We start from the raw sequence: 144,179 nt of genomic DNA on the forward strand, positions 1-144,179 counted from the left end.
CTAAAGTGCTCTGAATTCTTCCTTTACAGCTGTAGCCCCAGGGTGAATTCAAGCCACAAGTGCAAATGATTATTTTTTTTTTGCAACCTCAAATTGAGTTAAGGTCAGAGCTGCAAAGGAAGCATTGGGAGTTCACCAAGAGTGCACATCCCAATTCTATCTTTGAAAACTGCAGGTTCAATGTAGACTCACCTGACATTGTATGACATCAGGTGACTGACAGGTGGGCAGCCACACTCACCTGTCAAGGTGACCCATAGAGAAAGGTGCCATTCTGGATCTGTCCTGCCAGCTGGATCCCATTCCCTTCTTCTGTAATTAAAGCGACTGGCATAATCTGTAGGCGAAGATCTCGTAGAAGATCTCCTACAAATGAATTAATTGAACCTGAAAACATGTATGTTACGAGTTTGGCCCTGGCTCAAAATATGCACTGCTTTTGTGAGGATGATTCTATAAGAGCTAGAAGCACCAAACTGATAAATCTGAGATTTCAGAGATTTGGACAGGATAGGAATGAAATGTAATTAAAAATAATAATAAACAGTCCTTTCCTTAACGGAGTCTTATTCCTTTAACTTAGGTTGTGGTGGTTATTTGTACACAGACAGTGGTGTGATCACTTCACCCAACTATCCGCAAACCTATCCTCCTAACCTTAATTGTTCTTGGCATGTTATGGTTACTGTTGGCTTCATCATTGGCATCCATTCTGAGGAGCTCTTCCAGGTGATAAATGAAGATGCTGCCTGCAGTCATGGAGATTATGTTGAGGTGAGGACAAGAAGAAAGCAATATTGAAATAGCTCAGCCAGTTACTCTTTTGTTTCTGAGCATCAGTTTGTAGTGTTGTGGTTCTATCCAATAAAGTCATCCCGTTCCCCACATGAACCCCTCCAATCTGTTCCAGGTTTTCCTCAACCCCAGAACAGATTAGGGGACACATAGAAAAGGAGGAAGAGGAAACTCTGTTACACAGGCAGAAGTTCATGTGCTAAAGGGATGCTAAAGGGAAGTAACCAGCTTGCTTACTTCTTACTGACTCCTTGTTAGCCCTGAGTTCCCATCATAAAACAGTAGCATTTCCCTTTTTCATTTTATGGGTTGAGACACAAAACCTATAGTGGGTTTATTGACTTTCTGACATGTTAAAAGGCCTTAGGCCTGAAGCAGCTGAGTTAAAATCCCAATTCTTCCCTGGATTAATTGAGTAGCCTTTGGCACATAACTGTGTATCTATCCATTTCAATTCCACATCTTTAAAATGGGAAGTAATAGCTTGTTCTCATAGATCTGTCGTGAAAACAAAATAAATCATCTTGCACATTTAATGTTTGTTTTTTTAGCTTAGGAATGGACCAGATCTTTCTGCCCCACCGTTAGGACCTAGCAGCAGGAATGGACGCTTTTGTGGTAGCAATTCCCTTTCTACAATGTACACCACAGACAACCAGCTATTTGTCCACTTCCTTTCTGATAGCAGTAATGGAGGGCAAGGTTTCAAACTGAAGTATGAGGCAAAGGGTCTTGGTGAGTATTGGCACTAAATACAAACAGGGGCTACCGAAACATTCATGATACTCTAAATCAGTGGTTCTCAAATGATGTTGGGATCCATGATTGACAGGAACAGGAACTTCTTTGGAGGTCTTTAAGCAGAGGCTTGACAACCATATGTCAGGAGTGCTCTGATGGTGTTTCCTGCTTGGCAGGGGGTTGGACTCGATGGCCCTTGTGGTCTCTTCCAACTCTATGATTCTATGATTCTATGATTCTATGGTTAAGAAGTGCCCAACTGGCTCAGACCATACCTCCATCTGGACCACTATCCTTCTTACCATAATGACCAACCAGATGCCTCAGGGAAGCCTACAAGCAAGGCAGGAATCCAATGGCTCTCTGGTAGTCTGTGACATAGTGCCTCCAAACTTGGAGAGCCCATTTAGCCATCACGGTTAATAGCTGTTGGTATACTCCAAAAATTCAGCATGGCTTCAGTGCTGGAGTCCTTGCTTGAGTGGAGGAGCACCAACTTGGTCAAAATACATCCCTGGACCTCATTTGCACATTACCTTTTCTGATACTCCTGGTTGAAGGACCACTCTGGCATATTTCTCAGTTGGTGTTTTACGAATGCCTGTAGGGAAACGGCTACAAAGTCTCTATGGCATAAAGCATATGAGGAGAAACTTGCCTCCTTTACATATTACCCAGTTTAAGGGGCATCATGGGCTGACTGGAAAGCAGGGCCATGCCACTGGTCTTGCCCCTAAGCATTGGGCATGTCACTGGCCCCACCCTCTAGACATCAGTGTGTTAGTGTAGATATCTGCAGGGAGGAAGCTAGGCATGAACATCTGCATGGATTTGAACTTCCACACAGCTGAGACTCCCAACCATGCAGGTGTCACAACTGCATAGAAACCTATGCACAAGCAGCTGCTCTCCGGCAGGTCTTCCTCTCTGCATATATCATTGCCGATGCATGTGCATCCAGGGGACAGGGACAGTGGAATGGCCCCATGCCGTGATCTTTGCATGAAGTCCCCTCCATGAGGATAACTCATGAAGAGAGCATCTGTGTGTTAATTTTGAAAGGAAGGGCAGAACTGGTAAAACCAAAGCTACAAACGATTCCATGTCAGAACTTCCACAAGCACATAGAAAAACAACAACAGAAGAAAGTATTGTGTATTGTCCTATGATACCAAAAAATTAAGGTGGGTCTCATAGATGATCCATTTTAGTGTGTTTATAATAGAGCACATTATTATACACATTCCTTATAGTATTCAACCAGCTCCTCCTCATCTTCTGTTTTCAGCTTGTGGAGGGAACTTCTATATCAGCCAGTCCAACCCCTTGGGATTTGTCTCTTCACCTGGCTATCCTGGCAATTACCCACCACATGCCGATTGTTTGTGGACAATCATTGCTCCCTATGGGGCTGCAGTGGAGCTGCAGTTTGAAGATCACTTTGATATCCAGTCTTCACCCAAGTAGGAGCACCTTGTTGTGTTAGCTTTCTTTAAATTTTCTGAAGCTATCATGGAGGGTTTGGGGTTAATGTAATGGGGTTCTTGATTTTATTTCTCTTCTAAATCTAAAGACAGGAGTGACAGGCATGGTGGGGTGGTGTAGCAGAGCTCTCCTGGCACCAATGCTGCTGCCACTTATTGGGATGGTGCAGGGACAGGGCAGGACAGTGGGGGGGGGCTGTGCAGGTGCACCAGTGGATCCATTCCAGCACCTCTACTGGGGCACCACTTCCCACCTGTGCACCATCCCAGTAAGCTATGGAAGCACTGATCTCAGGACATTGGCTCTATGGCACCACAGTGGCTGCTGTTGTCTAGCAGATGTATGGTTAAAACAAAATTAAAAAATTCCTTCCAGTAGCACCTTAAAGACCAACTAAGTTAGTTCTTGGTATGAGCTTTCGTGTGCATGCACACTTCTTCAGATACCAAGTATCTGAAGTGTGCATGCACACTTCTTCAGATACCAAGTATCTTTCATGCATGCACACGAAAGCTCATACCAAGAACTAACTTAGTTGGTCTTTAAGGTGCTACTGGAAGGAATTTTTTTATTTTGTTTTGACTATGGCAGACCAACACGGCTACCTATCTGTAACTAGATGTATGGTTGTAACATAATCAGTCTTGTACTTATGCTATAGTAAAGCAAAGTGGTACCGCTGGCTTGGGGGGGGGGGCTTTTTGCAGCTGCAGGCTGACAGGGACCCTCCTCCAGAACATTCAGTCTGTTTCTCTGCTTGTCAAATGTCTCCCCATTAAAAATGATGGGATATTTCAGTGATCCATGATGGGGAAGAGCTCTCATCCCAATCAACATGTTCTTTCTCAAAATTGAACCATAGCTATTGGAGAAGGGAGGAGCCTGGGTGAGCTGGGTGAGGCCATAGGGTCACTGGGCGGAGCCAGGATGTCTGACAGCCAAGGTGGGATCTCCTGAAACCTGCTAGAAAGGAGGAAAGACATGTAGGAAGGTAATTAGCAACCTAAGGAAGGAGCAAGTGCTAGCTTTGCTTTAGCTGAGCATTATGTTCTTCTTTAAGGGCTATATCAGAGCTTGAGAGCATGTGACGCTCCAGATATTTTGGAGCTGCAGCTCCCATCATCCTGGACCATTGGCCATACTGGCTGGGACAGATAGGAGATGGGAGTCCAGCAACAGGTTCTCTACCACTAACCACCACTAATTCATTGCATCAGTGGAAGTCTTACATTTCCCTACAGTCACTTCATGCACTGAGTTCTTCCTTTCTTCCTTTCTCCATCTGCTGATACTCAGGGACAATTATATGCCCTAAAAGCATTTCCACTGAATTTATATGAGAAAAAAATTATCCTTATGATATGGTTGATTTCATAGCCATATGTGTCTGAAGATAGTCCCAATTACTCTTCCTACAGTGATTTTTAATTAAAAGACTTCAAAAATGCTTGATTGAGCTAATTGCATTCATAATTGGCACTTAATGAATCAGAACTAAGCATTCTAAATTCAATTTTTTAACACAGTCCTCAAAAGCCATTTTTGATCATGCTTCAGACAGGAGGATAAAGTACTGCAGAGCAAACTCTCCATAATGCTGTGACCTATTTAGATATTTCTTGCTCTATAATTGATTTATATCTCAGGTGACCCTAGGTATTATTGATTGTTAGGGTGTCTGTCTCTGTTTTTCCTGCCCTGCTCAGAATTGAGCTACCATGTCATTCACTAAAGGATGTTAGTTCCATGTTTCAGATACTTCCTGAAATGTTGCAAAGCAATTTTCACCTGTTTAAATGTATCTGTTGCCTTCTCTCAGCTGCACATTAAGTTACCTTGAATTGCGAGATGGTGCCGACGCCAATTCACCAGTAATTGCCAAGCTTTGTGGGAATTCTTTACCAGGCATTCAAAGGTCATCCGGTTCTACCTTATATATGAGATTTCGTTCAGACAGTATAGACCCACACACTGGATTCAATGTCAAGTATTCAAGAGGTAAAATGAAAAAATAATAATACCCAGCATTTTTACTGATCCAAAATCCTTAAATGAAAAACTGGAATGCATATGACCATTTCAGTGATCAGACTCTTTCTTTGCAGCTGTTTGTGGTGGAACACTGATGGGACAAAACGGAGTCATTGAAAGTGTCGGATTCCCTGATCTCCACTATCCAGACAATTTGCTATGTGAATGGTTTCTCCGTGGACCTGTGGGTCATTTTCTCACCATTCGCTTTGAAGCACTAGATATCCAGAACTCATCTGAGTGTGGATATGACTACCTGGAAATTCGAGAACAGTATGCGTCAGGTCTGTAAAACCATGTCGTTAGTCTTTCTTCCTTGCATGTGCGGGGAACTAACAGTCTGATATGATTTTCTGCTGAAGTTATTACAATTCTGAGTAGGGCATGGCTGTCCTTGTGAGCAGGCAACTGGGGCAGAACTTTGGAATCCTCTCTGTGCTGTCCCTCGCCCCACCTCAACCCAGAAACCATCAGTCACTACTAAGGCTGATCAAATCTGTCAGTTTCAGTGTTTCTAAATTTCTGGCTTTTTCAGTCTTATGTTTGGTCCTCTATATTTTCACATCAGTTGCTTGTTTGCTTGAAAAGTCCTAATATGAAATGGCATTAGTAGTAGTAGTAGTAATAGTACAGTGGTACCTCTGGTTACGTACTTAATTCGTTCCGGAGGTCTGTTCTTAACCTGAAACTGTTCTTAAACTGAAGCACCACTTTAGCTATTGGGGCCTCCTGCTGCCGCTGCGCCGCCGGAGCACGATTTCTGTTCTCATCCTGAAGCAAAGTTCTTAACCCGAGGTACTATTTCTGGGTTAGCGGAGTCGCTAACCTGAAGCGTATGTAACCTGAAGCGTATGTAAACCGAGGTACCACTGTACTGAAGATCTCAGGGTGGTTCACAGCATAAAAACAGAAACGAAAAACACAAAATACACAATAAACCAAAAACAAACCAATAACCCCCTGCCTCCCACAAACACATATAAAATGACATAAAATGTTAAACAGCCAAAGGCCTGGTTGAAGTTGAGCATTTTCATGTGGCGCCTAAATGAAGATGCCAGGCAAGCCTCCCTGGGGAGAGCATTTCACAAATGGGGAGCCACTGCAGAGGCTAAAGGTAAAGGGACCCCTGACCATTAGGTCCAGTCGCAGACGACTCTGGGGTTGCGGCGCTCATCTTGCTTTACTGGCCGAGGGAGCTGACGTACAGCTTCTGGGTCATATGGCCAGCATGACTAAGCCGCTTCTGGCGAACCAGAGCAGCACACGGAAACGCCGTTTACCTTCCCGACGGAGTGGTACCTATTTATCTACTTGCACTTTTTGGGGTGCTTTTGAACTGTTAGGTTGGCAGGAGCAGGGACCGAGCAACGGGAGCTCACCCCATTGCGGGGATTCGAACCGCCGACATTCTGATCGGCAAGCCCTAGGCTCTGTGGTTTAACCCACAGCACCACCTGCGTCCCACACTGCAGAGGCTAGAGTGGAGGAATGTTAGAGGCCTCTGGACCTCTTGTGGAAGGAGGCACATGAAGATGGGTCTCAGATGATGTGGTGAAGGAAAGCATTTTAGTGCAAATTTCTCCTAATGGGCATATTTTAGTATGCAGTTTTGCCTAATATACACAAAATACAAGCAGAATGCAAGTAAATATAAATAAATACAGTGACTGGAACACAGGAAGCAGTCTTACATTGAGTCAGACCACTGGTCTATCCAGCTCTGTACAGTCTACACTGACTGACAGTGTTTCTCCAACACTTCAGGCAGGTGTCTCTCCCAGCCATGCCTGGAAATGCCAGCGATCAAACCTGAGACTCTCAGATCAGATGCCCACCCTCTTTATTAACTTCTCTTTCTCTTTCTCCCTTCCTCTCTCTAATTACCTAGGGGATTTATTAGGTAAATACTGTGGTGCTAGTATACCCAGTGCATTGGACACCTCTAGCAACTTGGCTTACATCAAGTTTGCCTCTGATGGATCCATCAATGCTCCAGGCTTCAGACTACATTTTTCTGCTAGTGTTGAAGGTGAGCTGCAAAAACAGTGTGGTTTCCATTTCATATGTTGCCTTTTGACTATTGCTTATTGCATGCCATTGGGTTTGTCTTCTTCTAGTCCAGCTGCTATTGGCAGACCTTTTTTCAAGTTGAAGATACAGTGTAAGATATTCTGATTTTAGTTTCTGCCTTAATTATGAATCAAGACGAAATATGGTAAACAAGGCAACCATTGCAGACACCTGAGTGTTTCCTTTTGTTTGACCTTTCCTCGGAATCACTATACATTTTATTTTGCTCTCCTAGAAAAGATCAGTTCAGACTGCCTATTATTTGTGTCGTTCCAGAGTGTGGAGGTGATCTCCGTGGCACTGTTGGGACATTTACATCCCCCAACTATCCAAATTCTGCCCTGCACAAATTAAAATGCGAATGGAGAATCATGGTGCCATTGGGACGCCGGGTCACCCTTACCATTCATGACATGACTTTTGGACTCTACCAGAACTGTAGCTCGAATTATGTGGCTGTAAGTGTGGGGGAAAGGGTTATTTGTACTACTGTGAAATATGGAAACGGCATAGCAAAGTTAAATTGACTACAAAAACAGGACAATGGAAATTAAAACACACCTAGCTTTTTAGGAATGACTAGTGGTGGTTGGTTCTCATTGGGACTGATAGGGCAGAGGGCAGGAAGATCAACATTAGGTGGCGCTAGAGCCAATGACAGGCAAAGGCAACTGTTTTTGTTCCCATCTTCCTCCTCCCTGCTGAGTTCTGTAAAGCACAGCACAGAGACTAAGGAGGGGGAAGCTAGCTGGCAGTGCTGTCCCCTGATTGGCTGTAAGTAGGAAAGCAGGAAGGTGGGGGCTGACTGAGGACAGGCTGAGGTTGGTGTGGCAATGCCCCCTTTATCCAAATAGACCAACTTCCAGTTCAAATAATACAGATGCATTTAAAATACAGGGAAGTTGGGCTTACCAAACCTAATCCACTCCCTGATATCCCTAATACCTCCACAGCAGGAATTCCTTGCTTTGCAACAGGTTGCTATGATTAGTGTTGCTATGACTAGCATGCTTGCCTGCCCACTGGTGCAGTGTCGAAGTCCCACATCATACAAAGGTTTGGGCACAAGGAAGGCAGCTAGGCAGGCTGCAGCAGCAGAAGAAGAGGTGGAATATCTGGTCCTGAGTGCAACCTCCTCCTCCCTGCGATGTCTTGACTGAAATAATTTGGCAATCTTGACTGAAGAGCTTGGAAAGGGACTCTGTGGTAATGCACATGTCTTGTATATACAAAGTCCCCAGTTCAGACCTGAGCATCTCCAGGTGGACCTGGGAAAGACCCCTGTCTTCTAAAAGCCTCTGCCACTCCTTGTCAAGACAATACTGAGCCAGATGGACCAATAGGCTGGCTTGGTGTAAGGCAGCTTCTGACCCCGCCCCCCTTCACGTTTCAAAGCACATTTGTTCAAGAATTTCAATCAGGATTTGAGGCATGTTGATGGTCATACTACACTTAGAAGAAAGCCTTTTCTAAAGGTATGCTTGTTAATGTTATTCTCTATTTGGCAAGTAGGTTCACAATGGCTTTGGTGAAAACGCACCTCGACTCTCCACGCTGTGCGGTTTGGTGGCTCCAGGGACTCAGGTGAAATCCTCTGGAAACAAGATAACCGTCGTCATGGTCAAAAGTCACGATGGTTTTGAGGCAAGCTTCAGAATTACATATGCTTCTGATGAAGAAGCAGGTAATAGAACATTTTTTTGGGGGGGGGTGTTTTGTATTTGCAACTTAACACTGACAAAAAGAATTAGTAATATAAAGTCTGTTTAGCAGCTTTCTTATAACATGGTATTTCTCTTGAAACTGACTTATATGAAGTTACAGTATTACAGTTCTCTGCTTGCATCTTTAACATGCAAGTAAGAGAACTGGAGGTGAGAAGTAAAGGAAAGATTCTGTCTAATTTTTGACCTGCCCAATGAGTTGTCTAATCAGGGCCTGCCCTATTGTTAGAAAAAGTGAAGTGGCTGCCTTGGGTCCCTAAATTTGAAATGTCATGAAAAGGTGGCAAATTCTAGTTACAGTATTTAACTTATTATTATTACAATTTTATTCTCAAGGACGTGTACTCATGGGATTTTCTGCCTCAGATACTGAAATAACACAACCAGCCTTGGATATTATGTACTTTGCTGTGAAGATTCATTTGCTTTTCAGCCTCAAGCAGTGAAATGTCTTGGACCAGCCCTATCACTAATACTGTGGTAGCCAACGCAACATCTGCGACATGTTGCCAGACTACAATTCCCATCCGTGTTGACCTCTGACCTTATAGGTTGGTGCTGATGGGGGTTGGATCCAGCAACGTCAGAAGGGCACCACATTGGCTACCTGTGGTGGCCAAGCCACTACTTCTGTGACATAGACTTTAACCTGACGGCTTCAACAGCAAGCTGTTTTGCCTCTGCTTCATTTATCCAGTCTTTAAAGGGCAGAGTAGGGCAAAATAATGTCAGAACTTGCCATGCCTCTCTGGTATGTTTGGGCAGTAAAGATCAACTCTTCAGGGCATATTAGAAGAAGAGATTTTACCGTGTTATTTTTTTTCCAAATGTGTTGCCTGCTTTGAGAGTTATGGAATAATAGCAGTACCAAGAATATCAGCCTGGTAATCAGTGGTAGACTAGTACCAATATCAACAGTGGAATGTGGAAGATTATCTTCAGCCAGTCATTGTCTCTCCACTTTACTCATCTCATACGATTGTTGTGAGAAAAAGTTGGGAAGGAAAGAACCATGTACACCACCTTGACCTCCTTGGAAGAAAGGTGGGGTGTGAATGTAATAAATAGGTAAGTAATGAAATGTTGCCTTACTGTTCCAAATGGTGTTGTTTTTTTCCAGTGTGCGGCAGCCATCTGCTCAGTTCAGGTGGTGGGAATCTCACTTCTCCTGGTTATGATGGCACCAGCAATTATGCAAACAACCTGAACTGTGAGTGGGTCATCCAAAATCCGCAGCCATCCATCACAACTCTTTATCTTCTGTTTGGAGATTTCCACTTGGAGCAGCACATCAATTGCCAGAACGACTACTTAGAAATCCGGAGAGGTAAGTTACAGCTGCCTGTAACCAGTAAATAAACAAGAAAGCAATTCTAGTGGGGAGCAGGTGTCAGTTGGCATTTCTTAGTGCAGAAAGTATTGGTCTGATATGTAGAGATCTTTCCTATTCTAATTAATTCAAGAGGGTTCTGAAAGCTCCTGAAAGCTTCTCTGTGTGAAAGAAACAAGCAGAAGGTTCATGATGTTTGTGTTATACCTTCAGAGAAGCTGAGCACAGCTGGCTTAAACTGGTTTTCTTACCTCTTCTGTCAAGGTCATGCTGACTGTAAAAGTAGGGTCAGAAGGAGCCTGGGTTTCACTTTCTGTTTCCATCTCTCTTCCTTCTGGTGTGGCGTTCTGTACATAGTATGCCTAGTATTAAGGTTTAGACTTACTATAAGTTGTTGTAAGTTTAAGTCAAGTTTGCTGCAACTGGATTTCTTATGGACAGTGCCAATCCTGAGTATATTGGATTTGTGACCATTATGCTCATTTGTCTTCAGTAGCAGTAAAACTCTGCTGGTCTATTTTTTGGGAATCCTGCAATGTGCTTAAGTTGTTACTCTGCTAACTATACATTGAAATCTACTCTGGATCAATATTGAGTAGAATTTCATGACGGGCAGCAGGAGAATAGTTGTGGTGAATGAACAGTCCGAAGTTCTACTGGGCTCCTGTTAGCAGGGTGAAAGGTGACTGTGGTGGGATTTTGAGTGTTCCCTGTTCCCCTAGCCAGAGGGGACCAAATGGTGCAGTTGTGCATACACTTTTAAACTGTGATTAAACCATGGTTGTCAATTAATAATAGGGACATGGGTTCAAGAAGCCAAGGTACTGCAACAACTTTGTGTCTTTGCTTGTTTTGAAGGGAGTCAGGTTTAGCTGGTTTTAGATATTTCATAGCACCATGTTTCTATTTAGGGGATTCTGATGGAGAGCTCTTATACCGACTATGTGGCCACAGCCCACCTCAGCATCCACTGCTATTAGCAGCTCCTCAGACCTGGATACAATTTTTGAGCAATGATCAAAATACAGACAAGGGATTCTTCATCTACTATGGATCTCTGGGTAAGTTTCATGTTACTTTTACTGTGTATGGTGATTCTAACAAGTTGTACTGCAGGTGCAAAGCAAACACCTGTTTTCTATTAATAAACCATGACGTGAACCCAATAGTCTTGCTTAACCATGGTTTGTTTGGACATCCCATCCCAAATGTTTGTCGCTGTACAAATGCACAAGGTATGAGCAGCTGGAAAACAAATCAAGGTTTAGGGGAAAGGCACATACCATGTTTGCTCATCTGTGAAATGGCTTGTGGCTTGTTAAAAGATATGGTTAAAACAAACAATGGCTTCTTGTTATATGTGAATGCAAACAATGCAGGTGAAGTGTGTTCCCCCCACCCAATGAAACCACCTAGGAACTGGCATGTCTGCATTTTCTATGAGCCAATGAACAGAGCTTCTTCAAATATCTCAAATTTTATTTCAGCCTGTGGTGGTGTGATGGAAGGTGAAAGTGGAATTATCTCAAGCCCTAACTACCCGGCACCTTACAATAGTTCTAGCCATTGCTCCTGGCTCTTGGTAGCACCAGAGGGACATACCATCAATGTGAGTAATGCTTTTCTCATCAGCTTATAATAAAATAAATGGATGCATTTTTTATCCATAAGAACAAGGTGACTTTTACATGAAGTACTCTAATTGAGAGTATGGGTGTCATCATGCCTCAGACCACCCACTTGACTCCCTCCAAGACCCTCTGACCTTTCTAATATTTGTTGTATATTTTTTAAATGAACTGTTGTTCGTTTTTTGCAATGTTTGTGTGCTTTTTTTGTCTGTTTTATTTGTTTGAGGGGAGTGTAGGTGTTTTACCTGTTTTTTGGGGGGAGGGGCAGTGCTGAGCATCACCAAATGGGTACATTTTGGTGTGCACAACAATGTGTTTCCAGATGTGTTCACCAAAATCCTGGGTTCCCCTACACTAAGCTGCATTCATCTCACCAGCAAATACCTGCAGCTCAGTAAATTTCTATATTTCTTTTCGTTTGCCTGGGATTAGGAAAACAGGAGGCTGTTAAACACCTTGGAAGCTACAATAAAAGGTTGGTGGGTTGTGTTTGGCTTGGTTCTATTTAGCACTTCCTCCTAAATAAAAAAGAAAGTAAGACAAGTAAGTGAACTGAGCACATTATGATGTCTGTTATGCTGGAGTAAAAATGAGGACAAATAGATTATTTTATCATATTAAGCTATTTGTATTAGAGCTTTTAGCAGACTGAGATAGCTCTGTTTCTGATGCATTTTTGCAAATACTATTCTATGTTCACGGTCATCTCTTATTGCTCTCCCACAGCTTACTTTTGTGGACTTTGAAATTGAAAATCACAGGACCTGTAGATGGGACTCGGTCACCATTCTGAATGGTGGATCTCCGAGTTCTCCGGTCATTGGACGATACTGTGGAACTTCATCACCAGGCACCATTCAGTCAGGCTCCAATCAGTTATTAATAAACTTCAATTCCGACCACTCAGTGCAGGGAGATGGTTTCTATGCAACATGGACTACAGACTCTTTAGGTAAGCAGGAAACCATTATAAATTCCTTCCTTCTAATGCATAGCATTGACTGTTGTGAAGTAGGACTCCCCACCCCCCTCCATCTCTGGATATGGCAGTGGACAGGGAGATGTCTCCATTGCTGGAATGAAGACCAATTTTAATGAAGTTTGATAGAGATAAAATGCATGTATACCATGCAAAAAATAGCTCCATCTTCCACCTGATTGTCTTAGGGCCCATTTGCATGATCTGCATCAGTGTGGTAAATGCTCCTTAAGCTATTGTTGAGATCTTGGCACAGAGACAGGGAGAGCTGAGTGAAAGCAATTGATACATGCAAACTCTTTGTGAATTGCCTGTTAGTAGACCGCTGCACACAGTCAAGAAAGATACAGTGGTACCTCGGGTTACATACACTTCAGGTTACAGACTCCACTAACCCAGAAATAGTACCTCGGGTTAAGAACTTTGCTTCTGGATGAGAACAGAAATTGTGCTCCGGCGGCACAGCAGCAGCAGGAGGCCCCATTAGCTAAAGTGGTGCTTCAGGTTAAGAACAGTTTCAGGTTAAGAACGGACCTCCGGAACGAATTAAGTACTTAACCCGAGGTACCACTGTACTCTGATATAGGGACTTATTAATAATACACTTTTCAGAGTGCGCTACATAAGTCATACATGACTGCTTTTGGTTACAAATGGTTGGGAAAGTAGAGAGCTGCCTTGGGCCATTGGTTCATCTAGTTTTGTAGTCTGCATTAAATGGCAACAGCTCTCTGTGGTTTCAGAAAGCTCCACCTGAAGATGCCAGGGATTGATGCTCAGACGTACTGTATGAAAAGCATGCGCTCTGCCACTGAGTGATGCTCCTATCTCCAACAGTCAGCAGAAGAATCCACTGCCATCTGACCATGAATCCATACCTTTTCACCAGGAAAAGATTGTGCAATGTGATCTTCCATCCAGATGCATGCATGCATTTTTGACTCATTCTATAACCCTCTGTCATTTTTTGCAGGATGTGGGGGCATCCTTCATTCTGAAAATGGCACCATCCATTCTCCCCACTGGCCCCAGGACTTTCCAAGTAACATTAGGTGCTCGTGGACAATAATTACCCATGAAAGCAAACATTTGGAGATAACCTTCAGTGAGAATTTCCAGATTCCAGATAGCTACGGGCAATGTCAAAGCAGTTATGTGAAGGTAAGTAAATATGCTTTGTCAATATTATGGACTATGGTAAGTTTAAGTATAGTTCACTAGCCAAGCAGTTTTAGGCTGGTGAAGCAGGCCTAAGGATTGAGCTGCAGGTAAGTAGAGGTACTGACTCTGTAAAGCATCCCACTTCCATGCTGAGGAGGCTTCTGTGGTGAATTTTCCTGTCTGCCCACAGATGTCCCACTCCAGAGGTGGACAGGTAGGTCCACAACATCCAGTGGCCCCTTGGCAGCCCTCCCAGGGTGCTTAGAATTGGTCCCTAAGCAAGGGTCTTTTTGGAAAACAAGGCCAAGTTGTTCGCATTTTATACGAAAAATAATGACAGAAAAACACCCCAATCTGTGCCTGCTTTTACATAAATTGATATGCACTCTGTATCAGAAAACCTGTTTCTTTAATGTTGCTTTCATCAAATACCTGAAAATGTTCAGGAATAACAAAAGAATAATGTATACTTCCTTGGCTGTTAAAGATCTGCTTCACTGGAAGACACTTGAAGAGAAGGGGATGTTTGGCATTCCTTAGAGCCTAATAGTTTTCTGAAGAATTTGGCAGATGTTGTGTGTTGTTGTTCCCAGACTGTGCAAAAGCACACAACTCCCACTTGTTCATAAAGGGCAGGCATAATTTATCATTGTGTAGGAAGACTTGAGCGGCTGGGTTACTGCTCAAAGAGGGCCAAGATGGCATATATTTGTAGAAGCAATGGGAATACACCTTGACCAATTTAGAGTTCACGTTTCAGCCTACTGAATGGGATAGAGTTTGAAAATGTTAACTGAAATATGCTTTTGTGCACAAGAGATTCTTGGTGGGGGGAGCAGAAATCAGAAAGGATTTGCCCACTGTGGCTTTGGGCGAAGCATTCAATGTGCCATGAAAGAAAGCGATTTGATGCCTTTCCTTTTGAAAATAGAAGCTGTTGCAAACACACAAGAGCTGTACTAGGCCTTTGGGAACATGAGTCCAGGTTCTCCAGGTGTCTTCACCAGCAACACCTGTGTATTAATAACCATGCTCAGCATAGTTTGAACTTGTTGACCTTAATGGATTTTAATGTTTTCTCCCAGAATGAAAAGCTCACCGAAGCAGGGTTAGATTGAAGAATGAATTAATGCTAAGCACACTGTTAATTCCATCTCACCTCCCTGGTCTACATTTGAGGCTGCATTTGAACATTGATAGGTGATCTCAGGTGTTTCTTCCTCAGTTATGCACAGTACATATAAATTACTGTATTTTTCTTTCCTAAAATATATTAGCAGCCTGAAACTGACACTAGCAGGTAAAGTAAGGAAATACTGTACCAGCAAGTACACTGAGCTTTGAGACTTAACACTGCCATTATAGAGCTAAAGCGACAGGTGCCATCTGTAAGATTTCCTCCTAATTGTTTCCCCACCACCACCATTCACATTTTGAAACCTGGTGGTACAATCAGGGTTTGTGTCTTGTGACAACTGAGAATGGGTGTTTTTATTATATGAGTCTGTATGAGTCTAACATCCTACTGTTTTGCTGGCCTGTATGGTAAAACCTGGCATGCTCTGATCCATGGGGTCACAAAGAATCGGACACAACTAAACGACTAAACAACAACAACAACAACAACAACAACAATGGTAAAACCAGGATTGCCATAAACTGTTTGGAGCTGGTGTAAAATGAAAATCCGCACAAGGCCTTATTTAGATGTTCAAAAAAGAGTAACCCTTTCCCCCAGGTGTTGAGAGGACGTGATAATGAACAGGAAGATGCAGTATTAGCTGTTGGGTGTGGAAATTCAGCTCCCGGACCTATTGTTGCACCAGGAAATGTGATGACAGTAGTGTTTCAGTCACAGGACATCCCAGGACGTGGCTTTTCTGCATCTTTTATAAGCAGTAAGTAAATCAATCAATATCAATCAACCTCTTTATTATGGTCAATGGTCAGTATTAGAAAAAAGAAACTTCGTAAAATATATGAAATAAATCCAAGCAAAACAAAATAGAGAGCCATAGCAATAAAATTACTAATAACTGTATTGTACTATAAAATGCCAGGCACAGAATAGAAAGCAAAATTACAAATATGCTAAAATAAGTCCTTGGAGAGTTTTATATTCAGCAGCACAATATTTAGCCTTCCTGGAAGAGGTAGATGCATTCTGGTCTTAAAGAAGTAAAATGCGGTAAATAATTCTGAATCCGAGGATTGCTGTGATGATCTGCATCTGAAGATCATCTATATTGGAGGTGTAGCTTAGGTGCTTGTATACCTGGATTGGAAACTGATTAGGATGTAGGCCTCTATATTGTTGGCACTGTTTCTTGGGAGGTTAATTGAAACTGTGTCAGTACAGTGGCATCACAAATGCAGAGGATAGGAATACTGTGAAGGACCTCCCTTTCTCCACAGAAGCTCCATTTATGGCAGTGTACTGTACTGGGATACTAACCAAATCTGATAGGCTTGATACACTGATGCAAACTGATGGCACAATGGACCCATATCCCAGGGTATGCGTGGGGTGGAGATATAAGTTCAGTTGTAGCTACGCCACATCACATTGCAAGTGAAGGCTCACAAGAGTAACTCCTCTTTTATAGAAAATATTATTTACACACAGACAACTAAATGTCTCAAGGAGAACAGTTCCAGTTTTGCACACTTTCTCATTTTCTGGTTGTCTATATGCAGGAATTATCTTATTTTGCTGTAGAGGAATATACAGACACATGAGACCCCACCTGAGGTTTGAAGTGGGAACTAGGATCTTAGATGTATTGGAATGAGAAACATGACACAAATGCCTTGGTTCTATTTTTTAAAAAATACTAGCAATAACCGTTAATTGCTTGTAAATCAACTTAAGCATTCATTTGGATGGGTAGAGGATAAACAATAAAACTATACTGACATATTTTAATTTTTTGTTTGACTTTAATACCTTTCCAGAGCATGCACTGAGACACTTTATAGGCTGCAAAAAAGTGGAAAGTATTTTACATGTCCTTACCATTCTGTCCTTATACCCAGAAATCACATGGAGATCATTGATTTTGAACTTTTTCAATGGCAGCAGACTATGTTTCTTTGTTTACATGCAGGGTGTGGAGCGAACTTCACTGCACCATCAGGTCGAATAGCCTCTCCTAATTTTCCCCATCAATATGACAACAACATGAATTGCAATTATATCATAGATGTGGAACCACAGTCCATTGTCATCCTACGTTTCCATACGTTTGGTTTGCAATGTAAGTGACAGAAATGTTAATCCTTTCACCTCGGTATTTACCAAATTGTGAAAACGTTCCCTCTGGAAGAATGAATGTGTCTAAAGGCATATTCTGAGCAGGTATCAGCTCCTGGAAATCTTGGGCACTTGCTGCAGTGCTTTCCCAGCAGCACAGCACAGCACAGCACAGCTCATTGGCCCAGATGTCTGTCCTTGGCCCTCGCATTGAGAAGGCACATCTGGAGTTGCCACACTGATGTATCAGATTTCCCTACTCACATATACCTTGTTTAAGGCAGTGTGGAAATTGAAAACTGGGGTGCAATTCTAGATGAAGAGGATTTCAGAAGCATCCATAAAGTAAGAAAAAATTCAGCAGCAAGTAGTTACTTCCGTAAAGCATTACAGGAACAGTAAAGGAGTCACTTAGAAGATTAGTGTTCCTATTTATCTTTTATGAGGCCTCCAAGACCAGCTGTCTCTAAACAAACGGTTTCATTCGTTATCTGTGTTTGCAAGGATGTATTATAGCTCAAAAGTGTTCTCGGCTCACTCTAACCAGAAGGATACAGAACACACTGTATCACAAATATTTAGTTGAAATCGAGCACACAAGGAGTGGGAGATGATTCCTAAGAGATGATTCACTCATCTTGGCATGTGCTTGTATTTTGGAAATCAGAAACAACTGCACCATTGTGCCGGCTTGTGCCATTCCAGATTATTACTTTTTGGCTAGCTTCTTGTTTACTACAAAACAAGAAACAAAACTGCAGTCCTGCAGCAGGCAAGAATGTCACCTATCAGTTATAGCATGATCCACTTTAGGGTTTCTTCATATATAAACAATAACCTGTAACCAAGCAGTTAGAAAAAGAGATCAGTTTTGAGAGAAAGAAAATTTGAAATATATATGGGACACTCTCTCTCTCTCTCTCTCTCTCTATATATATATATATATATATAATTCTCCTCTGACACTGTGTTTGATTTTCTCTTCCTTAAATTAAATGAAGGAGAAGATCTACCTGTCTTTGCCTCTGACCCCATTCACTTTTTCCTCTGCCTCCACCCACCATTGGCAGGTGCCCCCCTGAAGATTTCCCATTAGGCTGAAAAAGTTTCCCGCTCCTGCTCCACAAGTAGTGTCCCAGTTTGGTTTCTATGATGGGGTAAATTGGCTTTAAAAAGTACTTAAAGGATGGGTAAACAGTTCCACAAAATATTGATGATGAACCGTTCTAAATTTTTATGCCGTGCAGCTCATAATGCCTTAGGAGATTGTGCTTATGATGGAGTGAAGGTCTTCAGAGGGGACAGAGCTGGACCTAACCCCGAAGAAACGTTTTGCGGCAATGAAATCCCTCATCCTATCAGCATCGTTGGATCCACACTGTTGAATTTCTACACAGATTCTCATATTGTTGGCATCGGATTTCTGGCCACTTATGCTGCAATTCGTGAGTAGCCACACATTGTTAGTGGGAACAACATGTGTTTCCATGCATCAGGCAACGAAATGATGCCCTGGAAGAAGACCTAACTATCCCTTGACTTTCTGGGTTCCTCCAAATTTGTAAAAACAAACAAGACACCAACCAATGAAAAACCTCACCCATTTTCAGAACCACTGCTTAGAGAACAATTTGATCTAGGGACCAAGGGGTAATCTATGTCAGTGTTTCCCAACCTTGGGCCTCCAGCTGTTTTTGAACTACAATTCCCATCATCCCTGACCACTGGTCTTGCTAGCTAGGGATGATGGGAGTTGTAGGCCAAAAACATCTGGAGGCCCAAGGTTGGGAAACACTGATCTATGTAACCCGTATGGGCATCTGTAGTCTAAGGATAAAAGGTAAAGGTACCCCTGCCCGTACGGGCCAGTCTTGACAGACTCTAGGGTTGTGCGCCCATCTCACTTAAGAGGCCAGGGGCCAGCGCTGTCCAGAGACACTTTCCGGGTCACAAGGCCAGCGTGACAAAGCTGCATCTGGCGAGCCAGCGCAGCACACGGAAACGCCGTTTACCTTCCCGCCAGTAAGCGGTCCCTATTTATCTACTTGCACCCGGGGGTGCTTTCGAACTGCTAGGTTGGCAGGCGCTAGGACCGAACAACGGGAGCGCACCCCGCCGCGGGGATTCGAACCGCCGACCTTTCGATCGGCAAGCCCTAGGCACTGAGGCTTTTACCCACAGTGCCACCCGCATCCCCAAGTCTAAGGATGCTATCCAACTAATGCATCCCATCAGACTGTGCAAGAATATGCACTTGCCCAATAAAACTTCTCCCTTTTCCTCCTCGTGTGAATGCCCTGTGGTCTTCCCACAAATCTGCTCCATAAGGCTAGGGTAACCCCTGGAACAGATTTAGGGGACACTCGAGAGAAGAGAGGGAGAAGTTCCATTGCTCAAACAGAAATCCTTGCACTGATGCAGCCCATTAATTGGATATCACCCTATGAACGCTTGTTGCGAAGCATCCCCTTCTGTGATCACAGTGGCTTAGCTACAGGTAAGTAAGCTTAGGATTTGATCCTTAGTTTCAGAGTTAACTGTGACATATAACACACACAAAGCACTCCTCCTGTTTTCAGAAATAATTGTCATAAAACGCTCAGGATTAGCCCAATGCCAAATAAACAGTTCAAGGCCGTCTCTTTTCATTGTGTATATCTCACTGGCAATGAAGCAAAATGACCCTGAATGCAATGCCGGGTTTTTACATTTGCATGATTCAAGGTTCAGTGCCAGAATGGGATTCTAGCAAGCAGTTTGCAAAACAATTTCTCCTCTGCTTTTCCTTTGCCACCGAAATGGTGGAATCCGGAATGGAGAAATCCATGTGCACACATTCAGCATAAATCTGTAGTCATTTTTTTAGTGAGTTCTTGTAATTTTTTATCATCATCATCATATTTCCAGGGAATACATTTTTTTAGTAAATTTTATGCATCCTATAAAGCATTGTTCTTGTTTGCTCTTTTTAAAAACTTCCTGTACATTAATCTCATTTGGGTCTCATAAAGAAGCTCCTAAGAACACATTAGTTCTATTACATATGAATTTACTTTGCAAAGATCACATAGTGCAATATCCTCAAAGACAAACTATCCAGTGCCCATGGGATTGAGCTATTGGAAGTGTCTAGTCCAGTATAAAATGTTCTAGGCAGGGAAGAAACTAAACCCTCTTCCTTTGGATGTGAGAGTGGCTTCTGAGTCAAAGAAAATAGCTAGGCCCCAGCTACCTCACAGACCTTGACAATGGAAAAAAAAAATAAGACTTAATCAAACGTTGGGCTGATAACAAGTATGTGAACCTCATTTTTTTGTACCAGGTAGTATGTTCCCTCCTTGCCATAGCCTTGAGAAATAGCTATTTGCCTCAAAGCATGAAATCAAGTATCATTGTTTGAAATGAGTCATCCTGAGAGTTATTGGCCAGACGGAATACCATTGAAGATGACAATGTTAATTTACTTGTGAAAGAGGCCTTCATAACTCACTCAAGTTGGCTGCTGCCACCTGACCTTTGACTCCTGACATTTGTGAAGTATGACTAGTAGCTTTTTATTGGCTTTTTGGCCCATGCAAAACACATTCTAGCCATGAACATTCTGTTTCCTTCTAGCTTCATCCTTCACAAAAGACAAAAGGGGGAAGAAGAGAGAAGCTTTTCTCTTCTTGCGTACCATAAGCACTGCTTTTTTAAAACCTCTTGTGCTTTTGTCTCTTATTTGTCAACAGTCCAAAGGGCAGCGCTCGATAGACGCCACCCTACCGTAGCTGAAAATGAGGAATGGGAGCCTAGGCATTCATTGCCTGTTAAAGAATTTGCTTTGCAATGCTAGTGGTTGCTGTGATGACTAGTCCTTTAGAAGCTTGGACAGCAGTGGGCTTGGGCGATTTGTCAAGAGGGAGCCCAGAGTGGTTGACTGCCAAATGGAAGACTATAAAACAGAGCACAATGGTGGTCACAGATGGTTTTGCAGAGAGCTGTGAACCAGAGGACAAAGACTGAGCCATCTCTCAGACTCCCAATGGCATCCATTATGGAGAATAAAAATAAGAATGTACTGTGGCTTCTGCCGCTGCAAATTCTTCAGTAGATCTTAAAGCGGGCATTAACTTTCAACCTGAGGGAGCCATGCAGCAGTTACAAAGCCACTCAATCACACTCCACCTCCAAAAAGTTGGGATCTCCTACTGAATCCAACTGAAGGATTTAATGCATTTCAAAGCTTTTCCTATGCACCAGTGAAGTAATCAGGGACACAGGAAACAACCATCACTGTGGCTCAAATACCGTATTTTTTGCTCTATAAGACTCACTTTTTCCCTCCTAAAAAGTAAGGGGAAATGTGTGTGTGTCTTATGGAGTGAATGCAGGCTGCGCAGCTATCCCAGAAGTCAGAACAGCAAGAGGGATTGCTGCTTTCGCTGCGCAGCGATCCCTCTTGTTGTTCTGGCTTCTGAGATTCAGAATATTTTTTTTCTTGTTTTCCTCCTCCAAAAACTAGGTGCGTCTTATGGTCTGGTGCGTCTTATAGAGCGAAAAATACGGTAATTAAAGAAACCAATGGTCTCCTCATATATGAGCCTCTGTGGTCATCAGGAGAGGGCCTCTTTTGAACTGGGGCAGCTGCTCTGTGGAACTCTGTCTCAGGAGATCCAGTGAAAGCATTTTGCCACCTACCCTATGGCATTGTTTTTTGGGTAGGCCTTCAACCTCCAGGCTAAGTGCTCACTTTCTGCTGGTTCTTTTCTTTTTAAAAATGTAACTTTTATGAATTGTTGTGTTTTATCTGCATCTTCTGTTGTACTTACCATTTTACTTTACTTTACTTTACTTTACCCATACTAGTATTTGTTGTATTAAATGGAGTACGCTGGTTTTTAACCATATAACAAATTATATATATACAGAGGCAAGACGAATGCCTCGCAAGACGGAAAACTCGCTAGACGAAAGAGTTTTCTGTTTTGGAGGTGCTTCGCAAAACGAATTTCCTATGGGCTTGCTTCGCAAGACAAAAATGTCTTGCGAGTTCCTGCGGGGTTTCCCCCCCCCTTTTTTCTAAGCCGCTAAGCCGCTTATCCGCTAAGCTGATAAACCGCTAAAAGCCGCTAAAAGCCGCTAAACCGCTAATAGCGCTAATCCGCTAAGCCGTCAATGGGCTTGCTTCACAAGACGAAAAACCGCTAGACGAAGAGACTCGCGGAACGGATTCTTTTCGTCTTGCGAGGCACCACTGTACTAGAATGTATACCTCCATGTTGCCCTCCAGATATTGTTGGACTCCAACTCTGAAGGAGAAAATGAAAGGGATATTTGACCAGGTATCAACAAAATAGACCAGCGCTTACTGCATTTTAGTGAAACCCTAGACCCAAAGTGTGTATGGCAAAGAGGTTCTTCGGCAGTAATGATAATCTTTTGCCTTTCACTGCAGCTTGTGGCGGCGTATTCAACAGCTCTCGAGGTACAGTCAGGAGCCCTACCCATTCATTTACTGAGTACCATCACAACATGAACTGTTCATACTACATCACTGTCAGAAGCAACAAGATAGTGGCACTCAAGTATGTAAGCCAAGAGCAGTTTTCAGTTTATGATGAAAAAATCATGGTTTCTAGGTTTGGTTTGGTTTGGGTTGGGTTGGGTTGGTTTTAAACTGCTATAGTGACAGCAAGCATGGGAATTGTTAGTGCCATAGTACCTAGGACTGTGCACACGATATATCTTTAAAGCATATTCAAAGTACATTCTTTCCCTCAAAGAATTCTGGGCACTGTAGTTCACCTCTCACAGAACAACCCTTAACAAGCTACAGTTCCCAGAAGTATTTGAGGAGAGAAATGTGCTTTAAAAGTATGAAGCCAATCCCATGGAAGTTTACTTTCAAAATAGCCTAGCTGCACCCAGTGTGATTTGTTTCCAAGTATATGTAGGACCGCAATTTTATGCAACTTTATTTGTAAGTCAGTGCCGTTGAGTTCAGTGGGACTTATTTCTGAATAACCTTACATTGGATTGTGATTGTAGTTCTACCGTTAAGTGCTTTTTCTTCAGTCCAGAACCTTTCCCATAAAAAAACAACACCCAAGAAAAGTCAGAATGCCACAGTGTTTGAATAGACCAGGGTAGACAACATGGTACTCTTCAGGTGCTGTGGACAAGAATGGATAAGAAATTTATTTTGGTTTGCATTTTAATGTGCGTCCACCTAATTTGCACATCCCAGACCAATATGCAAACCAAAACTCAGTGAACCTTCGAAATTTGCACTTCCCCGAATTTCTGCGATGCACAGCACCAACCCAAAAGTGTGTGCAAAAATTGAATATTAGCGAAAAGTGCACAATCTTTGTATATAAGTGAAAGGAACATGCAAAAATACAGTACTGTAGGGAACATGGCTTGAAGAAAATGCATATTTTAGGTCCAAATGTATTTAATAGGATAAATATACAGGAAAACACGTACATTCTTTTTCTGTGTCTGTGTATTATGTAGACTGAATTTAAGATTGAAAAAATGAGGAACCGAGAGAAACCCAGTTTGACAGATTCTGCCATAATTCATTCCAGCAAAGTGGAATGCTCTTCCTATTGAAATCAGATAGGCACTTAGGATCCGATATTTAGTCACCCTCTGGAAACATTTTTGTTTCACCAAATGTTTTTGAAGAGTAGATATATTTCAGTGTTCTTCATTTGTTCTGTGTTTTATGATACTTTAATCATATTTTTCTTGCATGCTGCCATGATTGTTTTTAATGAGCTGAGAGTGTATAAATTTCTGTAAAGAAATAAAATACTAGTCCATTGACTACGCTGGTTGGGGCTGATGATGTTGGCCACACCAATGGAGACTGATATCTGTTGCCACTATTCTTTATCGCCAAATGCATTTTAAGAAAACAGGACTGAAACAATCCCACTTATTAGTAAAAATGCCCTTGACAGGTTCAACAGCTTCCACCTTGAAGCATCCTCATCTTGCCACAAGGATTCTGTTACTGTGTATGATGGCCTGAACATAGATGCTCCGCTCCTGGGCACGTTCTGCGGCGTGGCCTTCCCACCTTCTATCAAGAGCTCCGCAAACAACTTGCTCCTGCTGTTCAGGACTGATTCCTCTGGAACAGCCAATGGATGGAGAGCATCATTCAGAGAGACACTAGGTAAAAGGGAATTCTCCAGCACCTTCAATGCAAGCCAGCTGCTATGAAATAGCATGAGTTATATATAGGAAATATTTGCTAGGTTTTCTTTTCTTTAGTTGCTTCATTTGTGCAAACCTAGACTGGCATATCCGTGAATGCTTTAGCCCCTTAATAGACCTGAAGTACCCTTTTTTATACTCATAGTGAGGGTAAAGTATAAAGGTTTAATATTATTTAGTCATTCTGCCCAGCCTTACCTTCATGTGCAGCAGAATGAGGTGGTAGGATCCTGAGCTCGCAGGGCGAACTGTCCCATACTGGGGGCAGGGGAGCACCAGATGATTGTTTATGAATGTTTTCCTATGGGGGTAGATCACACACACACACACACACACACACACGAGGGGCTTGGGCCAGAACATTTCTCCTTAATGTGCAGGTTTCTCAACCTTGCAGGGAAGCCTTTTGTTGCATGGAGAAGCACTCAGAGGTGGTATCCCCGACAGGAGTGGTCAAGCCCACCTGAGAACTCAGCACGTGTCCACCTCATTTCAAGCTTCAGGCTATAAAAACGTTATAATTGGTTATTCCTAATGTTAATTAAGGGACATGGGTGGCGCTGTGGGTTAAACCACAGAGCCTAGGACTTGCCGATCAGAAGGTCGGCAGTTCGAATCCCCGCAACAGGGTGAGCTCCCGTTGCTCGGTCCCTGCTCCTGCCAACCTAGCAGTTTGAAACCACGTCAAAGTGCAAGTAGATAAATAGGTACCACTCCAGCGGGAAGGTAAATGGCATTTCCGTGTGCTGCTCTGGTTCGCCATGACTTGGAAGCTGTACGCCGGCTCCCTTGGCCAATAAAGCGAGATGAGTGCCACAACCCCAGAGTCGGCCACGACTGGACCTAATGGTCAGGGGTCCCTTTACCTTTAATGTTAATTATACAGACTTTAATTCAGCCTTCCTATGACAGTTGAATAGATCAGTGATAGACTGAAAATAGCTACCTACCTGTTCTTCTTTTGGTAATTCATTGGGGTTTTGCAGGGTGGGGTGGGTGGGTGGATGCCAGCAACTTTTTGTCACTTTGTCATAAAGCATTTGTGACATAGCAGAAATATCCTTAACACTCAGCCATTGTGCACATGCGCACACCACAGCTGGCAGCTGTTTTTCATTTGATACCATCTAAAACAGCGGTTCTCAACCTGTGGGTCCCCAGGTGTTGTTGGACTACAACTCCCATCATCCCTGACCACTGGTCATGCTGGTTAGGAATGATGGGAGTTATAGTCCAACAACATCTGGGGACCCACAGGTTAAGAAACACTGATCTAAAAGGAATATAGCGATAAGGAGTATATCTGGAGTGCTACCTTCTCTATATTACAAGGTCATTGTGAAATTAAAGTGCTGCTTCCTCATGGAGGAAGGTTGGATTCTGGATTCTCTCCCTCCCTCAAAGGTAGGTTCAAGAACTCTGCTTAAATCTAGATCAGGCTTCACCAACCTGGTGCCCTCCAGATGCATCAGACTACAATGCCCATCAGCTCCAACCAGCAGAACTGCATTGACTGTGGCTGATGGGTGTGGCAGTCCTGAACATCAGCAGGGCACTTTGGTGATGAAGGCAGATCTAAATCAAGTAAAGCCAGAAAGCTCATGGAAAATTAATCTTGTGAAAGGAGCTCCATGTCATCTGCCAGAACAGAAAGGCCAAGAGGTGTTGTATTAGTGCAGCATCCAGAGTGCAAATGTGAAACACAATTCTTCATTAATGTTTAGCAAGTGTACACCACCCTGGCTGTGTTAGTGAAGTGAGACTGGCTAATGTGATTACTGTGTTCTGCTTAATGTTGTGGGTAGCCTTAATTAAATCTTGGAAGGAGGTGAACACAAATGGTAAACTCATTTGGAGCAATCTAAACATTCCTGATTTCCTTCCTTCAAAATCCTGCCCCTTTTCATCAATGGTTACTTACGATTTTTGCACAAATGTCATCCAAAATAAGGTTATCTCTACTTCATCTTTTCTGGATTATTATTATTATTATTGATGAGCATTTTGTTGACATTAAAAGAAGCTATATGAATTAATTAGAAAAAATTGAGAAGAAACACCATCATGAAATTTAATCAAAACAAATTCTTTTTATTAGGGATACTGCATCAGTAGGGTCTCATCAATACTGTCATTTAATGTGGATGGTAAGCTTCTGTACCTCCATTTATTATCCATTGTCCATATGAATTCTCCTCCAGATCACTGCACTCCCATACTTTCCCCTCCTTCAATCCAGATTTTCTCTTACCAGGCATACACTGAGAAAGAGAAGGTCTGGGAAAATCCAAACCAAAGAAGGGGAAAATGTAAGAAGGCAGTGGCTTGGTGTCAGGCTCCTGGGACTTGGCTTCCTCCCCCCCTTTGGCCGTAGATAAGCAGGACAAAGCAAAAGGAGTCCCTTACCAAAGAGTCTTTAATGATCACAGCAAAAGAACAAAACATCCATTTTGGGGAGGAAAGTGTCCCAGTGAAGGATTCCACCCACTTCCCCACATGTCACTTCCATCTTGCAACCTGATCTTGCAACCACCTTGTGTTTTGTGTTGCCACCTTTTCTGCTCTACGTGACCTTGGACAGATAGGCTGAATACTTTCCAGCAAGAGAGAGTCTGTTAGCCCTCTCTCTTCCTGTTCTTCTTCACTTTGCTGTTCACCCCCCCCCCCCAGTTCTTCCCAACTTTTGTCTTCAAAACTATGTCCCTCTGCAAACCACTGTTCCAAATCTATACTGCTCCACTGCTCCTCGACAGTTTCAGGATCCTGGTCAGGAGCAGGGGGAGGCTTCCACCATTCGTCCTCAGAGCTGTACTCCTCAGCCTGGTCTCTGACACTTGGAAGGGAACATTGAGAAGCAGTAGTAACCAGCACTGCACAGGATGAAAACTTCCTGCTTATTCATAGTAAGCAGGGAGATTTAATCCTGTCTGGTGTTGCTTCAGGGAGTCGGAAGAGGGAGAAATTGAGCACACCCACCCACCCCTACCTTCTCCTTTGAAGGCCCAGTAGTCCTTTCTTTTAGTCACCCCTTCCCTCCCTACCTTATGCCCCACCCTCTGACAGGCCAGAATTGCTCTGGGCTGCCCAGCCAATGCCCAGATCCCTCTCAATTTGGCTTGGGAATCAGCCTAAACAAGTATACATAGCCCAAGTATACAGGCTGAAGTTCACTAGTTGGTTGGAGGTCTCAGTTAATTGGGCTACCCAGGATTCAGATTTGTCTGATTTCTCTACCTCTGATTTTTTTTTTTAGTTTGGATGTTTTTCATTCTGGGTTTTGTTGTGTTATCCTGGCACCTTTTTAGTTTTGCGGTGATGAGGGGCAAAGAGAATGTACGGTAACAAAGCATGAGATATTGAGAAGTGATATTCTGCATATGGTTCGACATGTTGGCTTAGCTCCGTACCAGAGATCTGTTTATAATTAAGTGCAAGTATTTACAGTTATCTCCAGCGGAGCTGAATGGATTGAATATCATTCATGCTTTGAATGGAGAAAAAACCTCTGCCTTAGATGTGACTCTCTCATATTTCATCCCTTCATGATTGCTGGTGCCATTCCAAGCGATGTTGTGTCTGTAATTCTATCAATTTCGTTGCTGCTGCTGCTGCTTCTTTTGCAATTACCTTATTTGAGCCAGAAATATTGTTGCACTAATACTGCTGTCACAGCATATAAGCACTACATTTAAGCCAAAATCACACTGCTCAATATTTGGCTTCAAACCTCCTTCCATCAGTTCAAGCCAAGTCAGCAGTGAGAGATTGTCACAAGAAAGGCACATTTCTTGCAATGGGTTACATTAGCAGAAACATTATGTGCAAAAGACATAAGGTAATATTGTTGGTCCAGTTTGCACGGATTGGGGCTCAGAAGGAGCTCTACGCACTCTTTCAATTATTCCATTTTATAAAATTTCAAAATCCACAGTAAGGCCTTTATCTGAATCAACCAAAGTGTGGGTGGGGGGCGCTTGTTGGTCCTCCAGGTGTGTGTAATGAAAAAGCATCTGGGAGCAGGGGCGTTTAGGGATGTAATATAATTTTGTCCACTCCACATTTTTAAGCAAACCCAAGTGAATTTGCAACGCCGCCATAGTCCTCCAAGTTTTGTGATACTATTCTCAAATTTAAAAAGTACCAAAATGCATTTTAGATTGAAATGCACACATTGATCTCAAATATGCATTTAAATGTTTGTTTTGTGATACAATACATATTTAAATACAGATTCTGATATGGAATAATTAAATGCAAATTTTCACAGTTTTTTTTTTTTTTTAAGTTTCAAATTAAAGCAGAAATGGGGCTTGAACCCATGGCACTGAGATCAAGTCTCATGCTCTATTGACTGAGCAATTAGGTGTTTGCATGCAAATGTAAGTGCTTCTTTTTTTTAAACATCCCAAAGACTTTAATAGAATCTAGGAATATTAGTCCTTGTGGGCTGAAGACAAAGACACAGCTCCACCTACTGTTTTTTTTAAAAAATACAACCTTTGACATGATAAGATGTATGTTGCTTTTACTTACATTTTATTTATTCTTTTATCATCGACGGGCAATCACTGAACCCTTGGGTTTGTGCACTTTATTTCTCAAGGCAACTACTTCTTGTTGTACTCCCGCAGCCTTCCTTTAGCACCCCGTCTGATAGACTCCCTTCTCGACTCCCTTAAATCTGCCACTAGGAGTTTTTGCCTGGTCTGCACCCTTTCCTTACCAACTCCTGCTATTTCTGTCCCTTGCCCTCTGGGGCAAAGCTCCCCACTTCACACTGGTCCCCCTTTTGTCCCTCTTTCTTCCACCCTCCCTTTGTCTTTTTGTAAACCGCTATGAGGTTTTGTTACAAGCAAGTGGCATATAAATGTAAAATAAATATATCCGTCCAATCTCCTGCTTTCCTTCTCTCTCCTCTACTTTTCTGGCTCCCCTCTAGCCAAAGCTATTGCTTCTCTCTGCTTTCTCTCTCTCTCGGTTTGGGACTGTCCTGGAAAGTGCAGCCAGCTGTGCTCTTTCTTTATGCAGCTGGGACATTCTTTGCCTCTTATCAAATAATCAGTCCTGTTGGTAGCATTGGAGCCACCTCCTGACATATCCACCCCCACTTTCACACATTACATTGAATATAATGTGGGAAGAGTTTAAAGGAAATTTTGCTTCAATCTTCTCGCATTCAGTGAATAGTATGAATAGTTTGTGTATGGAGTCTGGAAGCAATGGCAGCGTGTGAGATTCTGCTGTCCACATATTGAACACATTGTGTGAAAAGGGCTTAGTTTAACAAAACAAAAACAAAAAAAGCTGTGCAAAGCATTAAAATGATGCAATTCAGCTCCCAAAAGCCCATGGTTGACAGTAAGCATGAAGACAGGAATAGGGAGAAATATCCAGAAACCAGAAGAAATTAGGAAGTGTTTCCAGAGATATTTTAAAAAGCTTTATACCCAAGGGCCACAAGAGGAGAAGGAGATAGACCAATTTTTGGAAACAAATGGACTACCAAAACTTGCTCAGGAAAAGAGAACAATCCTGAATCACAAAATAACACAACAAGAAATAGAGAATGCCATTCAGAATATGCAAATAGGCAAATCTCCAGGTCCGGATGGGCTTACCTCCAAGTATTATAAGACGTTGAAAGACTATTTGATACAACCACTAATGGAGGTATGCAACCAGATTTTGGAGGGGAAGAAGGCACCGGAATCGTGGAAAGAAGCTTTCATCACATTGATCCCTAAAGTGGAAACTGAAAAGACTCAACTAAAGAACTACCGTCCCATCTCACTCCTAAATGTGGATTACAAAATCTTTGCAGACATTTTGGCGAGTAGACTTAAAAATGTATTAAATGAAGTAATTCATAAGGACCAGGCAGGCTTTCTTCCAGGAAGACATTTGTCTGACAACACTAGGAATATTATTGACATTCTGGAACTTTTGCAAACCAACATTAATACAAAATCAGTGTTAATCTTTGTTGACGTGGAGAAAGCCTTTGACAATATTTCTTGGAGATTTATGAAGAAAAATTTGGAAGGGATGGGAGTGGGACGGGGGTTTGAAAATTGAATAGAAGCAATTTATTCAGAGCAGAAAGCAAAGTTAATTGTAAACAATGTGGTGACAGAAGAATTTAAAATTGAAAAAGGAACACGACAAGGGTGCCCCCTATCCCCTCTGCTATTTATTTCAGTTCTGGAGGTGCTTTTGAACATGATTAGGGAAGACCGGTTGGTACAAGGAATACAGGTCGGAGCGAAACAATTCAAACTGAAAGCTTTCGCAGATGACTTGGTTTTAACATTACAGGAGCCAGAATCTAGTACGAAGAGAGTGTTAGAGTTAATTCATGAATTTGGTCGGGTAGCAGGGTTCAAACTGAACAAGCAAAAAACTAAGGTTTTGGAGAAAAACTTGACATCTTTGGAAATAGATGAGTTCCAGAAAGAGACAGAATTAAATGTTGTCAAAAAAGTAAAATACCTAGGCGTAAACCTGTCTGCCAAAAATCTGAATTTGTTTAAAGATAATTATGGAAAATGTTGGTCAGAAATTAAGAAAGATTTAGAGATCTGGTCAAGATTGAAACTTTCCTTGATGGGCCGAATTGCAGCTATAAAAATGAATGTATTGCCGAAGATGTTATTTTTGTTTCAGACCCTACAGATCATAGACAGAGTGGAGTGTTTTGGGAAGTGGCAGAAAGATATTTCTAGGTTTGTCTGGCAGGGCAAAAAGCCCCGAATAAAATTTAAAATACTAACGGATGCCAAAGAGAGAGGGGGATTTGCCCTGCCAGATTTAAGGTTATATTACGAAGCTGCGGCTTTCTGCTGGATGAAAGAGTGGTTATTACTTGAGAACACTGATGTCTTGGATTTGGAAGGGTATGACAATGCTTTTGGGTGGCATGCATATTTGTGGTACGACAAGGTAAAGGTTCATAAAATGTTCAAAAACCATATTGTCAGAAAAGCCATATTCGCGGTCTGGACAAAATATAAAGATTTATTAGAGAGTAAAACCCCGAGGTGGTTATCACCAGTGGAGGCCAAGGCTAGAAAAAGACTCAATATGGAGGTCGGATGGCCAAAATATTGGGAAATGATAGAAAAAATAGGAGACAACTGGAGACTGCAGAGCTTTGAAAAATTAAAGAATAGGGTGCAAGATTGGTTTCATTATGCCCAAATTCAAGAAGTCTTTAAGTCTGACAAAAAAACAGGATTCCAGGTGGAAAAATCGAAACTAGAGACAGAACTGTTAGAACCTAAGACTAAGGTACTTTCGAGAATGTATAACTTGCTGCTTAAATGGAACACTCAGGATGAGATAGTCAAATCAGCCATGATAAAATGGGCTCAGGATATTGGGTACAACATTATGTTTGAAGACTGGGAAAGGTTATGGACCACTGGAATGAGATTCACGGCATGCAATGCCTTGAAAGAGAATATTATGAAAATGATATGTAGGTGGTACATGACCCCAGTCAAGCTAGCAAAAATTTACCATCGATCTGATAATAAATGTTGGAAATGTAAGGAGGCTGAGGGGACATTCTTTCACCTTTGGTGGACGTGTCCAAGAGTGAAGGCCTTCTGGGAAATGATTTACAATGAGTTAAAAAAGGTGTTTAGGTACACCTTTCCCAAGAAACCAGAGGCCTTCCTCCTGGGCATAGTGGACCAAAGGGTGTTAAAGAAGGACAGAATACTTTTTATGTATGCAACTACAGCAGCAAGAATACTTATTGCAAAAGGTTGGAAGACACAAGACCTTCCCACGCTGGAAGAGTGGCAGACGCAGTTGATGGACTATATGGAATTGGCAGAAATGACTGGCAGGATTCGAGATTTGGGAGAAGAGACAACGGAAGAAGACTGGAAAAAATTTAAGGATTATTTACAAAAACATTATAAGTTGTATGAATGTTAAGAATCTGCATGATTTGGAAATTTTTGCTCCTGCAACTAGATTGGGAAAATAGAAAATTAAGTTATAAGTAAGAAAAAGGTGAAATTTAAAGTTATTTTATGTATTATTCTAAGGCATAAATATTTGAAAAAAGGTACTTTAAATCTAGAAGTAAAATATTTTGAAAGATACAAATAAGACACGAAATAAGGTAATAATTTGCTGACATGTTTATTGCAAAGAACGCAGGGTGAGGGAGATGTGGGGAAGTCCAGTTAACAATGTAAAAATGCATTTTGAAAGTTGGATCGCTTTTTCTTTCTCTTTTTTCTTTTTTCTGTAAATTGAAAATGTAATAAAAATTTTAATAAAAAAAAATGAAGACAGGAATAGGAAAAGTACAGATCAAAAAATACATAACATCCTTTAAATTACTGCCATGAAACATGCAGATGACAGATCTCTCTTTTTAACAGGCCCTCAGCAAGGCTGCGGTGGTTACCTGACAAATTCAAGTGACAGCTTTGGCTCGCCAGACTCCGACATGGATGGCAAATATGACAAAGATCTTGAATGTGTGTGGGTTATAGCTGCCCCCATAAACAAGCTGATCAATCTCACCTTTAACACTTTTCAACTGGAAGCAGAATCGTCTGTTCAAAACTGCCGCTATGACTATGTCCAAGTAAGATCAGTGTGTGCTAATCAAGAAATGCAAGGCACTCTTTTTGCTGTGTTTCAACCATAGGCTACAAAATAACTTTTGTTCCCTTATTTCTTTTCATTCAAAGTCTACCTTACAGCAAGGGTAAAGGAAATATAATAAATAGTTTTATATGACTCTAAACAGACATGTCCCGAAGGTTTGCAAAGAAAAAGAAAAGCAAAGGTTAATTCAAGTTCACTAAGATAGTGAACATGTAACTAAATGTTTAGTTGAAAATGACTTCCTTCTTTACATGAAATCAAAATGAGATATTGATTCCATTTGGACTTGCATATCTTGGTTTCTTAAGATATGAGTCTCGTTCTGCTCCATTTCTCCTCCCATCTTGGCATGCTATGATTGAAGGCTTCCTGGGCTACATAACCATAATTTCCCATTATGTCCAAACTGTGCAAGAATGGTTACAAGGAATAGCCTCCTAAACAAACACAAAACTCTGGGCTCCAATCCAGCTTTGTGCCAAACATTATATCCATGGTTTCCTGCCTTGGCTGTAACAGGAAACTATGGTTAGTTAACTGAATGATTATTCAATTGCAGTGCACCAAAAAGAGAAGAGGGAAGGGGTACTGCAAGGACAGAGCATCTGGATAAAAGGTTATACCTTAACCTGACCATTACCATATTTTTCGCTCTATAGGACGCACCGGACCACAAGACGCACCTAGTTTTTAGAGGGGGAAATCAAGAAAAAAAATATTATTTCCCCCCCCCCCAGCCCCAAAGAGCAGCGGACAGGCTGGAGAGGCTGCACGCAGCTATGGCAATTCCCCCACCTCCCGCAAAAGCCCACAGGAGCCGTGCACCCTGGCCGCGTCAGTCCCTTCTCCCTTCTGGGGAAAAGCCCGCAAGAGCCGCGCAAAGCTTGTGTGTGGCTCTTGGGGGCTTTTCCTGCCTGCCTCCCCCCTGCATTCGCTCCATAGGACACACAGACTTTCCCCCTTAGTTTTTAAGAGGGAAAAAGTGCATCCTATGGAGCGAAAAATATGGTATTTTGATTTGAATTAATAACAACAACAACAATTCATAGAACCCTAGAATTCTGGTCTAGTTCAACACCCTGTGATGCAGGAATATGCAGCTGCCCTATAGGTAGATCGAACCTGTGACCTTTGTGTTATCAGCACCGCACTCTAACCAGCTGAGCTATCAGTTGTAGTATTTCTTGCATTTGTAAGGCACCCTATGAGACATCAGTCACCAAACTGAACACTTGAACTCCTTCCACCAATCATTCCCATAGCTTTTAACTGTTCAGCTCACACACATATCATGCTATAGAGAAGTTATGTTTCTGTTTTGCCTTTTAGCTGTTCGATGGTAGTAATGAAAATGCTACAGTTGTTGGCAAGTTTTGTGGCTCCAGAGTTCCAGCTCCTTTTCTTTCTACTGACAACTTCTTGACCATTAAGTTTGTCACTGGCATGTATGTAGAAAGAGCAGGTTTCAATGTTACCTACACTACTGTGGACAGTGAGTATAATTTTAGGAAATTAGGAAACCAATTATAAAGAGAATCCAGCTTCCTGGAGAAGATAAGACTTGATGGAAGAGATGGTGACTGAAATGTATCTGTCTGGGTGGAGAGGATTTGGGGAGATCAGAGGGGTTAGAAGGTGGGGCAGAGGTTAGGACTGTTAGACCACTGATTTAGAAAACACGAACTTGCACATTGCTTCAAGTATTTTAAAGAGAAAAGCAACTCCAATGTCATAGAAATATAATATTTTAAAACCCATCATGATATAATTGATCTATTTTGAATCTGCACATTTTGTCTCTTGGCATTGAGCATTTGTACCTCAATGTCTTGTTGCTTTCAAATAAATATCTCTTTAGGTCAACAGCTTATGATTCTGAGTTGAAGTACACAAAAAGATCTTTGCTGGATCAGTGCAATGCCCCATCTAGTCCAGCATCCTTGTTCTGTGTTTATTCATTTAACTAAATTCATATGCCATTTTATTGCAAAATAAACCCCTGAAGCAGTTCCCACAGGGGCCAGCCAGATTCCTATTGGAAACTTGCAAGCAGGACTGGAGCGCAACACCACCCTCTCCTTGTGAGAATTGAAGCTACTGGTATTCAGAGGCATCCTGCCTCGGATGCTGGAAGTTATACATAATCACCATCCCTAGTAGCTACTGATAGCCTTGTTCCTCCATGAAAGAGTGCTTATAAACCAGCAAGCTTGTCTAATCTGTGTTGCTGTTGTTTTTAACAGGACTGTGCGGAGGTGTGTTTAATGCAACTTCAACCAGCCAAATAGCGACATCGCCCTACTTTCCAGAAGCATATCCTCCCTTTACGTACTGCAGATGGGTTATTGATGCTCCTCCTGAGCAACATGTGAAAATAGTGGTGCAAGAATTCCACCTCCAGTCCAACCAGGACTGCTCTCAGAATTATCTAGAGTTCCAAGACTCACCACTGGTAAGTCAGCCAGGCCTGCTGCTAGGATCCTTGTGTGCTAAGGGTGAAGGTGGGGATCCCCAGTCTGGGTGTCAAAGGTCCATGAGATTTCCCTGCTTTCAATTCCCCTTGCCCAAATCTACATTGTCTGATACTAAATGCCAAACAAGACCCAATGCTAATTGCATGAATGGAGCTTATGTGCATATATATATATATATATATAAAAGGATAAAATCCAGTTGGAAAACCAAGGGATCTATGAAATACCCTGCAAAGTCTGCCCAGCCACGTACATTGGACAAACAAACAGACGAATAAATGCACGTATCGCAGAACACAAGAATGCCGTCAAAAAAGAAGAAAAAACTTCCTCTCTTTTCCAACACATGAAAGAAACAGGACACGAAATTAATTTTGCAGATTCCAAATTGCTCTTTAACACGGAACATCACCACAAGAGAATAATCATGGAAGCCATCGAGATAGAGAAACACCCTCACAACATGAACAAGCGTGACGACACATCCCGCTTGCCAGACATCTGGAAATTAGCCCTCCCCACAAAAACTGACACCAGATCCAGAGGCACACAGAACGCCAACACCAATCAACCACACCAGACCCAAACCCAGACCCTCTCCACAGATGAATTATAGACACCATCCAGTAGCCAATCCATGGTGGCACCTCCGGATGCTGCACCCCCCTGCAATCCCTACACAGATCTGGCTGACACAAGCCACAAAACCACAGCTCGCCCCTATACACGAAGCCAAGCCAGAGCACAACTAAGTACAGTACAGCCATCTTCTCATGAAAACTCTTCACAAAGTTCAAGAGGTCAAGACACAAAGACTTTAGCAACTAATCCACACCTAATGACCCACCTAAGTGGTACTCAGGATATCACTCAAGAAATCACTCAAGATATCTCTCAAGTAATTAAGGAACAAAAGAAGAAAAGGCACACTAGCCTGGGAACTTCCTCTCTGCCCAGAACATTGGAGGCTATACACCACACCCCCTCTACAGTATTTATAGGAACTCAAACACTGAGATCCTGCTCTGTTCCAGTAACAAGAAGCCGAAAGCACCAGCCTGAAGATGACGAGTGAGACCTCGTCGAAACGTCGCCTAGACACCCCAACTTTTACACGGGAAGACACCCGAGGACACCAAAACCTGCATTCCTGTACCCGTGAAAATCTACGAAAGCAAATATATATATATATATATATATATATATATATATATATATATATATATGCTATGTTAATAGTAACCCTGGTACCACCTCAGAAATCGGGTCGGGGGGGGGGGACTTTTAGCTTTCTTTCCTTGCCTTCATGCCTTCATTGAAATGCAAGTAGTAGCTTTGGAAAGTTGATGTTGTTAGGACCATGGCAGGGACATAAAACATGAAGTGCTCTCTCCCTAACATCCACTGCCCTTAAGCAGCTATCACAGCTACTATCTGCATAACAAAACAAAAAACAAAAACTTATGGATGTGAATTGCATTCATGCAATTAATGCCATTGAAGTCTGAAGGTTGAGAGATTGAAATCCTGGTGTCAGGCATTCACCCCAGGTAAGACTGTTTTTTGAAAGGGTAAAGGAAATGTAAGCTTTATTATTCATGACAAACAAAGCCATTCCAAGTATAGGTTTTACATGCAGCCAATATGAAGCCAATAAGTCAGCACTAGCACATTCTAACTCATTCCAATACAGGCTGAACCTGGAGAAGCAGCAGTAAGTAAGGAAAGCCTGAAAGGAAGCAGTTGCTTTACCAATGAGTAGTTACTAAGAGTAGTTACTAAGAGCCAGAATTAAGATTGCTAGAAGAAATATCAACAACCTCAGATATGCAGATGACACAACTTTGATGGCAGAAAGTGAGGAGGAATTAAAGAACCTCTTAATGAGGGTGAAAGAGGAGAGCACAAAATATGGTCTGAAGCTCAACATAAAAAACAAACTAAGATCATGGCCACTGGTCCCATCACCTCCTGGCAAATAGAAGGGGAAGAAATGGAGGCAGAGAGAGATTTTACTTTCTTGGGCTCCATGATCACTGCAGATGGCGACAACAGTCACAAAATTAAAAGACACCTGCTTCTTGGGAGAAAAGCGATGACAAACCTAGACAGCATCTTAAAAAGCAGAGATATCACCTAGCCGACAAAGGTCCATATAGTTAAAGCTATGGTTTTCCCAGTAGTGATGTACGGAAGTGAGAGCTGGACCATAAAGAAGGCTGATCGCAGAAGAATTGATGCTTTTGAATTATGGTGCTGGAGGAGACTCTTGAGAGTCCCATGGTCTGCAAGAAGATCAAACCTCTCCATTCTTAAGGAAATCAGCCCTGAGTGCTCACTGGAAGGACAGATTGTGAAACTGAGGCTCCAATACTTTGGCCACCTCATGAGAAGAGAAGACTCCTTGGAAAAGACCCTGATGTTGGGAAAGATTGAGGGCACAAGGAGAAGGGGATGACAGAGGACAAGATGGTTGGACAGTGTTCTCGAAGCTACCAGCATGAGTTTGACCTAACTGCAGGAGGCAGTGGAAGACAGGAGTGCCTGGCGTGCTCTGGTCCATGGGATCACGAAGAGTCAGACATAACTAAACGACTAAACAACAAAGATACTAAGAGAGAAGGAATCAATGAGGAGGGTTGGGTTGCCTTTAACGCCAATAATGTCACAAGCACTGGCAACCAGATGCCTGTGTTCACATGGTACTATATCTTGCAATAGCTGTGCAAAACGGCACAAGCCACAATATGTCACAATCTGTTAGGAAAGTCTCCTTCATTTCCATATGCTCTTTTTTTCCTTGCCCCCCCCCCAAGCTTTGACTTCTTGCTTATTACATTTCAGGGCAATCCAGAACATGCTGATCATGTCCACCGATTCTGTGGCTCTGAAAATCTTGCGATTCCTGTGTTTTATTCTTATGGGCAGACTGCTGTTGTAATTTTCAGATCAGAAGCCTATGTGGTTAATAATGGACTTAGCTTCTCTTACCTGACTTCAGGTAAAGCTTTCACCCTGCTTTTTATAGGCACCAAAAATTATTAGCATGGGGAGTGAAAATCTAAAGGTGTGAAGATATTGTAAAATGTAGAAACGATATATATTTATATTTATATATTTGTCTCCTGCTAGGCTGCAACAGAGAATACAACCAATCATTTGGCTATCTGAAAAGCCCGGGCTGGCCTGATCCTTACCCTCACAACTTGGATTGTACTATTATTCTGCGATCCCCACTAAATCACACCATCTCTCTCTTTTTCAATTCCTTTAACCTACAACACAATGGATGCCATGATTTCTTAGAGGTATGACAGTTACCTGCTTCACATGTTCTGCTTCATGGGGCCCCTTTCCTTAAACCAGGAACCAGATCCAGATTACTACCTATGTCCGCAATTTCCTTCTCAAGTAGCAGCTAGTCTAATCCTAGGCTAGACAATAGACCAGGATGGATCACATGGCACCTCCTAACTCCTGTAAAAACTTCCAAGAGGACTCTGCTACTATATTCCATGTGACAAGTCTGCCTCTGTTGCCATGTCCTGGGTCTGACTCAGATACCATGCTGATCATGAGGTCAGCTTTGTGACAAAGCACTTGTAGGAATCACCCTTTTCTTAAAAAAAGGAAAATATTGAAGATACCTGCTAGTGTCATGACAGAGACTGTTTCCATCAAGTTACCTGTATCTGTTGCAAAGATTTTAGTTATTCATCACTGATAACATTTCATTAACAATGGCTTTGTATATTCTTCTAAAGGTCAGAAATGGTAGTGATGCAAACTCTCCACTGCTTCACAAGTACTGTGGAAACACCCTACCCAATCCTGTATTTGCCAAAAATCATGCTGTGTATCTCCGTTTCAAAAGTGACATCCTAGCTTCCAGTGAAGGTTATGAAATCACTTGGACTTCATCACCAACTGGTAGTAGCAATGGTTTTCATTCTATATTTGTTTGTTTGTTTCCACTTATAACCTGCTATTTGGACTTTCAAGGCTCTCAGGGTATCTTACAAATTATTTTTTAAAACGTTAAGACTTAATTTAAACTACATTGAAGAGATTATAATGACGCCCACTGAGTAGACTATTAAACATGGATTTCCAGTCATCTAGAACTGTATCAGATTCACCTTCCAAATAAATATGTGCTGAAATACGAAACCTTTGACCATTCCTGAATGGAAGGACTGGATTGGTTTAGGAGCCTTTGCTGCAGAAAGAGTTTCAAGGAAAGGGAACCATTCACTCTTCCTTATCATCATCATCATCATCATCATCATCATCAAACCTTTTATTGGCATCACATACAAACATCGAAAACAAATCAATACAGAATTACCACTTCCCCAGTGGCACAAAACATTTGCTAAAAGAAAGGAAGCAGAGCAGTCTATCGTCACATCTCTAGGTCTCCAGGGAGATCAGATGTCTGCAATGTATTTTGACAACAAAAAACCAAATAGAGATATTTAGCCACTAACTTGGTGAGCTCCTGAACACTTCCCAGTAATAGAAAATGTATGACCTCCAACTCTGGTTTCCATTTGGGGATACAGAGGTGATCTAGAAATTGCTGGCGGAGATCAGCATATAGTTTGCAATTATCCTTTCCCCCACAGATCCAACTTGTATCAGTGAGCAATCTCGGAATAAGGCCTCTTCTGTTGATGTATGGAAGGGATGGGGAAAGTTTGGTCTTCAAGGTGTTGGCATACAACTCCCACCAACCCTGACTATTGGCCATTCTGGCTGGGACTGATGGGAGTTGGAGTCCAGCAACACCTGGAGAACTGCAGGTGTTCCCCATCCCTGCCATACATCAGCAGGAGAGGTCTCATCCAATCGTGGCTACACTCCTCGCTGGGATCCAGTTCTCCTTCCTCGGTGTCCTGCCAGTTGAAGGTTTAAAACCATCACTTTGAATTGTGTTTGCAAACAAATTTAGAGCAAGATCAGCTATTTTAACAATCCCATTATATGCTCCTTTCAGCCAACTCCTGAGATTAAATATTGATAACACTTTGAACTAGTTGAAATTGCCAGATCACCTTCAAAGGTGAATCACTGTACAGTGTAGTAGTGATGATAATTTATTATTTATACCCCACCCATCTGGCTGGGTTTCCCCAGCCACTCTGGGCAGCTTCCAACAGGATATTAAAAACACAGTAAAAGATCAAATATTAAAAACTTCCCTAAACAGGACTGCCTTAGATGTCTTCTAAAAGTCAGATAGTTTATTTCTTTGACATCTGGTGGGAGGGTTTTCCACAGGGTGGGTGCCACTACCAAGAAGGCCCTCTGCCTGTTTCCCTGTAACTGCACTTCTAGCAGTGAGGGAACCACCAGAAGGCCCTCGGCGCTGGACCGCAGTGTCCAGGCAGAACGATGGGAATGGAGACACTCCCTCAGGTATACTGGGCTGAAGCCATTTAGGGCTTTAAAGGTCAGCACCAACACTTTGAATTGTGCCCCAAAATGTACTGGGAGCCAATGTAGGTCTTTCAGGACCGGAGTTATGTGGTCTTGGTGGCCACTTGCAGTCACCAGTCTAGCTGCCGCATTCTGGATTACAACAACCCAATCTGGATGTTCCATACATTACAATGTTCAGGTGAGCCTCCTTCTCCAAAAGGTTTGTAACTGGCCAACAAGCCTAAGCTGGTAAAACGTGTTCCTGGCCATGGCTGCTGCCTGGGAATTCACAAGCAATGACAAGACATACTGTAACCTAAAAATTGGTATGTTGTGTTATGTTTTGTTTTGCAATTGTATTCCTACAAATCCAGGCCAGTTGGGATTTAAGAAAAAAAAACAACCCACATGCAATCTTCCTCATCCAGTTTAAGCCCAATGAAGTTAGTTTAAAAATGTGACATAACCATTGATACTTCCAGTTACAGATAGGTAGCCGTGTTGGTCTGCCATGGTCAAAACAAAATAAAAAAATTCCTTCCAGTAGCACCTTAAAGACCAACTGAGTTAGTTCTAGGTATGAGCTTTCGTGTGCATGCACACTTCTTCTGAAGAAGTGTGCATGCACACGAAAGCTCATACCTAGAACTAACTCAGTTGGTCTTTAAGGTGCTACTGGAAGGAATTTTTTTATTTTGTTTTGACCATTGATACTTCCTCCCTTATGTCTATTGCTGAGAACGTTGTTGAGAATGCACAGTACAACAAATTATTTAGCACTAACTTTCTGTTTGTAGGATGTGGTGGTACTTTATATGGTGAGACTGGTTCATTTGCCAGCCCTGGGTATCCAGCTTCTTATCAGAATCAGACAGACTGCGAGTGGACAATTAAAGCCCCCCAAGGAAGGGCTGTTACCGTCCATTTTGCTTTCATCAGCATTGATGATCCTGGTGACTGTAGCAGCAACTATCTGAAACTTTATAATGGACCGGACAGTAGCCATGCATCTATGGGACCATATTGTGGAATGGTATGTTTTAATTTTGTACTATGTGACGTTTGCCAGTGTGGGCTCCAGCTCTGTTGTGGGTTGTGTAACATACATGGTCATTCCAACAGAGAGACTGTAGTGACATCTAGTGGAGTTTGTGCTAAAGTGTTCCTTTTATTTTAGTTTCTTCCTCTGAGCGTTTCCAAAATGAGATCTAATATCTCGGTTCACAAACTCTCACCCCTTCCATGTTGTAATGCAGAGAAAGCAGTGCTGGATGAAATTATGAGATTCCTCACCTGAAGGCAGCTCAGTTATACACAGCCTTGTGAAAACTAAATTGGACTATACCACACTCTGTGTTGGGTTGCCTTTGAAGACAATTCAGTCATATTGCAGTTGGTACAAAACACAGCTGTTGTGGGGAATCCATCTTGTCACTTTTACATGAACCCCTCTGGCTGTCAATTTGTTGCTAGGAAAAATTCAGAGTGTTTATTCAGTTTATTGAAAATTATAACCTTTAAAAGCCCTACATGGCTTGGGACCTGAGTACTAGGAAGGGTTGGCTGCTGGCATGCAAGCCTGGCTGACGTTTAAGATCTTCATCCACAGGCTGCTCAGAATACCCTGCCACCACCAGAAGCAATGGAAATGCACCCTGCTCTGTCTGTTCACACGATACCTTTAAATCATATTTAAAGTGTGTGCACGCGCGCACACACATACAATCTTGGGAACTGTAGTTTCTCCCTCATAGAACTACACTTCCCAGCACTCTAAACAAGCTACAGTTCTCAGGATTCTTGGGTGGTGAAAATGTGCTTTAAAGGTACGGGTGTGTACACAGTCCCTGTAAGCAATGCTTGACACAACCTAAGATACGTTTTGTCAAACATCCACACCTCATCCTGCTTCATTAGTTGTTTTGTGATGCTTTTCCAATGCTGTCACACTGTTGCCATCTGGGTCCAGGGCACTCTTGCATTATAGTGCAACGAAAGCAAGACAAAAAAACTAAATTAGAACATTTGCGGTATAAAAAGGTGCAGGGATGTTTCAGCAGGAAGTCTAGGGATCTGCATTGATTGGAAAGTAAGCAGAATATCTACCCCAAAACTTTTGCAGCTGCAAGCAATATGGAAAGCAGCATCATGTATAATTGCCCCAATATCATCACAAATTCACAATAAAAAGGATGTCTGGAGGGGCCCTTAAACCAGGGTCGCTTCCAGACAACTTGTTTGTTGAACATTCATCCTGATCTGTTTCCACGAAGTTTGTGAGGCGGTTAGACAATGTCAGCTATTTATTCATTCTGATTTGTTTGGGGGAAGTTATATTATGTTCCATAAAGCAATTGTTATCCCACACTTCCAAGCACGTTTCCTCATCACTTTCCTTATTGCAAGAAGTCTACTTTAGCAGGGGAGGAATTCCAAATAAACTTTTAATTGCACAATCTGAATTTGCTGGTATGTGATTTAATCCTCTGTCAAAATAAAGACAGCCCGGAACCATCCTGTGTAGCATTCTTATAGGAATGTGCTTTCTGTGAAAAGGTTCTGTAATCAGTATTATTATTATTATTATTATTATTATTATTATTCCCCTTTTCTTTTCAGGACACCAACATTGCTCCATTTACGGCTGCATCACATGAAGTGTTTATAAAATTCCATTCAGAGTATGTAACTCTACCGTCAGGATTTAGGCTAACTTGGAGCAGCTGAAATAATGCTTCTGTGGAAAAAATACAATTATTCAACACTTCTCTGTATTGAAGAGACTTCAAAGAATATAATTGTCTCCATAAATACAATAAAATTATTTTGGTCAATGCAGTTGTTATGTATTTTTAAAATTCAAATGATTTTGAGCTCTTTGTGATTGCTTGTAAGAATACAGTGGTACCTCTAGTTACAAACTTAATTTGTTCCGGAGGTCCGTTCTCAACCTGAAACTGTTCTTAACTAGAGGCGTGCTTTCACTAATGGGGCCTCTTGCTGCCGCTGCACTGCCAGCACACGATTTCCATTCTCATCCTGGGGCAAAGTTCTAAACTCGAGGTAACTCTTCCAGGTTAGTGGAGTTTGTAACCTGAAGCATTTGTAACCTGAGGTGTTTGTAACTCGTGGTACCACTGTACCTGTTTGCTATTGGGTACAAAACACTGGAAATGACACCAAATGAGAGCTGAGTGCCCCTAAGCAAACTATTCTCCAAAATCACTCTTCTATATAGACAATGGTAAGACTGGAGCATTGCAAAAATAACTCTTGAACTATTGGTTGAGCGGGAGACATCAACTAGCATTCCTGCCGGATACAGAAAATCATGCTCAATTCTAAGATACGTGAATTTGTCTAAAATTCGTATCACTCATTTGGGACATTTGCACACTTTCCAAAATAAGAATGGTTGATTATATTTATAACCACAGTATTTCAGATCAAATACAATTATTATTAATAATAATAATTGTGCAGCCACCTTGGGTCCCTAAATATTGCTGGTCTACAGGCTCCATCACCCCACAACCAGCTTAGCTGATGTCCAACAACAGTGAGGAACCCAAGGTTGAAGAAGGCTGAAGTAGGTGACTTTCAAGGTCCCTTGCAACACTAGGATTGTATGACTCTAAAAAGGCAGCAGCACAACATTAAAAGCCTCTTCTCTCTTTAAATGATGGTAGCTTCTGTGCTGTGTTACTCTCTTCTGATTTTATTGATACTGGGGTTTTAGTATGTCAGTTATTTAACTTCATTGGCTAGGACCCAAGACATTACTTTAGGTGCATCTGAACATGTACTGTAGGATTTGTTTTAACCCCCCCCCCCCCATTTTGAACAGCAAAGTCCCATGTGTATCAAATTTTAAAAGCTCTGAAATGTTTCCCCATTTTAAAAAGTGGTTTCCCATGTTGAGGAAAACAAGCAAAAGCTCCTTCGGCACATGGAAACAAGTTGCACTTACACTCATTGGAACCTGGCCAAAGCCTGTAAATGGCCTTGAGTGGGTTGTAACAGAAAGGCAATTAATACATTTAATAACTAGATAAATTGAGTGGAAGTGGTGCGCATACCTCTCAAATGTGGTTTTTGACCCTAGGCAGTAAAGCTTGCTGAGTAAAGTCATTTGTGGGGGTGGGGATGAGCTGCCCATTCCAAAATCCAAGGGGCATTTTGTGCTATTTCCAGCCTGACAGATATGCTATGCAAAGCCAAGCAAGAGGGCCCTGCAATGAGATCTTAAAACAAACTCTCATTGGGATACATGTGTTGGGATTGGGTATCAGTAGCCTCCTTTCCTAGTGATGTATGGAAGTGAGAGCTGGACCATAAAGAAGACTGATCGCTGAAGAATTGATGCTTTTGAATTATGGTGCTGGAGGAGACTCTTGAGAGTCCCATGGACTGCAAGAAGATCAAACCTATCCATTCTTAAGGAAATCAGCCCTGAGGGCTCACTGGAAGGACAAATCGTGAAGCTGAGGCTCCAATACTTTGGCCACCTCATGAGAAGAGAAGACTCCCTGGAAAAGACACTGATGTTGGGAAAGATGGAGGGCACAAGGAGAAGGGGACGACAGAGGACGAGATGGTTGGATAGTGTCCTCAAAGCTACAAACATGAGTCTGACCAAACTGCGGGAGGCAGTGGAAGACAGGAGTGCCTGGCGTGCTCTGGTCCATGGGGTCACGAAGTCGGACACGACTAAACGACTAAACAACAACAGCCTCCTTTCCATTTTTTTATATTTTTTTTTACTAAGTGGTGGTTTTATTTAATTAAGCATCTGTCATGCTGGGTATGCTTATGCTATGTCCTCACTTGTTTGGTTATACTGATGGTTTGAGGATGTTGATAGGAAGGGTGAATATAAGTAAACCTATGTTCCTCTCTCACGAGAGTGCCATAACTGCAGAACCATGATTGTAAGCAGTCATTGTGGAGTTGACTGGTTTCCTTCTGCTTCAGTAATGTCCGTACAGACAGCTAGAAGTGAGACATTTGCCGATTTATTTCAGCAGTGGCCTAAATTAATCATGGGAAAAGAGATTGAAAATAAAACTGCCAGTACCATAATGTCATTACACAAATCTATGGCGTGACCGCACTTGGGATACCATTTACTGTTCTGGTTGCCACACCTCAAAAGGGAAATTCAGAAAAGGGCACCCAAAATGGAGCAACTCTCCTGTGAGGAAAGCTTTCGATGTTTGGTGCTTTTAAAGCCTTAAGGTATTTTGGGGAGTGGGGGAGATGAGTGAGGGGCATGGCAGAAGTGTAGTGTGTGTGTGTGTGTGTGTGTAAATACACACACACACACACACACATTATGGAGAAAATAAACTTTTTTTCCTGTCAAACTTCTAGACACTTGGGTCACCCTATGAAGCGAACACTGGGAAGATGGACAAAAGCAATGACTTCACATCACATAAACAAAACAAAAAAAAATTCAGCTGCAAGATGTGCTGATGACCACCAACTTGGGCAGCTTTAAAGAGAAATTAAATCTGTGGAGGCTAAGGCTATCAGTGGCCAGTAATCGCGATGACCATGCTACCTCCAAAGCTGGAGGCAGTTGTTGACATCCGTTTGTCTCGGGAGACAACGGGAGAGTGCGCCTTCAGGGGTGAAGCCAAACCCCTGGACAGTTGCAGCGCCTGCTGTGGCGGGACGCCTCTTAATACCAATTGCTGAGGGGGGGGGGCAGAAGTGGGGAGCGCTCTGCTGCGCCCACGACCTGCCTGACCACCTGCGCCCCACGGGCACCTGCTTGGCCACTGCGCGAACAGGATGTCAGGTCAGCTGGACCTTCTCCTCTGATGCCCCTGGGATCTTCCCGCGTCCTTCATTTCCAGAGCTCCGCCTTAAGTGTTTTCCTTTGATTCCTCTTTCCACTCCCTATTGGCCTGCGCGTTCTTCCTCCCCGCACATTCCAAGCAGAAAAGGTCTCGGTGCAAAAGATGCGCTTCAGCCTCCGGCTGCCCGAACGCAAAAAGAAAAGCGGGGAGGGAAGAACACACTCCGCGAAAGTTCCCAACTACTTCCTCCAATGCCACCGCCCATGCACCTCCATAGCCTCGGGCCCGCCGCCTATTGGCTCGCTCCTGGGTCCTCCCGTCCAATGGCGGCTGGGCGAAGGCGGAGCTGCTTCTCGGGTTGGGCAGCCGCCGGCTGCGCATTCCGAGCGTCGGGCGGAGCCGCTGCTCTCCGGAGCGCTTCGCCTTACTTGGAGCGCCGCGCGCCGGGCTTCCCTCGCCCTCCCCGCCGGGCGCCTGCGCACTGAGAAGGGAGGCGCTTGCCCCGGGAGCCGACGGGCGGGCGGGCGGGACGGAGGCGGCGCCTCAGAGCAGGGCGTGTGCCGTGAAGCGGGGAGCCCGGCCGGCCGGAGTTGAGCAGCCAGCAGCGCCCCGGTCCCGTCCCGTCGGTGAGTTGCTGCGTCGCCCCCCCCCCCGAAACCCGAGAGCTCCAGCGGGGCCTGCCCGGCTTTCGGAGTTGGGCGGCGAGTCGGAGCCCCTCGGCCCCCTTCCTTTCCCTGGTCGTGTGAACTGACAGCCTCCTGGACCCAGGAAGGACTCGCCCCTTCTCCTCCTCCCGAGGCCGGCGTCGCTCTTTCCCCTTCTGCAAAGCGGGGTCGAGGCAGCAGCCCGCCAGTGAAGCTTGCTGCGTTTCTGCAGAGAGTGCCATGCAAAGCAAAAAGAAGAACCCCGAGGTTCTTGGTTCTTCAACAAGGGTGGGGATCTGTGGGCCAGATCCCAGCCAGCAGGGCCAGTGGTCAAGGGTGGTGGGTTCCCCATCTCTGCTCTGAAACGCTGGAGGGGATAACACCCAAAGTGTACACGAATAGTTGAGTTGTTTACTTTTGTTCGGTGATTTGCATGGAAGTGCCCCATGAATACAGCTGCACACACCAGCGCTGGGTTTTGGATGGTACAAAATAGTAATACAGTGGTAACTCGGGTTACAGATACTTCAGGTTACAGACTGTGCTAACCCAGAAAAAGTATCTCGTGTTAAGATCTTTGCTTCAGGATAAGAACAGAAATCGTGCTCCGGCGTGGCAGCAGCGGGAGGCCCCATTAGCTAAAGTGGTACCTCAGGTTAAGAACAGTTTCAGGTTAAGAACAGACCTCCAGAATAATTAAGTTCTTAACCCGAGGTACCACTGTAATAATAATAATAATACCCAGTGCTTTTTTCTGGGGGACACGGGGACGCATACCGCTAAACATTTTGTGAATCTTTGTACTTTTGTCCATTTACTGTATTTATTTTTCTCAATTTGAACTATAAAATGGTGATTTTCTAGAGTCAAAATGAGAGTACCCCTAAACATGTTTTTAGAAAAAAGCACTGATAATACCTATGTTTAGATGGGGACCTGCTAACAAGATCCATTAACAAAAAGTAACTGGACCAAAAGGAATTATTGTGAAAATCCAATATTTAGGGAAGTGCCAAATTTTTGTCCTTGCTCAGGGCACTGTATTACCAGAGTCTGCCCCTGCACACACGATAGCCGAGCTATGCACATTGCTGAGTGTACACTTCCCTAAGCAAATACTTGTGCATATATGGAGACGACTTGTTCCTATTTCCAGCTTCATGTGGAGCAAACTGACTGCCTTGTTCTTTGCAGAGTTAAGAGGCAATTGCTAGAACTTCTTTCATCTGAGCCCAGTAATTCATGGTTTTATGAGAGCCTTTCCCCCGTGACTGTTCCAACCTGTCAGTGGCAGGGAAATGATAGGAAGGACTATCGTTGAGGTAGCTAGGATGCTGATGGTGTAGGGCGTTTTGAATCTACCCCACCAGTTTTGTGTGATCTGTGTTAGCTGCCAGTTAGTTTCTGAGCTCAACACAAGGTACTAGTGTTCATCTTTAAAGCCTGCTCTTATCATTTTCTGGGTGGCCACTTTGAGAACAGGATGCTGGGCTAGATGAGCCATTAACTTGTTCCCCCAGGCTGTTATGATCTTATTCCTCAACAGGATGAGGCACCCTTGACAGTGACCACAGGTAGGACTTCTTCTGTAGTGACACCCATCCTGAGGGATTCCAAGTGCCAGGCCTTCCCACTTTTAGACAGCTAATGAAGACGTGGTTGTTTACTGAATATTTTTGACAGAATATTTCCTCTTGCTGGTGTTCTGGAGTTCTGACAGCTGCTTTGTCACTGTCTGGTCTGAGTTTTCATGCAAATAGTTTGATTTATGATTCCATTGAACTATGCATGGTTTTGTGTTGCTGTTGTCCCTTTTTTATTAGCTGGCAGGATTTTCTTTTGATAAATAGTTGGCATGTAAGTTTTTAAAACAATTTCCAGCTTGATATAAGCTGTGCGTAGCTTACGAGCTTGACGGTTGGTGTAAACAGTACACTTTGCCTGGTTGAGCATTGCTGTCCCAATAACTTCTGGACAGCACCAGGTTGGGGAAGACTACTCTGTGTGATTAGAATGCTTGTGCGAGCAGCATTTCTATGTCTCAGATGGGCTACTGTATTGACTTATTTGGGACAGTAAAATATACCTTCCTCTTACTGTCTTATATCACTTTCCCATATCTGTCATTCATTCCTGTTCCACTTTGTGTCTCTGTTCTGGTTCCAGCTTAACCATGTCCAAATCACTGAAAAAAATTGTGGAGGAGAGTAGGGAGAAGAACATATTGGAGGTGGACATGTGTGATCGAGGGATTTCTAGCATGCTGGACATATCTGGCTTGTGTAAGTATTTCTCTTCTCCCTGCTTGCCCCCATCATGGCTTTCTTGCACTTCCAAGCATAAGGTTGCTTCTATATGCTTGGGTCTGAACACATGTCACAACCACAGAAAAAGCTGAAGGGCGCATTACTGTAAGAGCCATATATCACCATATATCTTTGGAGAGAAAGACGTTTCTGAAGTTCTCTGAGTTGGCAAAACTGAAATCAGAGCCCAGAAACACTTTTGGGGTGCTATCATCTGAAGATTTCCTAAAAAGGGGCAGCTGTACATTAAATGTAATGTGTGGAGGTCTGATTCACACATAATTTTGTCCAGATAAATACAGTGGTACCTTGGGTTACATACGCTTCAGGTTACATATGCTTCAGGTTACAGACTCTGCTAACCCAGAAGTAGTGCTTCAGGTTAAGAACTTTGCTTCAGGATAAGAACAGAAATCATGCTGCGGCGGCAGCAGGAGGTCCCATTAGCCAAAGTGGTGCTTCAGGTGAAGAACAGTTTCAGGTTAAGAATGGACCTCCGGAACAAATTAACCTGAGGTACTTAACCTGAGGTACCACTGTACTCTGTATGCCCTAGAGCAGTGGTGAAACGCTGGCTCACATGTCTGCCATACTGTTCAAACCAAATAATACTCCATGGACTTGTATATACATTTAGAACTGTTATTTCCCATGTTGCATCCAGCATTAATTATATTCACAGTGGGGGTTTTTTAATAAAAAAAATCCTAGAACAAAAATTTATTGTTTATGTCACTTAGGAAAATAGCTCAAGAGTCTGTAGATACCCAATATGTTGGGTTATGGTCTAAACTGGCATTTGAAACCCCAATGTTTCTGAAGGTAAGCCAATCTGTGTCTGGTTAATGCCTTGGTGGTACATAGATGCCAACCTAGGCTCAATGGGACAGAAATGTAAGAAAATAAATACAGTGAGAGCCTGAATACTTAAAGAGCATTTAGGTGACTTTACAGAATTGTGAGATCTGAAGGACTGGAGGATAAATTAAATTACAGAACCCTCCGCTTCAAGCTTTCTTGTTTTTCATGAGTTGAACACCCACTTGATTATCTGTTGCTAGTTTCTGAAGCAACCATTGGAAGATTATCAGGAAGTAAGAAGCTGGGGTTTATTTAAAAGAGCTTTCGCACAAACTGTAGAGGGTCGTTCTGAGGGCAAGAACGTGTCAATTTCTGGATGCAAATAACTTCATATTTTGGAAAACTCTTTTTCTGGTGCCATGGATTAAAAAGACTGTAAGAAAGATCATATCGGCTGAGACCTTTCCTTAATCTTCTTGTATGATATGTTCTCTGAAGCGAACATAAATTAGTAATGGTTTTGCTGGCAGTAAAGAAATCTGGAGCAAGGGAAGTCTCTCTTTTGTGTCTTAGCGACCTCTCCCCTGAATCTTCCGAGACAGGCGGGTGCTCAGTCTATGCTAATTATCTCGTAAATAATTCAGATATGCTGTAACAGGTTTCTTTTTCATGATGTGACATTAGATAAGTAGCAACACCTGTCTCAAGAGTTCCCTTTGTCTGAAACATTAAATTATCCCATCAGAAATTATCATATTGCTTAATAATGTCAAAGATATTTAAGTTATTTATTGGTTTGTAGCTAGGCAGCTTATTAGGCAGATGCTACACTTCAGCTCCCATTGTGGCATTTGGTTAATTAGGCAGTAGTACTTGCTAATGTCTAGGCCACATGGGGAAAGCGTTAACTCTTTCGGCCAGGAGAAAATGAACATTTGTCATTGGAAATGTCCCATCTATATGCCAGAAGAGGGTTTCTTTTTTTAAAAAAAGGCCGTGTACCTGAACACACAGGGTGTACAGTTAGGGACAAGTGCCCCTTGCCCTCTGGTAAGCGTGGCAACTGACACCACATGAATTTCCACTGCAGTTCTCAAGCAGGTTAAGAAATCGGTGTCACAAAACCATACCGCCTTGTACTAAGAGGGCCCTTTCAAACATTGGGAGAAGCACCTACTGTTTCTTATTCCCTCAGTATCCCCATAAATGAGAGAAGACCCTGTCTTTTGCTCACATTCCCTGTGCACAGGGGGTTTGAGAATAATATTGGTTGCAACCAAAAATAGAAATCTTGGCTGCAATGCCCAACCAAACATTTGTGGACCCCTGGCAAAATTTATTTGTCCTCAGGAAGGTGGGCGTTTGGCGAGTAAAAGCGTCTTGTATAAAGTGTCATTTCTCCCTTGAAAATTAAAAGGCCGGAAGTATCTGACTGCAGTCCTATACATGTCTACTTTGGAAGTAAGTCCCATTGGGTGCACAATGGTTATGTTCTACCTCTGCTTTTGGTACACCCCTGAAAACCAGTTGCTGAGAATCACAAGTGTGGTTACAGTGCTGTTGTGCTCAGTTCCTGCTTGTGTGTTTCCCACAGGCATCTGATTGGCCACTGTGAGAACAGGATGCTGGATCACGTGGGCCATTGGCCTCATGATCCAGAATAATCTTACGTTCATATGTTATTTTTTTCTGCCTGCCCTAGATTCTTTTCTCCTCTCCATTGTCTTGGCATCTAAGCCTTATCTTTCTTTAAACTCAATTTCATGTTGTAAGCTACCTTCTTGAATGTGATGGCGCGTTAATCTAGGTGTAAGCCCCACTGAATTCACTAGGGCTTACTTCTAAGTAGACATGGTTAGGATCATGCCGCTTGCCTGCAATCCTGTGCACACTTACTTGAGTTTAAGTCCTACTGAGCTCACTGGGGTTTGCATGTCTGAATAAACATGCATTGGCCAGCACTCTTAGAATGTCTGTAAGTTACACTTAGCCATTCTTCACTGGCCCTGTACATAAATTACCAGGTAATATTTTCAGCTCCCTAGGTAAAGAAGTTATTTTCAAATTATGACAAGTTGGCATGAACTTCAAACCCCTTTCAAGATCTGTAATAATGTCAACTTTCTATTTTTTTCTGTCTTCTTTGTTTTCGTGAGTCTTACGATGGCAGCATAAGGAATCTTCTGAAACCATCTACTTTCTAAAGCATTGGAAAAAAATGAAGCTAGGATGCCATCTTGTGGATCTGGTGACATAGTTTAGCACAGTCCTTTCTTTAAGGGTTTTGCTGTCAAATATCTTCAGTGACATTTCCCCCCCCCCTTAACTCTCAAAACTGCCTGTCATTGCGCTATGTTTAGTTACAGCAATTAATCACAAAGAAATTGTCAGTTACCAAGAGAATAAGTTTCCTGTAGGATATGAATTGTGACAATGTGGTAATCTTCCCCTTCGTAATAATTTTGTCGAGTTGCCAGTCTAGTTCTGTTTTAATGTAATCTCTAGTCCAAAGGGCCATCTTTTGTAACCTGTTAGGCTATACCTTACTAGGAAGGTATGTGGGTATTTATTCAGATGCATTCCTGCTGAAGTTTCTCTCTTCTTCTTCCCCAATGCAATTTTGCCCTGTTTATACTTTTATTGTCTCTCTTCATTTACAGTCACTCTTTCCCATATCACACAGCTGGTCCTCAGTCACAACAAGCTGACAAGTAAGTACATTTCTATTCCTAAGTATTTTGTTTCTTGCCTAAGCACAAATGAACTTGTCTACTAATTCCTTAGATTGCAAGGCCAGTGGCTGTGGCTCATTTTGGGAGAGGGCTGCCGTACGGTCAAGTGGTGCTTCTTGTCCTTCTAGAACCAGCTGCCAAGTCCCTGGTCAAAATTCTGGGCCAAATATATGAATGGCCAACATATGAAGTGTTATGGTCAGTACATAGTGTGGTTCCCCCCCCTTTAAATGGGGGTCTGGGTGAGAGGGTTGCTGGTTGTCACCAGCTTGCCTGGATGAAGGATGGAGAGGGTTGGTGTGTGTGCATCAAACTAACCTTCCTCCGAAGCAAACATTAGATGTAAATCTATCTGCTTTTGCCTCTGACCCTGCTAACTACTGGCCCCCAAAAGGAAATATGGCCCTCGGGCTGAAAGGTAATCTCCACCCCTGCCATAACATTGTGTTTTAAGATGGTGAACCTTCCTTGAGGTCTGCTCCACTTCCCTGGTGGGGCGGTTTTGCAGACTGGCATCTGAGCCCCCCAGTGACCCAGATTGGGGGCAGAGGGATGCTGCCCACGTCACCGAGAGTCCTGCCGCGTCACACGCCCCCTGGCCAACCAGTCGGGCAGACAGGGGGCGTGGCCACATGAGATTTAAACCATGGCGCGGCCGGGGGGTGGCCTCCTTCATCTTAAGAACCTTCTGAGAGCTCTTATTGGAACTCCCTGTAGCATTGATAGGGATAGAGCTTTCTCATTAGTCGCATCACAGCCACTGTTGGCCCACCATGCCTCATTTGCCACTTCTACCCTCTTTTAGAAAATTTGTGAAAACTTTTCTCTGTGGGATGGCTTCCTCCCCCCCCCCGCAAAATTGATTGAGTTTCCTTGATCTTGAGTTTACACCCACACTTCATCGGAATGATCCTATACCATAAAACTCTACTCCTATATATTATAACAGCTGGTCAGAATCTTGTATGCACATTCCTAGGGAAGCTCTCAGAAAACTCATAAAATACATCTTTTTTTGGAAACTCTGGGAACAACTAAATATTGTTAAGTTAGCAGCTATGTTTAAAGAGAGAGATTGAGAGTTATCAGAGGTTGGAGTTCAGTTACTCCATATATGAAGGAAGAACTGGGAATTTTCGAGACAAGGAATAAATGGTATGTATTTTTAGGCTCAAATAATTCTTCTATGAATGGAGAGCAAGCAGAGTCACTTTTTAGAAGGAAGAATAAGAAGTTAGTCATCATTTTTTTAAAAAATCCATTTATTTGTTTAAGAAATTGTATTAAATTTTAAAAGATACTTTGTACACTATTTTACATCTATGTTATTTATTTTTAACATATAGATCAATATTTGCACTATAAATTGTAATGTATAATGAAAATTTACAAATAAAGGGGTTTTTTAAACAAAAAATATAACCAACATAAAACAAATCAGGCTAAAGCAAACCATGTTAAGAATTACTATGAAAGTACTGCTGAAATAGGTCTTAATAATGCAGTAGGCAGTGAACTAAAGTAGTGCTAATACAATTTTTTAATGCAGTTTCTTTTTTAAAAAAACAAAACATGTATTTGTATTTAATTTTAAATTGTGGTTTGGAAACTTCTACCCCTTGTAAGGCACCAAGCAAATTGCTGGAGGTTGGGGTAGAGGTTGAATAAATAAAAATAAATGCCTATTCCCTACCAACCTCTCCTAAAAGACTGAATCTCACTTTTATTATTTGTCACTTTGGACACTCTTGACCTAATCCCTTAAAAAGATACAATTAATTGTCTGAGTAGATAGTCCTCAAAATGACTTGGAGAAAACAGTGTCGTTGACACTTGATATGCCCCACTAAGGTCATATTAGCATCTCTTACTGGTTTTCTGGCATATAAATGAGTGTGCCTGCTTTGCTGTTCTGTTGTTTATAGTAAATATGTCCATTTTCTAAGGCAATAAATATGCATGAATGGTGTCCAGTATTTTCCAGTTAGTAAGTTGTATCCAATGCAAGTTACCCTTGGAGTAGACCCACTGAAATCAGTGGGCCTGCCTAACATAGGGACATGCATTTCAAATGGGTCTACTCTAACTTAGTTGGATACAATTCAGTGTTTCATCCGTCACCCTGCCAAAAACGGGCAGCCCTACATCATTACAGTAAGTCATGATGTCCCGCTTTCGTTCTTTTGCTTTCACATCTCCATTTTTTATACATTTTTCTTAGCGTGCTTTTCATCTTTCTATCAATAAATCTGCCACTTGCAGGCACACCAGTGTTTGCCTCATCCACAGATCAGCAAAGGAGAATAGGCTTCCATGCATCTGTCATTGGAAAAATATGCATGATTTCAAGCCATTAAGACAAAAAGAGAAGGAGGCAGCAGCAAAGGGGGGTCGCTATAGATTTTAAATGCAAATTCTTCAAATAAGGTTCGGTTTCCTTAAACCTTGGCTTCCTTATCTGCCATACTATAAGGCTTTTCTGGAGATTTTAGGAGCTGTTGCGCATTGAATTATATATCTTTCTGGATATCTGTGGCAATCAACCATGAAATTTGAGGAATTGTTTCAACTAGTTTCTACTTGACTAATAATAGTGCTTTCAGAAAAAAGAGAGGAAAATTAACTCTTGCCTAGATAGGATGGATTGGATCCAATCCAAGGTGAGCACCATGAAAAGGCTACGAATGAGAGCCTGAAGCAACAGTTAACAAACTTACCAAGCACAGCAAGTAAGCTCATATATTTTTGTTGAGAGGATAATGCAAAGAGGGGAATGTTCTACATCTTGCCTGGGAGCAAGTCCTGCTTACCTCTGAGCAGACATGTACGGGTTTCACTGGGTTCCCAAAGTCTGGAGACATCTCAACAAGGTTTTGGAGGCCCTTTAGATATTACTACTGACAATTATGGTTCATTTAAAAATTTTCATTTCTTGCATTTATATCCCTCCTCAAAATTGCATAAATGGTTCTCCCCCCTCAATTTTTTCATAACAACATCCTGCAAGATAGGTTTGAGTTGAGAGTAAGCTATACCAAGGTGCAAATCTTGGCTAAGGGATTCAGTCCTGGTCTGACATGCTATCCTTTGCACCACGCTTGCATTAAGTGTGGTCAGGAATGACAACTGCAGTTAGCTGCGGAGGTAAGCCAAACAGACTAGGAAAGGCTGACAGGCTGGCCTTGAAGAGAGACTCTTGACTCAGCTGGTGGATAAACACATAGTGGGTGGCCCATTTAGAGGGGATTCCAAGCAGGGAGGGAGCAAGGATGGAGGCGTACCAGAAGAATAGAGCGAAGATCTAGGCTCAGAGCAAGTCTTGTCACAATAGGAGGAAGAAAAAGGCAGAAGTTCTGGGGCTAGACACCCTAGTAGTGAGCCAAGAGGGCAAGGGGCAACTGAGGGAAAGGAGAGACTGTTTACACACTTGATGGTGGAGGGATTATTGGGGAAACAAGGCAGATTAAATAAACAGATCTCAGAGGATGTGAAGGGCTCTAAACTAATCTGAGTGGAGATCTCACCAGGTTTTTTCCAAAGGAAAGTGAACCCCTTGGGTCCCTGAAGACCACTGGGATCCATAGTGGGAGAGCTCTTATTATTGGGAACTCTAGAAGGGCCAAGGATATTGGTAGTGTTGTAGCACTTTTCAATCACTTCCCACTTTTCCTTGTTCCTCTAGCTGCTGGAAAGAGTTTTCTGAAGATCACTGCTTAGCACAGTGGTGGGGAACCTGCTACTCTCCAGATGTTGGCCTCTAGCTCCCATCAGACTCCTCTAGCAAAACCAGTGGCCAGGGGTGATGAGAGCTGTAGCTCAGCAACATCTGGAGGGCCATATGTTCACCCACTGGCTGAGCCACATACATGTTTTGTTTTGCTTCTTTGGAGGCTCACATCTCTTCAGCTTTCTCCAATAGAATTCTGGACCATCAAGGTTCTATTTTCCTTCTCTTAAACTGTCCTCTATCCAGTAATGACCAACAATATCTTTTGTCAGAGTTCAGCAGTTTTCAAGTTACTCAATGATAATCTGCTCCAGCTTTCAATTGGACTAGGAATGGGTCGTCCTGGTTTCTGGAGGTATGCAGAAGGCCTCTGCCACTTCCCTTTCTTCTCTTCTCACCAGACAATTCACTAATAAATATATCTGTTTCTTCGTTATTGCCACTCTATCTGTTTCTTGTTAGGAATGACTCTTTAGTTTGCAACTTGTGGGAGTTCAAGGTTGTCATAAACTACCTAGCATATTACTTTCAACCTGATTGCAAATACTTTTGAGAGGTCACTTTTTGGACCTAATTTATGTGAAAAATTGCTGGTGTTGATGCACATGACATTTTCAGAAGGTTAGTTATTTTTGTTTCTCTCTTTTTTAAGTAGTGCTGTTCGTGAAGTGATATTTTTTTTAAAAAAAGACAGAAGCATTGTCTGATTTGTCCAGTGGAGGTCACTATTGAGATTATTATTATTTCTTTAAAAGCCTGTTTGTGAAACTTCAGGAAACTTGTGACAGTATGCAGGAGTTTATTATTGAATGCTTTTTTGTGAGTTACAAGGCAACTTGCAATTCCATCTTTGATAGACCCTAATTCTATAACCATACCTGTTCTAGGATTTTGCTGGCTTTATTCTGCTTTCCATCTTCAGATGTTAAGAGCAAGTACTTGTTGGCCAGTTGCGCAGTCTGTTCCACAGTTGTCTGGTTGTTTGCATTAATATCACAGGTGGGGAATCTGTGGTTCAGAAGGAAGAAGTGGATCCCGGCATTTGAGCAAAACAGGGGAACCTGTGGCTGTTATTGGACTCACATCAGCCCCAGCCAGCATGCCCAATGATCAGGGAGGATGGGAGTTGTAGTCCAACATCTGGAAGGCTGCAAGTTCCCCATCCCTGATCTATACAATTTCCCCTTTCAGAATTTAGAAACACATATTTGAAAGAGATTGCGGGTAGAGAGAACACAAGAGGATCATTTTCAGTGGCCACACTCAAACTTTGGAATTTCCTCTCTAGGGACATTTGCCTCATCCCTTCCGTGATGGCATCCTGTTGAGGGAGAAAGTTTCTCTCTCTCTCTTTTTAAAGCTGCATTTCATTTGACTGGAATGAATATTTTCTTAAGGAGTGCTGCCTTTGCTTCTGGGGTTGTTCATCTATTGATTTTTGGTGTGTGATTTTTATGGTATATTTACTTTTTGATGAATTTTCTTTTTTTTTTTTTTTTAGAAGCCACCTTGAGCAAGCCTTGTGCTGGGAATTCAGGATATCAATACTATAAATAAATAGAAGCGGTTACTTAAGTAAAAGTCAGCTGAAGATTTGTATGTAAGCAGCTCAGATTTTAAACAGCAGTCTCACGCCTGCCCTTCGCAGCTATGTTTAACATGGAGGTATTGAAAACCTTTATACGTTTCAGTTTGCTGTCCAGAATTAGAAATAGCAATGGGCAAACTGCCTGTATAAACCCTGGAGCCACAGTAAAGCAATATGCACGTTAAGGGGTATTGCTTTGCATTGTTCCAAGTTAAGTCCCTGGCATCACCAGTTGAAAGGATCAGTTATGGGGTGATGAAAAACACTTTAGCCTAAGGCTCTGCAGAGCTGCAGCCTTTCTAGGCTAAATTAGCCTACTAGGCTAAATGGTCTGAACTTGTATAAGAAAGCTTCCTATGTTACAGCAATCCTGGGCAGGCCAGGACTGTAGCTGGAAAATATATGATGCATTGGTCTTGCTTCAGCTAGGAAGGTCTGGATGAGATCAGTCCTGAATGGGATGTTGAGAGCTGTCTTGCAGGGCATACGCTAGTTTGAACACAATCAAAATTAATCTAAACATCTTCAGGCAAACAAAAGCCATAGGACTTCCAAACTTAAACAATAAATAAAAATGCTTGTTCAATATGAAGGCTTACAACTTTAATCCATTTCCCCTCATGCGAATCCTCCCAAGTTAAATGCTTAGATGGTTAAGACGGCTGAAATTTCAATCAAACCCATTCTCAATTATATGAAAATAGAGGCTGGCAATATCTTTGTACAATACCTGTGTCAAGCCACCTTTCATTCGTTAAACTAAAAAATGTCCTTTTTTCTGAAGCTTAGAGTAAAATCAATAACCATCTTTTAGTCAGGCTGCATGCTGAAGGGATTTAGAAAATATATAATCTTGTTGGGGGGGAGCACATTGCTATGTAAACTGAACATTGGGAAAAGGTTTAATATGAATTTAATTTTGACATTCCAGGTTAATCTGCACACATTGCCTTCTTGTTGCTCAAACCATAACTCCCCCCCCCCCTTGAACTGGTCCCAGGATGATGCAGAAATCTTATTAACTAATGATGGGGAGGTTAGTAGATTTCACAGGTGGTTGAGGGGGTGGTGACAAAACTATATCTAGGACACAGCTTCATATGCCTGAGATAAGGACAGGGGGTATGTATCAGAACAGTAAGGAAATAAATGATAAAAAACTGATTGTCATCAGAGGGGTTATCTAAGACTTTAAAAGCTTAACAATGCAAACTCCCATCATCACTGGCCATAGGCCATGCCGGCTGGGGCTAGTGGGAGTTGTATTCCAGCGACAGCTGAAGATGTTGAATACCCCTGCTGCAGCTCTAATCCAGGATGCATTCAGATCTTCAGTTATTTTCCAGAAGATGCAGCCTTTATTTGAAAGACTTTGTCATAAAATGTTGTCACTTGCACCAAAGTGTCTTGGGGAGGAACGTTCCATTCAGCACAGAGTGCGCACAGAGTCTGCATAAGTTAGCTTTAATTCACATTTAGCATCATTTGTCCTTTTAAATTGCACTGATTTAGTGAGGAGAGTAAAATAATCTCTCATCCTGTCAAAATGGCCGGTACCCACAGAACAGGGTTTAATTGCATTAGGGAGCTGCATTGTGTCTGCCTGTGTGCAGTTTGGGGATGTGGGATTGCTGGGGGATACATTGCTCAAATCCTTTTGCTTGCTTTCCCTGTCTTCATAGTGCACACTGTTCACCCAGCCTTTCCCTGAGGATTGGTCCACCTGCGTGGACATACACTTCTCTCTACTAGTCAGAGGGGTAACGTCTAGGGGGGCAGCCTGCTGTAGTCACTTAGGCTTCTGTACAATCTAGAACCCTGCACAGTCGGCATAGCCAATGGATGGAAATTGTATTTAACCACCATGAGGTGGGCCGCAGATTCACCATCCCAATACAGTGGACGCCCAGGTTGTGAACGTGATCCGTGCGGGAGGCACGTTTGCAACCCGCAACGCCGCGTCTGTGCACACGCGGGTTGCGATTCCATGCAAAAGCGCAATTCAGTGTTTTTGTGTATGCGCAAGCGCCGAAACACTGAAAGTAACCCGTTCCGGTACTTCCAGGTTTTGGCGCGTCCATAACCCGAAAACACGCAACCTGAAGTGTCTGTAACCCGAGGTATGACTGTATATAACTATGGGGGATGTTTCAAAATTGCTTCAGTATTGAATGAAGGTGTTGTCATCTGTCTCAAGAGACAATAGGCTGCTGCATTAGCAGCATCTAAGTGACCCCCCTGGGGTGCAGGCCTAGGCAGAAGGCAGTTTCTGCACATACTGTAGAAGAAAGTGAGGGACAGGTGGGGCTCATCAACCTGGGAAGGTAACCCATCTAACAGAAGAAAAACTTCAGTCTTAGACCTCTGCTGCCTTGTGGGATATCTTCAGGAGGAAAAAAGTCTAAGGTGCAAATCCTACACAAATACAGAGTGGAGTCCCTAAGACAGTTGGATGGCACCTTGTACAGTGGTACCTCGGGTTACATACGCTTCAGGTTACAGACTCCACTAACCCAGAATTATTACCTTGGGTTAAGAACTTTGCTTCAGGATGAGAACAGAAATCGTGCTCCAGCGGCGCAGTAGCAGCAGGAGGCCCCATTAGCTAAAGTGGTGCTTCATGTTAAGAACAGTTTCAGGTTAAGAACAGACCTGCGTAACGAATTAAGTACTTAACCCGAGGTACCACTGTACACCTCCTTCCGGCAGCCAAGCTGGTGCCAAACATATTGCTTTGTTTTCCTTTGGGCCACATCAGCAAGGCCGGGGTGTGTGTGTCTTGTCACCTGGGCAGCCCAGGACCTCCATACACATTGAAGGAAGTAATCTAGATTCAGGCAGGTAGCCGTGTTGGTCTGATGCAGTTGAAATAAAAAAATTAAAAATAGTCCAGTTTGTTCTAGGTATAAGCTTTCATGTGCATGCACACTTCTTCAGATACACTGAAACCAGTGTATCTGAAGAATACACTGGAATACACTGGAATACACTTCAGATACACTGAAGAATACAGTGTATTCTTCAGATAGACTGAAGAATACACTGTATTCTTCAGTCTATCTGAAGAATACACTGTATTCTTCAGTGTATCTGAAGAATACACTGTATTCTTCAGTGTATTTGAAGAAGTGTGTATGCACACGAAAGCTTAAGCTGTACGTAGAACAAACTTAATTGGTCTCTAAGGTGCTACTGGACTATTTTTTAATTTTTTATTTTGAAGGAAGTAATGAGAAGAAAAACCTAGGAAATGAAGGGCTCATACTCTACCGTGTAAATATTTGTTTCATTGGGTTTAATGGGATGGGGAGAGATGCCTATGCTATGAGATATTCCCTAGATGACAGTTTTGCAAATTATTTGGATGTATATGTTTTTCAATCTGCTACCTACATTGCTGTTAGACATCCAGATCCATTATCCAGATAATCTGAAACACAAGGATGCAAACCAATTATTTCTATAGACTTCATTGTGTCTGAATGGGCATAACTTTTAGGAATTCAGTTTAACTGGAATATGGATCATGTTGAAATTGTGTCCTCAGGTGATAATACAGTGGAAAGCTTGAATGGATACAATCCCCCAAAACATGTAAACATTATTTGCTTGCTTAGATTTTGCCCTAATAGCTCAACACGAAAATTAAACCCATATAGAGTCTTAATCTTTATCTGAGTAGTAGTATTCATATCATGCAACTGTATTTTTTTTCATATTTCTAGGTGGTATCAACACATTGATCTGTTGCTAATCTGATGTAACCTTGTGTGTGTGTGTGTGTGTGTGTGTGTATTGATCACAGCACTTACCTCTTGGGACGCATATAAAAAAATGGCCCGGCTGAACAGTTCATTATTTAAAGTTGAGCTTTAATTGTTACAATTTAACTGAATTTTAAATGAATGTATACTTGGGATAATAGGTTATTTAAACAGCAATCCAAATGGGCTATTTTATTTGGAATGCATTTTTGCTTCAGTTTTGTTCATGATGGAGCCAAATAAAAATGTTATTTAGGGCATCCATATGATCAATTTATAGCATATAGATGTGCGCTTGTTGTTGTTCCCTGTGGGAATCCAGGTGTCTTTTGAGACTGTGTTTTTGATGCAAGAATACCCACGCTCAGTCTGCAGATTTACATCATTTTCCTTCCAGTTTGCCTGCCCATCAATGACAATTGTTAATGGCGTATGGCTTTGCAATTGACACAGGCAGCAATTGGATAGTAAACATATCTTCACTGCCCCATAAGAAGGGACAAAATGGTATTCAGAATGTTCCAAGATTTTTCATCCATCATTCAAAGAAGGAAAATGGGGTTTCTAATTCTTGCTTGAGAATGTGTGGACACTGCCTGGTGGTGAAGTAGTGATGGCCACCGACTTGGAGGACCGCGGAAGAGGAATTTGGCAAATTCATGGAGGATAAGACCATCAATGGCTGCTAGCCATGATAGTTATGTTGTGCTTCCATTCTACACCAGTTTTGTGGAATCACAAGAAGGGAGGGTGCTCCTTCGTTCAAGGCTTCCCATAGACCATTGTGATGGGCCATTGACTTGATCCAAAGACTCTTCCTATGTTAGTATGATGAATCCAGGGCACAACTTTCTAGGAAAATTGTTACCTGCACAAAAAGCAGCAAGCTATGCACAGCACATGTATCTTGGAGTACCCGCACCAGGGACCCCCCAGCCTGACAGAGCTCCCTTGCCTGTGTTATGACCCTCTGAGACACAGGTGTAACTTCAGCAAGCTTGCTTGATTGCCATGCAATGCATGAAGGTGGCACAGGGTGCAACTAGCTAAGCCTTACAGTGGTCAGGGCATTATGGTTTCAATATTTTGAACAATTAGTAGTTTCATAAATTTTATTTTTTTAAAAAATAAATAAATAACATTTTTCTTCTGACCTCTGCTGGTCCCTTCCCTCCACTGCATCACTTAACATTCCTTCTGTCAGGTTGCAGATATGTGCATATTTAGTTACATACAAACATGGGGTATGATCTAATGGATGCCCTTGTGTCTGTGGGAGGGATTTTGATCCCCAACACCCTCCAAAAGTGTGTTCCTTGGAGTTTGGGGGTACTTCACATCAGGGTGGAAGATGGCATGGGGGTGGGCTGCACAGGGAGGGAGGACTTGGCAAAAATCACCTCCCATCCTCTCCCATCAGTGAAGGCACTTGCTGGATCAAGAACCCTTCTGTTACTAGAAGGGTGCCAGTTGGATCCCATTCATAAGAGTGGTTATTTCTAGGTGAAGCAAAGGTCCTATTTAGTCCAGTCATTCTCTTGCCCAATGGTCTGCAAGGTGTCTTTGGGAAAACAGGCCAGTAGCAGCCAACCCTTGTTATCGGTCCCCATCACCTTGTAACCAGTGGTATGCTACTGCCTTTTTAATAAATGTCTGCCAATGAATATTAGATAAGTTGTCATGCATGAATTTTCTGAACCTTGTTAAAGAAAGTATTTCTGGTCCATAAATAGAAGGGTGGCATGTTTCATGCTGTTGTTGGTTTTCTGAGGGACTTGTGCTTCTCTTTACAGCTGTGCCTGCAAACATTGCAGACCTCCGGAATTTAGAAGTGCTCAACTTTTTCAACAATCAGATTGAGGAGCTGCCAATTCAGATCAGCAGCCTTCAGAAGCTGAAGCACTTGAACCTGGGGTGCGTATCCGTCCTGATCAGTTGCTTGGATGCTCCATAAGACAGGCATGGGCCAAATGTGGCCCTCCAGGGCTTTCAACCCAGCCCTTTCCCCATCTCTCAGTGGCCCTTCTTCACTTCTCCAGTGGGTTTGCCTGGCTAGAGTGAGTTCTTGAACTCTTTTGATGCCTCTTGGTTGCCTGGATTTAGAGGAGAGGGAGACACATACCGTATTTTTCTGTGTATAACTTGTATAAGACACCCCCCCCTTATTTTTAGGGACTCCAACTTAAGAAAATGGGGGGGGGGGAGAGAGAGAGATTTCCCAGAGTTGTTGAGCTTTTTTTCCCAGAGGTTTGCCAGTTTTTTTCGGGGGGTGGGTGGCAGGCCTGAGTTGTTGAGCTTTTTTTATGGGGGGGGGGTTTCCTGAAACTCACTCACCAAAAGAACCCACCAGTTGTCTGTCCCCTCACTGGCACCAATCACCCACCCAGCAGGGGGTGGCCAAAAATTGCTCACCCGAAAAAGCCACCTATCATGTGTCCACTCACCGGCGAAAGCCGCCAATTGCCGCAGCGACAGCAAATCAACACCAACCCTTTTCACAGCCACCAATGACACAAACAATAGCCGCTGACAGTCTCTGGCTAGCTAAATCAACCAATCACATGTCACCAACATGCACTGACTGTGTATAAGACATTTTTTAACTTAATTTTTTAAGGGAAAAACCCTCATCTTATACACTGGAAAGTATGGTATTTGTACAGAAACTAGCCAGTTGTACAAAGGCAAAATTCTCAGAATGGTTTACCAGTCAACCTCTCTTCCCAGGGAACTGTTTATTGAGCCTTCATCCTGATTTGTTTGCAGAGATATTAGATGACACTGGTTATTTAAGCAGCATTCATTCTGATTTGTTTGCTGGGAGGTGAGATGGTGTTGCACTAAAGAAAGCGTTGCCCTACACTTTCCAGTTCATTTCTCCATCACTTCCTTTATTGAAAAAAAGGCAAATGTTTTGGAGAAGCAGATCTGTTGCACAAGATCTTCCAATCACCCTAATTGCGCAACCTGAATTTCCCAGTATGTGATTGAATCCCACCCAAAATAACAACAGTCTGGAAACACCCTTTCTCTTTTTAAAGGACATTTCCTTAGCTATTGTGAGTTTTTAATACGGCTGTTTTTGTTTCTTTGTGTTATTGGTGGGTTTTTCCTTTTTTATGGGCTTTTAGATTATGTTATTGTTGGTGTGTCACCTTATGCAGCATCCAAAGCAAATGTACAAGAGAGAATGTGGTCAGTAACGTCTAAAATGGCTTAGCAGAGAGAAACAAGCGATACAGGCAACTCCTCATTTATGTGGGAGTTATGTTCCAAGGCACTGCACGTTTAAGTGAAATTGTGTATATTGGGAATGCCTCTGAAAAAGCCTGCAAACATCCTCCCAACCTCCTTGCTCAAACTCCAACTCTTAACGGGCGTCAAAGGTCGGTGCAAGAGCTCCTGGGATTGCACTTGCAAAGGCTTGTGGGATTGCTCAGCGCTGTTTCTGCAGCATTTCTGCGCTCTTTTCTGGCTGTTTCCCCCCCTTTTTATCCCACTTCTGGGTTTGCAGTGATGTGCGTGTGTGCAGTCGTGTGTTCCTTGAACACATGTAAATGAGCAGTTGCCTGAATATACTAAATAAAATAACATGTTTTCTTTCATATCCCAAATAATACCTTACACATCCTTCTCTTAACATTAGGATGAACAGGCTTAACTCCTTGCCACGAGGATTTGGCTCCTTGCCAGCTCTGGAGGTTCTTGATTTGACTTACAATAACTTAAACGAAAGTTCGCTTCCCGGAAACTTCTTCTATCTAAGTAAGAAACCATTTTTAATTTTTTTTTTAAAAAAAAAATGTGTTAAATCATCCTGAAAAGTTGCTTTGCTTTCTGCAGGTAAAATTTATTTGAGGGAGGCTGAACTCTAAAAAAAGAATATTAGAGATATATGCCTCCTTCTATGAGCCGCCTTGAATATTTCTGCATAGCTCGACAATCTGTACCTTTTGATCTACAGTCACCTGATCTCGGTGGGAGTAAGTGGACGGCTAGGAGTGTTGTATGAGCTACCGCCTTGGTCATATTTTCTTGAATTTTATTCCATTTCGTACTGAGCTAAAACTTCAGCAAATGCAGCACCCGCCTGGGACAGTTAAGAAGGTCACCAAGCGAGAGGAGAATTGCAAGCCACCACGTTATAATCTGTATTCCATGAACAATTATTTATCAGCCCTGGGTTCAGCGTGCAGCGCTTTTGGCAAATATAAGGCTTTGTGGCTGCTGGTGCCTGCCCTAGACCAGCTAGGCCAGTTAATTCCCCCCCCCCCCTTCTACCTGGCAAGATGCCTGCAGCAAATAAGTGATCCATCCTTTCTTTTTAATCCAGGGGTAGCCCTCCAGATGTTGTTGGGCTCCAACTCCCATCAGACCCAGCCAACACGGTCAAAAGTCAGGGTTGATGGGAGTTGTAGTTGAACAGCTTCTGGACGGCAACCTGTTGTCTGTCCCTGTTTTAATCCCTCTCATGAGACTCTGATGTGCCACACTGGAGCAGAGATTGGCAGAGGTGCCAGCATGAATAAAATATTGGGGGGCAGGCAAGGCCCAACCTGCATAATCGATCACATGATGCAGCTCACACACCATTTGAATGACAATGCTCATCAACTTCAGGGGGACCAGTCCCCTCGGCCTCTAGAAGTTTGCTCCTATGGGGTAGGCAACCTCTGGCCCCCTGGGGCAAATTTGACCCACCGGGCCATTTCCCCTAAACCACGCTCACCTTCTCCACATCATAAGTGACACCAGCTGTGGGGCAGGTAGAGGCACATCTAGATTGGCAGAAAGCAGGATTAAACATTGGCATCAGCTGCTGTGCAGGGAGCTCACCCCACACCCGCTCCATGGGGCCAACTACCCCCCCCCCCCCGATTAACATTAGCCCACAGTGGGGAGATAAATATTTAGCCCATCAGGTCGAAAAGGTTCCCTACCCCTGACACTAGACCTATTGACATTAATGGCCTCTGTGGCATACATGTTTGATCTACAACTGAGTAGTCGGAGCGATGCAATTTTGGTCCAGCTTTGGAAGTTGTGTCTCCATCAGAAGCATCTTTCCATGGTGAAATGGCTGATTTTCCTTCTGTGTTGGGATGGGTGTGGTGTGTTCTAAGCCATCTGGGAGCCATGAAAAGATAATTAACTAAAATGAAACCAATTTATCCTTTTTACCCCCCCCCCCCCAATTTGCTATCATTTCTTGAAAGGAATAAAGCAGGAATAGCCAAAGCTCACTGGTCCAGGTATCTGCTTTCTTTGCAGAAGGTCTCAGGTACAATCCTCTGCTTCTCTCGGTAGGACTGGGAAATGATTCTCTGCCTGAAAACGGGAAAGTAGCTTCGAATCAATATAGGCAGTCCTGAGCTTGGAGGACCCAGTGGTTTATGTTGGTATAAGGCAGCTTCTTAGGTTCCAGATCTGTACAAAGTAAATTCTTGTATTTGCTGTATTTGTACTCCAGCTTGATCTAAAATGACTTCTCAGCTATTTTCTGCAGACATCTAAGAGAAGCAGAGGGTGAAGCCTATCGGGAGCTTCTGAGGGCGGGCTGTAGATGCAAATTTCTATAATGACTAGGAATTGGAAGTTAATAAGCTGTGATGGCTTCTGTCCTGGCAGACTCCTATTGAAACGGTGTGCCGTGGCCTGCCAGAGCCTAATGTTACAGGAATTGTTAATTGTGTCAGTCCTTTTGGATATAGATGTTTTCCTGAGCGGACCCAACAGTACAATAAGCCAGTAAATCTAAGTTTGACCTGCTTGTTATTATAGTGAGCCTTGGGTATGTCAAAGGCTTTTCACCAAGTCAGGGTTATTAATCAAAGCTGACACTTTTTTATTGATCAGGCCTCAAATGGTTTGGGTTGTATGCCACCCTGTTTATATATTGCTGTTTAATTTGCAGCCACCCTGCGTGCACTCTATCTAAGTGACAACGATTTTGAAATCCTGCCACCAGATATTGGGAAGCTCACAAAGTTGCAGATAGTAAGTAATTTATCTAAATTCTTGGAAAAAAATCAATTCGCTTTTGCGGCCCTTGTAAGAGTAGAATCAAGTCAATTTGCAGGGGAGCGGTGGGGGCTTTGAAGAAACGGGCCTCCTATTCTTGGCGTTGCCTATTGTTAATCAGCAGACACTTGTAACTAAATTGGGGGAATTGAATGTTTAGGGTGGGGTGAAGTGTCAGAAAGAAAGAAAGAAAGAAAAAAAGGACTTTGCAGTGTAAAATATTTATTTATGGCTGATTTTGACATAAACATCTGCTTCCTTTCAACTGAGAATTGTTCTGACAACACTTTGTGCCTGTCTGTGTCTCTCCCACTCAACCACCCTCTCTCTCTCTCTCTCTTTTTCCCCTTAAAGCTTAGCCTTAGGGATAATGACCTGATATCCCTCCCTAAAGAAATTGGTGAACTCACTCAGCTTAAAGAACTTCATATCCAGGGCAACCGCCTTACAGTTCTGCCTCCTGAGCTAGGTAAGACTTGAGCATTGCTGCTGTGAGAATGCCTGAAAGCCTACTTGAACACAGCCCTTCATTTTGGTAACCAAACTTGGCCATTAGCATCTTTAAAACATGTTCATTGCTGTTTCTGCATTTCCCCCAGCCCCTGCTAAGCACAAACTAGCAAGCCCAGCAAATACTTAAGGAACATTTCTGAGCATGGGAGGCAAAGGTTCCTGCCACAACTAAACTTAATATTGTCACACCTGGCAATAGTGGCATTTGGTATTGTATTTAATGTGTTATATATAAAGCAACATGTCAACGTCATTTGTTTGTTTACAGTATGGCTTTTTCAAACTATTAATTCAGCATAGAATTGTAGAGTTGGAAAAGATCACGGGGGTCATCAAGTCCAACCCCTTTGCAATGCAGAAATCTCCCACACAGGGTCCCCCATCCAATTTGAAACCATACGGGACCCTGCTTAGCTTAGCAAATGTGTTCGCAGGTTTATAGATGCACCACTAGGACAACCAATAATAGTCTACATCATTTTGTGCTATACTCTAGGGCTGTGAATGAGTTACTCTCAGCATATGAAACCAAAGGGAAATGCTATAAGTCTTAAAACTTGGGTGGGGGGGGTTCCAGAAAATAGGAATAACTGGGCTCCCCCCCCCCCCAGTTTTTCTATTCCCCCCTCTCCCAACCTTCACATCTATAGTTCCTTGGGTGTCTGTCTTTGACACTGTTCTCAAAATACAGTTCCTGAGATTGTGGTAAGCAGCACTATCCATAGATAAAATTTTAGTAGGTGTTGTCTTTCCCCCCCTGAATTTAAAATGTTATGTGCTGCACTGTAAGGCACATCATGATTCACCTCAACAACAGAGTTGCAACCAGTCACATAAAGTGACAGGGAACACTAAATTTCCTGCCATACATACTCTTGATTTCTCAACGACTAGAGTTGCATTTTAGAAGGTAGAGGAGGGGGAAAGCCAAAACAAAGCAGCAGATTTAATTGCAATATCAGATTAGTAATGAGTTGTTGAACGAGCGTTCTATGTATTTTGTATTGTTCAGCTTTTTATATTTTCTTTTTCTGTCTTGTGAATTGACTTCAAGCTTCCCCCCCTTTTGTATTGAGGGACTGACAAATGTAATAAGCAGTAGTGGTAATTAATAATACCCCTGGCCCTAGCTCATTCTGGGAGGGGAAATGGCAGTATTTTTAGGGGTAAAAAAAAAAAAAGCTTTAATGTTTTCTGAGAAAAAAATGTCTCCTGAGAGACATTTCAGCTCAGCTGTACCAAAGTAGTCATGGTTTATTTGGTGGAGGGGGTTGCTTGCATGCTTGTTTCTACACAAATAAATTTTGAACTGAGCAGAATTCACTGTGAACTCCTCCTCCTCCTCCTCCTGAGTCCCCCTTGAAGCAGAGGCTGCCTGCTCTTGTGCAGCTTCCAGTCACTCCAGAAGGGCTTACAAAAGAATACTTCCCCAGTGGATTGGGTCCTGAGGCCAAGTCATCTTTCTCTTTTGGAAGCAAATCACGTGGTCTCAAAGTAATAAAAATGTAATCCTGAAAGTGTAAAGCAAAGCTGAAGAAAATCGTGGCAGGCGTGCTTTTACATATAACCTAACTGTACATTCTGTTCAGAGGGTTTATCCCTTACTTAGCCTTTAATAAAGTTGGATTCTGAGGTATTTATATCCAAATAAGAAAATAAAATTAATTTCTTTCTTCAGAGTATCAGAAAGAGAGCGTGTCCTCTGAGCGGAAATAGAAAAGGACGCTTAAACTTTAGCCTTGGTTTCACTTACTGATTTGCAGTATTTTTATCTTGCTCGTCAATGACAAGTTCTCTTGATGGTGTACAATTTATTCTTTAACTCATAAAAAAAATTAAAATCCAATATGAATGTAAAATCAAACACAGATTAAAGCGTTGTTCCCAGGGTCTAAAAAGTGCTATAACGCAAAAAGCTTGGGGAAGGAAGAAAGCTTTTCACCTAATGCTGGAAAGACCACAATGTGGGTGCCAAGTGGGCCTACTTGAGGAGGGTATTCCACAGCCAGTATGCCATGACTGAAAAGGCCTCTCCTTAACAGCCATTCACCCCACACAGGCACCAGGAGAAGGGCCTCGGAAAATGATCTTGGGATCAATGCAGGTATATGAGATTACCCTTCAGATAACGCCTGCAAAAGAAATCTATGATAATGCTTGAGGATCTTTTAAGGGCAGTGGCATGGAATGGAAGGTGGACAACAGAAAGAGGGGAGAGTATGTAGATAAAATCTGATGAGAGAACAGCATGGCCACATTTAAATAAACCTTTTGTGCATGCAGCCTGGAAATATTTAATTAAGCACAGTTCCTGATTTTTGTCTGACCTGAGAAACTCTGGTTTCCTGGAATATAAAACCTTCAAACCACGTGTTATGAGTATAAAATAGTGTGTCTTCAGAATGCCAGGACAGTCCCTTAACTCAGGGTCTGCCTGGCAAGACGCTAATGCCCTGAGGAGATAGAGTCCTGTATCGCCATTTTTGGATCAGCATTCCACAGTCACAGTGTCAAAACAATTTCCTAACTTCCTTGAGCTGCTTACTTGAAGTGTACAACTCAGTATAGCCAGCAGCCTAACACTCAGCCTTTGTTCTCCAGGCTCTCATACATGAAACACAACCCCCCCTGAGTAAGGTTTCATTCTTTCCCATTTCCCAATTCAACGTACTTTTTGTTGAAGTTCTGTTAGTCCATCTGCTTCTTCTCTCGGCCAGCTCTCCCCACTCCCTTTCCACTCTTCCACTCTCCTAATTTCTGCTTTGTTTTAGCTTTTGGTCCCACTATCAGGTAGGAGCAAAGGGGAAAGGCTTGCTTGCATCCCTGCTTACTAAGCTGAGGAGTTTGAATTTGCTCAGTAGAACTTACTCAAGGGCCAAGTCAAGTCTCCACTGACGTTATCCTTACTGCTAAAGAAAAAGGGACAGACAGGTGGAGATGGAATAAAAAACACTTCCTGTTGAGTAATGATGCTTTTAGTTAAACCCTGCTAACCTTTTAATTACTTAAACATATGTTCCAGTTAGTGCAAATCTCTCTTGAAGCAAGATGAGATACTCAATTTTTTCCTTGGTGAATCAGAGGGTCATTGCAGAGTCATTCATTTCCAGTGACTTTGGCATGTAAATTTGAGTTTTGCAGGATGTAAATTCTAACACATTGCTGACCTCTATCTCTTATTCTTCTGACACCAGTGTTAATTAGTTAATGCTAGAATGAGCATTTCCTCCCAGCAGATTTTCTCAAGGTTTTCAAGTATTTTCTACAATTATGAGATTGATTTGAAGTCATTTTGGAGATGAATGTTGATTAATGAAGGTCTCCACTTACTCAGCTTTTGAGATCCAGCAATGAAAACATTTGTTCGAGAAAGTATTTAATGTACTTTTGTGTGTGTGGAGCTAAACATTCCTTTCCAAGACTCATCTTGACTTCCTTGTGTGGCCAGGCGACAATATGCTTGTGCTTTTCCTTCTTCTTTCTCTGCATCCAGATGGGGTCATCTGAATTTTCCTTGCATTGGCCAACCCACATTTGAAAGCTTTACAATAATAGGCATCTATTCGACATTTGCCCACAATAAGCATTTCGGATGGCCGCAGACCATGTTTGTGCTTTGTTCAGGGAGCAAAGGTACCCAAATACAATGCTGTCAAGGTCCTAACACAGCCCCACACTTCATGCAAGACCTACATTGTTCTGCCATACCTCTATCAATGTAATAGTCAGTTTCATGCTGGGATGGTATCTAGGGATGATTACATATCCTGAAAAAGATGCATATTTCATTTAGTTAAATAACTTCCTCTCCTTCCATTCCTACTTCTGTGGGGTGACTCAATATTTTGGTGCCCGAGGAAGAAAATCTAAAGGGTGTTCCTCATCCCCATGATAAGATAGGCTGAAGTTAAGTAACTAGCATTTAGCTGCCCTCTCTTGGCACTGCCTCATTTGCCCGTAATGGCAAGGCCCTTCTCCACAAAAGCTGGTCCCCAACCTCCTAGTGCATGATTTCCCCCCCCCCTCTCAAATGTCCAATTTAAATGATTTTATTTTACTACTTGGTAACTCTGTTGGAAATATTATGCTTGAGGGGTGAGAAAGCCAAAGTTAAATCTATGTGTGATTTAGTCCTGGCAGTAAGCCTCTCAACCATTTCAAGATTGGAGCGTTCTGCTCTGCACTCCTCTGAATGAGATTTTTGGATCCGACTACCTACACTCTGAGCACTGTGCCAGATTTTTGCAATTCGCATGAGTGGCGGCGGGCTGATCGTTCCCTTCTCCCGATGGCAAGGCTTGCAGAATTATAAGCATAAGTGAGTGCTTACGGTTGGGGGCTTTAGAGACAAGTGCCTGTAGGTGTTGTGGGTTTTTTTCTTCCAGGTAATAACATGGCAAATCCAATTTGCAATTGCTGAATAAGCCTCGAAGTAAAATATGATCTTCATAGCAGCATTGGTCAGGGGGTTACTGCTAATCACAGCACCGGCTTGCTTCCACAGCAGCCTCTGCCTTTAAAACGGCACGTTGAACTGTGTGAATCTGTTGTTTGAGCTCACCAGCATAGATTTAGACACCCCGGCCTCTCGCTTATTAGGTTCCTCTTTGTCACAGTGCTTAATCCTACTGCCTGATCCTTGTTAGAACAGGAGCGCGGCTGAGGCCTCTAATAAAGGAGGCGGGGTGCGAGGCTGCAAGCCAGGCGCACTCAAGCATGAAGTGCTTAGGGCAATTGCTGCCTGGCTGGCAGAAGGGTGGAGTGCTGGTGCCTGCATGTTATTACGCGAGAGGAGAACAGGCCTTCAGACAGTTGACAGAAGAGGAATGACAAATGGTTCAGAGGGCCTGTCTGAGACGAGCATCCATCTTTCTCCTTTGCACATGTACCAAGGTCATTAGGCTCACCCACTTTCTCCTCCTGGGCTACATTAAGGGTCATGTGGTGCAGTGGTTAAGTGCGGTAGGCTCATCATCTGGTGGACCGGGTTCACATCTCTGCTCCTCCACATGCAGCTGCTGGGTGACCTTGGGCCAGTCACACTTCTTTGAAGTCTCTCAGCCCCACTCACCTCACAGAGTGTTTTTTGTGGGGGAGGAAGGGAAAGGAGATTGTTAGCCGCTTTGAGACTCCTTCGGGTAGTGATAAAGCGGGATATCAAATCCAAACTCCTCTTCTTCATGTGCTGCACAGAGCATGGGAAATGCACACTGTGTCACCAGAGCAAGCCACAGCAACTTTGGGGGGCACCTGCTCTCAAGCAGCCCATCCCTCTAGTGCTGCTTAGCTCAGCCACCACACGCTTCCCTATATAATGCCTGAGCTTCATGTATTGCTGCCACTTGTCGATCCAGCACTAGGGAGGTGAGGTTGTTCTGATAGCTTTGCCATTATGCAATACAAGGGGGCAACAGAGGCCCAGCCCCCCTTCTTTCTCTACATATTATCCACAGCCCTTACTTACCTTATAAAATCTCACATATGGCACGATTCAGCAGAACTTAGACTCGTCTCTCAGCCATGCCCAAATTCACATTAGCAGGGAAAGAGCTTTGTGACATTTTTGCTCACAACAATAGTTCAACCTGGCATTTTAAAGACTCAGAGCTTTATTTGATAGAGGTTTGTTGTTGTTTTTTGTTTTTTTTTTTGTTTTTTTGTTTTTGTTTTTTTTTTGCTAATTCCTTTTATTTTCCTGCATTAGTCTGTAACTTAGGGCAGGTAACCAAGCCCCAAAGGCAGCTCCCCAAGCCTCCCTTCCAGGCCATACACGCCCCATACACACAGACCGCAACCCTCACAGCCATGCTGTGTGCCTTTTGCCTAGCTGGAATGTGTTTTCAAACTTGCTGGTCTGGATGGAAGAGGAAAAGAGGGATGTGTGCAGAAGCTTCTTGACCAGAGTCGTACAATGTTCAGAGTCGCATCTGATGCTCTTCCCAACTTTTGCCTCTGGCCCCTCCCACCAAAGGAAGGTTGTCCATGAGGGAATGTGATTCTTAGGCAGGCATAGGCAAACTCGGCCCTCCAGATGTTTTGGGACTACAGCTCCCATCATCCCTGACCACTGGTCCTGTTAGCTAAGGATGATGGGAGTTGTAGTCCCAAAACATCTGGAGAGCCGAGTTTGCCTATGCCTGCTCTTAGGCATAAAAATAAAGATCCCAGCCAATCTAGTTGGGGCTTGAAGTCACTGCTGAGCTGATTGGAGTTCATTGGGAGCTCCTGAGTGGAAACAATCCCAGTCGGGTTTGTATCTGGTGCCAGATTTAAAAGGAACAACCTGGAGTGCATTTTAAGGTGCCTGGCTGTTCCTTTGCAGCTGTCTTTACACACATATGACTTGTCGGCGTGGCTCAAGGGAAATGGCCTCATGAGCCAAATTAAAACTCCTTCTGCATCTGATTAGGTCCATGGGCTGGAGGTTCCCAACACTTATGGATGCAGGATAATTTGGAGTAAGCCCCACTGGTGTCAACTCAGTAGGATGTACTTCTGAGTTAACAGAAATTGGATTCGATTGCACAAATAGAGTCTTATTCAGACTTTCTCAGAAAGAAGTTGACTTCAACTCATTAGGACTTTTTGTTTACAGGTAAATGTGTTTAGAATCACATTGCACCTTGGTTGATTCTCTCACTTGTGGTTCTTTAAATGCTGGAGTTATTTAAATTATCCCAGAAGAGTAAATGCCTGTTCGATCCTTTCAGGTAACTTGGATTTGACCGGTCAAAAGCAAGTCTTCAAAGCGGAGAACAATCCCTGGGTCACCCCCATTGCGGATCAGTTCCAGCTGGGCATTTCTCATGTGTTTGAATATATTCGGTCAGAGACGTACAAATAGTGAGTATTGTGCTTCCGCTTGTCTTCAATAGCTTTTCTCTTTCTCTCTTTCTTTCTTTTTAATGGAGTTGTGGCACAAAGCCCCTGTGATCTTATCAGGGTGAGTTACCTCAATGGCTCAACTCACCTGAACCAAACTGGAGGTGCTCCTATTAAGCCCTTCCTCCCCAGAATGAATAGCAGCAGGGACTATGCCACACTTTATCGCCACTGCCCAGTCCATACCAATTGCCTGCACCTTGGCTTGTGTGTTGGAATGCACAGCTGAGGCACATAAAGGGGAGGATTCTGGTGGAGTATCTGTTCCTGTTCACAAAGTTGGTGGCCTGGAGTGCCTAGAGAGCACCTATGCTGCGTCTTAGCTCAGATGAAAGTGTCTTAAGGTACTTTATTAGTTTACATTAAGGTATCTAACTGTATGCTGCTTTTTCAGATGGACTTCACAAAGCAATTTCAGTAATTTTTTTTTTTTTTAAATGGCATCAATAAAAGTTCTGTAATAAAACAGGAAAGACGAAAGAAACTCTTGGTCCCTGAAGGAACTGCTGCTGCTTCTCTCCTCCCTTCAGGGCAAGGCAGTTCCTCAGAAGCGCCTCTGGTGGCAGCAGGAGGGGGCTGCTTAGATAGGGTAGAACCACTAAGCTAGGTGGCTGTTGTTTACTTGATGGGGGTGTTGGCAATGTGGTGCTTTCTGTTGGACTAAAGCTCCCATCATCCTTGACCATTACCTGGAGCTGATGGGAGTTGTATTCCAACAACATTTGGAGGTCTTTACATAGGCTGCTCCCTGTCATAGCCTGGTGGTTATTTGCCCAGACACAACAAAAGTACGAGGTGCATCTCAGCTTTGCAACAGCTCTGGGGTCGGAAGCGCCATGGCCAAGAAGGTTTTATGCAGAGGGAATTATAGGTGCATAAATTATTGAACCAAGCTTCCACCTTCTGGCTTATGATGCATTTTCAATAAGGTCTTCAGTGCTGAATGAATTACCCACCCATGGATTAGAGGATATATGTCAAATTGCAACTGCCATATGTTAGGAGTTATGATGAAACCATAACGAAATGCCTGGCTACACTGAAAGAGATGGGAATCCAGTAATTTTTCAGCAGGGCAATCATTTTATCAGACAGAAGGATGTAATTACACATAGAGTGTGATAGATCCTTAGGTGGGCAAATGTCTTTGATGGGGTGTAGGTTTGAAAGATGGTCTTGCAAGCCATGCTTGTTCCTGCTGAAGTTCCCTGCTTACAACCAGTGGCAGCATCTGGAGGAGAAGGGCAGGTTGGAACGTTTCTTTCTGTCTGAGTGAGAAGGCAGCTTTTAATATCAACACTGTACACAAATATCTGGTTATCTTGCTTGCTCTAATAAAGGTGTGCACATGAGGGGTGTTGTACAGCAATACAACAAATTTATTTTTGGCTGCACACACACTATACCTTTGAAGTACATTCAAGGCACATCCTTTCCCTGGCATTCTGGCATGCCACATTCTGGACATCGTAGTTCACCCCTCACAGAGTTACAATTCCCAGCAACCCATAGCAGACTTCAGTGCCCAGAATTCTTTGAGGGGTAGGGAGAAACATGCTTCAAACATGTTTTAAAGGTTTAGTGCACACTCAACATTTGTTAATTAACAACATGCACCGGCCATATGAAGTGGCCATATGCTCAAGAATTGAAATTCATTGCCGTAAAAAAAGGTTTTTTTCTTTTTAAGCCTACCTACACACTGATACATTTATTTTGACCATAGTATTCAGGTAGTGTCCTAGCAGTGCCTGCGTACCAACATGTTGGTGAGTTTGCAATAGTCATATGAAGTATTTCTTTTGTTCAGCAGCCTAACAAAGGTGCACTATGCATTATGCTATCAGCTACTGACAGGATTGTGAGCAAAGGGAAGCAGCTGCCTTGGGTGGAAGCTGTAGAGGGGTCAGGAGAGAATAGAGCTCTGTGTGCCATGCCTCCAAGCTGGCATTCCTTAAGTAAGCTTGCTCCCCTCGGGTGCAATGACAGCTTCCAGCAGGACTCAGTTGCTGGTATGGCTGGCTCTTGTACATGCAATTGGGGGTGGGGCATCAAAATCTCCTGGGTACCAAGGTCCCATGATAACCACCCATACAGTAAGCAGGTTTTTTATAAAGTGAGGAGAAACCTCATTGCACACAAGCCTGTTCAGGAATCCTGGGAAGCTAGGGTGTGATATAACTGCCCTCCCCAACTGACAAGTTATTCGGTACTGTCGAATTACAGTGTGGTTCTGTGCCCATTGTGGCAAGTTATTACTTCGTAAATCGTTACCTGTATCCACATTTGCTTCCATGTTGCTCCCAGGAGGTACTTGGGATTCTTTGCATGTTTACAGATGTGCAAGCAACAGAACTCCCGAGAGGAGGCATGTATCGTTTGCACTTTCTGTAAAAACAAAAGGAAGCTGGACCAATTGAGCAGAAATTGTTATGCAGTCTCCAGGGTGACTATGGATGTCATGCCAGTTGAACCACCCCAGGTATGGGCAAAGGTGGCATCAGTTACTGAGGCCCAGTTACCTTGCTAGCTTCACTCAACAAGCATATCACAGTCCTTTGGAGAGACCACACCCTATCCTTGCTACTGCCATTTATCTGGGAATGTGACTGCATAAAGATGGCTTTCTCAAATATGTAGAAACCTGGCTTTCCAGCAGTCAAAATTGTTTGCACATAGCATAGGAAGTTGCATTATACCAGGTCAGACCTTTGGTCCAATTAGCTCAGTGTTGACTACATTGAATGGTAGAGGCTCTCCAGCCTTCCATTTAGGGATCTCTCCTAGCCCTCCCTGGAGATGCTAAGGATTGAACCTAGGACTTTACCACGGGGAGCTTCCCAAAATAATAGCTCTTTGTTATCTTTATGGGGGTGTTCCTTTATGCATGTTAAACAGTTTGTTTCCCTACAGAGAAGCATCAAAGCATATAAAGCATAATGACAGCAACTTTATCTAAAAGGCAATATCTACATGGGGGGGGGGAGTGGTTGTGCCCCTAGTCAACTTTTCAAAGTGACCTTTTTTGTTATGTGTATCCTCTGAGGATCTTGTATGTCTAGAATAGTGACAAAGACATGATGGATAGTATGATTTATTGGCTATAATATACTCAGCAACTACACACGGGCACAAATGTTTAGAACAAAACAGCAAATGAAACTCCTATGAAGAATTGCAGTCTGGAAATATCATACAGAATTAGTGTAACATAATTAGTGACTTGATGATGTGGTTAAACCACAATGAGCGAAGGGGGTGGGCTTCGCTGATAGCACTTAGAAACAGGCGACAGTTTTCCAAGTATATTCAAAGCATTAATCATGTCCTTCAGATCATTTCTCCATGGTTCATTCTTTTTTCTAAAAAGCAAATTGTTTTAGTGTTCTCATTTGTGATACTTTTTTTTTTTAGTTGCTACCTGATGATTTCATCTCAGCTAAAGTATTTCCTTTACTTAAATATTTGGCAGAGAGTTGTTGTTTTTAAACAGCTGTTACACCAAATGGATTCGTCTTAACACTTGCTTTGAAATGTGCTGTTTGTATGACCTTGTCATCTGATTTCAGCAGGATTCTTAGAAAATACTTCCAATTTATTACCATTCTAGAATTAACTTCCTCTCCCCATGGGAACTGTCAAATGGAGTTAAAAGATCCCTTGACATGATACCTTGTGAATCAGAGTAAATCTCAATCTATATGTTTACATTCAAGAAGTTATCATGGCAGCAACCCAAGAGTGCAGGACACTGTTAGGTGCCTAGTCTCACATAGTGTCATTCTAGCATATATATTTGCTAGAAATAGCTGTGTTTCTGGGACTCAGTGCTATTAGAACATTTTAAATGCTCTACTCATGTAGGTCTGCTAGATTATATGGGTAATAACCACATTAGCACTGTGTGTTCCTGGGAGCCAACAGCCCTGCTGCCAATACTTACCCGTGCAATCCAACAATAATAGAATGCTAATAGAATAGCTATAATACAATGGAAACTTCAGAATGGGTCTTTATAACGGATAGGCACCTCTGCTTCCATTATAATCCTAAACATTATTGCCGCTCAGGTCTCAAGTCCATAACAAAGTTTCAGCCCTAGTGTACTGTCAGTAATGAGGATCACAATTCTGATTTAGAAAAAGGTCCCAAAGTTTGCCTTAGATTTATCCTTTAACTATGTTTGCACTGGTTTCTCAAGAGCTTAACTCAAGCAAGAAAAGTGTAACTAATTGGAGTATAAATAAAATGAGCACTCAGTCAGTTCTTGTAGGATTTGTATTCATTGGAACATATTGAGTGCTTGTTTAACTCCTTTGTTTAAAAAGGCTTCCTTCATAAGAAAAACTCACACAAGACTGTGTATAGTAACAGATTAAAATGCAACTTCCAGCAATAATGAAACACACACATATATACATACACACACAGTCAAAATACAGACTTTTCTGTTAATACCCACAACATTATATTCAGTTATCAGTTCCTTGGTGCAGCGTTTTCCAACCTGGTGCCCTACAGATGGTTGCTGGACTGCAACTGCCCTTAGCCCCAGCCAGACAGCCATTGGCGAAGGCTGTCTTAGTGGTAATATACTATGGGAAATAATTGAATTCAGATGAATGAGGAAAAAGTATTGTGTGGCCAGAAGCAAACTAAGGCAGAAGAGTTAATGGTGTAAAATACAAAACCTTAGAGCAGGGGTGGGGTGGTTAGAGCATCCTGGGGACCACCCCCCTTGGTGGGCCATTTTGACAAATGAGTGGACTCTGCCCACCTGCCAGTCACCTGATGTCACAATGGCGTCAAGTGAGCCATTCTTCATTTCTAGCGCAGCGGACCACACTAGATAGGAAAATCCAAGCCCAGCCAAGCAGATCAGCTGATCCGTGTGAACTTCAAGGTCTGCTTTCTGCAAGTGTTGGTTGTGCTAAAAAGTGCCCCATGGGGAACTGCATGGTGTAGCCAGTTCTAGCTGACTTGCTCTTGCCACCAATCAGCTGATTGGCAGTGGCAACAAGCAAGCCCATCTTGCCAGTGCACATTTGAAGGTTGTGCATTGACAGCTGTGTCTCCAGCTGCCCCTCATCTGGCATGACAATATGATGCTGCATGTGGGGCAGTTGGGTGTCGTTTTTTGCGAGGGGAGGCTGCATGGGCCAAAATGTGATGCACACCAGGCCAAATTGGGTCCACATCCTTGCTTTGGAGACCAATCACATTCCTCTGTTGTTTAGTAAAAGCAATGCTAAGTATGGAGGAAAAGTCTTAACCCTTTATAACTTCAAAAATGCTTTCGCTGTTCATTCCGGTTAGGTTATTTACAACTAGGCAGGATGAGTTACTATGTACGTTGCTGTTTTTTATTTGGGACATAAATTAAAAAGCAGCATTTTTATAATAAAACAGAACGGGCTGCGGTTTCTATTCTCAACACAGTAATATCTTGTTTTATTACATGCTGGTATTTTATGGAGCTCCAGTTTCTTATTTCAAGCTGATATTGTTTAAGGCTTTTGTGTTATCCTTGGCTGTTTTTTACTCTGCTGTTGAGGGCTATTGGGTAGCTGTAGAACTGGCTTTTGCTTTATGGAGAGATTTTATCAACTTTTTTATCCAGAGAAAAGCTTAAGTGGAAATGATTTCAGTGTAATTTGGACAAGTCACAGTTCAGCGTGGTCCTTATTTTTTATTTTAGGCAATGTATTCCCATTTCAGGGTACTTTTTAAGGTCAAAGGCACAGCGCTGAGAAATAACAGTGGCAGAAATGTTACCCTGAAATTCAGCTGTTTTTTCTTTGGCTTCTGCAACAAAATTTTACTTTGGGGAACAGGGAAGCCAGATGCATATCTTTGCAGGAATGTCACCGTGCATGTTGGAATGCATGTAACACTGGTTCCTCATAAGATCTAGAAACTTGTTATGTTAAGTGAAAGCAGAAAATTTCAGAACGCTGAATTCTGATTGTGCACGGATATTTTAACGACTGTGGATCTCCTTCACATAATTCTAGAGTTTCTTCAGCCCCAGGCTGAACTCTTTAATTATCTGCAAGTGCTTTTGTGCATGCATTATTTTTATTATAATTATCATTATTATCTTTCTCTTTTTCACCCTCCTTCTGGTACATTTAGAGGCTCACTCCAGGAATTCTGTTGGATTTCAGGAACAGCTTGTTGGGCAGCAATGTAGGAGGCAGAAAGGGATCTTGAATAAACAGAGCTCTCCATGTAACCCGTTGGATTGCAAGCACATGCTGCAATTTATCTTCAGCAAAGAAACTTGTCATGATTCGGTTTTCGGCAGAGAACTTCATGGTCTAAAAATAACCCTCTCCCCAACCCCCACCACCAACCCTGACTTGATTTCTAACTAACTTCTGAATGTCGTTTTCATTACAGCGTTTCCTTACAATCCTAGAACGGGATTAAGCTTAATGTTGGTTTTAAGCAGGGGGAAGGTATGCAAAGCTTAACAGTGATGAGCATGAATAGAAACTGGATTGAACAAACGGATGCAAAATAATATTGCCAAATGAACCTCTTGTGTTTTATGGATGATCTAATACATGTTTGGCAGTAATTTCGCCCTTAACACATGAATTCCTGACAGTTTCAATTCCTCAGACTTACTAATCAATGGAGTCTGCTTCAGAGCAATTTTATGGGACTTACCTAGTCATCAAAAATTTATTATCAGATAAATCAAAGAAACAAGTAGCATCTTAATAGAGGAACAAAGTGGTCTGTAAAGGATCGTTTAGGACTGTGTTTCAGGCAGTCATATATTGTATTTACTGTTGCCATTGGAGGCTTTATTTATACATTCTTGAAAATGTTCACAATAGCAAAACAAGTTTGTTTGGTAAGTTCTGTGAAATCCAATCCGGTGTGCAGGCAAAGAGTCCAATGGCACTTGAAGTTCCAAGAGGTGTCATGTGGGAATATTCTATGTGGCCAGTGGCTCCCAAAGCTTTTCACCCCACAGACCTCTTTAAAAATTGCTGCAGGTATGGGTGGGTGGCTTAATGGTTTTTCTGATTGTTGTAGCAATTCTAACACGCTGTGCTAGGTGCTGTGTGATTTTTAATTGTATTCTTATTGCTTCTTTTATTTAATACATACTGTATTTTATTGTATTACAGTTAGAATGTCATAGAATTCAAGCTCAATCCAATAAAAAACAACATAGGAAATTTTTAAAAAGCAATATATATACAATTAAAAATCAGTATGCATTTTTAGTATGATGGATGTACCATCTTTTGCTATCAGCCGCAGATTTGTGGACACAACGTGGACCATGTGAATGAAGCTTGCGGACCACAGTTTGGGAACCTCTGATCTAGGCAGCCAATTACTCAGCACTGAACTGCGTGCAAGGAAAGTCCTACTTACATAAAGCTCCATTTGTGTATCTTGAGTTCCACCAAGCTTTGCACCATAGTAGTCTACCTCTTATAGATGGATCTTGCTAAATTGGTTTCTGAATTGGGGCAGAAAATTTTCAGAAGTTTCCCCACCCCAGCCTTTTTTTTTCCATTGAAGCTTATTTGTTTCCTAATTTTATTATTAACAGTGAATTGCAAGCTTGGCATTTTCAAAGTTTTTAGCTTTGTTTACTAAATACAAGTAAAATAAGCATGCTGAATCACACCACTCTCTAGGGCATCAGAACATTTTCTGTTGCAAACTGAAAATCAGGAGATTTAGCAGGAATCTTTTCCTCCAGCCCAACATGAGCTGAATTGCACTGTTGGTATGTGGTGGGGTAAAGGTTTAATAAATACAAACTGTGGAGAGGCGGGTTTGGTACAGCTACAGTGTTGGCTTTGGATTTAGATGCCGCTCAGCCAGAAAGCTTTGCCATGTGGAATTGTTAGGATAAAACTGTAAAATAAAAGAACTAGTGATGGTGCCTCACAGTGTAACTGAGGCCTTGCAGTGGCCGTTTCAAAAGTACCCCACCAACCAGCCTATTCTGAGCTGAGCGTGCTGCTCCTGAAGTTTAGCCCCAGCTTGTACAGTGGTACCTCAGGTTACATACGCTTCAGGTTACAGACTCCGCTAACCCAGAAATAGTACCTCGGGTTAAGAACTTTGCTTCAGGATGAGAACAGAAATCGTGCTCCGGCAGCGTGGCAGCAGCAGCAGGAGGCCCCATCAGCTAAAGTCATGCTTCAGGTTAAGAACAGTTTCAGGTTAAGCACAGACCTCCAGAACGAATTAAGTACTTCACCTGAGGTACCACTGTAATGACTACATCCTGATGCCACCAGTGTTCATGCCAGCCAGCACTCCCTACTACAAGTCCTCCATCAAACATAACTTTGTATAAAAGGGAAGCATGCAGCACCAGCAGCAGAGGTCTCTGTTTTCCAAAGTTCAAGACAGAGCATTCATGGCTACTTAGGGAGCCTGGGCAAATGGCCTTCCCAAGGCCTCCTAGCACAATGGATTGAGCAAGAGTCATTGGGAACTCCCATTTCCCAGGCTTCCTGGGAGCAATGGAAATTCTTCACAGGCATCCAAACTGTCCAAATGGGGCTTCCACTGTGCCTGCAACCCCTGCATTGATGCTTCAGGAACTTCCTGCCACCTCCAGTGAGTACACTTCCCCCAGTGAAATTGTTGGCAAGCAAATTTCCTGCGCTTAGACAACCAGACACTGGAGCATAAGGTTCTTGTCTGGTATTTTCCCTGGCATGTTGTTTTCCTATGAGGAGGGAATCTTGTTTGTTTGTTGTTTGTTGTTTCCTATGAGGAGGGAATCTTGTTTGTTTGTTGTTTGGAACAGCCTTCAGTTACAGGAGCAATAGTATATTCCAGAAACCATCTTAATCTCTCCTCTGCTATTTGCGATAACAAAGCCAGAAAAATGCTTAAGAATTTTGTGGGGTTTTATATTTTCATGGTTGTTCCACATTCAGAAATGGTAGGAAGTGCCCCTGGGGTGGGGAGAGGAGGGGGCTTTGTGGCCCGATGGTTATTGTTGCTGCACATTTTTTAATGTTGAGACTTTCTGGATCACTATTTAGCTCGAACCCATTCTATATGTACTGCAGAGGCCAAGCCTGGAATGTGAATACTCGCTGGTTTTCCTGTTCAGTCGGTATTCATACAGCTATTTATTTAGATTTCTTCATTGTCCTGGTGGTTCTTTTCTCTTGCTATACCTCCTGAGCAATCCAGTAATTCCCTTCCATTTTACTCTGTCCTGGGAATAAGTGGGAATTGAGATATCAATAGGCAATGCATTTTGGCATTATAGAATACAACAGTGATTTTTTTAAAAAAACAACAACAAAAAACCACACACACGCATAAATGGGTATTACAAATAAATCTGTAACATGTATAAATAAATAGATATTCATGGATAAAATATAGTGGTAATCAAAATGAATCATAGAGCTAATGCAAAATGCAGATATTGAAGAGCAAAAGTTTTCTTTATATTCATAGACATGATTATTTAATTCTGGGAATTGGAACGTTATGGGCAAGAAAGCAGCGCAGGTTTACCACTGACTAGCTATTTTATGTGACAGAATATCATCTTTGCATATTTATTAAAAATATTCATAACTGGCTACTGCCTAGATGAACTGCTCAGTTCATGTTTCTTGATCCAATATATTATCCTGGCCACTTTATCATTATAATGGAAATCGTGTAAATTTTCAGCTGATTCCTGAGTGGGGGGGGGGGGTAGGGAGGAATCCCAGTGGCATTATCAGTGTCTCGTAGAACATTTGCCAGCTCCCATTTCTAGGAGGAGGAGAAACAAAAGAAGTTGTCTGAATGACTTTGGAGCAAGTAGGTGAAGCCTTTTTACAAAAACCAAAATAAAAAATACATATGTGGGAGGATTTTAATTAAGAAATAATATGTAGTTGGGAAGCTTAAACTACAAGGAGTGACAGAAGCCCTGTTCAAATGTTACTGACATGCAGGGCATAAGTGTGTAGATAAGAGTGAGTTGATGTTCTTAGTCTGTGTCCCCACCCCCTGGTAATTCCCCGCCCCCCTTTTACTAAACATGTTCTGTGTGCAGCTGTGTAGGAAGAAAGTCCAACATGAGATCGCCTGCTCAGAAGCAGAGACATTGCAGAATTGGGGCACCTGATTTTGCAGGTGTCCCAGTTGCCCAGAGCTCCTACTTGCTAGCAGGTACTGCAGTCTGGTCCCCACTAACCTGTGCTCCTTTAGGAGGGAAGGTGGAATATAAATTTAACAAAGAAATAATAATAAAATAAGGAACTTCCATCTTCCCTCAGCTAGCCCTCACCTGCCTGTCTCCTTTCTCATAACCAGGCCAGGGAGCAGCATTGGCAACTGTTTAATATCATAATTATCACTGTGCTTTCTGCATTTCATTTCCCTCTGACCTTACCATTCACAGTCTCGCCCCCACAACCACAATCTTATATATTCCTGTAACTGGGTTACGTGTCATGTATCTGATGAAGCAGACTTGTAGTCCCCACCCCATAGTTAATGCCATCATAATTTTTCCGTCTTTATGATACCACAAGATTCTTGGTTGTTGTATTTTGCTGCTGCACATCCAATCCCTTTGGAATGAGTCCCATGTGCTGTAGCAAGAAGTGACCAGACAATATTTCTGATGTCAGTTTCAGGCTTGTTGATGTTGTAACAACCTTGTAAACCTACCTGCTCACCAAGGAAAAATTCTTTAACAACGATGACCTTTCATTAGGAACCCAACTAAGATAAATTTAGAGGAAAAGAGATAAAAGCTGTCATTTTGGAACAAATTTCTCCAACTTATATTTGGAACACTGATTATAAATCCATGCTGCTGTGTAGACTAGGTCAGGATCGATATTTCTGCCTGGAAGTTGCACAATCTATGGGAAGAAAGAGATTAATATGGTTACTTTTCACTCTGTGTTCTCAATCAGCTAACTATCTGCACTTGTCGTTCATATTTTGTTTTCGAGCTTGTTATACTGACAGAAAAGTCTCTTGAGGACTGAGAGGCGATTCAGTTCAGAGTTGAAGCTCTCTAAAAATGTACATATCTTTCCTCTGTGTGGGAACCAAGCTTTTATTAAAACACACACAACACATGCATATATATCTTACTCACTGGTACTATTTCTTATAGATCAGAAGAAACATTTAAAACCGAACTGCAGTTTTTCGCTGCTGCCTGATTCAGAACAGTCCTTGCTGCCAGAAAGGACACAAAACAGCCTGGTGCCCAAGGCAAAACAGAATTCCGAATTTCAGTAGTCAAAATACAGGGTTGAATCCCAAATGCGACTTACATGATCAGAAAGGCATTTCTGTAAGATGACACCACCTTGAGTTACATTGATTTTTCCTCTGATGCCCCTGTATTCTGTTCTATTCTGGAGAGTTTCATAACCCTCAAGTGGATTTTTCCGAGAGCATAGGGGGAGCCAGTGTCAGAGAAGGTGGCCCTCAAAACACCCTTTTAGGAACAAGTCCATCCACTTTGGTACAGTCAACTCTGACTGGCAGTGGCTTTCCAGGGTTTCAGGCAAGGTTCCTTCCCAGTCCTACCTGGAAACATCAGGATTTGAACCTGGGACCTTTTGCATACGAAGCATGTATTCTGCCACCAAGCTGTGCTACACTGGATACAACGCAGAATAAGCTACACAGTTGGCCATTTGAATAAAATAAAAGCTGGTGGGTTGTTTGTATTTATTTAAAAGATGTGTAATCTGCTTTTTGAGCACATGCGCCACAAAGCTGCTCATAAAGTAGGTTAAAATACAAAACCAAATGGAATATAAAACCAATTTAAATATACACTTAAAACACTACCCCCAAAGCCAGGGCAAAATAGACAGTAAAAAACCAATAGTAACAATTCAGCAGATCCAGGCATAGCAGCCCCTGTTTATGACCCCAATTTATATTACACATAAGAGCCCCTAAGTGCAGCCTTTCTCAACCTCGGCTCCCCAGATGTTGTTGGACTACAACTCCTATCATCCCCAGCTAGCAGGACCAGCAGTCTGGAGTGGTTAAGTTTCTAGCCCCAACAACATCTGGGGACCCAAGGTTGAGAAAGGCTGCCGTAGTAAATAAGTTTCACTTGAAGCAGGTGTGGGCCTCCAGATGTTGCTAAACTAAAACTCCCACAATTCCCTGGCCATTGGCCATGCTTTCTGGGGCTGATGGGAGTTGTAGTTCAGTACTTTTTATATATATATATATAAATTTTTATTAAAGATTTTCTTAAAAAACAAAACCGAGAAAACAGAAATACAATTAACATCTTGTAATAACCATATTTTCTTCACTTTTGGACTTCCTCATGTCTCTCGCTCCTGCATTCCAAAATTATACAGTTTTAGTCAGCAATTTATCCCCTTATTTCCATTCTTATTCTATAAATTACCAATATTATGTCCCTAACTTTAAATACTTTTAGCCAAATCTTGATTACCCAATTTAAACATAATGATTATTCGAAATTTATTTTTCTCTCTAGATTCACTTATTCTCATATTCTTTTGAACTAAGTTATTGGAGCCATGTTATTTTCAATCTCGCATCCTTCTTAGCACTCATGTAATTTACAATGTTTTCGTAAATGGTCCTTAAATTTCTTCCAATCCTCTTCCACTGCTTCCTCTCCCAGGTCTCAGAATCTGCCAGTCATTTCTGCTAGTTCCATATAGGGAGTTGTAGTTCAGTACTATCTCAAGGACCACAAGTTCCCCCTGTCTGGCTTAAAGACTAAGAGGGTGTGGAACCTGAAAGAATTTAGTGAGAACCTTGCAGAATCTGGTTTGCATTCAGAATTATTGCTGCAATCAGTGAAACTTGAGGTTCTCAGCCATCTCTCCAATATGAACGTATGCAAATCACTACTTCCTTTTTTGTAATTTTTGTTTGATTGTTCACTTGTGTTTCAGCACCACCTTTATTATCCCAATACCTTGTCCTTTGCTTCAAAGCTGCAAATAAATGTGAATTATGGTCAATCCGCAAAAGGTCTAGCTGAATTATTTTCTTGACAAGTTTAAAATACCAACCAATTTATTACCTTGTTTGTTAGGAATTGTAGTTTAGTCTTTGTAGATGAGCAGATCTGCTTCTAGCATGAAAGTCTTCACCGTCTGCTTCCTTTCACTTCCTTGCAGGAGAACTTTGTCAATCTGTATTTTGCCCTCTGTCCTTTTCTTGTGTTTCCTTCCATCCTTTTGGCTGATCAGTTATAAATGCCTGATGGTTGATTTCAACCCCCCCCCCATCCCATCCCATCCCATCCCATATCATAAATATGTCGCCAGTTTCTCCCTCCCTTTCGCTCAGAGGATTTAGCAACATGCCTGGTGCTGGATAGCACCAGCAACCGGGAATGCAATGTTAGCGGGGTACATCAGTGCCAAGCACTTCACATTTAGCTTCTTCCTATTTTTATAGAGCACACTGTGGAATTAGCAGTTAATTGCTTAAAAGCACCTTGTTAGTTGAATATGAGCATATTCCAAGAATTTTGAGAATCGCATTTCTGAGAATGTTGTGAACACTGTTGAACAAAATGGTTCCAGTATTTGGATAACATCAAAACACTCAGTGAGGGGCGGAGGCGAACTGAGGGGCGCGCAACCAGTTTTTTTTTGGGGGGGCACCACAACTATGAGGTAGAATGAGAAGCGAGGGGGTGCTGAATGTTGGTGTTGCACAGGGTGCCACTGAAATTTGAGATCCCGAAGTCCGCCAACTGTGTGAGGTATGGAGTTTCTAAAGACATGTGCAGAAGAAGGGGAAGGGCGGAAGCTCAGTGGTATATCATCTGCTTTGAATCCAGAAGGTCCCTGGGTCAGTCCCTACAGATTTGGCTGGGAAAGACCCTGGAGAACTGCTGCCAGTCAGTGTAAGCAGTACTGGGCTAGCTGGAACAATAGTTTGACTTGGGCTAGAGCAGGCTTTACCGTATTGGCCTGAATATAAGCCACACCTTTTCCCCCCAAATTCTGACTGTGAAAAGTTAAAGTGCAGCTTAAATTCATGACCTTACCAGAATTGGCTTTTACGATATTGCTGCTGAAACACACATGCAGAATTTTAAGGGAGCAGCTTATATTCGGGTATTGTCTTTTTTTCTTTCCCCCCCTTGAATTTTAAAGGTGTGGCTTATATTCGGCTGCAGCTTATATTTGGGCCAATACGGTATAATCCTGTGCAAATGATTAATCTCAACAAATCTGAATTCCTGCGTTTCCTTTTGGAAGGAGTGGTGCTTATCAGAGCAGTGACTTCTTTTTTAACTCTTAAAAATCTGCCACCTTTGACAGCAGGGGCTCGGTTTATACTGTAGGAAACTGCCTTTATACCATAAGAACCATTGGCCCATCTAACTCAGTACTGCCCACATCAGGGTTTCTCAAACTCTAGGCTGGGGACCACAGTCCTGTCCCTGTCCCCCTCTCCAGTCATGCAGTCAGTAGCCTTTGGGTTGGGCAGGTGCTGGCTCCAGCAGCTCCAAAACTACTAGCAGTGCTAGTAGTAATAACAACAATTATAATAACCAGAGAAGGGAGGGGAAGAAAGAGAGCTTGTTATAAGAGGAATAAGTGAATGTAAAAGAAGCAGAAAGGAGGGGTGAGGGAAATATATAAAACCGAATGCCTTCTCCACTTGGTCTGACTAAATAGAAGGCTTAGAGCCTCTGAATCGGCAAATTCTCCCTAAATTTGGGAGGCTGAGCCATGATACCTCCAGAATCAATGTCTGTATTTAACCTGAGGAAAATCGAACTATGGAACTCTGGGGCACTAAGAAATCGCCGTAGCAAAGAATTTGGCAACCTCCAAAGTGGGGTGAGAAATCAACAGAAAGTGATGTTGCTGATTGCCAGCTGGTTATGCCAATCACCGACCTCACTGTTTTCTGACTGGCTTTGCCCTTGCATCTCTATCTCATGGCTGGTGGGCCTCAGTAATGTTTAGCCTTCTCCAAAGGGACCTGGCGGTGGGAGCTTTGAGCACCCCTGATCTATACTGACTGGCAGTGGCTCTCTAGAGTTTGGGGCAGGAGTTGCTTCCATTTCTGACAAGCTCCCCTTCCCAGAAGCAAATGCAACAGAATGGTTTGGGCCCTCAGCTCCCACAGAAAAAATAAAATCAGCAAACTCCACACCGCTGAACTGGCTACCCAAAGTCATATAGCTCTGAATGGGAATGACAGATTAGGTAGCCATTTTTATTTAACCTTAGTTACAAGGTATGCTAGAAAGAATGTACAGTCATACCTTGGGTTGAAGTAGCTTCGGGTTGAGCGTTTTCGGGTTGCACTCCGCGGCGACCCGGAAGTAACAGAATGCGTTACTTCCGGGTTTCGTTGCTAGCGCATGCGCAGATGCTCAAAATGACGTCATGCGCATGTGCAGAAGCGGCAAATTGCGACGCGCAGGCGCGGGTTGCGTTCGCTTCAGGATGCAAACGGGGCTCCGGAACGGATCCCGTTCGCATCCAGAGGTACCACTGTGTATGTTTTGAGGTGTTCTTTTCATTTGAAATGCTTCATGAACACCGTCTCAAGACCTCTCTGAGGCATGCCGCCTCTACCTTACCATGGAAATACCTGTGTATTTACATCTCCAAGGTTTTTGCTTTATGCGCTGCAAAAGCAAACTGTCAACGGTTTGCTGTAAATTGAAGCTTTTAATAATTTTGTCTGTTCTACCACATTTGTCAGCTTTGAATATTCTGTCAAGTTGGAAATAAAAATAGCAGCAAAACTCAGGAACGGTGACACTGAAAATTTATCTGCTCATAGAAAGTATCAAATGCAGACTTGAAGAATGAGCATTTACAGGTGTTTCTCTCCCCCCACCCCAATTTCTTTTTGATAACATAAAACTTTCAGTTGCTTATGGTAGTAAAAATAACTTATACACTGAATCAGCCTGTGTTAAATGTTTGACTATCAAACCATTCAAGTTTTGCTACAGCTACATATCCTCCTATTCAGAGAAGCCCAGAAATTCTCCACCAAGATGGGTGGGGGCCTGACTGTATCTTTTCCAAGTGATGTCAACGGTGCAATCCAATATCTAATGTAAGTCAGTTCCAGTTGAACTTAGTGGGTTTACCTTGTATTTATTTATTATTGAATTTGAGCCTTCACCCTAAGGTCTAGGGCATGTTACAAACAGCATTAACAGAAAAGATTAGAAACCAAGTATTAAACATAGCCATTGCCCAATATACATTTTTTAATATATAAAATTTTAATCACAGGCATATTTGAACTCCTGAACTCCCTTTGGAAGGAAGGGTGTGATATAACTTTAGTAAATAAATTTCTGGTCCGTTATGAGTACACTTTCCTTCTGCTGCCACTACCCAGAGCCTCAACAAAACCAAAATATTCTCAGAGCTCTCATGGGGGCAAGGGGAGCTCCGAGTAAACTTTCATCAGATTGGGCTGTATGTAGGACATAGTGGTTTGTTTTCCCTCTGTTAGTCGAGATTGAAGAGCATGCTGATGTACTCAGTGTACTCAGTATCCCTTTAAAGCACATCTTTTCCCCTCAAAGAATTCTGGGTACTGTAGTTTGTTAAGGACTGCTGCAACTCTGTGAGGGGCAAACTTCAGGGCCCATAATTATTTGAGGGAAAGAACACGCTTCAAATGTTCTTTAAAGGTACCGTGTGAACACAGCCTACATCCCACAGAACTAGTGGCATTCAGGGGAACCATCTCCTAGGGGCCGAGCCCTTTGGGGGCCCTCCAATGTTCAAAGGGGGCAGAGGAGGCTGAGTGGGGAGCTGAACGTGGCACAGCTTCAATGGCCAGCTCCTCCTCCCGATGCTGTGGAGGGGAAGAAGCAGGAAAGCTCCCCTTGGCAGGTAGCAGTGGCGGGAGGAGGCGCCGCCAGCCACATTTGGCTCCGCCCCTGGCTCCTCCCAATGTCCTGACATCATACAATGTTGGCCTCCCCCATTCTCCCTTGGAAGTTGGCACTTGTGTTAGGATTTATTCCTAGGTAAAAATGTGTAGGACAGGGTTAGGTTGCTGAGCCTTGGCATCAGTAGTGTGGAGAAAATACTCAGTTCTGTCGGTGAGGCCAGTTCACTGTAAATCTGTGCACCGTCAATCAGAAGTAAGTCTCCTTGTGTTCAATGTGGCTTACTTGTACATAAGTAAACATTAAGATTGCAGCCTTACTGTTGTTTCATAGCTTACATCTCTCTCTCTCTCTTTCTCTCTCCCTCTGTGTAATATTACCCCACATATTATTGTCTGAACGCTTTCCCACTACCCCACATATTATTGTCTGAACGCTTTTCAGATTTTACATTAGTGTTATGTAAAATACCTTACTTTCAGGGACATATAAATAATGTAAAAGAAATATGAATGCGTAAAACCATACTCTCCCCCCCCCACTGCACCTAGCTGTAGTCCTTATTTGTTTTCTGTATTAAGTACCATTAAAGCAATTTTATAAAGCTAAGGATAAATGCTCTTAACCTATGGGTAATATTGCTTGGTGGATGTTGGCGGTATTATATCTTGCGTGTGCTTGTGCTTGTGGTAAGGAAACTGCTATTCTATTTTAAGGCTTTTCTGAGAAAGATTGTAAACCATTATTTCCCTTTTTTGTGATTTTATGAAACCGCGGACCGTATAACACTACAAGCGCTATGAACATCCTCCTTTATAGAGAGGATAAACATACGTCAAGCTCATCGCTCATACTCTGGAGGGTGGTCAACCAAATTTTGCTCAGAATAGAACCACTGAAATTAATGGACTTCACTTAGTTGTGTTCATGAATTTTGATACATCTACTCTGAGTAAAATTTGGTTGAATACAATCCTTTGTGTTTTTTTCAAAGTACAGTGGTACCTCGGGTTACAGACGCTTCAGGTTACAGACTCTGCTAATCCAGAAATAGTACCTCGGGTTAAGAACTTTGCTTCAGGATGAGAACAGAAATCGTGCAGCGGCAGCAGGAGGCCCCATTAGCTAAAGTGGTACCTCAGGTTAAGAACAGTTTCAGGTTAAGAACGGACCTCCAGAACGAATTAAGTTCTTAATCCGAGGTACCACTGTACTCTGAAGTCCATCAATTGGAGGCAGGTACAATATAATAGCTTAGAACGGCATGTGAGCATACATTTAGAATTAAGGGGAAGGACACCTCTGAGTTCATTTCAACCTGGGCAATTGTTTTCAGTATCAAAAATGAGCTCATAATCCTTTCACACAAAAATCCATTAAAGGGTTTCTCCAAGTTTTTGTGGTTGTTTCAGCAGCCTATTTTTTGGCAGGGTAGGGGGAGTTGTTGCTATTGTGAAGCAGTTGGGTATACAACTGTTGGTGATCTACTGTAAATCATGCAGAGATCTGCCAGAAGATCTAAACTCTGCCTGGCCCTTATTTTTTTTGACCCTAAAATCAGGCTTTCTTTCATCCCCTCAGATTTGACTTCCCACGTAATATCAAAGCTCTTTTTAGTTCTTTCTCCATCACTTAAGAGGGCCTAAACTTGATTCATCAGATGCAGGATGTAGTGAGGGTCAGAGAGCAGCTCACACATGCAAGACCCCCCCCCCACACACACACCTATTTCTACATGACTGTACACACAAGCACACTACTGCTTGGAGAGGCTGAGTGCTCTGCTTCATTGTTTGAGTGCTTTGCTTTCCATTTGTATGAATTCCAAAAGTGTTTTGCAAACAATAAGCACAATAGAACATCTCAGTTACAGAGCAAAACAATTACAACACCTAGACCGTTAAGAGCTGACCCTTCCAAGTCACTTAGTCAAGCCTATCCAGACATGTGGAATGTTAACATGTGTCCTTCTCTGGTTTTTAGCTCATCATTGGTTGTAATTTTTTAATTGTTTTAAATATAAGTAGTCTGAACATTCCCCCAAACCTCATCTACAGTCTCAATACCATTCATGCTACTCAGTTAATTAAAATACACTGACCAACGTGTGTGTGTGTGTGTGTGTGTGTGTGTGTGTAACCCACTAAGAGAGCAATTGTGATTCTTGTTACTTCAACAGATGGCTGTGATCACAGAACAGGCTGCTACTTGACTCCTAGCATTGCCTGGTTCACAATCCTCATTTCTTTTTTCATGCAGTTGTAGATGCAGTCTTATGGAAAAATAAGGTGGGGGTGAATTTGGCCCTCTAGTTCACATATAAATTTTTGTTGGTTATTTTTACTCCTAATGTACAGAAGAGCAGGATGCGAACACAATGCCATAGTAAGAAAGCACATGCAACCTGAGGACCACATTGACATTTGGTAATCCTCCAAAGTCAGTGGGTGGTACAGTCATTGCACACTCAGTTGCATATGGGAGCAAGCACCCGCCTCATACTTGTCAAGCATTTATTTTTATTAATTGATTAGGTTTATATACCTCCCTACAGCCTGAGGTCTCAGGGCGGTTCACAGAAAAGTGCACAACATATATAATCAGAATAAAAACAACAACCCAATAACACACACACACACACACACACACACAGAGAGAGAGAGAGAGAGAGAGAGAGAGAGAGAGAGAGAAGAGCCATATTTTAAAAGGGTATAGTATGTCAAACTGATCAACCAAAGGCCTGGTTTAAAATGAATGTTTTTGCCGGACGCCTAAAGGTGTGTAATGAAGGCACCAGGCAAACTTCCCTTGGGAGAGCATTCCACACATGGGGAGCCACCGCAGAGAAGGCCTGTTCTCGTGTTGCCATTTAGCTCTGCACATGCCCAGACTGCTGCATCTCTGCCCCAGCTGAAGTTTCCAAACTATCTTCTGCAGCTACTTTGATAGTTAGGCTGAGTTTTGAAAGTTAGCAAAGGGACAATTAATCCTTGTGTGGTCCTCGGCATGTTCCACTGACGTTTTATTTCAGTGAAAACTTGCCTTTTGGGTTACCACTTATTTTGTGTTCACATTGCTATTGCACTCTCTCTCTCTCTCTCTCTCTCTCTCTCTCTCTCTCTGTGTGTGTGTGTGTGTGTAAGTGGCACAGGTTGAAATGCCTCCTGCTTTTGTGTGGCCCAAGTGATTTAATGAATGCCTTTGCCACAATACAGTATCAGACTTACATCTGAAGGCTGTAAACATTTTTCAGATCTGTTTCAGATCGCCATGCATCTAGCTGAAATTTTCCCTCTAGCTGAAGCCTATCCATCATTCTTAAGGCTATCTAATATCCTCCTTTTTTCTATTCAATGAGATGATATCTTATTTTCCTTTTCACTGAGTCACCGTATTTTATGTGTTCAGCTGACACTGTCCGGATGTATCTCCTTCAGTTTAGATAGTTGTGCATCACGGGACACAGAATTCCCCAAACCTAAGATTATGGTATAAGGTTATAGCACATGGGGATATTTGTGCTGCACATGACCCCCCTCAGCTGTGAGTGCTATTGAGATATCAGATGACAGCAGGTTTTATTGATAGTCAAAAGGAGTATCTGTATATATGTATATGTATATATGATTCAGCCTCGTTTAAATGCTGAAAGCACTATGAATAGTAATTTAGAGAGAGGCAGCATCCACTATTTGTGGGCCTTTATAGCAATGCTTCCAAACAGTGCAAGAGCTCCCAATGTGGCATCTTATGGGCTTATGCGCTGATTGTAGCGCATAAGCATGAGCCTCCAAATAACCCAGCCCTGGTTGCTGCAGCTCCACTTTTTCCTTTGGCAAGCAGGCGGAAGGGCAGCAGCAATGACTGCAGCTGACACGTGGAATTGGTTTCCACCTGCTGCTTAACTTTGTCCAACCCAATGCACCTTGTGGACATGCTAAAGCAGGGGTGGGAAGCCTGTGGCTTCTGGACATTGTTGGACTCCAGTTCGCATCAGGCCCAGCCAGCATGGCCATTGTCTAGGCATGATGAGAGATGCAGTCTTGCAATGGAGGGTCTGCCTGTGCTGGCTGATCCTTTTCTCCATAGTGAGTCAAAAGCAGCTGAAGGCAGGGGTGCCTTTTAGACTTTTTTAAACATCTCTGCTTCATATATTACTGTAATAAAGAACCACAGAAAGGAAAGGAAAGGAAATGCCTCAGCATAGGAACAGAAGAGTGTGGTGGAGTCTCCTTCTTTGGAGGTCTTTAAGCAGAGGCTTGACAACCATATGTCAGGAGTGCTCTGATGGTGTTTCCTGCTTGGCAGGGGGTTGGACTCGATGGCCCTTGTGGTCTCTTCCAACTCTATGATTCTATGATTCTATGATTCTAAGAAGCGGGCTTGGACCAGGTCCATCTAGCGCAATATTGCAGATTCTGACTGGCAGCAGCTCTTTGGTGCCCCTAGTAGAGAGAGAGGTCTGCTGCTACCATGTCCCTTTTGGAGAAGCCAAGGGCCCTTCCATCTGCAGTGCATGAGCGCTGCTCACTGCCCAAGATCGCAAAAGGGATTACCGTATTTTTTGCCCTATAGGACGCACTTTTTCCCCTCCAAAAATGAAGGGGAAATGTGTGTGCGTCCTATGGGGCAAATGCAGGCTTCAGGAAGCTCTGTGCAGCCCTCCAGAGCCCGGCGCGAAGTCCCACTGGACTCCTGATGGCTGCGCGGAGCTGCCTGCAGCCCCGGGCTCCGCGCAGCCCTCCGGAGCCCGGCGTGAAGTCGCGCCGGGCTCCCGAGGGTTGCGCAGAGCTGCCTGCATTCCAAAGCCTGGGACATGCTGAAGAGCGCGCCCGGGCTTCGCGCACCTCTCCGCAAGCCTGGGGAGACCGGCGCGACTTCGCGCCGGGCTCCCTAGGCTTGCAGATAGCAGGCTGTTCTGGGGGCTGGGGTCGGGGAAAGCTCAGACTTTCCCCGCGCCAGCCTCGCGCCTGGGGGGGAAATAAAAATTTTTTTCTTTATTTCCCCCCCAAAAAACCTAGGTGTGTCCTATGGGGCGAAAAATACGGTACTCAAAAAGAAGTAAGTGAGGCTCCTTTTGCCTTCTAAGCTCCAGTTCAATGTCTGCCTTGGACCTCACGCCAGCAAACAGCAGCAGCTGCCAATGCCATTATCTGAACCTATCGTTGGGGATGACAGTAATGAACATCAAGTCACTTATCAGCTAATTCAATCTCAGTGGAAGCTCATTACCAATCAATAATACCTCTTCCGGAGTTCTAGCATTTGTAAGCCAAGTGGAAATATCTGGTGCACTTTGAAATCTGGAAGTTGTTTTGATTTGTCTTGAGGGATTATTATTTTTGGTATCTCTTTCCACAGCCAAAATTATCACATTTTTTTAAGGGGTGGCTGCTTAGCTACCTTTTGTGATAGGGATGAGCTTCTTCGGTGGAGATGAGAATTCTGCAAGGACCACATAGGTTCATTTGCCTGGAAGTGGCTGAATGAGTCCCTGGTGCTATCAAAGCCACTGCAACTTACAAGACGTGATTAGATCGGGGTGTTTACATTTTCAATTACTCTGCTAAGGTGTTAATTCCCAGTTGAAAATAATGCATATTGTGCTGCAAGTGGGGGGAAATGTGTTGCGGTTAGTTACATAAACTGTATACTAATCTTCACTTATATACCTGATCATAAGAGCTACTTGAGGTTGGTCCAATAAATGATATCACCTTGCCTATTTTGCATCTGCTATTCTCAAACTCTAACGATGCAGGAACCGTCTGTACCAGTTTTAATTAAATACAGAATTTGAAGTAGATGCAGTCAAATAATCAAAGGCATCAACAGCTCAATGTATCAGAAATATATATTCAAATTTTTCTTTGTGCTGAGAATTTGTCCTTGCTGGGCCCTAATCTGAAGCAAAGTTAAATGGAAATAAGTCTTATGGGTTTCATTGGAACTTGATTCCAAATAAGCATATCTGTGATTCCAGCCCCTTTCACTGCTTTTTCTTCAAGCTTGAAGACAGCATTTTAAAAAATATAAAAACTTTACGTGGCAATTTTGTAGCCTAGTGGACATTCAGTATAAAATGATTTTATATCATAGCTGCAGGTGTGTTTGGTGCTAACCCCCCTGGGAAGGAAAATATACTGCATGTACCTTGCTTAAAAAATACAGCCTGTGAGCATTCATGTTTTAATTCAAGTTAAGATAAAACAGGAATTGATGTTGCGGGGTGTCAGTGTGAGCTGTTGCACAGTAGTAAATATTTGAGCATCAGCAGACAGTTAAAGTAGGAAAAACCAGGACCAATTCTTAAGTCGATAACGTTGTCACAAACTTTGCAAAATTAAGTTGTTTGACTGTCTTTCCCTGGTGATTTGGCTGCAGTTTGAAATGTCTTTGCATTAAGATTTCATGCTTGGGTCTCTACTCTCTATGATCATCAATCAGAAGATGAACACATCAAGGGTCTCTCTGTCTCTCTCTCTTTTTGTGGGATTAGTTAAATGTGTTGGCAGACATATGAGAAACATTTGGTTTTTCTGTGCGCATATATATATATATATCATAAGCAGAAACATTCCTTCTACCTGAAGCTACAACACATATTCAACTTGCATGATTAATCAATATCCCTGCATTAGAAGAACAGATATAAAACTCTTTTATGTACCAAAGCTTTCAGGGTTACCAACAGTAAACCACAGCAAGTGGTTCTCAAGCATTCAGCCAAGGGAATTGGATAGTAATACTTTTCAGTGACAGTATAAATGAACAAATAAAATAGCCAGGTAAGAAGAACGTACCACTGACCCAGCTGGGATGAACACTTGAGACTTCATAAAGCACGGTTTATGAATGAGTGCTGGGGCCAGGCTCCCCTCCCTCCTCCTGTCAGACATTGGCTTTGGTACAAGGACCCAGGTTTATAATGTCCCCTCCTGTCCGAATCTGGGAACTCTGGGAGCAGGAAGGAACCAAGTGAGAACACTGGGCATGTGTGTGCTAAACCATTAACTGTGGCTTACCATGACATCCAAACACTGCTATTGACACTGTTTGAGAGCCTTACACCTGTGTTACATGCAAGGGTGTCAATACATGGGAGACCCCTTCACTCCCAACTTAACTCTTTTATCACGTAGGCCTGTGATAGAGGAAACAGTCTTGGGGGAAGGCAAATCCATGCCACAGGGTTTCTTATACAAGCATCCCATTTTCATCTCTGACCCTGGTGAACCACAGCACTTACTCACAGTTTGGGAGCCTCATCATCATCATCAGATGGGTGGCATATAAGTAATAGATTATGATTATGATTATGATTATTATTATGGGTTGCCCCAGCCACTCTGGGCAGCTTTCAACAAATTATAAAACCACAGTGAAACATCAAACATTAAATATTCCCTGTACTGGGCTGCCTTCAGAGGTCTTCTAAAAGTTGTATAGTTATAAAAAGGTAAAAGGTAAAGGACCCCTGGACAGTTAAGTCCAATCAAAGGTGACTGGGATTGCAGTGCTCATTTCGCTTTCAGGCCGAGGGAGCCGGCTTTTGTCCACAGACAGCTTTCCGGGTCATGTGGCCAGCATGACTAAACTGCTACTGGCGCACAGAGGACCATGATGAGTGCCAGAGCACACAGAAATGCTGTTTACCTTCCTGCCACAGCGGTACCTATTTATCTACTTCCCGCCACAGCTGTACCTATTTATCTACTTGCACTGGCGTGCTTTCAAACTGCTAGGTAGACAGGAGCTGGGACAGAGCAACAGGAGCTCATCCCATCGCAGGGATTCAAGCCGCCAACCTTCCGATCAGCAAGCCCAAGAGGCTCAGTGGTTTAGACCACAGCGCCACCCTTGTATAGTTATATATCTCCTTGACAGGGCAAGTGCGACTTCTGAGAAGGCCCTCTGCCTGGTTCCCTGTAACCGTGCAATGAGGGAACCACCAGAAGGCCCTCAGAGCTGGATCTCAGTGTCTGGGCTGAACGATGGGAGTAGAGATGTTCCTTCAGATACAGGGCCAAGGTTGTTTAGGGCTTTACAGGTCAGCACCAACACTTTGAATTGTGCTAGCGAAATATAGGGTGGGCTGGCACTACAAGAGTCTTGAGCATGCTCCATGAACACACTGAGATACATAAAAGCTTCAGGATGGATCACCTTGGTACACCCAATGATTTGATTATTCCTCCTAATTTTGATGTGTTCCAGTTCATTATCTTCTCATTAGGTTTCAAGTGTAGCCCATAGAGACCTAAGACAATCTAGAAAGCTACATATCAGAATGTGAACAACACTAACACCTCTGGCACTGTCTCTGTTTGCCTTTTGCTCAATTACAATCTTAACACAATCATCTTAAGTAACAATGAGCCGATTATGTTCCATGGTTATTCCCTCACCCCCCTCCTTCTGAAAAATGTAACAAACGCAGGGGGGGCCGGAATCTAATGAGAACTAATGGAGAAATATCCGAGAGGCTTAACTTATGATCTGTGTTCATTACAGCAAGTGACATTTTCACTGCAGTTTTACTATAAAGATTGGCTGGCACAGAGTGAGAGTCACAGCCGAATAAACTCTCAATCAGTCTTACCTCCATGGTGATAGGTTATGAAAAATTGCTGAGGGCCTTCATAATGTCTGTATCATTCCTTAATTGATGGTGGGTTGCTTTGCTTTGAAAGTGCTGATGAGTAAGTGGAGAAAGGACCCCCCCCCCTTTGCAACCTGTACTGTTTCGACACAGTCATGCGGAATACACATATGTACAACCCTGACACTCTGTAGCAACAGATAATGGGAGCAGCTGCTAATTAGCAGACTCTTCTCCATAAGGCCTTGGTGGTAATCTTGTGCTTTTGCAAATTTTGTTTTGTGAGATGTAAAACAACAACAAACAACATCATGATATGCCATTTAAAATGTGAATTTAAAATTGGGTCTGGGAATTACCATGGGATTGGATCCTATATCTAATCACCCTTGTTCTGTATTTTCAGGCTTGTAAAGATGACTGTGTATCCCACACTTTAGGCTTTCTACTCTCATGTAATGTGGGCCATGGCAATGAGGGGAAGAGAGCAGCACTAATCCCACCAAACATATAATGCAAAACTAGAATATTTCTCTTTCAAATTGGTGCTATATCAGCAGCTGGCACTCTCCCTTGCATAGAGTGTCCAGCTATACTATTGGGAAAGCTTTCCAACTTTTGATGGCTTCCTGTCCATTTTTAAGAGAAACAGAGAGAGAGCCTGCATAAGAAAAGCACAGACCATATCCAGGCAGTCTTGAAGAAAGCTGATTTTTCTTGATCCAATCAGGAATTCAGTCAGGGTTTAGGCCTGGTTTTGGCACAGAAACTGCTTTTGGTCACCTGTATAATGACAGATGTAAGAGTGGCAGGGGAAATGTGCTCCTATTAATTTTCCTTGACCTCTCAGTGGCTTTTGATATCATCAACCATGGTTGTCTTCTGGAGCAACTGTCTGAGTTGGGGTAGGTAGCACCACTTTGCCATGGTTCTGGTCCTACTTGGGTAGTCATTTCCAGAAGGGGCTGATGGAGGAGTTCTCTTTGGCCCTGTGGAGCCTTCAGTGTGAGGTTCCTCATGGTTTTATTTTATCCCTCATGCTGTTTAGCATTTACATGAAACTACTGAGTGGGTTCATCTGGAGTTTGAGAGTATGTTGTCAGCTATATACTGATGACACACAGCTCTACTCCTTTACTTCTGCAGGTGTGGCAGTGGATGAGCTGGACCGTTGTCTTGTCTCAGTAATGGACTAGATGAGAGCTAATAAACTGAAGCTCAATCCAGATAAGCACTGTTAGTGGGCAGTTCGCCAGACTGGATGGATAGGAGGTTGCCTGCTCTTGATGGGGTTACACTTCCTCTGAAGGAGCAGTATGTTGCTTGGGGCCGTACTCTTTGAACTTTTGCTGTCGCCTGATTTCACAATGAAGTCAGGTGACTGGTTTTCGTCCACACAATAGAGCACATGGTGCTCTTTTAGCTGAGTGATACCAGTGGTTATAATAGGGCCATCTAGAGGTAATTCGGAATCTTCTGGGCCAAAAGACTATAGAGGTTGACTGGCCCTACTACACAGGAATTGCCCCTTTACCTAAATAACCTAATGATTGACCCCATTTTGCTCTGCGGGCAAAGTTTTTGTAAGGCAACCATCTGGGGAGTCAAGGCTTTTGAAGATGGTAACCCTGCTTGAGAATTCAAAAGAATGTGTGAGGGCTCAAACACTGCCAAGAGTGACAGAGAAGCATTCAGCAACCCCACACCCCATGTCCCCATACGTCCAGAATTTTCCAGACATAGCTGGAATACTGCAGTCGGAAGCAGTGTCCGGGTGGAAATCGCTAAAATGTCCGGGAAAATCCAGACATATGGCAACCCATGTCGGCAGTGTTGTTTTTGGTGGTTTTCCTTAAAAATAGCTCAGACACTTCAACAACTTTGCAAAAAAAAACAAAAAACACAAAAAACCCTCAACAACTTTTGTGTCCGGATTTTCACTTTTTTAAATATGGCAACCCTACCATATATGGCCCTCCCTTCCCCTCCTGAGCTTTTCCCTGTTAAACACAAAAGTCTCAAGGCAGAGTTGTAACTGTCTGGCACAGCATGTCAGTAACACTGTCCCCCCACCCCCTCCTGCCCATTTTGAAATACATGCTTGGTTTTTGTAAAAGACCAAATGCTGAAAATATAGGTGTGTTATTCCAGAATAGACCAAAATATTGTGGCATCAAGCCAATGTGATGAAATAAGTCTGAGGCAGGCTAGAGGAGAGCGATGTCTCAATTCTGAAATCTGCAGGAATATTTTCATTCTGCTGTGCAAGTTATTTCGCTCAGGCATATTGCTAAAGCATCTAAAAAATGGCACTTTCTCCAGGACTGAGTATGTGGCTTAACCATGCAGTGAGAAATCAATGCATTTTCCCAGAGAGGCATAAACCTCCTATTTCTAAGGTGGCATCTTGCATTGCCATATTTTCATAACTTAAGGCTTCATCAGCCAGTTTTGTGATGGGGATGATAATAATCATTAATAATAATAGACTGTTCCATCCAAAATCAGCTGAAACTTACTCATGCACAAACATGTAGTGTGTTTCCCCCAAGAGCATCTATCTATTTGTAGTTGAGTTTGTTCTGTTTCCCTTTCAGCCCAACCATTTCAAAAAGCATAGCCTTGGCCTATTGACATTTTCAGTGCTTAGCAAAGGAACCTAACTGGGAGTGGAATTACTTTCAAAATATTTTCACATTTTCCAGCCCCTTTAATAGCCCTTGTTAAAGTTATAAGCCTTAATAAAAGGATTTATAGCTTCAGTGTCTGAGGTTTTTAGGCCTCTTGATTTATGCTTTAAATTGCAGCATTTAGCACTTCGCACTTTAATTTAGACAGATCACCTATTTTCTTAAATGCTTAAGTAATGTACCAAGCTGCAGTTATTGATTCTCTTTGCATTTATTACAAAGGAGGCTGTATTTGCTCCTTCCTCTTGGGAATGCCCCTCCTGAACTGCAGGCTTGCTAGTGACAGCTTAGGCCCCTGATACATAACCAAAGACCTTGCCTAATATCCCTGCAACTGCTCAGGGAATTTTTATTAAGTAAAGGCATCATTAAAGTGGACAGAATGATGAAGTTTAATGAGCATCTTTCTCCCTTATTGTTAGTTTTGCTGTAGCAGCCAGAGTGTTCTCATTTGTTACCCTCAGTGGGGCAGGGTAGAGACTGCACGGTGTTTCTTCAGATACCTTTTTTTGTTTCGTTTATAGATTTGCATATTATATACACTTGTGTGCTGTTGGCAGAGAGTGTATTTATAACCAGACTCTATAGCAAAGAAAAACCCAGAAAATCTTATTATGGAGGGTTTGGGTTTCTTTCTTTCTTTCTTTCTTTTTTAAAAAAAGTATTTTCAGACTGACATTAAATCCTCTAGAAAACTATTTGCCCTTTTCCTTAATGAGGAATCTGCACACAACGCGGCGGTTCTGGCTGTGCCGTTGTTTAGAGAGGCTGTGCCATTTATCAGTTACGATTATAGCGCCAACAACTTTTTAGTTGCCACACAGCATAATTACAGATGTCTGAAGGACATGAAATCTTGGTTTTATGCTATGATCTCATTATTGCTCTGCAGAGATTTGCATGGAGCATCCCATTTAAACTGGCCGTTGTGGGGAGAGGAATTTGCAAGCTAGTCTTTTAACTTGGCCTTATATAATCAACAGCTAATGTGTGAACATGAAGCGTTAACAGGAAGGACAAATGGAAACTTGTTAGGATTCAGTGTATTTTATTTGAATATTATGTATTTAAAATGTAAAAATAAGAGTTTCTTTGCACACTGTAGATTCGGATACTTGCACACACATATACCCTGTGTAAATCAGAGGATAGAATCATTAGGGATGCCTGGCTCTATGCTTGTTCCTCTTGGCCTTTGCACACACACTCAAGGGTCAGGCAGTCCAACCTAGATAGTTGTGTCCCCTGCACTATAAGTGGCTGGCTACTCAGATTTATTTCTGCGATCCTTATTATTGCAAATCATTAATGAATAATTTTTATTGTTGCCTCCACATTATCATGGTTACATCTGTGTGTCTTTCTTTGTCAGAATATTCACTGAAAAGAGCCTGGAATGCAATTCTAAGTTGCTTTGAGACATTTTATGTAGCAAGTGGTAAATAAATGCAAATAATCATAATAATTACTTGTTTACTTTATGGTGGCACTTGCTGGGAAGAATGGATGTTTGGAGTTCATCTGTTTCTTTGAAGCGCTAAGATTGCAATCCTAACCCCACTTACCTGGGAGTAAGCCTTATTGAACCTCCAACTTGAACTTGAACAGCCGCTCCAGAAGGATTAACATGGTTGATGGTATTGAAAGCTGCTGAGAAGTTGAGGAGAATTGACAGGGAACTGTTTCCCCTGTCTCTCTCCCATCATACAGAGTGATCAAAGCAGTTTTTGTGCCAAAATCAGGCCTAAACCCTAACTGAAATGGATCTAGAAAACCAGTTTCCTCCAAGGCCAACTAGATCTTGGTCCATGACCAACTGATCAAGAACCTTGCTCAAGAACCTTGGCCCAACATCTGGAGGGCCATTGTCTGCACTGATTGGCAACAACTCTCAAACTGAGGTCTCTGCCAGACCTACCTGGAGTTGCTAAGAATTGAGCATGGAATTTTTTTGAACATAGTTCATGTGATCCGCAACTGAGTTACAGCCCTTCCCCAATGCCCTTCTAGAATGTGACTATTTGGCTTTTTAAATTCATTCTGAAGGCTGAGTGTCAGGCTTGGTTGAGAATATGTTTGCATACAACAGGTGCAGGGTTTTTCTTGAGCTAGTCCCATCACTTCTGCCAGAGCAGTCCCCCTTCAAAACAAGAAAGTTTTGGGATCTCTTTTCTTTCTTGACACGCAGAGTATCTTCCAAAAGGTTCTTTGTCAACAGAGCAAGTTTACATTTGTATCCTGTTTTGTCTCGAAGGCTTTTAATTTTGCTTTAAGTAGGAATTACTCATAAATTATCCATTAATTGCTCTCTGGTGTTCAGTGTAAATCCTCTCAGCCTTAGAGTCTATTTAGCTTTCCTGTGAGTGCCAGCAATCTTAATTGTAGGATACTTCGTCAACATTTAATCAGGGGTCTGTATTAATGTGGCATTGATGTGTTGGTAGCTCTCTTGCAACAATCCATCATGTGAGAGCAGGCAGAGAAGACTCTGACACCATTCCTCTGTGTCACTTTATCAAGCCCTCGAGTATTCTGGTTACGCAGCCAGTTCACTCTCTGTTACATCGACATTCCATCTTGCCAATTCAACCCAATTTTTGTCAATGTCTCCAAGGTTAAGAATTTAAGAAGCCTGGGTCTTCTTACCGCAAAACTGTTGTGTAAAAAGGCTTATGCTTTGGCTTGGAAGTAGTAGAAATGTCATAGCATGCAGAACTAGTTTTTTAAAAAGAGATATTAGATAGATATAGAATATATATACACACACACACACACACACACACACTCAAATTTTAACAACAAAAACAAATAGAACATGAACTTAATACAAACAAACTGCTGGCATACGGTTACACAATAGGATGACGTCTAAGAACAGGAGTAGCCAGCCTGGTCCCCTCCAGATGGACTCCAACTGCTATCAGCCCCAGCCAACATGGTTGATGGCCAAGGATGGTGGGAACTCGAGTCTACCGCTTTGGCTACCCTGGTCTGAGAAGGTGGGGGGGTCACAGCACAGAACGGACCTTGAAATCCCATTTCCAAGTTCAAGCAAGCAGGAGTAAATCCTTCCAAAGCATTACAGTGGTACCTCAGGTTACATACGCTTCAGGTTACTGACTCTGCTAACCCAGAAGTAGTACCTCGGGTTAAGAACTTTGCTTCAGGATGAGAACAGAAATCGTGCTCCGGCGGCAGCGTGAGGCCCCATTAGCTAAAGTGGTACTTCAGGTTACGAACAGTTTCAGGTTAAGAACAGACCTCCATAACGAATCAAGTTCTTAACCCGAGGTACCACTGTATTTATGTTTCCAGGAATTTGTCATCACATTCCTCGTGGTTGATGAACATTATGAACATGCTGTCCACAGAATTGGTCATTCTGACCACCCAACCATCCTGCACAAGTTATTCTGCTTTAATTTCTCTGCCAGTGTCAACTGTGACACCTTTCCCATCAGCCTTCCATTGTGAAGGGCTGCAAGAAACCACTGCCCAAGTGGTGATGCCAAGTGGGGCAGTGATTCTTTGGGGCAGCTGAGGCCTAGATAGTTGATCAGACTAGTTGGATCCTTGTTTAATGGAAAAACAAGCCTTGTTATTTTTGGGATGTATTTTTCTCAATGTTGTAAACAGCTTTGAGTATTTATTATTGTAAGACAGCAGCATACTTATGGAACAATGATGTGTGGTGAATAGGCTCATTGCCAGTGAGCCATCTCCAACACAATCACAAATGGAGGATGAGATGGTTGTCAGGACTGATAATAATAATAAAATGACACTCTTGTTTTCTAAGCCTCCTTGAGTCCCATCAGGAGAAAAAGCTGGGTATAACTAAATTAATGATGGCAGTAATAATTGTTTTATATGGTGCACTTGAGTTCAGGGAAGGTACTAAACATGTTCTTTATGTTCCTTGTTTCTCCATAGCCTTTATGGCAGACACATGCAGGCGAACCCCGAACCACCCAAGAAGAACAATGACAAGTCCAAGAAGATCAGCCGGAAGCCTTTAGCTGCCAAGAACAAATAAGCCACCTGCATTCACCATTCCTCTAATTTTTTTTTTTTTTTTTTTTTTGCATGTCCAATTCTTTTATATACTTTTTTGTTAGCAGAAATGGATGTTTTATAAAATAAAAACAAGGAATACCTTTTTATATCCACAGCTACTCACAAAGTGTAAACTGCACTGGCTAAGTAATCCATTATAATTATTAATTTCTGCTTAAATTATATAGCCGTTTGATCCAATGTAAACCACTTTATTGACTCTCAGAACATGTATGAAATGCACTTTTGGCTTAACTAATTCACACAGCTGGCTACACCTTACTGCAGCACCAAACCGTGTCTCAATCATATTTTATGTAATACTCCCAAATAAAATCATTTTTGTACCATATGTTGCTTTCTTCTCTCCTTTCCTGGATTTTGTGACATGTTTCATTTGTATTAGAGGAAGTAGGTTCACTTATACGTGGTACAACTTCTTAATTGCATTTTTAAAAAATAATGTTTGAGTGGGCAAACACAGGCTGCATCTACACAGCTGTTAAAAAAAACATTCTGAAAATGCTCTGAAAAAAACCATTTCCACCCCCATCGTTCAGCCCAGACACTGAGGTTCAGCGCTGAGGGCCTTCTGGCAGTTCCCTTGCTGCGAGAAGCCAAGTTACAGGGAACCAGGCAGAGGGCCTTCTTGGTAGTGGCACCCGCCCAGATGTCAAAGAGAACAACAACTACCAGACTTTTAGAAGACATCTGAAGGCAGTTATCACTGAGGAGGGCTACCAGCTTTTAATGTTTGACGGACTACTGTATTTTAATATTTTGTTGGAAGCCGCCCAGAGTAGCTGGGGAAACCCAGCCACATGCGCGGAGTATAAATAATAAACTACTACTACTACTACAATGGAAAATGTCTGAGTTCTGATTTTAGCTCTACAGCACCATCTGGCGTCAGTGTTACAACACATTTATAATGTTACCTACTGTGGACTCTGCTACATTAGTAAAAATATAAGGAGACCCATTAAGCTGCTTTATCTTGAGTCAGTCCATTGGTCCATCTAGACCAGTAAAGTCCTATCTGACTGGCAAAGACTCTCAATTATCTTGTGCAGAGCCGTTTTCCAGCATTGCCACACAACAGATCATTTAAAATGGTGACGTCTGTGCAACTTTCTGCATAAAAAGGAAGCCTCATCTACCACCAAACTACCGATGTCACTGCTACGTTAACTGTCTCTAGTTGAACTCAGCTAGTTTGGTGTCTTTAAGTTCTCTTGGACTGCCATGACGGTTTACAGCTCGGATGCACAGTCAATGCATAAAATGAAATAATTATCATTTTCCTAAATTCATATTAACATCATCAACAGCAACATTCAGAAACAAACCATGCAAATCTTTTGCCCACCCCATTGATGACGTGGAAGTGGCCTTCCCAATTATGGGTTCACCAAGAAGAACCGACACAAACTCAGTCACACGTACAACTGGATCTGTAGGTCTCAGAACAGCTCATCCAATGCTCCCAGTTCCCAGAATGGAAGGAAATGACCTCCTGCACCACCAGCAAAAAAGGGGCTAAGAATTGTATCCAACCAAGTTCTACTCGGACCCACTGAATGAATCAAAGTTCATTGATTTCAGTAGGTCTACTCTGAGTGTATCAAGCACTGGCAACCACCCCAAGCTGTTTTAGTACTTCTAGGGAACCTCATTTAAAACAAGGCACTTACTGCGTAAGACGTGATAAATTTTAATCAGCTTTTCTCCTTTCTTATTGGTGTGTCACAATGCTTTCCTTAAACACCCCCCCTTTCCCTGTAAATTTGGGTGGGAAATGGGGAAGCGTTATCGCTGAGGAGGGCTACCAGCTGCTAGATGCTTTTTTTAAAAAAAGAAACTTTCCCATTTGAAGAAAAAACTTTCTGCCAATGTTTAATTGTCTTTTAATGTAGCAAACAAGAGAGGAACCTAAATAGAATTTAATCTCCTCTGTAAAAAAAAGAAATTTGGATTGAAGGATTGTTCTAAATTAGTGTGTGGATTTTACTGAAGCAAATATTTTTATCTACATAAAGCCTGCTCCACATCCAGACCTTGAAATCATAGTTGGGAGGTGATTAAGCAGCTGACATCTATATCTGAAATAATGTCTCCCTCCTGCTTTTTTAAAAAAATAAAATATGGTGGCACTACATAAAAACGACAAGTAAAGTTTCCATCTGGTAGGAGTCTAACAGCTAAACAAAAAATGTGCAGTCATAAATTGTGCTCTAGTGCCAAAACCTGTGTTTTCTCCCTCTAAAATTCAAGATCTTTGCAACCTGTTGCAAACCTTTTCAGACCTTTTGGCATGGGGGGGGGGGGGATATCAGCCCAGACTACATTTTGGTTTTTGCATTAAATATGCAACAGAAGCTGTGAAAACTTCTTGCCTCATTTAAAACAAGCTTCTGTGATTCTGACTCAAAAACACCAGACCTGGACCTTTGCTGAATACGCCCTGTACCTTTAAAACACATTCAACATCCCAAAGTCAGGAGTGATAGGAATCTGGGAGTCCCAACAACTTCTGGGGCTAATGTCACACAAAAGGGATGCATTAGCAGCCTTGTGGAAACGAAGAGCTGCAGAAGTACAACAAAATTTTGGTGCAGAGAGAAAAACCCCAATGTATGGGGGGAGCTCCAAACAACCAATGACTGGAAACCCAAGTGGGAGAGGGGATGGAATGGACTATTGGAGAGAAGGGCATGGACAACTGGCTGGCACAATGAACAGGAGCACTCCATGCTGCAAGGGTGTGTCCCCCCCCAAAAAAAATTAATTTCTATCTCAGCTTTCCTCCAAGGAGCTCAAGGTGTCCTACACAGTTCTTTCTCCATCCCCAATTTTACCCTCTAAAGCAGCCACCCCCAAACTCAGCCCTCCAGATGTTTTCGGACTACAACTCCCACCATCCCTGACCACTGGTCCTGTTAGCTAGGGATGATGGGAGCTGTAGTCCCAAAACAGCTGGAGGGCCGAGTTTGGGGGTGCCTGCTCTAAAGAACTCTGCAAGGTAGGCTAGGCTGAGAGACAGTGACTGGCCAAGGGTCACCCCAGTGAGCTTCATGGCTCAGCAGGGATTTGAACTCGGGTCTCCCAGGTTCCAACCCCTATGGACTTGGCCACACTTACCTTTTGTCCGACTCTTTCCGGGCAGAGTTCCAAGCTTCAGCACTCGTGTCAGAGCAGAGAAAGGTAAGTGCGAATAAAGCCCTACATGACAATCACAGTCAAGACCTTGCAGGTCCCATTGTAAACACCCAGTCACCAGTCATTAGACCAGTTTTTGAAGCAAGTTTTCCTTCTTTCAGGTCAATATAATTTTAAAGCTGGGATTTCTCAAAAGTGTAAGCTGCTGATTAAATCGTTTCTGCATATCTTCTAACATTTCAGTGATAAAAATAGGGCCATGGGGATGCATCTGTGTCCTAGTGAACTGCAGTCGAGATACTCCATTTGGGCGCTTGCCAGTCATGCACATTTTTAAGGGTGGCAAATTGAGGCAGGAAAACTGTTCTGCAAGCCACTTAAGCTAGAGGTAGGGTGCCTCCATATGTTCATAACATATCATAAAGTGTGCTTGGTAGAAAGGGGAGAGGTTAAGAAACTAAGAAGCTGCTGGATGAAGCCAGTCCATCGAGCCCAGCATCCTAAATAGCTCGGCTGGTTACAGCATGGCGCTGATAATGGCAAGGATGCAGATTCGAGCCTGAGATGGGACAGCTGCATGGCAGGGGATTGGGCTAGATCAGTGGTGGCCAAACTTGGTCCTCCAGCTGTTTTGGGACTACAGATCCCATCATCCCTAGCTAACAGGACCAGTGGTCAGGGATGATGGGAACTGTAGTCCCAAAACAGCTAGAGGGCCAGGTTTGGCCATCACTGGGCTAGATGATCCACAAGGTCCCTTCTAACTCTACAGTTGGTTCTATGATCCTGTTCTCACGGTGGCTATGCTCCCCTCCCACTGTTTCTGGCAACTGGTAAAGGAGGTTATCTTCTCCTACATTCTCCCCAACGAACCTCCAGCGTTACTCCTTCGCCATCTAAAGTGTTGTGTTTCATTCATGTTCTGCTCATTTATGGAACTGCAGCTGCTTATTGTGTAGTATGTGGACCCAAGGCTAATCTATTCTGAGTCCGGACACAAAAATCAAATATTTTTTACTTGAAATTGGGGCATTTACAACTGTCAGGCCAGGGCAGAAACTCAATTGTCAGTGGGTCTATCTGTTATATCATTAGAATGGAATGGCAGGCTGGGGAGATATCCAAAATGCAATATTTATCCTTTATATGCCCTGGGTATGATATTGCTAGCTGGAACTGAAAGCAAAATAAGGTGCAGCCCTGAAAAAAAAAAATCATTCCACTGCTCGTAACCTACAAGGAAAAAAACATTTCCAGAGTGTTACCTTAGAGCATAAATGTCTCCCAAAGACCTGACAAGCACGTCCTTGAAAATTCAGCAGGGATTTCTTTCTCTTTTCCCCCCTCTTTCCTATCCTTGCTCTTGCATCTGCTCCACCAATTAAGATTCCAAATAATTCAGAGGCAGCCATGCAACAATTGCTGAAGGAAGTGCTAAAAATACGATCAGGCCCTTAAAAGAACCAGAGCTGTGCTTTGGCAGTGAACGAAACATTGTGGAAATCAAAGGTTTGTAGTCAATTTCTAAGTTACCTACAGAGAAGAAGCCAAGACCTGGCTCGCAGGCTCAAGCAGCTGCAAAGTGGCCATCAGGAATCCAGACTGTGTGGAAACTGTTCTATGTCAGCCTTTGCCAAGCTGGTGCCTTCCTGATGTTTTGGACAACTCCCATCAGTCCCAGCCAACGTGGCCAATTCTCTGGAATGGTGGGAGGAGTCAACTAAAACATCTGGAGAGCACCATATTGGCTTCCCCTAGCCTAATCATTAGTGATGTATGGAAGTGGGAAGTGAGAGCTGGACCATAAAGGCTGATCACCGAAGAATTGATGCTTTTGAATTATGGTGCTGGAGGAGACTCTTGAGAGTCCCATGGACTGAAAGAAGATCAAACCTATCCATTCTCAAGGAAATCAGCCCTGAGTGCTCACTGGAAGGACAGATCATGAAGATGAGGCTTCATGACTTTGGCCACCTCATGAGAACAGAAGACTCCCTGGAAAAGACCCTGATGTTGGGAAAGATGGAGGGCACAAGGAGAAGGGGATGACAGAGGACGAGATGGTTGGACAGTGTTCTCGAAGCTACCAGCATGAGTTTGACCAAACTGTGGGAGGCAGTGGAAGACAGAAGTGCCTGGCGTGCTCTGGTCCATGGGGTCACGAAGAGTCAGACATGACTAAACAACAACAACAAGCCTAATCATCTTGTTACTGTTCTCTCGCCTAGCTCCCTTGGATCTTGACCCAGGGTAGCATATCATACATGTCAGGGGCAGAGGAACTTGCAGCCCTCCAAATGTTGCCGCACAACAACTCCCATCACTCCTTAGCATGGGCCAGGCAGGCTGAAACTGATGGAAGTTGCAGTCCAACAACAACTGGAAAGCTACAAGTTCCCATCCCTGCTATGTGGTTTGAACATCATGTGGCTATTCGTTTGTTTCAATCAGATCCCACACTGTTCACAACTACATCTCCACAACTCGTCAGCTTTGGCATCAAGGCGCATTCACCTTGCAGGGGTGATTCACAGATCCTGCATGGAGCATGATGAAACTCAAGTGCCCTGCCTAACACAGGAAACTATTTACACATCTGAATGACAGCCATCGTTAAGTGATGGATGTTGATGTAGGTATTGAGTTAAGATGTTTTTGCTTTCTATTGCTGATATGTCTTCAATGCTGAAGTTTTGTTGTTGTTGTTGTTGTTTGGATGGATTAAGTTATTCTAAGTAGTCTTAAACTGTTTTTAATATTGTGCAATAATTGTGTTTTAATGTTAATGTTGTGTTTTAGTTGCTGTAACACACCCTGGGACCTTAGGCTGAAAGGAAATTAATAATTTGTAATAATCTTCATCGTCTATGACTTTTATTATAATTCATTGTTCTGTTTTCCTGATTTTATTATATACTCTATGCTCTTGAAATGTAAGTCACTTGGTTACTCTCTATGCAGCAAACAACATTATTTTTATTATTATTGCTGTGTTATTATTATTAGCTCATTTATAGTCTGCAGGCAATAATTCAAATGCCAGAAGACAAGATGGTTGAATTGCAAATGCAAAGAAGAGCAGAATACAGGAGTGCAACATCTCTATAAGACTGCTTGCCCTTTATGAAGGCATTTAGGAATTCCTGCTCTTTTATTCAAATCTAGATTAATGTTTAGATATCCTATAGATGCAGCTACAGGGCTTAATTTCTAAAACGAAGAGAGGGTTGGACAGATCAGTCCGTTTCCTGTCTGTATCACCTTTGCATGTATTCAGAGGTGAATTTGTTCTATCCCATTTCTTCGTTAATATGCATTCCTTTTTAATCCGCACCAAAATGTGTATATAAATATGTATTTTGGATGACTCTCAGAAAATGTGCCTTTCTAAACTTACTTCTCTCAAAATACACATTTATAAAGGCACATCATCCTGAAATATACATTAGTAAACATGATTTCATCCATTTCGGAGCCAAAAACAGCATCATATAATTCAGAGAAAGTGCAGAACCAAAGGACAACTGCCTTCCAATCTGCACATTCACCCAGAAAGTGCAGATTAGGGATTCATCATAAGCTTATTCTTGAAGCATCCCTAGCTGAGGAGTAGGCCTGCTTGGATGTCACATGAAGCTGCCTTGTACTACTGAATCAGACCCTTGGTCCATCCAGCTCTTGGCTGGCTGCTCAGGCTGGCTGCAGAAGCTTTCAGGAGGTTCAGGTGAGGGGCCTTCCCCACCTACCTGAAACCTTTGCTTTAACTAGGGATGCTGGGATCATCTGCATGAAAAGCGGGTGTTGGGCCACTGAGCGATATACCGTATTTTTCTCTCTATAAGACGCACTTTTCCACATACATCCCACTTCCCCCATTTAATTCAGCAAGTTCTTATTCCTCTCTCTAAACTTAATCTCATTATTCTCCAACTTAGTTCATCTTATTAAACCCCATATTATTACCCTATCTTCTTATATGCAATAAATCCTTTTTTCTAAGATCAATCAAAATTTATATACCAATCTCCCCTTTTTTATATTAAAGTATAAATCAAATTTACAATATCCAAAAATCATAAAGTTTTTCAAAAATCTGTTTTCCCCCCTCCCTCCCTGCCCGGGTATCTGTCCCTTCCCAGGTAGTTATCCTCCCATAAAATTCCTAGCCAGGATTCCTCACATCTCCAGCCCTCAAGTCTATTTCAGTCTCTCTCCGGTTTTTCTGTTGATATTCCTTTTTGCTGGTTTCCAGGTCTCGAAGGGTGTCTGTTACAGTTACTTCCTCTTCTCCCAGTTCAAACCTAATTGAGAAAACTTGTTGCCAGGGTTCTACCAAAAGTCCTCCAGGTTGCAGATAATAAAGGCCAGAAAAGAGGAGGAAGTCCCAGTTATATTTCTTTACTCCTTTAATTTTCATAATTCCACAGTTTCCAAGGGCTTCCTCCTTCACTTTTCTCCTCAGTCTCATGTCTTCATACTTTGTAATCCAAAAGGTTTCTTTGTTCTCTGGCAACATAGGTTTCCACACTTTCTCTTCTCCGACTTCCTCCTTCACCCCCTCCAAAGATGTCATATTTGGTTGAGCTACAGAGTCTCTCAAGAACAAGTCTCTAGTTCCATCAGCAAGGTTGTTTGTTTTAAAAATCAAGGTCATGTATTGTTCTTGTAAGATTCCCACGAGAAAAGAGGCTCTCTCAATTTGTGCTAGTAATTTTCCTTCTGCAGCCATTGTAGTGTCACTGGTTTCCCCTAGGGGGATTGCCATTGTTCAAAGTTCTACGCCAGCAATCCTTTACCCTATTGTTTATTACTTTGTTTCAAATCACGTCTGTTTATATGTAACACCTTTAAACCAAAGAGATATATAGTAATACAGTTTTGTCCTTTGTTCAGCTGTTTGACAGCTCAGTTGACAGCTGTCAAACTCCGATTCCTTAAGGCTAGATTGGTGCAGGACGCTCCCAGGTCCAAGGGGGGGGGTCACAAAAGTTTCCAAAGTTCGTCTCTTCCCTCCAGCACAACTTGACAAAATAAAACTTGTTCTTAAAAGTTATTAAAGTCTCTTACCAGTTTCCGTAGACATAAAATCTTTTTTCCGATCTTAGATTTTCGCTCCTTGCTTCCAATTGTCTGTATGAAAGGGGGGTGCGGACTTCCCTTTAGCACATCCCCCCGTTTGCCCGATTTACAAATAACGATTTTTTTAAAGTCCAAGTTTTCTTCTACTCACGGGGTGTTTGTATCCAATCGAATTTTCAGGTAGAAAGTTGACGCTCTCCGGTGAATGGCTTGCGGCTTCACTCCACTGAGGTAGCGGTTTTACTCTCAGCACCACGCCACCCCCCGTACCTTCTCCGCAGCCTTTAAAAAGGCTCTTCGACTGTCAGGGGGGGCGCTTAAGGTGCCCACCGAGTCACCAGGTCCACAGGTATCCGCACCTGTGGTTTCTAAGGGTCCCCGCGTCGCCGGCGCGGCAAGACCCGTCCTCAGAGGAGCCGATTCCCTCCGGAGCTCGGAGGGAATCCGCCATTACACCGATCGCGTCAACCCGGAAGTCTCTATAAGACGCACTTTTCCCCACCTAAATAGTAAGGGGAAATGTGTGTGCGTCTTATGGAGTGAATGCAGGCGGGAGGCTCTGCTCAGCACTCCCTTTAAAGAGTGCGTGGAGCGTGTGTGCTGCTCTTAGGGGCTTTTCCCCGAGCAGGGAGAAGGGCAGCCCGTCAGTGACGGGCTGCCCTTCTCCCTCCTCAGGGAAAAGCCTGCAAGTGCAGCACACACGCTCCACGCGGCTCGTGGAAGGGAGCGCTGAGCAGAACCTGGGATGCATACAGGCTCTGCTCAGTGCTCCCTTTAAAGAATATTTTTTTCCTTGCATTCCCCCTCTAAAAACTAGGTGCGTCTTATGGTCAGGTGCGTCTTATGGAGCGAAAAATACGGTAACCCACCATGCCCTCCTAACTAAAATTGAATCCCCCGGAAATCCTGAGTCAAATAGCTTTCATTCCACTAATGCAGGCTGCCCTGCCCTGCCCTCAGATTTGGAACAGGAGTGAAGGCTGACTGGTGGGAGGGAGGGGAAGAGCACTTTGCACATGCTCAGGAATGCACCGCCCTCTTTCACCGTGCTTCACATTCTCCAGGGCTGAGCATTGGCATTTAAGAAAAAAGTTTCTGGGGCTGAGCCTTGCTCAAATTAAGCTCTGTGTGGCTGACAGCGCCATGCATCAACACCCCTCCTGGTGTGACAATTAATCAACCGAGCCTTTCAAGTGGATGGCAGGCGCACCATTCAAGAGTTATTTTGATATGCTGTCAGATATTGAAGGCCTGATGCTGAAGAACATCCAGCTACATCATTTGCGTGCATAATTATATTGACTATTATTTTTTTATTGGCTAATCCTAGAAGAAAACGTTGAACAACAACTAGTATTAAATATCATGCATGTCAATTTTATACATATATATATATATATGGTCCTGTAAAACAAAGCACTTAAATGCTGTCAAGCAATGCTAAAAAAATTTCTTTTGATGTCATTAGTCAACAAGGACTGCAGCATATGCATGTTATAAACTTATCTATCTAGCAAGTTTAGGGTTTGTTGGTGAAGATCAGCAGTGGGGGAATATAAGAAATGTGTTTGTAGTATGATCCCATGGGGCCGTTTGTGAATCCTGAAAAATGTAAGAGCAGCCTGCAGGATCAGGCCACTGGCCTATCCAATTCGGCATCCTGTTGGAAGCCAGAAAGCAGGACTCAAGTACAACCTCTCCAGTGGTTTTTGGCTACTGGTATTCAGAACCATTATTGCCTCCATGTACAATCTGTGCACCTCTGTACACAAATAGTTTAGCTGTACACTTGTACAGTTGTTCAAATGTAATAGTGTACCACCTAGCTACCTGTGTGTGCAAATAGCTGGGCTGTACAAATCAACAAGTTAGGCTTTTTCATGCAAACACGTGTACAACAGAGAGCTTGTACCTGTGCGCAGTGTAAGAAACTGAGTGAGAATCCTGGCAAGACGCTGAGGTGGGTAGTTCCCTAAGTCTGGATGATTGGTCAATTGCATTTTGGGTGGAGTCACACACCCCTCCTAAAGGAGCAAGTTCATAGTCCAGGTGTGCTCCTGGATGATAATGAAGATGCCACGCAGGCCCATTCCCTGCACAGGCTCCTCTTTCATTTTGTCCCTTCCCTTTCCCTCAAAATTTACCTGGCAGTGGTAGGGTTGCCATGTCTTGAAGAGCAAAAAAAAAAAAAAAAAAAAGAGGACAGACCAAGCCGGCGTCAGGTGCCCTCACCTGAGCCTGAGCCACCCCCCCAAAAAAAAACCCCAAACCTGAACATTTCCTTTAAAATGTAAAAATCCCCCCAGATGGGCATGTTGGCCTCCGAAAAGAGGACATGTCCAGGATTTCCCGGACATATGGCAACCCCAGGCAGTGGCAGCAACACAGGATGCCCTTTCCCTAGATTTGTTGGTGGCACTCCTAACACCTTATCTTCCACCAGCAGGTATATTTCAGCCATCTTGGGGGGGGGGGTTGTGACACAACCACTGTGGGTGTTCAAGCTGACATCTAGACACATCAAACAAACATTTGAAGAAAACGCGTTGTAAATGTCATAAAGGGAAATCACATTGGCAAAAGACGGAACTCTACAGCGCTATCTGGTGTTATAACACATTTAAAACGATTTTTCTTTACTAATGTAGCCGAGTCCTTAATTATGTGCTTTGCTCATAATTAGCTGAGGAGGAAGTTCAAACTCCAAGCTCCCATACATGGCCTGGATAGCTCTTTCCTAGAGGAAAAGTTTCGTTTGCAACAGACATGAGATTGAATATTCAATGTATAGAATCTCTGCCCGACAAGGCGGCGGCATTAAATCAGTGGACATCTTGCAGTGAAGATTTTGCAAAGGTTAACTGTCAACCAGAACAGACACATTATCAAGAGTATGTTGGTTCAACCTTTACTGAACAGGAAGTGGAGCCTATAGCCAGAGCACCGCAAGAAGCTTTCAGGCATAGCCCCAACAGAGACCTCTAAGGTTTTGAATCAAAAGGAGGGATAAGTGTATTCAAATACAGTGGTATCTCAGGTTAAGAACTTAATTCGTTCTGGAGGTCCGTTCTTAACCTGAAACTGTTCTTAACCTGAGATACCACTCTAGCTAATGGGGCCTCCTGCCGCCGCCACGCAATTTCTGTTCTCATCCTGAAGCAAAGTTCTTAACCTGAGGTAATATTTCTGGGTTAGGGGAGTCTGTAACCTGAAGCGTCTGTAACTCGAGGTACCACTGTAAATGCTTTGGTCCAATAAATCCATATTAATAATAATAATAATAATAATGTGAAGAGCCATTTCTTTGCAAGTGATTTGAGGGTCACACTACTGAGTCCGTCATCCTGGAGAGCAGACAATAGCTCTCGGTGAGGGAGAGGCCTTTAAACTCTGTAGAAAAATACCTCAGCATTCCACAAGCAGTTTAATGTTAACTGTGCATAATAGGCTGGTGTTCATTCTTCTGCTAATCGGTGTCTCTCCCTTCCATTAACACTAACAGGATAATAGGTGCCATGCATCTTCATTAGGACACACACACACCCTTGCAATCGCAGCAGGATTAGGGGGAGACAATCGCCTCAGCAATTCTGAAGACAAAGCCACTTTCCGGACACCTAACTGTGGGTTTACGCTGAAACTTCGGTTATTGAGGCAACAAGCCTGGAAGGGTGAGTGACGGGGGGTGGGGGAGCTGTGGCACTCGCTGGCTGACACCAGTCCGAGAAGAAGCGTTACAACTTTCTTTTCTCAGCCCATTCATGCATGGTAGGCGGTGGTGGCGTCAGGGCAGGGCTCTGGGACAGGATCCTGCTCAGAACAAGTAGGAAGGCCCTTCAAACACAAGGTTAAGTGGCCATAGAATTACTGGGCTGCTACACTAACTACTGAAACTTCCAGGGGCTGTGAGGACCGTATGTGCAGACAGATTGAAATAATTTAAACCATCCAAAGCCATCCAGGTTCTACAGTGACTTTGACTAGAAAATGCATACAAATCTAAGAAGCTGACAGACGAACTTTCACTTCAACCCCCATCCTCTCATCCAATTATATGTGAATTAATGATGGGCAAGCCCTCATAGGGCATTTGCTTTTTGAAGCCCCTGGTCTTTGTCAGCGCAGATGCAAAAATCCTACACACATGAAAGCGGCCTATAATTAAAAGCTTTTAAGAAATGTTTCTTCCTACTATTGACTTATTTTTGTGATTGACCAACAGCTCTTCCTCCCATGTTCACAGCCTGTGTATAACAACTTTACAACTAGATGGGATCTGTCCTTTCTATATTCAACAGGGCTCCAGAATTTAAAGAACCAAAAAAGAAATATTTTACCTCATGAAAAGAGCTTATGCGAAGTCTGAGAGGTTAATTATAGTATAACATTTCTATTTTAATTACCCTTTGAGAGATGGCCCATTTTCCACAGGAGACTTCATCCCATTTGAATTAATTGATCCAACACCATCTCTAAGGGTCTTTTCCGGGATATATAGTCTGATGGAAGACTATCCCTCATTGTCCTCTGAGGTCATGCACACACCAAAAGCTAAGTAGAAATTGGTTATCCACTTATCTTTCGTTGGGATAGGGTCACATGGTTTTTATTAAGAAACCAAGAACTTGTTTGCAGGATCATTACACCCCAGTTTACATAAATAACAATGCAGCATTTCTATGGATGTGTGGACTGCATTCTACACCGAAAAGGTACAGGACCCCTGAACGGTTAAGTCCAGTTAAAGGCGACTATGGGGTTGTGGCGCTCATCTCGCTTTTCAGGCCGAGGGAGCCGGCATTTGTCCACAGACAGCTTTCCAGGTCATGTGGCCAGGATAACTAAACCGCTTCTGGTGCAACAGAACACCGTGACAGAAACCAAAGCACACGGAAACACTGTTTACCTTCCCACTGCAGCGGTACCTATTTATCCACTTGCACTGGCATGCATTCAAATTGCTAGGTTGGCAGGAGCTGAGACAAAGCAATGGGAGCTCACTCTGTCGCAGAGATTCGAACCGCCAACCTTCTGATCGGCAAGCCCAAGAGGCTCAGTGGTTTAGACCACAGTGCCACCCGCATCCCTACTATTCTGCACCTACCTACCTCCACACAAGGAGCCGCTTAATATGCACCAAGAGGAATACTTTTAATCAATGTTCTTTTATCTGTTTGATGTGTTGTAAATTTTCTATCCTGTACGCTTTTATAATTATAAGTTGTTTTGAGACTTTTTAAAGTGGTGCGTAAGTGTAGCCAAGGGGAAGGGGGGCAGATCAAATAAAATAATAGAAATACTTAACTTAATAATAGTTAACTTAATAATACGCAACTTAATAATAGAAATTCAAAGTATTGGTGCTGACCTTTAAAGCCCTAAACGGCCTTGGTCCAGTATACCTGAAGGAGCGTCTCCACCCCCATCGTTCTACCCGGACACTGAGGTCCAGCTCTGAGGGCCTTCTGGCAGTTCCCTCACTGCGAGAAGCCACGTTACAGGGAACCAGGCAGAGGGCCTTCTCGGTAGTGGCGCCCTCCCTGTGGAACGCCCTCCAACCAGATGTCAAAGAGAACAACAACTACCAGACTTTTAGAAGACATCTGAAGGCAGCCCTGTTTAGGGAAGCTTTTAATGTCTGATGTATCACAGTATTTTAATATTCTTTTGGATCGTCCAGAGTGGCTGGGGAAGCCCAGCCAGATGGGCGGGGTATAAATAATAAATTAATTATTATTATTATTAGTAGTAGTAGTAGTAGTATTAACTAACTGACCAGAGCTCAGTGGAGGGAGTAGCCAACCAATCAGCCGGGTCTCAGGGGAGGGTACTTGCCTGGAGGCAGAGTCCATATGCAACATTCAGTCCAGTCCAGTCCTGAGGGCAGGAGTATTTCAGTTCACGTAGTCAGATGATCCAGGGGTCAAGAAAGCCAAGGGTCCAAGGTCATGAGAAGCAAGAAGCAGCAAGCTCTGGCCAGGAACAATGAATGTTGTTTCCAGCAACTGACTGAAACCCTGCTTAAGAAAGCTGGAGCCAACTGGTTCTCATCAGGAGCAAGAAGGCTGATCAGCAGCAGGTGGAGTCCCTTTGCCTCCTGCTCCTTCAGGCTGCTACTCAGCAGGTGAAGCCAACTCCAGGCCCAGGGCATACAATTCCCAGAATTCCATGGGAAGAAGGATTGGCTGTTAAGCACTGTGGGAACTGAAGCTCTGTGAAGGGAATAGGGGCTTCCTAACAACTCAGCAGCATTTGACAAACTTCAGCTCCCAGAATTGTTTGAGGGAAGCCATGACGGTTTAACGTGGTATCATAGTGCTTTAAATGTATGGCGTGAATGTGGCCTCAGAGTGGTGTTTTCTTCTTCCAGGAAATGTGGAGGGTTGGGCTCTTCCCCTCTCTCTTTCCGAGGCTTCCCATCTCATTGAATTCCCAACCTCAGCATGCACACAGTATTTCTAATAAACCTAATAAAGCAGGACAAATGCTATGAAAATGTTATAAATCACGGCTCACTGGCCATCCTGTCAAAAGTAACATCTTTGACTTACAACAGAAGGAAGGAACTGAATCAACTTTTCTCTCCCTCTCTCCCCTGAAGCATGTTTTTTTCTATTCTGGTGGTGTTTCTGATTTCACATGTCTCAACTCACTGAGGCATCCATCTTGGGTAACAGTACAAACCGCACCTACAGGTTTGGACAAAAAGGCAAATACTCACCCTTGTCTCCCATTGGTGGCATTTTAGTCCTGTAACCTGGGGAAAATAGGGTGCCCCTCTTTCAGTTGTTACTAGGAACCTGACTAGGCTTTTTCCCCCTAGTGTTTTGCAGCAAAGGGTGGATTTCATGCACATTTTCAAAGTCATCAATTTTGCAAGGTGAGATTACTAAGGAATCAGATCCCTGGATCATTTATTAGTCTGCAAGAGAGCGATGTGTTTTATATGATGGCTGCAGAAGCTTAAAAACGTCCTCTTCTCCCAAAATGTGCTCAAACTTGGAAGGTTGGGCTAACCACCACCTATCTTTGAAAATAATACAGAATGCTATAAAAAACTTTTATAGGGACGCGGGTGGTGCTGTGGGTTAAACCACAGAGCCTAGGGCTTGCCGATCAGAAGGTCAGTGGTTCGAATCCCCACAACAGGGTGAGATCCCGTTGCTCGTTCCCTGCTCCTGCCAACCTAGCAGTTCGAAAGCACGTCAAAGTGCAAGTAGATAAATAGGTACCACTCTGGTGGGAAGGTAAACGGCGTTCCTGTGCGCTGCTCTGGTTCACCAGAAGCGGCTTAGTCATGCTGGCCACATGACCCAGAAGCTGTACGCCGGCTCCCTCAGCCAATAGAGCGAGATGAGCGCCGCAACTCCAGAGTCGGCCACGACTGGATCTAATGTTCAGGGGTCCCTTTACCTTTACCCCCCATAAAAATTGTTCATGTTAGTAACAAAACAAAAGATCCCTTCTTGTCAGGATCTCGCAGGCACTTTCCTGATAAAGGAAGCAGAGCTATTCCTCAGGAGGCACCTCACACCAACCCACCAGCCTTGCTCTGATGCATATCCGTCAGTTGCACAGCATTCCTGACAGAAGTGGGCAGCTTTCAGTAACCGTAGAGTTTGGGGGAAAAAATAACAGCAAAGCACTAACTGAGAAGTTTACTAATTATCTTGGGTAGAGAGGTCCTTGCCAGCTTAAAAAAAAAATCAAGGCATAAAAAAGCAATTATTAAAATTAATGCAACTTACCATGTGTTCCACTTCTTGAAAAAGCTATTTTTGGCTAGAGTTGCCATCTGTCCCATTCAGAACGATCGGCTCCCGAGTTTTTGCTCTCTGTTCTGCCTCCTACGATTCCCACGTGGAGGTCTCCAAACATACTCGCTTGGAAAGGAAAACTCAAAGAAGTTTGGGCTTCGGCACCAGCTGAACTTTCCTGAAACTGGCAACTGTAAAAGGGGATGAGAGGAAGGCAGAGAAGGAGAGGGAGACACCAGCCATCTAAGGAGCTATTGCTCCTTCCTCAGTGAAGGTAAGATCCCCCTTCAAGGCCTACGTCAAAGGATCTCCCCAGGGCCTCTTCGCACATGGCGGACCCTTAAATACGTAAAATGTGGATGTGGCAAAGTCTATTGCAATGTATGACTCATGGAGCCACTCTGTCAGTTTACAAACTGAATGGCATTCAGGTAGCTGAATGGCATTCCCTATTGGGCACAATTGGAGCTAATCCAGTTTTGTTATTGCTATGGTTACTATTACTACAAGAAGTATTAGGAGCTAGTCTGGCAAAGTGGTTCAAGAGATAGTGTGGGGCCTGGGAGACTGGGGGTCAAATTCCCCACCCAGCCATGACCTGCACCCTCGGATCCATCACTATCTCTCAGTCTCACCAGCCATCTTGCAGAGTTGTTGTAAGGAGGAGGGGAGAGAACCGTGTAGCCAACCTGCACTCCTTGGAAGAAAGATGGGGATAGAAATCTAATAAAGAAGTTAGTACAGCAGCAACAAAAATATGTTTTCTCTTTATTAGACATGAATTCAAAACAACGTATTACATGATGTAGCAGCCCTCAGTTCCTGGGGTCTGAATGTATGGAAGATGTACTAATATTAAGACTGTAACTTATTGGATGATCATTGCTTGCCTGATGGATATTGTTGTTGTTTAGTCATTTAGTCGTGTCCGACTCTTCGTGACCCCATGGACCAGAGCACACCAGGCACTCCTGTCTTCCACTGCCTCCCGCAGTTTGGTCAAACTCATGCTGGTAGCTTCGAGAACACTGTCCAACCATCTCATCCTCTGTCGTCCCCTTCTCCTTGTGCCCTCCATCTTTCCCAACACCAGGGTCTTTTCCAGGGATTCTTCTCCTCTCATGAGGTGGCCAAAGTATTGGAGCCTCAGCTTCACAATCTGTCCTTCCAGTGAGCACTCAGGGCTGATTTCCTTCAGAATGGATAGGTTTGATCTTCTTGCAGTCCATGGGACTCTCAAGAGTCTCCTCCGGCACCACAATTCAAAAGCATCAATTCTTCGGCGATCAGCCTTCTTTATGGTCCAGCTCTCACTTCCATACATCACTACTGGCAAAACCATAACTTTAACTATATGGACCTTGGGTGTTCAAAGGAACCACTTCGTGCACTTAATGAATCTAGTGAAAGCAACTTTTGGCTACACCATTCACATACCCCCAGTAACTGCAACTTTTGAATTAAAGTGGTGTTTCCAGCTGGTCTTTAAAGGCACACGCTTTGCATGTAGCACATCCCAGTAATCTCATCTGGACATTACCTGCCTATGGATAACTGTGACCCTATTTTCTTTGGAGAAGTGTTCTAGGGTATGGAGGGGTTGCACTTGATACCTTACCAGTGGAAGGTGCTTATTGCCACTTGGCCTCCACTGACAAAACTGGACCAACCAGCATTGCGACAGTGTTTTTTTAAAATAAGCAATTTATTGATTTTATAATAACAAAAGAAAAAAAGAAAAAACCAAAAACACATTTTTAAACCATTACTTTTTTCTTGACTTCCCTCCACCCACCTTCTTGGTTTCATTATTTTAGATTTGTTCAAGCACGTCTATAACGCCTTATATTTTTAACAATCCAATTTTAAAACCTTCTTCATCCTATTACAAGTGACTTTAAAAAGTTATACTAATGTAGAAACCTATACACAAAGCTTTAAATGTATGCATTAAACATTGCCCTTTTTAAAATAAACTCAAAGTCTCTTTCTTTCTTGGGCTTCAAATTGCTAATTTGTCCTGCATAGTTCAATAGTTAATTTTGCCGGTCTTCTTTATCTTCTTTGACGGAGGCTTCTTCCTTCTGCAGGAGCTGGTCTTGGCCTGGCATCCACTCTTAGGTACAGGCCAGAGTGATTTTTTTAGGGCAGGGGTGGGGAACTTCAGGCCTGAGGCCCAAATGCGGCCCTCCAGCCGTCTCTATCTGGGCGTTGGAATTCTCTCCAGGCCACACCCCCTCTGCAGGCACCCCCTCTTTCTCTAGGCTGAACCCTTCACCAGCCTTGCTAGGCATCCTCAGGGTTTTTTGCCTGGCTGGAATGTGCCCTCGAACTCCGCTAAAGCCTCTTGTTCCCCTGGAGGCTATAAAGGGGTGTCTGAGTGTGTGGGGGAAACTAGTCCACTGTACAAAAACAAAATATATAGTTATCGCTCGGCCCACTTTTGCCGCTGACCCCACCCACCCCCGGGAGATTGCTGGAAAGATAGAGAGGCCCCAGGTTGGAAAAGTTTTCTACCTCTGCCTTAGGAGGAATGCAAACCCACCCAGAATAATTTTTGAAAACCCATCCATTCAAAATGTTTTGGGTTTTTTTGCATTTAGCGGTTTGCTGCTTTTCTGCCTGCTTCAGTCTAATGCTGCCATTTTATAGTTTTAATTGTTTAGTAGTTTTAAATGTAGTGTTATTAACTGGATTTGTTGTGTTTTACACTCTTAATGTTAAATTTTTTATTTTATTTTATGGCTCCATCAGTACACACATTTATAGAAAAGCAGCAACAACAGTAACGATGGTGATGGAAGACTATCCTTAACCCAGTCCAGTCCTGCATGCTGCACCAGAATAAATTCTCCAGAGAGGCTGGGCGTATCACCCCTGCATGAGCAAAGAAAACTACACTAGTACTGATGTTTAGCATCAAGAGTGTGAGTCCAGGAAAAGGGTTCTTTGGAAGTGTTATGTACTGAAGTTCTCACCCTGGGCCAGCAGGGGGGATACTGTAGATAGTTTTCACTCAGGTCCACATATGCAAATAAGGGATTGAAAGTGACGTTCAGTGATTGGATAGGTACAGAAAGTGGTTACTGTTGCGTTGTAGTGGAGCTCTATATAAGCAGGCTGGCTGAACCCTTCAGTTCAGTTCTGTTCTGGCCTGTGAATAAACAAGAGCTGTTTGAAGAATTGCTGTGTCGTCTGATATTTTCACCCACAGCCTAACAGGAACTTTGCAAAAGTTCAAAATACCCTTGGCACTTATAGGGATCCAATCCTCAGCAGCTTAGTGGCCTGTTCTGTATCTTGAAAGAGGATTCCCTGGCTTGAAACACTCCCTGCTTTATTATCACCCCCACCCTCTCTTTTTTAGCCCTACAAATGAATAATTAAAATGATTGCAATTTGCAAAGTAAATTACACCATTAGCAACTCAGGAATTAATAAGCAGGGAACAAAGAGAATAATATATTGAGAGGCTGACAAGGGGAAAAATAACAATAAATCTCCTGGCAATTCACCACTCTTAGGATTTTAATTCTGAGTTCTCCACTCCCAGCTATCCATTCTTATTGCACATCCATCAAATTCCTGATGAATATAAAGGATCACCATATTTCATGTGTAAGGTTGCAGGTAGGGAGGAGCAATAGCGTGGGAGTCTAGAACTGCAGATGACACAATAGAGGGGCTTGTCCCTCCTGCTACTTCTGAGTCCCCATCATCTCTGCTTAAAGGCACCAGTATCCAAATCTCCATTTCAAAGGCCCCCACATTCTTACTTCATGGCCAACCGCTCCCCAGGACTCACTTGTTAAAGTGCCATAGCTTTTAATAAAAGGCCCGTGTGATTTATGCCACAGTTTATTCATAGATTTTAGGGGTTCTGTTTAATTTCAGTACCTCGTAAGAAGCATTTGTCTTCAGCCCCCTTAATATTTACTGTTTACCTCCTAAGGGAGAAAGGAAAAGGAAAGGTAAGTGTGATGGGATAGTGAGCTGCTTGTGCGTAAAAGCTTGATCCCTCTGGGGTTTGGCTGGTCATCCAAACCGATGCACTAACGGAGCCCCCAAAGCATGACTCCGTCAGTCGCTGGTAGAATCTGACAGTGGGCGTCTACGGAATTTACGCCAACATAAAAGCTCTTTGACAGACATGCGCTTTCGAGACTCTCTGCGTGACAGTTTCCGGCGAAGGGTGGGCGTTCCCAACGGGGGTCCCGTTACCTCTCCACTACTCTCACTGGAAGCATCCCAGAGCCTCCCCTCCGCTGTGACTCCTGCACTCCCCCTGCTGGTTCCCTCTTCTGCTGCAGATTCTCTCCTATTCTCCTGGAGCCTGTCCACCACCTGTCTCTCCGATGGCAGTTCCCTGACATCCACCTCCCCCCCAGGGCCCCCTTCACCCCCTCCCGCCTCCTCTCCCACTGGCGGTGAGGGCGGAAAGCCCCTGAAGGAACTCTCCTCGTCGTCCGAGGATTCTAACACTTCCAGCCACGGCGTACCGTCTCTCTCCCCGTCTTCCTCTTCTTCGTCGGAGTCGGCTTCTTCACCCACCCCTGACTCTGGGAACCCTTCAAACTCTCCTTCCTCATCGGTGGTCCCAAAGTGTTCCCTTCTAAATCGAGCCACGGGTTGCGGTTTTCTTGGGAAACGCTGATGAAATGTTTCTATTAAAACCTCGTCATTGACTACCTCTGCTGGTACCCAAGTGTTTTCCGACTCTGCTTCCCCCTCCCATTCTACCAGATATTCCACCTGATTCCCCTTCCACCTGGAATCAATGATTCCTGCCACGTTCATGTCGCGCTCTCTCTCTTCTATCACGGGCGTTTGGGTGGCCTCTCTCTCACGCTCCCCCCACTCGCGTCCCTCTCGGTACGGCGACAGTAATGACCTGTGAAATACTGGGTGTAATTTCATGTGACTGGGCAGCCTGAGTTTGAATGCCACTGGGTTGACCTGCTGTATGACCTCAAAGGGTCCCAATCTTTTGGGCCTCAATTTCTTACTCCCGCCCTTGAACGGTAGCCCTTGGGTGGACAACCACACCCGGTCCCCCACCCTTATAGTTTCACCTTCCCTCCTATTTCTGTCTGCTTGCTTCTTATATTCTTCCTTGGCTTTCTCTAAGTTAAGTTGAAGCTGACGGTGGATCGCCTCCATCTCTTCAAAAAAATATTCCGCCGCCGGCACGCTCCACCTCTCCCCTCCCTCTCCTGGGAATGCCCGGGGGTGACACCCATAATTTGCCAGGAAGGGACTCATCCCTGTGGACACGTTCTCCGCGTTGTTGTAGGCAAATTCTGCTAGAGGTAACTTATCCACCCAATCATTTTCTCTGTCTTTTACATAACACCTCAGGTATTGTTGTAAAACCCCATTTGCCCTTTCCGCTTGCCCATTGGTTTCTGGGTGCCGGGCAGTTGAGAAATTGAGTTCTACGTGCAGTAAGCTCATAAGTTTCCTCCAGAACCTGGAAGTAAATTGTTTCCCTCTGTCGCTGACCACCCTCAAGGGGGCGCCATGCAACTTGAAAATATGTTCTACAAACAACTTGGCGGTTTCCTCCGCTGTGACTGCATGTGAACAAGCTATAAAATGACACATCTTGGTTAATTGATCTACCACCACCATGACAGCTGTTTTGCCTTTGGATTTTGGCAGGTCCGTCATAAAATCTATGGATACTGCCTCCCATGGCCTTTCGGGCGTGGGTAAGGGTTGTAATAGCCCCGCTGGCGCCACCCTCTCTCCTTTCGCTCGCTGGCACCTGTCGCAACCCCTGACATATTCCCGTACGTCCTCCCTCACCTTGGGCCACCAAAACTCCCTGGTAACCAACCACATGGTTTTGTGCTGTCCAAAATGTCCCGCTGTGGGGCTGTCATGCAACTGCTTGAGTACTCTGCCCCTCAGTTCCCCGTCGGGTATGTACAGTGCCCCTTTGTAATACAACGCCCCGTTCTTTTCTTCGAACCCCCCTGTGTTCTCCTCTGTCCTCCGGAGCTCTCTGAGTTTCTCTTGGGCGTATTCATCGTTCTCCGTACCCTCTATCAGTTCCCTCTGCCCCACCAATGCCGCCCCACACACCCAGCGGTCTTCAGGGATTACATGCCTTGCCTCAGGCGCTCCCTCCCCCTCTAAGTACTCAGGTTTCCTGGAAAGAGCGTCCGCCCTCACGTTCTCAGAGCCGGGCACGTAACGAATCTCAAAGTGGAATTTGGAGAACTCCTGGGCCCATCTCACTTGTCTCTGGTTCAGCACTCAGGCTGTTCTCCAGTATTCCAGATTTTTGTGGTCAGTTCGGACTTGAACCTTGTGCTGCGCCCCAATCAGCAAGTGCCGCCATTTCCGGAATGCTTCATGAATGGCGAGCAGTTCTCGGTCATACACTGTGTAGTTCCTCTCTGATTTGTTCAACTTCCGCGAGAAGAATGCACACGGTCTCCATTCAGACGTATCTTTTCCCGGCTGGAGAAGAACGGCCCCCACCGCTCGGTCTGACGCGTCAGTCTCCACTCTCATTGGTTGTTGTAGATCCACGTGCAAGAGTTGCTCTTCCGACGCAAACGCCTGCTTTAAGCGTTCGAACGCTTGTTGCGCTTCTCCCGTCCAAACAAATTTCTTTTTGCTACTAAGACAATCCGTGATGGGCGCTGTTAAATGGGCAAAGTTTTTGATGAACTTCCTATAGAAGTTTCCGAAGCCCAGGAACCTTTGCACGTCCTTCTTGGTCTTTGGTGTTTTCCATTCCAGTACCGCTTGAACCTTGCTGGGATCCATGGCCAATCCCTTGTCAGACAACCGGTACCCCAGGAATTCCACCTCCTTGGTATGAAACTGACACTTCTCCAGTTTCACCCACAGCCGGTTTTCTCGCAGCTTGCTCAGTACCTCTCTTACATCTCGCACATGCTGCTCCTCATTGTCTGAGTACACCAGAACGTCATCTAAGAACGCTACGCAGTTCTTGTAGAGCAGTGGCCCCAGGACGTGATTCATGAATGACTGAAAACAGGCGGAGCCCCCTTGTAATCCGAAAGGCATAACGGTGTACTCAAAGGCCCCCAAGGGGGTGAACATAGTGGTCTTCCACTCATCCCCCTTTCTCACACGTATCAAGTTATATGCCCCCCTAAGGTCCAGCTTGGTAAAAATTTTCCCTTTTCTCACCCGTGTTAGAATGTCATCAATTCTGGGCATAGGGAAAGTCACTGGTTCTGACACTGCATTTAGGGCCCTGAAATCACATACAAGCCTGGGCTTGCCCGTGTTTTTTTTGTCCACAAAGAACACTGGGCTGCCCCCCACCGCTCGTGACTCTCTGATGAAACCTCGCTTGAGATTCTTGTCAATGAACTCCCTTAACTCCTGCATCTCACTGTCTGACATTGCATACAGCTTGCCCACTGGCAATTGTGCTCCTGGGAGTAAGGTAATTTGACAATCAAAGGGTCTGTGCGGGGGCAGTTTATCTGCTTCTTTTTCGCTGAATACGTCAAGCAAGTCAGCGTATTGTGGTGGCACCCTCCCTTTGTCCATCACTTCCATCCCTGCTAGAGTGCCCCTGGCGCCTGCCTGAGCCTCTCCCTCCTTGCAGTGTTCTAGGCAATGTGCTGATCCAAAGGAAACCACTCTCTGATGCCAGCCTACTAGCGGATCGTGTAGCGCCAGCCAGCTCATACCCAAGATAATAGGAGCTCCTCCCAAGGTGGCTACGTTAAACGCTATCAGTTCGGTGTGTCGTGCCACCCTCATTATCATTGGTACAGTCTGTTGGCTCACTTCTCCTCCCAACAGCTCCCTCCCATCAATCGTGGTAACCTGCAAAGGCTTACTCAATGGGATAGTCTGTATTTGGTGTGCAGCTGCAAACTCTTTGCTCATGAAATTACATGAGCTACCTGAATCCAATAGCGCCTTTATCTTCAGTGGGTGTCCGTTTGCCAGTTCCAGCAACACCTCTATCACAAGCGCTGGTCTTGGAGGTTCCGGCGTGGGCACATTCATTACTCCCTGGCCTGGCTGCTGTGCCCTGATGTTGGCAACCAGGCGTTGGCTTTTACTGGCTCCGTGATTTCTTCTTCCTCCTTCCCCCCAACAGTTCCCGCCATCCCTTGCCATTCCTTCCTTTGCGGACAGACTCTGGCAAAGTGACCTGGCTGTTGGCAGAGATAGCATCTCTTGCCGCTCTTTCCCTCCTTCTTCCGCCCTTCACTGGTGTTTGAAACTGCGCGCGCGCGCGCTGTTCCAAGTTCCATCGGCTCTGCTGGCGGGAAAGGCTGCTCCGGAATCTCTGGAATGCGGAAGTCCTTCCAACGTTCCCCCTTTCCTTCCTGCTTTTCCATAGCTCTAGCTTCCTGGCGTGCCCCAATGGACAGCGCTGATTTAGTCAGCTGATCCATAGACTCCGCCCTAGGCGCCCGGGAAAGTTCATCTTTCACTGCCGGAGAGAGACCTTCTTCAAACAGCATTTGAATAGGTTCACTAGCAAGGTCCCACCCAAGTCTATGAATCAGCATGGTGAACTCAGTCCAGTACTCACGTACAGATCGGCTCCCCTGTTTACACGCCATTAACTGCCTGCGCACCACTCCCTGCTCGATCTCGCTGGAAAACATCAAGTCCATGGCGCGGAAAAACTTCATTGTGTCCTTTAAGATTTCATTATTGGCTGCCATCAGGGGCCGAACCCAGTCCCTCGCCCCTCCCTCTAGATGGCCAATCACGTACGCCACTCTAGAGTTCTCGTCGGGGAAGTCATCAAACAGTAGATTGAGAGCATATTGCATCTCTGTCCTAAAGGCTTGATAGTTCCGGGGATCCCCCCCAAATTTCTGCACCAGTCCAGGCACCCGTCTGGCAAGTGGGGTGGTCTTCCCCTTATCTGCATCTTGAGCCCTCCTCTCCTCGAGCCTCGCCGTTTGCAGTGCCAGCTGGACCTCCAACGCCCTGTACCTTTGTTCCAGGCTTGGATCTGCGCCAGCTCCCGCTCCTGCTCCTCCGGTTCCGGATGGTTCGCTCATGATGCCTTCTGCTTGCACAAGCTGCTTTCAAAGACTGTCAGATTGCTGTGATGGGATAGTGAGCTGCTTGTGCGTAAAAGCTTGATCCCTCTGGGGTTTGGCTGGTCATCCAAACCGATGCACTAACGGAGCCCCCAAAGCATGACTCCGTCAGTCGCTGGTAGAATCTGACAGTGGGCGTCTACGGAATTTACGCCAACATAAAAGCTCTTTGACAGACATGCGCTTTCGAGACTCTCTGCGTGACAGTTTCCGGCGAAGGGTGGGCGTTCCCAACGGGGGTCCCGTTACCTCTCCACTACTCTCACTGGAAGCATCCCAGAGCCTCCCCTCCGCTGTGACTCCTGCACTCCCCCTGCTGGTTCCCTCTTCTGCTGCAGATTCTCTCCTATTCTCCTGGAGCCTGTCCACCACCTGTCTCTCCGATGGCAGTTCCCTGACAGTAAGCAAGCAATATGTTCCCATTCGTCAGGTTAACATCCTTAGGCCTCAGGTAAAGAACGTATCTGTCCTATTGTGTTGCTCCAAACAGTGAAGAATCCAAACAAGATCAATCCCAGTCCAAAGAAAGATGATTGAATGTAGGCTTGGAGGTTAGGGAAAGTTATTTCTTTTTTAAAAAATCTATCTATCTTTACAACAAACAAAAACAATTTGAAAAATTACACCTGCAGTTTTTGATTGCGGTAAATTGAAAGAGAAATTTAAAATATTTTTAAATGTGTGTGATGTTTTTCAGAAGAGGTCACTTATAAAGAACAGCATTGTGGGATATACATATTTAGAGTGTTGGGGAGAACAATAATGAAGACTGCAGCTGTTTGACTATTTTATTGTCCCAGTCTCTTGTTGCTTCACTGGCTGTGCTTCTTATTTATTATGGGTGTGGATTTGACAGAAAATGAATGTCATGAGTAACAAATGTGTATTAATTCGTGTTTTTCCATTATCCTGTTTAGAATATTGTATATTGGGGAGGGGACTTTTTCTTCTCTCTTTTTTCCTTTTTGGAAACAGCTGTCAATTTCAGCAGCTATCCCTTTGCAGTTGCCATTTTACTTTCCCAGAATGCTCTAGATGCTGTGCCCTTCCAGGGCCGTGCAGGACAAATTCAGGCCTGGGGGCCACATCTAGGGTCTATCTGATCCTCAGGATTCTCCACAGGCCACACCTTCCCATCAGCAACACCGCTCACTCCCTTGGCCTCACACCCTCTTCAAGTGTTTTTGCCAGTCTGGAACGTGTCCTTAAACTCAGATAACGTCTTTTGCTTCCCTTAATGAAGGACAGAGAAGAGAATGTCCATGTCGAAACAAAACTGCTGTACGAAGACAACATTGATATGCATTGCTCCACCCAATTTTGCCCTTGCATCTGCCCACCAATGGTATGTGCCCTTGGACATTTGCACAGGAGAGAATGTGGTCATTGGGGGTATAAAATTTCCCCACCCTATTCCATGGCTTTCTAAGAGAAGGGACTGTGACTGCCATTTCCCCACCACCACCCCAGAATTCCTCAGAACAATGCAATAGCCAAGACATTCTAGGAAAACAAAATGGCAGCCGCCAGGTGCTGACTGCTGAAAGCAGCTCTGCTGCTATAGCTCCCATAGGTGAAGGCACAAAAATTTGCAAAAGAAACAGGCAATGATGAAAAAATGAATGATGAAGGCAAATTCAAGTGAAAGCTTAGGTGCTGTGCTTTTGCTCCTCCGGGCAAAGTGGGGCATGAGGAGACCCTGCAACACCAGTCGTGCCATGGGGAGCACAAATGATGAGTGAGTGAGTGCTTGTCTGTCTGTGGCATATGTGTATGTGTTCAGCCTCCTGTCCTGTCCTCCCGAGCCAAGTGCATGAATGTGTTGTGCATATGTGAGATGCTCGTAGGTTAGCCTGTGACCCTTGGGACCAGGGCCAACCCTCAATGGGACCCTCAGAGGCTGAACAGGGTTAGCCACCACCGGTTGAAGCAAAAGTAATGTAAACAAATGAATAATGAAACTAACAATGTTTTAATAATGAAAACAAATGAAACAAAAAATAATTTATGGCACACCCTATTATTTGTGTTGGCTCTCTATTCGTCTTTTATTTTGCTGTATTTTTTATTCTTTGTTATTATCACATTTATCTTGGATTTATTATTGTAATTTTTTGATTCTGTAAAGGGTAGGCTTTCTGCAGTTATTTAACATGCTGTAGTACCCCACATTGTTCTAATCTCTTTGTAGGCTATCTAGATTATTTATTTCTTGTTTATAGAATAATTTTCCATTCCCTTAACTTGGCTCATTAAGTATGTGCTCTTTACCTCCTGACTGCTTAAGCCTAGTTTTGTATGTGTGTAGCAATATGTGCAGGTCCCAAGTATAAATGTTTCTATGGTACTCGTGTTTAGTAATTAAACTTTTTTTAAAATGGGTGGCATTTAAATGGGTGGTAATCCTATGGCCGCTTATTTGGGAGTAAGACCCATTCAGCTCAATGGGAAATACCTCAAAAATCATGCATAGGATTGTGCATGTCTGTTGCTTTCCTATACACCCCCCCTGTGGATGCAATATGGAACATCACAAGCCCCATTGGGTCTATTCAAAGTATGGCCAATTCTGGATCCAATCCACTGAGTTGTGTCCAGTGGGCTTTTTTCCCTTGGAGGGAGGCAACACCATGAGAAGAAGACTGCAGAGATATAACCCATCAGCTAGAATATATATTGTGTTTGATGATGATGATGATGATGATGATTAATTTCTACCCACCCATCTGGCTGGGTCTCCCCAGCCACTCTGGGCGGTTTCCAACAAAAGATTAAAAATACATTTGAATCCCTCTCTCTATCTACTCTATATTAACAACATTTAAAACTGGATACAAATCACACAAGGGTCTCAAAAGTACAAATGTGAAACTGTCCTCACTCTGAATAAATGGGAGATGCATTCTTAAAACAAACAAACAAACAAACAAACAAACAAACAAACAACCTTTGGCCAAAAAAGAGAGAGCTGGTCGGATAAGCACAGGGATCATACATTATTTTTATTTTAGTGATAGTTGTAACAAGGGCAAACTTTAAAGGGAAAGAACTGAAAAAAGACTAGAATTGTAAATATGTACAACTGGTTGGAAGATCAATGTGACAGTGGAGAGAGAGAGAGAGAATGGAGTCAAGAGGACAGTAGTGTAAGGGGAAGACAGAGGAGGGAAATAATGCTATTTATAAGAGCAAAAGTATTCCTAAAACAATGGTTTGTGATCATTTCCACCCAACCATTTTATAGCAAGCTCTGCAAAGAAACTTGGATTACACATGCTGAGCTCTTTTAGCATATCCAAAGTTAAAAAGGCAAAAGGCCTTTGAAAAGGATGCAAAAAAAACCCCCCACTGTGTCAAATACTTCTTAATAAATGAAGCCTTTTATCAAAGATTATGGATATCAAAGGTGACTGTAGAGATGAAATCAGAGGAAAAAGCAAGAGGGAGTTGCAAAGAGTGCCACATGTGCACTTCAAAGAGGACTCTGAATTTAGAATGGAAGTGTGTATTTAGTACCTGTTGCAGTACAATTTTATGAATGCCTGTAGCCATCAAATATACCGTACTCCATGGCAAAGCAATGACACCAAGTTTGTTGTTCTGATGGCATCCATTTTTTGCAACACCTATTCAGATATTATTATTTTGAATGAAGCAGTAAGAGAATACTAGCTGCAGTAAGAGAAGAATACTAGCTTTGCACATGACTGATTCATCTTCATGTGCTGAGTGGTTTATTGTGTGAAAAGTGGCTCCCAAACATTTTTATTAAGCCCAGTAAACCCCAAATTGTATATCCTATGCTAAATCTTCCAAAGGTGAGTACTTGTTTCTTCAGGTCAACTTGCTTCCTGTTGGTGGTTTAGAGGCTGTTCCTGCAACCTTTCAACAATAAATTGTGCTTTTTTTCATGACACCAAATGAATATTTGGTTGCACAAAGGTATGAGCAGCACTATCTGAAGTGAGCATAATATCTGAAGTGTGTGTGTGAAGACATGGAGGAGAGGACGGACTGAGAACTGCAGAATCAGCATTTGAAATGGTGAAATATCTGCCTGTCCATCGAAAACCCCTTGAAAGTGGGAAGAGGCTGCGCTCACTTGCAGGAGAAAAAGCTGCTCTTAGATACTCAGGCATAGTCCAATACATCCTGCAACCACACTTCTCTAACATTGTACAGTGGTACCTCAGGTTACATACGCTTCAGGTTACAGACTCTGCTAACCCAGAAATAGTACCTCGGGTTAAGAACTTTGCTTCAGGATGAGAACACAAATTGTGCTCCGGCAGCACGGCAGCAGCAGGAGGCCCCATTAGGTAAAGTGGTGCTTCAGGTTAAGAACAGTTTCAGGTTAAGAACAGACCTCGGGAATGAATTAAGTACCGGTACTTAACCCGAGGTACCACTGTATATCTTAGCAATGGAAGTATCAGAAACATTTCCCTATCCTTGAGGGCCACATTCTTTACAAGCATGTTGAATTAGAGCCTAGAATTTTTCCATATGTCTTAATCAACTAAATACATAAAACAGGATTAACTTGAGGGTAGCACAGTGGGATGGCTTGTTTGCCTAGAGCTGCTGCACTCTGAACTTAGATTAGTGCAATGGATCAGAGTGTGTGTGTGTGTGTGTGTGTGTGCATGTCTGCGCACCTTGAGCTGCTCAGGTTCCTTGAGCAGAGATGGCCAAAGAGACTTTGTTTCCTGAAGTGGACAAGATTCTCTCCACCCCACAAATAAAAACCAACTGGGCTGACTGCTGGATTTTAGTTCAGCACTGGCAGTGGGACAGCACCTTCCTCTGCACCAGGCTAGCTGAGGCAGTTCTTGTGCAACAGGCACCCCCAAACTCGGCCCTCCAGATGTTTTGGGACTACAATTCCCATCATCCCTGACCTGTTAGCTAGGGATGATGGGAGCTATAGTCCTAAAACATCTGGAGGGCCGAGTTTGGGGGTGCCTGCTGTGGAACATACAGCTCTATCTCCCGGCAAAGAGCTGCTGCTCCTGACTTCACAACATCTGTTGCCTGACTCTGTCTAATTGTAGAGTCATCCCTGACCCTGGCACGAATAACGTGGACATATATTCGGAGCCATTTCAACGTAAACACAGATCTTGAAACTAAAAAAAGGCAAATGAGATTTACAATGAAAAGTTTCAGTGCAGACTAGTGCTCCTATTCGAAAATACAGCTAGTCAATTGCGCCCTTTCCTGGAATACTCCATTCCATTTCCCTCCCCCATCATTTGCCTTTTCTCCTCCCCTGGCATCTCATGTATCTACTGATCATGCTTAGTCCACATTTTGATAGGGGGTGGGGGATGCCCTTAAAAAAAAAAGTTTCTACTTCTGCAAACCTTGGGATTCACCCAGCATGTGGATATTCTAATCACACCGTACAAATAGCATAGAATCATAGAATCTAGAACTCCCTGCAATACTGGAATCTTTTGTCCAACGTGGGGCTTGAACCCATGACCCTGAGATGATGAGTCTCATGTTCTACCAACTGAGCTATATTCTAATAATCATTCCTGTTTCTCAAAATAGCCCCATTTGGGGTACCCAGCCATCCAACAAAACATTGCAGTGCAGAGTGCTCTCTGATGTTCCACCAGTCAGGAAGCCACACCTTATTTGCCTTTCTCTTCTGCATTTTTTTTCATCTTTATCATAGAATCATAGAGTTGGAAGAGACCACAAGGGCCATCGGGTCCAACCCCCTGCCAAGCGGGAAACACCATCAGAGCACTCCTGACATATGGTTGTCAAGCCTCTGCTTAAAGACCTCCAAAGAAGGAGACTCCACCACACGCCTTGGCAGCAAATTCCACTGTCGAACAGCTCTTACTGTCAGGAAGTTCTTCCTAATGTTTAGGTGGAATCTAAATCAGGAAATATCCAATCATCATTGAACATGCTGTTTCCCCCCCAACTTGCCCCTCAGATTTTATTCCCTATTCTTCCCCCCCCCCTTTTCTTTTTTGGTACTTCTGCAACTTGGAGGTTCTCTCAGCCTGCTGACACTTCCCCCTTATGTTTTGGCTACATAATGATCCACATATGAGGAATGATTTTGTCAGTAGCAGTGTGGCATAGCGGTCAGAGTGCTGGACTAGTGCAATCCCCATTCAGCCACTGCTTCTCAGCCCTACCTACGCAGGGTTGTTGTGAGGATAAGCTGTAGTGGGGGGGGCATGTTCACCCCCTTGAGCTCCTTGAAGGAAAGGTAGGATATGACTGCAATAATAATATTTAATGATAGATTGTGCATACTTTTTATAGCTAAATATGATGCTCTGAAAACTTAATGTTGATGCAAGGAATACAAAAAACTGGTTGCACTTCTGACTTTTCCATCTTTCTCTCTCTTTACAAAGAAAACCTTCCTTTGGGGAGAAGTTGATGTAGCATAAACAAGACAGACGCCCGTTAAAAAGAAGAAGAAAGCCTTTCACAGGATGGCCTGGGAGCTTGAAGCAAAGGGATCTGGCAACTGGATTGTGTCTTTGCGAGATAACAACTTTATTAAAGGTTGAGCTCTGACAAAAATCAGAAAAAGGGGCGGCGTTGGGAATATTTACAAATGCCAAAAGCTGAGGCTTTTATCAGCAGCACGCTGTGGAGATAAGGAGCTGGGCTGGTCCATCTGTGGCATGGTGTGGCCACACACTCTTTGCTTTTTGATTCTCTTAGGGAAGAGTGCAAGGAGCCGCTGGCATTTCTACTTAAAAGGAAGAATCGATGGATCTTTGTATCCCCACTTGCTGCTTCTTTGACCTTATTGTGTTATGGAACAGAAGAAAAAGAACGGGAGTCCACGGGGGGGGGGGGCGGGGGGCGGTATTATAAAGAAGAGATTCGTGCTACGCAAGCCCCAGACAAGATCACAGCTTTCTGATCAACACTCACCAGGGACGGTGTTATTTGCTGCTTTTGCTCATTTCAGATTCTTGCCCCGCCGTAATAAGTCACACTCGTTCAGCCATCATCCCTGTATTGACAGGCAAATGTCACCTGCATTTGATTGACGTCCAATTGCTCCTGAATGCAGAAGTATGATTTAGGAATCAATTTGGCCTATTTGTTTAAGGCAGCCCTGTTCTGCCTCGTGCTTGGAAGGGAAATGGTACTAGCTTGATATCTGTTGCAGAGAACTACCAGTTCAAATTATGGAAAGCTGGTGGCTTAGTCACCTTGCCGGAGAATGACATTCACCCCATCTCCAGTGGGGAAGACAGGAAGGAGGGATGGAAGGCAGTAAAAGAAAGGAGAAGTCAGTTGAGCAAACACTACCTCTCTTTGGGAAAACGTGCTCAGAGCTGGCACAGAAACTTCTTCCTTGTCTTTGATGTATATCGCCTTTGCTGGAGGGTCTCATAGCCTGATATATTTAAAGAAGCACTATTATAAAGATATTTACAGTGTTGCCTAAGGAAATATTGTTAACAGACGACTAATAATAATAAATAATAATAATAATAATAATAATAATAATAATGCAGTGTCTGGCCAAAGAGCAGCGGAAAGTCCTTTGTATCCTACATACTACCATAGTTCCGCATTTAATTTCCTGAGAAACAGACAGAGGGTATTTTTTCCATGTGTTTTAGATAGATGCAGATTTAAACCAGGAAACACGTCCAACTCTGTGCATGACAGTGGTTGGAGCGGATGTTGTTTCCAAATGGCTTTTTGCTGGGTGAACTGTAATACACTGCCCTTGTATTAAAAGTGATATTTCACATGACAGACAGAGACCGCTGGGGGAACTATCCAACAAGAAGTGTGGGTGACCTTTACATTCTGGATCAGTGATCTGAAGGTTATCCAAAAGGTGCTAAGTAGATCTCTCTCTCTCCCCCTCCTTGATCTGCTCCAGCAAAAAAAGAAAGAAAGAAAGAAAGAAAACGGGGTGGGGGAACTGTCATCACTCAGGGCTCAGCAAGGGAAATGCTCACAATTTCTCCGCTCAGCGAGAATTAAAAAAAAAAAAAAAGTAAGACGGGGAGGGGGGTTGTGGAGGGAGAGAGGGGAGGAAAACATTTCCCCACACTTGTCAGAGAGATGCCAAACTCTGGGCGAGTGGGATGAGCCGAGCAGATGCTGGGATGAGATGCCAAGGCAGCTCCCCTTTCCCCTGCGCTTTCGGGCGCTTATAAATTACCCCGGCGGCGCCTCTGCCAGCCTCCTCTCGTCGTGGCTGCGCGCGCTCCGACGAGCCTGTGGGCAGCTCCCGGCAGCGGCACCGAGCGGCTCGCGGACCCCGGCAGCTTCAGCCAGGAAGGCGGCCAAGGCGGACGACGGACGGGGAGCGCCCCTCTCTCCTCCATCCGGCTGTGGCGCGAGCAGGATTTCCCCAGGAATCTCCGATCCCGCTCCCCTTGCCGAGCTGGTGTAGCTGACTGCTGAAGAGACAGAATGAATGAGTGACGGAAAGAAGGGGTTGGAAAAAGGAGAGGGGGAGAGGTGAAGAAAAAAAAAAAAACCCCCCGCGGGAAGGCAGCGAGAGAGGCGATCGGGAGGAGCAGAAGAAGGGAACTTGATTCGAGCTGGCACAGGCGGGGGGGAAAAGTCGATCGCCAGCAGCAGCATAAAAGTGTGCGCGGCTCCTCTCGAGGGGAGCAGCGGCGGCGGCGGCGGCGGCAGCCACAGGTGGCCCCGACGGGGAGCGAGGCTCTCGGGACTCGGCCTTGGGGATCGGGCGAAGGAGCCCTTCCATCCAGCGCGCTCCTCCCGGCCGCGAGGAGGAGCACGAGGGCGAGCAGCCCCTGGGACGCGGGGAAGGGGCCCCGCGAGGATTTCGGCTCGAGGAGGTTCCCGTCCCGCCATCAAGATTTTGTCCAAAAGCAGGCAAGAGGATCGCCCTGCGCTGAGCCGCCTGGTGGGCAGCAGGCGGCGGCTGATCGCGGCCGGAGCGCTGGGGGTGGTCATGGTGCTGCTGCTGGTCATCCTCATCCCGGTGCTGGTCAGCTCGGCGGGCACGTCGGCGCACTACGAGATGCTGGGCACCTGCCGCATGGTGTGCGACCCCTACGGCGGCACCAAGGCGCCCAGCACGGCCGCCCCCCCGGACCGAGGCCTCATGCAGTCGCTGCCCCCCTTCATCCAGGGCCCCAAGGGAGAGGCCGGCCGGCCGGGCAAGGCCGGGCCCAGGGGGCCGCCGGGGGAACCCGGCCCGCCGGGGCCCGTGGGCCCGCCGGGCGAAAAGGGCGAGCCCGGGCGCCAGGGCCTGCCGGGCCCGCCGGGCGCGCCGGGCCTGAACGCGGCCGGGGCCATCAGCGCCGCCACCTACAGCACCGTGCCCAAGATCGCCTTCTACGCGGGCCTCAAGCGGCAGCACGAGGGCTACGAGGTGCTCAAGTTCGACGACGTCGTCACCAACCTGGGCAACCACTACGACCCCACCACGGGCAAGTTCACCTGCTCCATCCCCGGCATCTACTTCTTCACCTACCACGTGCTCATGCGCGGCGGCGACGGCACCAGCATGTGGGCCGATCTGTGCAAGAACAACCAGGTGGGGCCTGGCGGGGAGAAAGAGAGGGAGGGACGGAGGAAGCCGCGGGGAGGGGAGACCGCTTTAGGGGGGCAGCAGCAGCAGCAGCTCGGATCGAGGCCAAAGAGGTCAGGCTTGCCATCTGTTTTTGTTTGCCCGCGTTGGTATTGCCTGGCACGATTCTCCTGGTTGGCCAGCCAGGTGGAAATTCAACAGGTGAGGCAAAGGCGAGAAGAGCGCGTTTGTGCCAAAGCTGCACCTGTTGAATTCCTGCCGGGGGGAGTTTGCCAGCCCCAAACCCGAAGGAATTCAGAGGAGCGCCGCCTGGAAGTGGTAGTGAGTAGAAGAGAGGCCGCCTCAAAGCCGGGGAGATGGGGAGATTTGGGAAGGTGCCCAGCGCTTAATTCCTAATGTTAAGAGATCTCTTTTGTCAAACTAGCTTGGAGACTTTTAGGAGCTGTGAGTGGTGAAGAGATGGGACTCTGCGTTTATTATATATCCTTTAAGACACTCTTCCTTGTTCACGTGCTGAACGGCTGAACCTGAAAGTGGTGAGCAAGAGGGGGCGGGGGGCGACGGACAGACAACCCCGGGATCGTTAAAGAGGTCCCGGGGCTCAGCCTGCCCGCTCAGAGGAAGGAGGAGCTGCGGGAGGCTCCCCGGAGGCAGCAAAGGCTGGAAAGGGCAAGGAAAAGCCACAGGGATCGGCTGCAGCGTCCTATGTGCAAAGTACTGAGTAAGCGTCGCTGCTTCCCGAGGCGACTTAAGCTGCTCCCTTCTCCCAGCTGGATAAATGGCAAGGAAGGGCTTTTCCCTCCCCTTATGAGGAAAGGCTAAATTCGGGAGGAAGCGGTGCACCACGAGCCTGTACCCATCCCTAAGACTAATCCCCGTGGACGCCTTTCCTTGCTCCCCTCCTCCGCCAGGGAAAACAGCGGAGGCTCCACGGGACGTCCCTAAGCAAGAGCTGCGGCTGGTGGCAACCCCAGGATAGGGGGCTTGCGACCCCCATCGACGTGAAACTCCAACTCCCATCAGCCTCAGCTGGCAGGGCCAATGGCCAGGGATGATGGGAGCTGCAGTCTGGCACCCGAGCCTAAGTGGGCGCGTTGGAAGGGGCGGTCCAGTCAGTCGCCGGTGCCTCGGGGGCAGAAATGTTGGCCGAATGAGCCCGAGGGACCCCCGCGGAAGAAGGGCGGGCTGGCCGCCTTTCGCAGCAAGAGCGCGCCTTGCCCTCCGCCCCGCCCCCCATTAAGTACAGAGAGTGAAAGTGCCTCATTGATGGGGCTCAGTGGCCCGTGAGTCGCAAAAAGCAGGCGGGCGCCGGGTCAATCAATTCATGCCGGGGAGGGGAAAAGGAGTCCTGAGAGAGAGAGAGAGGGAAACGGAGTCGTGCGAAAGAGGAGCCCCGACCTTCCTGGGGCGGGGGGGGGGGGAGGGATCCGGGAATAGGAATCTGGGGCGGGCGCGTCCCCACTGGGGCACCCGCCTCCTCTCCCTTCCCGAGGTGTGAAGGCGGCGTCTAGTGGAAACCCAGCCCGCTTGTGTGCCGTCCCACCTCCCATGGTGGTCGTTTCTGAGGCAAGAGAGAGACCCCCCTCCCCCCCTCCTCCTTTAATTGGGTCTCTTAATAAAGGCTCCTCCTCTCTCCCTCCCGCCCCCCCCCA

The 144,179-nt window shown here is 43.6% G+C and overlaps 3 protein-coding genes and 2 long non-coding RNA genes across 5 annotated transcripts in view; all 5 read left to right on the forward strand.

The window, feature by feature from the left end:
- The window catches only part of CUBN (cubilin), a gene marked incomplete at its 5' end in the record, with an annotated part of 145,317 nt that extends 101,549 nt beyond the window's left edge, over positions 1-43,768 (forward strand). The window contains 26 exon segments of the mRNA XM_081881783.1: positions 584-774; positions 1,347-1,530; positions 2,825-2,999; positions 4,841-5,019; positions 5,127-5,336; positions 6,944-7,084; positions 7,402-7,583; positions 8,638-8,809; positions 9,970-10,176; positions 11,091-11,240; positions 11,667-11,788; positions 12,537-12,762; positions 13,763-13,950; positions 15,689-15,848; positions 17,058-17,207; positions 18,451-18,648; positions 22,641-22,770; positions 24,157-24,374; positions 32,815-33,023; positions 34,376-34,538; positions 35,290-35,498; positions 38,365-38,521; positions 38,653-38,828; positions 39,285-39,450; positions 41,742-41,977; positions 43,564-43,768. Of these exon segments, the coding sequence (XP_081737909.1) occupies positions 584-774; positions 1,347-1,530; positions 2,825-2,999; positions 4,841-5,019; positions 5,127-5,336; positions 6,944-7,084; positions 7,402-7,583; positions 8,638-8,809; positions 9,970-10,176; positions 11,091-11,240; positions 11,667-11,788; positions 12,537-12,762; positions 13,763-13,950; positions 15,689-15,848; positions 17,058-17,207; positions 18,451-18,648; positions 22,641-22,770; positions 24,157-24,374; positions 32,815-33,023; positions 34,376-34,538; positions 35,290-35,498; positions 38,365-38,521; positions 38,653-38,828; positions 39,285-39,450; positions 41,742-41,977; positions 43,564-43,671 (4,607 nt within the window). The 3' untranslated portion in view covers positions 43,672-43,768.
- A 3,435-nt stretch (positions 43,769-47,203) lies between these two features.
- RSU1 (Ras suppressor protein 1) lies at positions 47,204-108,296 on the forward strand. The gene is made up of 9 exons (XM_081834888.1): positions 47,204-47,377; positions 49,562-49,677; positions 53,163-53,213; positions 64,107-64,227; positions 65,960-66,078; positions 68,228-68,310; positions 68,689-68,803; positions 75,558-75,690; positions 107,822-108,296. Exons 2-9 carry the CDS (start codon positions 49,569-49,571, stop codon positions 107,922-107,924), a joined length of 834 nt encoding a protein of 277 aa, XP_081691014.1. The 5' UTR covers positions 47,204-47,377; positions 49,562-49,568; the 3' UTR covers positions 107,925-108,296.
- On the forward strand, positions 96,706-98,690 carry LOC309352989. Its single transcript, XR_014161509.1, has 3 exons — positions 96,706-96,815; positions 96,975-97,153; positions 97,656-98,690. It is a non-coding gene; the product is annotated as an uncharacterized lncRNA (long non-coding RNA).
- A 19,373-nt stretch (positions 108,297-127,669) lies between the features above and the next one.
- On the forward strand, positions 127,670-139,574 carry LOC309325789. Its single transcript, XR_014150007.1, has 2 exons — positions 127,670-127,910; positions 139,394-139,574. It is a non-coding gene; the product is annotated as an uncharacterized lncRNA (long non-coding RNA).
- A 1,916-nt stretch (positions 139,575-141,490) lies between these two features.
- The window catches only part of C1QL3 (complement C1q like 3), a 10,414-nt gene continuing 7,725 nt past the window's right edge, over positions 141,491-144,179 (forward strand). The window contains exon 1 of the mRNA XM_081833944.1: positions 141,491-142,533. Within this exon, the coding sequence (XP_081690070.1) occupies positions 141,946-142,533 (588 nt within the window). The 5' untranslated portion in view covers positions 141,491-141,945. The remainder of the gene's footprint in view (positions 142,534-144,179) is intronic.

Source organism: Podarcis erhardii (assembly GCF_964252035.2).
Source record: "Podarcis erhardii genome assembly, chromosome: 12".
Classification (NCBI taxonomy): domain Eukaryota; kingdom Metazoa; phylum Chordata; class Lepidosauria; order Squamata; family Lacertidae; genus Podarcis; species Podarcis erhardii.

Bases quoted from the DNA above. Each gene is read 5' to 3' on its own strand.
- RSU1 (XM_081834888.1), top strand. From the start codon at position 49,569: ATGTCCAAATCACTGAAAAAAATTGTGGAGGAGAGTAGGGAGAAGAAC. The intron at 53,214-64,106 runs GTAAGTACATTT...TTCTCTTTACAG, and splicing joins CAGTCACAACAAGCTGACAA to CTGTGCCTGCAAACATTGCA. The intron at 68,804-75,557 runs GTAAGACTTGAG...CGATCCTTTCAG, and splicing joins AGTTCTGCCTCCTGAGCTAG to GTAACTTGGATTTGACCGGT.